Genomic DNA, 144179 nt, shown 5'->3' on the forward strand with positions numbered 1-144179 from the left:
CGTTTCTGTATGGAGGAAATAGCTGAAGCGGCAAATTTGAATACGAAGAAATGCGCTTTCCAACGAGACCAAGATGGCGGCGCTCGGCTGCGCCGTTCCGGAGATATCGTGGCTTGAAAAACGCCATTCTTTCGCGATTTCCGCAAAATTTTTCGGCACCTTGGCTGATACAACAATTTTTTTAGAGCACCTCTACTTGGTTTTCAGTGATGATATTTCGGAATCAGATAGAATAAGAGTTATAGAAACTGAAAATTTGATTTTCAAAAAATCGATTTTTTAGCCATTTTTCGTGATGCGAAAGCCGCGTCCCCCCTTAAAGGCTGCTCGGATATTTAGCGTTTTCTGAGATCCCGTGGTCCGCAAACTTTCTTGGTCGATAGTACATATCCTGAAACACAGCAGTTTCGGTCTGCGATGGCACTTCAGAATGGTTCCGCCAAAGAGGGCAAAATTTCCCGCAGACATTCGGGCAAAGTTCTGTCCTTTGTTCGGGGCCATTACCTTGGCGTGGTACATTGCGTACAGCGTTGTATGCACGTTCATTTCACGTGTTTTAGTTACTCCAGTCGCACCTGGCCACAGCAACATCCGGGAGAACACGGTCCAGATAACACAGCACAACAAAACACGGAAGGCAAACCTGCCCACACGACACTGTACGAAACCTACGGAGCAACACATGTGAACACGCACAACAACGAACGCCTTGCAGGTCAGTGACAGTCATGCAGTATTTTCCTTCCTACATGGCGCGCAGTAAGACTGGTAATACTTCTCGTTATGCAGGACCTTCACTTCATGCTTCTCACAGATCATATGACCTCCAATTCACCAGGCGCGCGGGCCGCAAATGCGCAGTCATACCCGCGGGACCTCAGAACAACACGGCAACAGCCCTAGCCCACCTCGTGTGCGTTGCGGCAAGAAAACAATATATTGATGCAAGGCAAGGAAGCAGCGCAGGTGCTGCGTGTTTTCTGAGGCAATCAAGGAAAGAAGTCGGAAGAGCTAGAGAAGGTGCTGTAGGTGGTGTTGACGTTGTGAAGGTAGGGGGGAGGGGGCTGTATTTGACGCCTAGTAGCAATGCAAGGCAGCGACATAGCCAGCGCTCCAGCACGCCACATACCAGGTTTCCCCGCAAAAATGTGAATAGACTGCTGAAGAGGCGGCAGCTGAAGTCGCAGAAGTCGCATGGTGACAGAGACACACGAAGAACGTGACGCTCTCTTACTCCGCCTTCGAAGCGAAGGTATGTAGGCCACAACGGGAGATGCTATAACTCAAGCTTGGTTACTTCAAAAACGTGAATCGAAGTGCCACTAGAATCCTACACGAGACGCCAGAATCGCGTGAAATAGTTTCAATATCTGGAAACACACGATCAGCTATCACCTTACATGTCGGCACGCGTATGTGTTACGAGTCTCACAAGCTTTTTCTTTACTTCTTGGCTGATGAACAGAGCCCCTTTAGCTTCAGTTACTGCCATTCTCCCTTGCTCTTGAACACCGTTTTCTGCTGCCAGTGCTTCAGTGAACATAGGCACCAGCTGAAGCAAAAGTAAATAAATAAATTAAAAAATAAAGCATAAATAGAGTTGATTTCTTTTTAAGGTGTGTAGCCAGTTCTCCCCGACACATCTTTAATCTACAAGCCACAGCCTAGAAGCCAGTAGCACGCTCCCCGGAGGCAGGATTTGTGGTGAGTGTTCTAAGCTAAGTAACGCACCAGGCAGCAGTCGCGTCCGGGCTCTGATGCAGTAAGGATTTAAAGTGGTGCAAAAGCTGTTTTTGAGTTTTTGTCACGGCAGAAAACGTCAAAAATGGAGCATTCGCTGGAGCAGCGGTACGCAATTAAATTTTGCTTTCACCTGGGCAAAACTGCTTCCGAGACGCTTGCCTTGGTTAAGGAGGCTTACGAAAACGACGCCCTGTCAAAAGTCCAGGTTTTCAAGAACGGACGGGAGACCATTGAAGACATGGTGATGGAGCGATCTGGACGCCCTTCAACGAGTGGTTTGGACGAAAATGTGGCCAAAGTAAAAAATCTCCTGGACTCCAACCGTCGTTTGAGTATCAGATTAATTGCCGAAGACCTCAACATGTGCAAAAAAACGGTTCACAAAATTATTCCTGAGAATTCGGAAATGCGGAAGGTTTGTTCGAAATTGGTGCCAAAAGTGTTGAGTGATGAACAAAAACGATGAGTTGATGTTTCCCGTGAGATGTTGGTGCAGTTAGAAAGTGAACAGGACTTTTTAGGTGGAGTAATAACAGGCGACAAATCATAGGCGTTCCAGTACGACCCCGAAATCAAGCGCCAAAGTTCGGAGTGACACACCGCGAACTCCCCAAGAAAGCAAGAAATGTCGAAGTCCAAGGTAAAGATGTTCATTGTCTTTTTTGACAAGCGCGGGGTGGTCCACAAAGAATTTGTACCTCCGGGATGAACCATCAACGGTGCGTTCTGCAAAGAAGTCCTTGAGCAGCGCCTTCACAGAGCTGTCAAAGGAAAACGACCGGAGAGAGCCGATCACTGGAAGCTCTATCACGACAACGCTCCAGCTCCGCTGACACCGCCTTCGATGTGACCGCCTGCCTGGCCCAGATAGGAGTTGCAACTTTGCTGCAGCCATCGTACAGCCCTGATGTGAGCCCGGCAGACTTTTTCCTGTTCCCAAAGCTCAAGAGAAGCCTGAAAGGTCAGCATTTCGACAATGTTCCCGCCATCCAACGCGCTGTCACAGAGTCTCTGTAAGAGGTTATGGCAGCTGACTTCCAGGGAGTCTTTGCAGCGTGGGAATCGCATTGGCAGTGGTGTATCGACGTCCAAGGAGACTGATATGCACTGATCGGATCAATAAATTCTTTTTACCAGACCCAGTCTCATTACTTTACGAACAAACCCTGTATACCGGAACTCTACACAATGATGATGATTTCTCTTGGCATCCTCTTTGAAATGGCGTAGCTACAAATACTCACCAAGCCTGCTTGAGCTTCTTATATACATCTATTGCAGTCTGGCATTTGGTCTCTCTCTCCTTGATCTTTTCTCTTCATTAAAACCTGTATCTCTGTATTGAACACTTACCTATGCCTGTAATGACCCTGGCTCTATCAATCTCATTCCTGCTTTTTTTTCCACCAATACTCTAAGCCTCTCTTGCTTATCTCAACCGCTCACCTGGCACTCAGAGAGGTTACTGCCATCTAGTGTGGAAAACGTCAATAAAAGCGATGATAGAATGTCTAAGGGCATCTGTGTTGTGAAAGAAAAACCAAGGTTTGACACCCTCTGCAAATCACAAACCATTCAGAAAGTGGTGAATACACAAGACAAGGTGGGCTTGCCATAAGCCAAAAAGTGACGATTGCTCATGAGTTGGTTGCAGTAGCGCACCCAGGATCTCTGCCAGGGGGGGGTTGACAGTTTGCCAATACCATCTAAACAGCACTAATTTCAATTTCTTCACGGGAAATTGTAAAAAAAAAATGCGCTTTTTGCGAGTGTGCACACGATTGCGCGTCTTACATCTTACTTGCAGTACTCAAATGCGTAAGGAAAGAAAAGGGGTTAAACAAAAGGGGGGGTTAAGTCGGCCTCAGGGGGGGGGGGGGGTTCCAACCCCCGAATCCCCCCCCGTCGGTGCGCCACTGGTTGGTTGTCAAGATCCCTTAATTAAAGCCAAGCATTGAGTGTTTCAGACACATTTATTAATGAATGTTCTGCAAAATTTTGCAAGTCAGCAAAAGCCTTACAGCCTTACAGTGTTTTGTTTGAACCAAAAACTCTTAATTCACAGAGTATTGTTACTTTAAGCAGAGAACACTCATGGGTCAGAGGGAAAGCAAATGTACAAAGCCAGTGATCAAATGTGTACTTAGCATTGCTTTCTTACTTTTTGTTTTGGAGTACTAATGCAAAAAGTGGGTTTCGCCTGTGCAGTACACCTGTCCATGAGAGGATGGCTGTGCACCCCGCCTATAACTTTCACTTCATGTGGCCCTCACAACAGGTAGAAACTTTCAGTGAAAAGTGTGGAAGCCAGATGGCATTCCCTTTTCCATTATGAAAGAAATAAAAAATGCAGAAGATTGTCAATGGAGCTTTTTGATTAGGAGAGAGTTCTGCAGTGCAGGTAAGATTTGTACACACAAAACCAGAGATGAAGTTTGCAGCATGCACATTCTAAAATAAATACAGTGACAGATATTTGCTGTCTCTCTCTGACAAGCACATGTATAGAGGAAGAGATTAACCCAAGTTGATATACTATAATTATAATCTGGTACATTACTAGAGTTTGCAGCACCTGGAGTAGAACCTTAGCCTAGCAGCCTCACCCATTACATGATCTTTACATAATTTCTCCAGTTCACTTTCAAGGCATGGCACCTCGGGTTGGTTCTCACATTCAACACCCTGTGCAGTGATGCAACTAAACATTATAGACAGATTGCTGGGGTTTAACTTCCCAATGCAACACAAGCTATAAGAGATGCCATAATGGTGGAGAGTACCAGATTAATTCTGATGACCTAATATTTAATGTGCACACAAAGTGCAGTACACTAGTATTTTTGCATTCTGTTTTTATCTAAATAAGGACGCAGCATTGGATGCGAGTGACAATTACAGTAAAATCTCAGTGATACGAATCTCGCGGGGTCGCGTGAAATATTCGTATGACCTGAAATTTGTATCATCAAAACATACACAATATCAAGAAAAATGAATTTATTTTTACCAGAAAAGATTTCTAATAGTGGAACCCCGTTGATACCTTCCTCACTGCTGCATTTTCCCGGCTGCTACGTCGCGTTTTCGTGGCCCTGACCTAAATTCCATTGACTTCCATGTACAGTCGAATCTCGATAGTTTGAACTCGAAGGGGCCCAAAAATTTCTTTGAATTAAAAGGACTTACTTTTGAAGTATTCGTGCACCATAGCATGACACAAATGGTGCGATTTGTAAAATAACGCGGCGCGCAAGCACATATCAAGCGAGGGCCACGAAACTGCCCACATCAGCCAACGCTCGCTTCCCGATAACGGCAGAAAACAAAACCTCAGGGAGCGGGCGGCGCAGGCACGGCGAGAGAGATTGTGGTTGTGAAGAGGAAGAGGTGACACAGCAACGGGCATGCGCGGGGACCGTCGTAGGTGAGGGAGGAGGGTGGCAGGGAAGCGAATTTGGCCTCGGGAACTCTGTCGCTTCGGTGGCTCCCCTCGCCCTCCCTCTCAACTCCCTCGTAGCTCCTTCGACTGTCTCCGTGCACGCCCGCCGCTCCCGCCGGCCCAGCGCCAGCTTAATCCGCTCCCTGAAGTTTCGTTTTCTGCCATTGAAGCGAACGTTCGCCGGACTGGGCCACTGCCATTGCTTCCCTCTGCGCCGCAGCCGCAGCGTTGGCTGGGACGTTGGCACGATCACGCGTGTTCTGGCGCCACGCGAAACAGCGACCTTGCTACTATTTGAAAGTGACGCCGCGCTTCTTTTTGTTTCTTCCTCTTGTTGTTGTTGTTTTGTTGTTTTTTTTCTCCGCACCTCGTTGAGGGGTCTCGCCTAAGCTCTATGGCGGTGTCGGAGCAATGCCGGTCGGAGGCGCCGGCACGTGATTTGGCGCACTGCTTTCGCATTTGAATTACAGGGCGTTCCCCGTGATACTACACCAATCTATGTTCCTGCATCTTACGTTGCGTTTGAATGTGGCGGTCACGTAAATTTAGCGGTGCACCCAGCTTGTACATTGCAACAAGCAACCGGCACATTGCAGATAACGACGCAACCGCGCGAGTGCCGTTTCTTGAAAGCGGCGATGTGCGCAAAGTACGCGCCCGCGCGGAACTTATCGTCAACATGATCTGCGATGCTGATAAAGTGCGCCTGGTGCCAGTAGCTTCGTATGCGCTGTGCCTTCGATGTTTAGTTCGCGTTGAAACGAGAGACAGAGCAAAGGTCAATTAGCTCGCTGCTGCTGCGCTTCCTTGCACCAGCGTTTCGATAGCGAGTGTCCGCGGTCATTGAGCGAGATGTGTTAATGTTTACCTATGCGCACGTGACATCGCACTTGTTAATTTAGTTAGTAACTGAATGTTTAAAAGTTTATACGGTCGGTACAACTACTATCCTTACTTCGTACAGCTGTCTACTGATTTGCTATCGCAATCGTTGCATCACCTTCGGGCGAAACTGCGTTTTTTTTTTTTTCGCGGTCCCTTGAAAAACATATCAACAGGACGTTTTCTTCTTGCCCAAATTATCAACGATCGCCTTCTGAAAGGCGTATAAGTGTGCGCACGTGATCTCACGAATGTTTTCGCACGCCACTGAACGTCTGAGCACGTCGAGTGCAGGGAGCGTTTTGGCCGTCGGGGGTTCGCTGCGGTCTTCATTGCAGCAGCGGACCTCGTCTACTTTCTCGCTAAGCATCGGCTAGGCTGTGATGTGGTCCGGTCCCACTCGACGTGGAGACAATGAGAGATTGCGCAGCCGCGTGACGCAATGAATTGCTTGGCGACTATGGATCCCGCCCAGATCCCGCTGTACCGGTCGCCCCGCTGGCTCGGCCGCGCCGCCACTGTTGCTCACGCGTTCGTATGATCTGCAGCAGCGTGGCAACACGTTCGGAACAGCCGATTTTTTTCGTATTGTGAGCAATGTATTTCGGCCGGGGAATGTTACGAATTAGTATCACACCGAAATTCGTACCATCTGGGATCGTATCACCGGGGTTTTACTGTACATTGGACCAATGACCATTCAGGAAAGAATACGAGGTCCTGAGAGATGAGACAGAGTACAAATGAACTGTTTCCTCAATTGCTTTCTTTATAAGTTAAATCTGACAATTAAGGGTGAGCCAGTGTGGGATGGATGACTATTTACTGTTGTATGCAAGTTAACTGCGCAAGTCGATTACTACTGATCACAGTACCACATGTGGCCTGGTAGCGACATGTGGCCTGGTAGCGACATGTGGCCTGGTAGCGACTTGTTCTAAGATTTCGAGAAAGCCTACGCAAAATGTGCCTCAACAATCGGAGTTAAGGGAGTACCACATACTCATAAAATCTTTATACTACAGCACAATACACTCCTCAATGTTCCCAGGGCACTGACTACAGGTATCATATCCAGCAGTATTACTCTTTTATCATGGCATAACTACAAATGCTCCTGACTTCTCAGGTAGAAGAAGTACGATTAGATGCTGCAGGTGCAGAGTCTTTGCAGGCAGCAGTGACACTGTCGCTTGCAGTTTCACTTTTGACATGTTCATCTTCAGCACTCATGTCTTCAAAGTGCGCATTGTCTTCAGTGGGTTCTTCACCAGCTTCAGATTCAGTCCGTGGAAGACCTGTGTAATTCTGCAATCAAAAACAAAATAGAAGTTGTGTTTGATTCTGACAAAGCAAAATATATTCACTATTTGTCTACCGCAGCCCCACTTCGGAAACTAGGAAAAAATGGAATTCATACTGCCAGAACTACTTCCAGTCTACCTAGCAGACAAGAGATAACACTGTTTCAAGGAAAGAACAAGATTAGAGGTCACAAAATCAACAAACAGCAGCATGCAGTGGGTACAACATGTGGTAAAAAAAAAGTAAATTTTGGGATTTTCCCTGCCAAAACCACAATTTGATTGAGGCACACTGCAATGGAGGACTACGGAATTATTTTGACCGCCTGGGATTCTTCAATGTGCACTCAATGCACAGTACACAGGTGTTCTTGCATTTCACGAAATGCGGCCGCAATGGCAGGGATCATATCCTGCACCCTCGAGCTTAGCAGCGCAACGCCAAAACCACTACACCACCACAGCGGGTATAATACGTGCCAGGCTTGGTCCGATCAATGGCACAGCTGGAATACTGAAGCTTGGAATAAAAAGTTTGTCACTGTATGAAATGAACTATTTTTAGAAACAGGAGTAGTCTGAAAGTAACAAAGCTCTGAAATTATATGAGCATCTGTGCACAGCACATTCGCATTTACTAGAAAATGGAGAAAATAAAGCTAACACCCATCTATGATAAACTCTGAATATATTCCAGTTTACATCTAATCTGTAAGCCACATAAACATACACAAAGGGCGGCAATTTCAGAACATAATTTGGCTTATAGATCAAGGTCTTTAAAAAAAAATTTTTTCCATACAGTTTTTTTCATGTGATAGCATTTATGTGCATGATCAAGCAACCTTCCATGTTCAGGGGGGGGGGGGATAATTAATAAAGCATCTGCACATGAAGGAAATGCAGAAAGAGAAGCAAAGGTGCAGCCATAAGCATGAGGTTGACACTGTTGAATGAGTAGAGATGAATAAGCCACCTAAAACCAGCTTTGACATAATTATCAGATTTTCCGACTTTTCCATCACTGTTTAAAGAAGGCTGCAACATCTGTCAAGCTGCACTTGCAATGTTATTGTTATATAAAAGAAGGCACTAGCATGAATAATTAATTCTACCTTCCATAGGACAGGGGCCACAGCGCACTGAGACTGAATCAAATGGCCAAACATCACAAAAACACTGATACGTGTGCACACACTTAGCGTACTATGTTTTGGTGACAATTGTGCTATAAACAAAATGTGTTAATATTTTTTTCTTTTTCTTTTTTGCAATTTCAATACACATTAAAATTTCAGAATAATTGATAGATGCTAAAGTTCACAAGTTGACACTGCTTCAGAGGGGCATGCTACCGAGAAACTGGCTCCCCAAATTGTTCCTGGGATACATTTTCTGTGAGTAGCATGGCTCTTGTAAAAATCACAAAAATTAGGTCATTCTGACAATAAAGTCTTTTATAGCATATGTGATTGCCCTTTAAGCTAATGCATAAGGTAGGCAGACATTCAGAACACACTATTTAACAGGAGTGCTACACCCAAGAAGCCCTCTACAAGAAATGAAAGAATTCCACTGGCTCATGGAGGGTCTATATCATCCAGGTGGCATTTTTGTAGAGGAGTTGTAAAGCAAGGCAGACATAATCTGCCGCTATTAACTTAAGTTTGAGAAGACTAACAAAAATTTGTTAACTTTGTTCTTGGAACCTCGGAGGCAGTTGTTTATGAGGAAAATTTGGAGGCAGCTGCATTTTAAGGCACTGCCATATTTTTTAAAAGTCCTTTGCCAGGTAAAATATTTTGCCACTTCACCTGGCAAGCATCTGTTGTGATGTGCTATTATTCAAACTTCATCACGCACTTCAAAACAGGGTGTTTACAATTGACATCATAGCACGGCTGCCCTTTTGGTGTTCCCAGTACACCTGATATCGATATTGCCTCGACTAAGATTGAGCATTGTAATGCAATGATGAGATCTTGAATTATATGCAATTTTCAAGGATTTAAAAAAATTAAGAGCCTTAAAATGTGATTACCTTCAAATTAACATTTAAACAACTGCACCCAAGGTTCTAATAAAAAAGTTAATTATAATTAACACATACTTTAATTTAAAAAGTTGTCTTCTTAAACATAGTTAATAATACCAAAGTATTCCACCTCACCTTACAGCTCCTCTACAAGGACACCACGAAAGCTACACTTAAGTCTTTTAATAAAAATCTGCATGGTCTAAAACAAAACAATCTGAATGTATCAATTGTTGCTCGATGGACTTACCATTCTTTGTGCACGTTCACAGCAGACATTATATGCAAATTCACTTATCTGTAATGAAGTAAAAATATAAATATATTGATTTTAAAAAAGTATGAACAAAACAAGGTTATATAACATCTATGGAAGAGAACGCAGCAATCTTACAGAAAATGAACTTGGTATGGCCAAGCCCTGGAATCGATAAAGCACCCCTATAGATGTGTCCATGGGATAAACCTAAAGCAAAGAAATGAAAAAATCCTATTTATAAGGTTACGATTTTTTTCTGCACTGTAGTACACAGCTGCACTTTTCCATGCAGAGCTCAAGCACATGCCTATAAGTTCACTAGAGGTAGATTATTCTGCGAAACATTTGCAGAGCGGTGTAAAAAAAATGACACTCTTAACATTAACGTTAAAAACACATGCCATTAGTAATATTGGGAACTTACTAAACCAGCTGCAATACAGAGAAGCCTATCTACTAGCACTTACCGCAACAACTTTGAAACGGCTCATGTGATCGAGAGACCCAACCATGGGTCCGGAACTGATGTCCACATGGTCCAGCAAACGGTACAATGTGACTGTGTTACCAGTGGGTGATGCTGCTGCTATTCTAGGAATCTGCTCTGCCTTATACCTGTTGCACAAAAGAAGAGCATTTATTTTTGATTGCATGTGCCAACAGGCTGCTACAAAATGTTGACAATGCATGTTGTCCTTACATTTTTAAGAGCAAAATCCCTCAATGAGCCTGTTCAGGACACAAGTATGCGCAACACAATATATAAGTTAACCTTTGACCAATCTGGGCACCATCTTGGGTCCCAGTACACATTTTTTTCACTTGGAAGTATTTATTCCATGCACGAGTAACTTAACTGAAACACTAATTACCTTCCCCCAAACTTACAAAGAAGCACATGCAAGCATGTTTTGGCTAGGGATAGGCGAATAGTGATTTGGTCGAATAATTTCTAATCGAATAGTTTGAGTACTATATATCACATATTACAGTAAAACCTAGTTAATTCTGATTTCACGTGACCGAAAAAAAAAATGTCCGCATTAACCCAATGTCGAATTATCGGAGTATCCAGAAAACAATAAGCAAATGCTTACTATGTCAACATGCTTTTATTAGTGGAATGGATGAGCACATCCTTTTGCTATTTTGCACAAAATCAGTGTGGAAGCTGCAATTTTTGTCATCTCGTGACTCATTGGCTCTCTCAGCGGCGATCAACGCCTGATATAAAACGTGAAAAACGATGAATGAAGTGAACCTCCTACGTGACGACATAAGACACCAAGAGCAAACACCCAGTCACCTACCTTCCAGCTCGTTTTACCAAAACGAATTACACATATCCAAACTTGCAGCACAGGTCAAATCAGAAGAGTTTCAAGATGTATGCAACATGTTTTAAATAACCTTATTTTCATCAGTGCTTTTGCTTTGATGCACTATCATGGCATGCACAATTGCGCACACAGCACATGAAAGGGGCTAAGCACAATCAAAGTTGCATAGTTTTTGTGCATCATAGCATTCTGTAAACTGTTCCACAAGTGTATGGCTTCAGGGAAGAAAGCAAAACAAAGCATATCAGCATGTGCTAGTAATTGGTTGCTTAACCAAGCAAAGGGTTGTTCAGTAGGCTGTTTCTGGAGATATTTCACATGTGCATGTCTATTTTTAACTGCACTTACAATAGCTGAAAACAATCCCATTATATGCTTCTGCCTACTCATGCTTAATTAACAGTAGGCATAAATTACACAACAGCAGCAGCTTTGTTACAGAGACAGTGCGTCAATATTTTGAGCTTATAAAAAGCCCTGAAATTTGCCAAACACATTCCAATTTTTGCTTTAAGGCCTTTCAATTAATTCTCTGAACAGCACCAGTATACTTGAGGATAGAGAAAATCAGTTTCACAAGCAACCCACTTCATTTGCCATGTGCTCAAATTCATTTCTCAAAAAGAACTTCTGATATACTGACCAAAACACTGTCTACCTACGATCACTAGTGCATTTTATATGTTACTGCTACACCTAAATACTTCAAGCTGGACAAATTAACCAAAGCATTATGTTCAATGCTATAAATGCGTGTAAGCGCATTCTGCATTTTAGTTTGTGGGAACCCTTGTGTCCTAAGGGGCCCGCTAGCACAGGAAAATTCACACTGCAAGGGTAGGCGCATGCCAGCAGGTTGGGGAGAGGAGGAGACCTTCATCACAAGAGCTACACACAGGAAGTGCAAGTGCTATCAGCATGACTGAGCAATTCACGTGAGATCACGTTGAAATCACCTAACTCCCTTTGGTCCTCAGCAAGCAGCGAGTGTGGAACACTCCGCCATCGCTCACAATTATTCAGCACATGGTTAGTCGGCGATGTTTCTGTCACAGCTGACATGGCCGCCCTTACCCCCAGCTGGTAATTCGGAAACACCTGTTTACCTAGCATATTACTTTCTACGAGTTCTTCAGTGACATTAGCTAGAGCTAGCTAGCCTGCTCAAAGTATTAGTTGCATACGTAACAAAAGCTTTCCAAGTGTACACGTGGTTGCTGTCCATTGTTTCCTTGAGCTTGAACAGGATCGCAGTCGGTGAGCAGGTATGTGACAACAACAGTGTGCAAAGTGCCAAGGTGTAGTGACATTGGCACCCCTGATCACTACAAGTTATAAGAGTATAAGTAGATCTTTCATGACATCACAGGTTAGAACATAATAGTATGAATTAGGCATAAAACATAAACGACAATAAGAAATTCAGCAAATAAAAAGCACCTCATGAAAGGGACAGTACAGCTACTAAGTAAATTAAGCATAATACACGAAAAGATTACGAAACTATAGCCGTGTTTACATGAATGCGACAGAATGCGACAGTAGCGCATCACATTTCCTAGCGCATCACCCCTCGTGCGATGGTAACGGTGTCACACATCGAAGGCAAACCAGCGCTTGCAGACGCATCGGGCGTCTCGCCACGCCGCAGCTCAGGGAGCGCAGCAGATCCACAGCAAATTGCATTGGCCATAATTCTCAATGTGATGCGATCACATTTACATGCACTGCGAAAGTCGACTTACTCATCTCAATCCACCCCTGTCTGACGCGTTAACACGACGCGCTTTCCTAGCGCATTATCCCTGTTTACATGGATGCGATGCGCTAGAAAGTTAATGTGATGCGATGCGCCAGTAGTTGCAGTCATGTAAACGCGGCTTATGTGAAGAAAATCAGTTCGAACAGAATGATGATCTCACCTCACAGATAAACTGCGCAACAACGAAGTAGGAAAAGGTTGTGAAACGAAACTCACTTGTTGTCTTCGAACATTTGAAGTGCCACTGAAGCATCCACCTCAAGCCTCTCAAAATGGTGTGGCTTTGTTGCAAGTCTCCTGCCCATCCCGGACAGAACATCCAATTCATCCTGGAAAGCAAAGTGGATTAGTTGCTGAGAACAACTCCGAAAGAAATTTGTATTTCAAATCAGTTTCGGAACCGTCCTTTTTCAATGTAAATACAGCAAAGAAGCAACAACTTTATATGCTCCAAACAATAACCTTGCATTCTTTTGTTAGGCTTTTAGCAAGAGACAAACATATTAAACCAAAATTGTTTTGTTTTCTTGGTAGTGTTTCTTTATCGTTGCATGTAATAATGTGCATACTTTACAGATAAAAGGAGAAAAAGAAGGATGCTCTGCATGCACAAATTATTGAACAACATATTTTAGGGGCTGTACTAACTTGATACATGGGTTAGAGAAAAATTTACTTCTTTTCTGGTGCAACATTAGGAACAAGTCAACAACTGCCATTTCTACTTTTCTGCTATCAACAAATTTGATCACACAGTATTGCCCGTTATTCTCATCCTAGAAGGTTTCATTTCCCCTGTCCCCCTTTTGAAACATATACAGTGTAGACCGCTTATAACTTAAGTCGCCGGAGTCGCGAATATCCGCACTATAAGCGGTACCGCACTATAACCAAAGCAACAATTTTCAAGGCCCGCACTTATGCAAAACATGTGCACCGAGCCGCCACGCGTATGCTACAGTCGAGGAATGCGGCTAGAATGTTTGAATTCAATTTACAGTCGAATCTAGTTAAATCGAAATAATTCACGCGGCGGCGCCTCCGACCGGCATTGCTCCGGCACCACCATAGAGTAAAAGCTTAGGGGAGACCCCTCAATGTCGCGCGCGAACAAAACAAAAAAAAAAAGAAAAAAAGAAAGAAAGAAAGAAAGAAAAGAAAGAAAAAAAACGCGGCGGAAATTTCACCCTCTCTCTCAAATGGCAAGGTCGGCGATTCTGCATTGCGCCGGAACATGCGTGTACGTGCCGACGTCTCAGTCACGCTACCGTAGCCACGCGCAGAAAATGGCAGTGAACCCTTCTTTCTCCTTTATGCTTCCTCTACTTTCTAGTCACGTGCTGACCTTGCACGCTGCGGCTACGGCACAGAGGGAAGTAGCTGCGCTATCCCAGGCTGGTCAACGAAACTGCCCACGCCGGCAAACGCCCGCTTCCCGATAACGGCAGAAAACGAAACTTCGGGGAGCTGGCACCGGGCCGGCTGGAGCGGCGGTGCCTGCACGGCGGCGGGCGCGCACGGTGACAGTCGAAAGTGAGGAACTTACGAGGGAGGGCGAGGGGAGCCACTGAAGCGGCGGAGTTGCCGAGGCGAAATCCGCTTCCCTGCCGCCCTCCTCCCTCACATTCCACGGTGTCCGCGTGCGCCCTTCGCCGTGCCGTGCCGGCGATACGTGTATACATGGAGTGCTATGGGAAAATTAACGGGACTCTGAAAAGACCGCACTATATCCGGACCTGCACTATAAGCGGTTATGTTATAAGTGGTCTATACTGTAGCAGGAAAGGTAAGAACTGCCCAATATTTACAGTGCAATATTTGCAATATGCTGTGAAGCCATGAAAGTACACTGAATAACAAAGCTTCCAAAAAGCGATCTTGAAAAGGCACAATGCCGTATGGCGATGTGACTATGTAGGAATTACGACTTAGTGCATTTGACATTCGAGCACAAATATAATGAGACCATTTGTAACAATTCATGGGTACAAAGCTCAAAAAGAAAACAACTGTTAGGTAGATACGCTTCCCTATGCCAAGCTCAGCCACTACAATGGCCGCAGTGTGAAGACTGCAAGAGCCTGGGACAGGACTCCCCCAAGCCCTCTAAATGCCCCCTCCCTCACACATCTAAATTTCATCGCAGCAGCATGCAAAATGGACAGAAATAGAAAAAACAGTAAGATTGCTTTGGCATAAAGCTGATGCGTGACTCTGGCCTCACCAGGCTCTTAGCATCGGAGCACATGTAGGCTTGTAGTTGCACACCAATTGCTGTCTCAACTTAAAGACATCTTAAAAAGTGAAAAAAAGTATGGCGATGATTCTTTACCAGAATTCTATTTTAACCAAAAAGGGTCAGGGAAAGCAAATTTACCAGTGAGGTAAATTTGCTTTCACTCAGCCTTTTTGTTTTAAACATAATTCCGTAAAAAACATCCTCCATACTATTTTCACATTTCTTTCCGAGTTTAAACCGTAAATGCTGAACCCCAGTTATGAATAGTAGGCTTTAACTCGAGGTATTAATTCTTTAGTTTAAACAAGACCAACTGACCCTACTCGAGTAGTGTGGGACACACTACATTCCTGGAGAAACAATGGCAGAGAACCAAGCTTATTCCATGCGAATGCCTAGAAGCACTGAGTGGACGAGGATGGAAGGGCTGATTTGGCACTGTGCTCCTCCTATCTATGTGCAACAAGCCAACCACTACGAACTGATTGGCTCACGCATCAGTGGTTTATGATACCAGGTATCTCAATTTCCATAACATAACCTGATTACCTGACATTGCAACCCGATATTACTCCCAAAGCCGTGCTGCATATAGGGGTGCACTTGAAACCGGTCACATTAAAATTTAATGATTAATTATGTACTCGAGGGAATGAGGCTTTATACCTTAATTATGTAGGTGACAATTACATAATTAAAACAATAAAAGCAAGACAATATTTTTACATCAGTACTCCTTTACAGTAACGACAGCTGCAAAAAATGGAAGACAGGAGAGGGACAGGTAGAAGCAAGAGCTGTAGCTCTCCAAAGCAGATTGTTCAGGCATTTTCTGCAACTGATATTGCTTGAAACAGGGCAAGTCTTGCAGTGCTTAATAAATTTGCAAGTTATTGCTGTCACTGCTTCGCATTATGGGCAAAATAACTGCAACCTTTTGAGACTCCAATGAGTCTTCATTTTCCACATTTACGCACATGAACCATGCTCATGTCATGCCCTCCGCCCAGCAGTGAAAATTTGGCTTTACTCAAGCATTTGTTTGCCCTCTTTATACTGAAATTCCAAATGACCCATGACATTTCACTTTTCTTCTTCGCACTGTTGAACAATGCTGCATACTCTAAAAGAACACAAGGTGATGTATTATATTTGGATTCTACAAATATTTATTTGTCATTTCTGTGGATAATCAAGTCAAAGGGAACAGCAACTTCTTGAAGTATAGCAGCTTTGACACATCACTAATATTAACATGCAAAATTATTTAACTACCACATGCTCAAGGCAGGGTATGATGCTTAGCTGTCACTAATGACAAATAATGTCTCAAATTTTTTGCAGGTGAACCCCATCTATATTTTTATGTGTGCTGATGGCATCCCACGCCTTGATAAGACAAACAGCTCTATTATATAAAACAATAAACACTGTCAAAATGTTTTTAAAAAGTTTTCTTGGAAAGAATAAAATACCAAAACGACTCACTCGACGAGGTTCCCAGTTTTCTATGCCAAGGTCCACATTGTACACAAAGCTTCCAGACCGCACTGCACATGAAAATAAATTCAAGAAACACTTATATAAATACAGCAAGTACAGTAGATCCCCATTAAAGTGTTTATGACCTGCAGGTGATATGGTAATCTGCTGCCTTAATTATATGGATCACATACTGCAATTGAGTACATCTTGCTCGACAGAAAGTTCTACTGGGCAGCCAGATGCAGCCACCACACAACAAGGTCAAACTTCTGTATTAACGTACACAGCAACAGGTGTCTGATATTCAATAGTGTAAGCATATTGTCAGTTCCATCGACAGAGAATGCAGGATTCTATGAGGGAAATTTCTCTCCTAATGCTAGCAAGTGCAGGGAGCTCAAAAGTGCAATGCCAGGTGTGGAGGAAGTACAAGGCATACCACACAATAAATGGCACTACAGGCATTACCATTCGCTACAACAACTGCAGACGAAATCGCAGTCACTATCTATGCGATTATGGATGCCAACTACGCAGCTTTTAGGCACGCGGCCAACGCGCGTATTGAGTCAAAACAACCGCGACCTCGTGCTGCTGAGCACGAGGTCACGGGATCGAATCCCGACCGCGACAGCCGCATTACGATGGAGGCAAAATGCAAAAACGCCCATGTGCTTGCGTTGTAGTGCACGTTAACCCTTAGCAGTCCGAAACTTTTACCCACTTTCCGGCTGTTCTGGTCCGAAACTATGTTGCCAGTTTACAGCGCCGCGATGAAAACCACAAACTGTAGACGAAAAACTCATAGGATATTTATTTTTTCTTTCGCATTCTGCAGGCAACTCCTCTACCGATATTTGAGCAGCGTGTGATAGCGCTCGAAGCATTCTCCTGGATGCAGGCCAGGGTTGTTACTGCAGGTTTTGCAGAATAACACAGTTTCCCTCCTGCCTCCGTTTGTTTTTCGATCGCTACAAGCAGCACAGTCCTTGCTGCTATGGCCTGGGAGCTTGTAGATGAAATGGCTCCTCCCATCTAGCCTTTCCTTGCACTCCTTCTGCGCAGACGGGCCCCACTTTTTGGCTCTAGCCCTCATGTCACCCACCAGCTGTTGGAAGAGGTTGCGGCGGTACTGCAGGTGTCGCTGTTCTTTCTCAGCATGATTCTGCAGCTGTGTGTCTCAAAATAAAGCTATTGACAATGGAAACCTCTAGAAGCTTTCACTAAATGCGCCACCGTAAAACGCACACGATGAAAAAGTGGGCATGCTTCTCAAACTGTTCCGCGCGCAAGTATCACGGCTTCTGGTATCCAGAAGCCGTGATGAACATTGTGCTGCACCCTAGTGCAAAGAGAAGTAAACTTCAACAAACAAAGTTTATTTATCCCTCAAGAGATGGTGCATCGTGTATACAAAGAATGCGCATGAATCGCAGTGAGAAAAACCGCGAAATTTAACGCCCGACAGCGGACCGCTACGGCCGTGTTGCGTTGTCGGGCCTGACAGCGGACCACAAAGGGTTAAAGAACCCCAGGTGGTCAAAATGAATCTGGAGCCCTTCACTATGGCATGCCTCCTAATCAGAACTGGTTTTGGCACGTAAAACCCCATAAAGAAGAAGAAGGCAACCCAAGCAAAAAAAAAAAAAAACACAAGCCTCCATACTTGGCATGCTACTGTTTTTTGTTTACATAAATGCCTGGTTCTCCTAAAGTCACCATGAATGCTGAGAGCACCAATGCTTTCTTCCATCTACTTAATGACGCCTGAAACCAATGATAAGTGCAGCTTTCAAGTTGGCTGAGGCAGAATTGATCGATCGATCGATCGCAATGATCGATCGCGTCAACGAGGAACTGATGTGCATGGAACGAGTTGGAGTGCTGCGTCCAGTTAAGACTTCGGAATGGGCTGCGCCTATCATGCCTATCTTGAAGCGAAGTGGCCAGATTCGGATATGTGGTGCCTTCAAGGTCACTGTTAATCCCATGACAGTGCCTGAAAAGTACCAGATACCATGCGTTGAAGACCTGTTTAGCCGTCTTAGCGGTGGCGAGAAGTTTAGCAAGTTGGACTTGAAGGATGCGTATTTGCAAGTTCAACTGGACGAGGCATCCCGCAAGTTGGTGACAATCAACACACCAAAAGGACTGTACCAATACACACGTTTGCCTTTTGGCGTCACATATGCTCCTTCAATTTTCCAGCGGGAGATGGAAAACCTGCTACAAGGGCTCAGACACGTTGTGGTGTATTTCGACGACGTTCTTGTGACTGGACGCGATGACCAGGACCATCTAACAAGCCTGGGCTTAGTCCTAAGCCGACTGAAGCAAGCTGGGCTTAAATTGAAGCTTGATAAGTGTACCTTACTGGAACGGCAAGTTCAATACCTGGGTCACGTTGTCATGGCTGTGGGGTTTCAACCCAACCCTGAAAAGGTAGAGGCTGTGCTGAAGGCCCCTAGACCCAAAGATGTCAAGGCATTACAGAGTTACCTAGGCCTAGTCAACTTTTACCGCAGGTTTCTGCCGGGGCTGTCTAGTGTGTTGCATCCCTTGAACGAGCTGCTTGTGGCCAAGGTGCCTTGGGAGTGGCGTGAGGATCACGAACGTGCTTTCCAAAGGAGCAAGGACCTACTTGTTTCAGCAGCAGTGCTGGCGCATTATGACCCCAAGAAACCCGTGGTTCTCATATGCAATGCGTCACCATACGGCATTGGCGCCGTTCTGGCCCATAGGGAAGACTCGGGGGCTGAACGACCAATCGCATTTGCATCACGAAGTCTCGCGCCAGCCGAGCGGAACTACAGTCATCTCGACAAGGAGGCTCTTGCGCTCATGTTTGGCATAACCAAGTTCCGACAATACCTCTGAAGACGCGAGTTCGAGGCTATTACAGACCATAAACCATTACTGGGCTTTCTCGCTCCAGACAAACGCGTGCCCGAGATGTGTTCACCGCATATCATGCGTTGGGCGCTGATGCTTGGAGCATATAACTACAAGCTCATGTACCGGCCGGGAGCAAGCATTGCCAACGCGGATGGTTTGAGTCGCCTACCACTACCAGTGTACGCTCAACCTGTGGAGAGGCCAGCGGAAGTTTTCATGCTGGAGGCTGCTTATCCTCGGGTACTGCAGTCGACTGTAGTCGCGGAAGCTACGTCCAAGGACTCAACCTTAGCGAAGCTACGAGATGCCTTATGGTCTGGAGCTGAGCTACGTGACCCCGAGTTCAGGTTCTACGCAGATCGAAAACTTCAGATGAGCATGCAAGAAGACTGTATACTTCTCGGATTACGGGTGATCATCCCAAGTGCATTGCAGCAAGAAGTGTTGCGACTCCTTCATGAGGGGCACCCTGGAATGACCAAGATGAAGGCTATCGCCAGGAGTCACGTCTGGTGGTCCTCGTTGGATGAGGACATTACTGCTGCAGTTCGCCAGTGTCAGGTCTGCCAAGAACACCAGAGGGTTGCGCGGCCAGTAGCGATGATGCCATGGCCGTTTCCGGACAGACCATGGTCTCGCCTTCATATTGACTTCGCTGGACCTTTGAAGAACCGCTACTTGCTGGTCGTTATCGATGCATTTTCAAAGTGGATAGAGGCCGTGCCTATATCTACACCATCGGCAGAGGCAACTATCTCATGCCTGAGGGTTATGTTTGCCACTCACGGATTGCCAGATGTAGTGGTGTCCGACAACGGGCCAGCGTTCGTGAGTGAGGAATTCAGAAGCTTCCTGCATCGAAATGGCATCAAACAAGTACTGACACCTCCATACCATCCAGCGTCAAACGGGGCTGCAGAACGGGCAGTTCAGTGCATCAAGTCAAAGCTAAAGAAATCGACTGAAGGGAGTTTTACATGCCAACTTGCTTGTATTGTTTTCAATTACAGGATTACTCCCCACGAAACTGCCGGGTGCTCACCAGCGGAGCTGATCATGGGCCGTAAGTTAAAGACTGCTCTAACGCTGTTGCATCCTGACATGAGAGCTAATATCTTGCTGAAGCAGCTCAAGCAGAAGATTGTCCATGATGGTGGAGCTCGAACTACGCCGCCCGGTGGAGCTCGAACTACGCCGCCCGCAAGACCCGGAGACTACATCTACGCACGAAATTTCCGTTCGGGGCCAACCTGGATGCCAGCAAGAGTGACTGACAGAGCCACCGCTAACATCGCTGATGTCGTTTTGTCAGACGGTAGGTGTTGGCGGTGCCATCAAGAACACCTGTGACCGAACTTCGCCCCATTTAGTGCGCCTCCTGGACTGCCGCCTGTGCGACAGACTTCTTCACCGCCGCCGAGGTTACCGCCTGTGCAACAAGCTTCGTCAACCACGGAGTGCGTGTCGGAACGGGCGGGTGTGCAACCGGCTGTGCAACTAGTTCCGCTACCCAGCAAGTGTGAGTCGGAGCAACCAAATCCCGTTGCTGAGCCGTATCTTGAAACATGCAGCGAAAGTGAAACAGTAACACGCGATCTGGTTGTGCCTACTACCCATGACAGTACGCCAATGCTGCGAAGAAGCACAAGGACAAAAAAAAAACAGTTGTGCGTTTCTGACCACGAAGGCCGCTAAACTATCGTTGTTTTTTTTTCTTTTTTTGTTTGTTGGTGGGGAGGAGTGTAACATAATAGCCACCGGAACACGCGCTGATGTGTTGATGTTGTATCACTAACAGATTGCATATGCAGCGTGTTACGTCATCACTAGGTTGCTATAAAAGATGAGTGCGTAGGAAATAAAGGTCAGTGTTTTTCCACGGTATCAAGCGTGCTGTTTCGCTTCGGCTGCTCCCCGCGAGTTGGCTATGACAGTCACCATGGTGCGCAGTTCAAATTTGATTTTGTATGTTCATGTAGATGCCACTACTTCTAATTGTGGCACATACGACGCGCCATACTCTACAAAGCTATCCCTCAACTTACGGTTGCATTCATGGTGTCTCATCGCTTTGGTGTGCTACAGTGTAGTAGATAGCTATGCGATGGTGTGTGTCATCGCACTGAGTGGCAAGTAGCACATTTCCTTTCGCACTTATCTCTATGGCCATCACATAATTTCCGAGGGTCGAACGAAACGCTGTTTACGTTCACCTGTAACAAGCTTCGACTATGATAGTAACACACCTCGAAGGTGTGCAACTCAGGAAGCAGACGATTTGTTGCAGGCATACGCCTGGAACAAGTCGCTGGCGAGCCTGCTCGTTGGCGCTTGGGCAGGCTTGCCATGCACCTGGGGTCACATCACCCACAGAACCCACTCGAAGCATGCAGTTGTCCTTAGCGAGCCGCAGCGAGCTCAGCAAGCGGGCTCGCCGAGCTATCTAGGTTATGTAGCCGAGGTAGCTGCATGCAACTGTGTGCAACATTTACTATGTGCACGACAGGGCTGGAGTGCACACTCGCGCTCATGTGCTCCAGTCTGGCTGTACTACGTGGTGCGAACTGACTTTGTTCTGCCCCAGCCAGCTTGACTGACGGATATTGGCCACACCCAAATTGTGCATTTAGAAGCTCTGTCAATAGCTCAATATGAAGCGACGTCTGCCAAGGCATCTAGCCAGGAGCTGCCAGGAGTCAGCACGCACTGGCAAGTGTACTTGTGGTCTAACCTTAAGTTTCACGTGGGTCGAGGCTAGTTGAGCGTTCAAAACTTATCAAAATTAGCCAGACTCGACGGCTACGACACCGAGAAGCAGTATGGCCAAAGTTTCATTCCTACGCAGGCAGGTGAAGCCGAGCGTGATCAGACAATAGTCAGCCTTGAGCGGTTGAAATTCAAAATGCAAGTTTTTGATTACTTTAGCCTGCTTAGTCAACTGCATCAATAAATATACACCGCAACAGCAGAAATAAGCGCACCGATCCAAACACCCTTCCTGACTGATGTCAGTTATCGGCCAATGGCAGCGCTCTATGGGAATCTGCCTGCCGACGTCAAGGGGCAGCCGCCGGCAGCCCCTTGATGTAAGCAGGGGGTGCACTCTTCAGATGCAGGAGCTTTGTGGTGGACACAGATCCATTGAGGTTTTCCGATTCAGCACTCTCAATGGCTGAACACTACTCAGAGGCCATCGAATGGGTGTGCCTGTGTTGCTCTGCAGGAAATTCTTTTGCAGATATATGTTGTCTTTTTTCAGCTTTAATTTAGGTACAAGGTGCATAGTAATTACTTAAGGAATATTGTACGTAGGCATCAAATCGTGTTTCAGACGTTATTTATTGCGGGGGAGCTCGATGACAAGCCATTCACTGTGATAGCGAACTCACGTTTGATGAAATGTCTTTCAAAATGTTTTTCGCAACCCACAGCAGTCAGCCTTCTGCCCTTTCTCTTGTTCCGTCTAGACTATTCTGCAAGCCGCGTAGCATCAGATGGTGCAGTGAACAAGAATACACACTCTTTTTTTGAGCAGTAACCGCTTCTGTACAACGGCAGAAAGGAAGTCCTCTCCTTGCACTGTTGCTTTGGCTTCGACATTCTTTCACCGCTCTCACATAGTTCTAGTAAGACAGGCACAAGAACGCAACAACCACACACTCACTTTAAGCTTTGACAACAAGAACAAACACGCAACAAGATAATAACACTGAAAACACAAACACAGAAATCAACGCAACAGCTGCGAAATTGCGGTGCAAAGCAGAGGACATGCATTGTCTGCACCCACCTGCATGGCTGCGACCTCTGCCGGCCACCATATGCATTAAATGCAGCCAGTGCCACAATGTTCCATTGAAAAGAGAGGTTGCTCAACACATAAGCCAATATTCTAGGCACTATAGGCATTGATTCACTCATCATTAAATGCTGTTTTCTTGTATTCCATACCAACACATTCAAAAAGTTTTTTTACATATTATACAACTGTGAGAAGCTTCCGTGCGTAATTATATTGTCATTATGAATGTACTTGGAATATTATGTTTGTATTTGAGATGCTTATTCGAATGTAAAATTCATATGTATGTTTTTCTGTTTTTTGCTTAAACATTATGTAAGCTGTTAATGAATATGAAATGGTATGTCAGTGCTTTTTCATCATGTGATATTTTGGGCTATAATATTTTTTAGACAGCTTACATAAAGGTGACATGTACTGCGTTCATGCAATTTTTTTTTTTTTTATTTAGGAAGTTGATGAAAACAAGATGTTGTGACACTCTTTATGTAACAGAAAATGGCTCTCTGTTTTACGGGCACTTCTGCTTCTTAACTGCAAAGGGTTGGGGGCATCTGTCAGGCAATTTTAGCCTTTATCCTCAGCCTCCCCAGCACACCTTTTGTTAACTGTCAGCTCAAATTAAAGAAATTGATTGAACTGAATTTTTAATGATGTAAATAAGCCTGCTTAGTTGCTAGATGGTACTGTCCTGAACATCTGAATCTGTTATTCCTGTACTGGCAGCATAGAGCATAAAGTTTCATTCACCGTCTGCTTTTTTCTTCAACTTCATGAAATCTCACTTTTTCATGTGTATATGTTCATGCATGCTTGTGTGGATAATGATCACTGGCAGCAATATTTTTAGACATCAGGAAGCAATGCCTCCAGCAGAGTCAATAACAGAAAAATCTCATGGCTGATCAGCAGTGGTGCCATCCAGTGGAGGAGAATGACACCACTTGTGCCGATGCTATTGGCTCCCATGATCTGGCGGTGTGCAATGGAAGGTGATGATTTATGGATTTTATTGGCGCAAGGGCCAGGTATTGCCAAAGAGCGCCAGGCAAATGCTGAATAGAAAATGGCAGATGTAACTTGGCAGTAGAGAGGCCTAAAAATTAGTCGCTGTAAAGTGCATAAAATATACAGGTGTTAAAATAATGACAATGACTAGTGATGTATACTATGAGCATAAAAGTTCGATGTATATTACAAAGGGATGACGAATAGAATGTGTGAGTAACAGTAGAACGTGTGAGTAACAGTAGCACTCGTACCTCACCAGTGGGCCCTTGAACGCAAGGGCTGTGAGGCACGTGCTTTAGAAGAACACAATTGCAGCAACAGCCTCTAGTGAAAGGATGTGCTACGTATACCTTGAGCTGATAACATGCAGTGGTCCAATACCTCATAAAAACATTAGACCTAACTTATTGTCAAAAAGTGGCTCCATGCCGAGAAACATTTTTGGGCAGAGGGGAATGTGTTGTCTGTATGCCAGGGCAAAGTACGTTTTTCTTTGAGCTTCTACTTTCCGACACTCTAACAAGACGTGAAGGACCGTTAACATCTCAACACATTTATCGCAGACAGAAGGATCATCAGTGGTCAGCAGATAGGAGTGAGTGCCATAGGTGTGGGCTGTCCCTAAGACGGAAGAAAACAACCTCAATTTGTCGTATTTTCGTTATTGGTGGCCAGTTTCTGACGCTTGGCTTAATAACATGGAGTTCAATCAGTTTCTCCGTGTCCCACGTACGTTGCCAATGGCCCCTCAGTTTCTTGCGAAGGAAGGGCTTTAAATCCATTACAGGGACAGTTATGGAAGAATTAGTTTTGTTTTTACTGATGTGGCTGTACTGTCGGCAAACATATTACCCTCGACGCCTCTGTGGCCAGGTACCCAGCATATTATATGTTGATTGGATGCGTACAAAGCGCCGAGGATTGAATAAAGTTCAGTAAAAACAGGATTTTTATTCTTTTGCAGAGACATTAAGCTTTTGATAACACTTAATGAATCTGTAAATATTATTCCCTTTTGTAGCTTTATTTCCTTGACGTGTCTAACAGCCGACAATAGTGCGTAGGCTTCTACCGTAAAGAGGCTTGTTCCCGGATGCAAACAGCCAGATTCCGAGAAGGATAGGCCAACTGCAGCATAAGAAATGCCGGCATGCAACTTTGAAGCATGAGTGTAAAATTCTGGGCATGAGTACTCAGACTTAAGTTCTAGGAAGTATGTTTTTATGTGTATTTCTGGGGCGTTCTGACTTGTCACAATCTATCAGCTGCCGCATCCACAGTGCTACTGGTATGGATGGAGCCATTAGAGGGTTTTCAAGAAGTGGAACAGCCATTGCTTCGCTGAGGTTCCTCACGAACAGTGAGAAGGGTTCTCTCACTGTTGGACGATCGTGGAAAAGTGTGGTACAAGTCATATCATTCACGGTTTTGTTACAAGGATGTTCACGGTTAGAGTGTGCTTTCAGGAAATACATGATACTGGACAACGACCTTTGCAGATGTAGTGACCACTCACAGGATTCTACATAGAGGCTTTGTACCGCGCTAGTTTGGAAAGCTTTTGTGGCCAAGCGTATGCCTAAATGATGAACAGGATCAAGTATTTTAGGCACTCGGTGTAGCAGACTGATACACCACAGCCCCGTAGTCTAAATGCGACCATATAAGATTTTTGTAAAGATTCATTAAGCATCTTCTGTCACTACCCCAATTTGTGTGCGAGAGAATGTTCAGTATGTTCATTGTATTAAGGCACTTGGCCTTGATGTATTTGATGTGGGGGATGAAACTTAATTTTGAGTCCAGTATGATGCCCACGAATTTATGTTCTTTGTTCACGGGAATGTGCTGTCCTTGTAGTACGATAGTAGGGTCAGGGAGCAGTCCTCTTTATCTTAAAAACAGACACAGGAGCTTTTATGTGGAGTGACCTTGAACCTATTTTCATTTACCCATTTGGATATTTTCTTCAGCCCAAGCTGTACTTGCCTCTCGCAGTCTGCAAGGCTACAGAATTTAAAACCTATCTGTACGTCGTCTACATTACCAGAATAGAACATGGCTGAAGGTAGTGAATAACGAAGCATGTTCATCTTCACAATACGTAAAAAGCGTACAGCTCAGGACGCCTCCCTGGGGTTCCCCAGTTTCCTGCGTGAATGGACGTGAGAGTGTCTTGCCTATTTTTACGCAGAAAGTACGTTTCAACAGGCAGCTCTCAATAACATTCAGCATGTTCCCCCTGAAACCCAATCTTGATAGGTCTCAGAGGATTCCACAGCACCACGTGGTGTAGTAGGCCTTTTTGATGTCAAGAAATATTGATAAAAAGAACTGTTTATGGATAAAGGCATCACGAATATTAGCCTCGACACGCACGAGGTGGTCGGCTGTTGACTGGCCTTCTCTAAATCCGCAATGGTATGGATCAAGCATTTTGTTTGATTCAAGGTGATGTAGAAGGCGACAATTTATAATTTTTTTCGAACAACTTGCAGAGGCAACTTGTTAGCGCTATCGGGCGTATAGCTTGTTACTGAGCCGGGATCCTTACCCTGTTTCAACACAGGGATGACAATAGCTTTTTTCCATGAGGATGGATGATGTCCAGCTGCCCAGAGAGTATTAACCCTTTGCAGTCCGTTGTCGGGCAGGGCCCGACAACGCAACACGGCTGTAGCAGTCCACTGTCAGGCACCGCCCGACAAGGGTGTTCGGGGGTTAAATTTCGCGGTTTTGCTCACTGCGATTCATGTGCATTCTTTGTATACATGATGCGCCATCTCTTGAGGGATAAGTAAACTTTGTTTGTTGAAGTTTACTTCTTATTGCACTAGGGTGCAGCACAACATTCAGCACGGCTTCTGGATACCAGAGCGTTCTCACTTGCGCGCGAAACCGCACGTTCGCCCGTTTCGCTGAGAAGCATGACCACTTTTTCACCGCGTGCGTTTTACGGTGGTGCATTTAGTGAAAGCGATGATGACTTCAGTGAGGAAGAGAATTACGTGCCTCCATCAGATAGTGATGACAGTGATTCTACAGAAGCGAGTGACGAAGACGGTGGCGGCGGAGACATTTTGTCGGAAGACAATGAAATGGTGGCGAAAGCTTTTTCTCTGGCTTCTAGAGGTTTCCATTGTCAATAGCTTTATTTTGAGGCACACACAGCTGCAGAATCATGGTGATAAAGAACAGCAACACCTGCAGTACCGCCGCAACCTCATCCAACAGCTGGTGGGTGACATGAGGGCTAGAGCCAAAAAGCGGGGCCCATCTGCGCAGAAGGAGTGCGAGGAAAGGCTATATGGGAGGAACCATTTCATCTACAAGCTCCCAGGCCGAAATAGCAAAGACTGTCCTGTTTGTAGCGATCGAAAAACAAACGGAGGCAGGAGGGAAACTGTGTCTTTCTGCAAAACCTGCAGTAACAACCCTGGCCTGCACCCAGAAAAATGCTTTGAGCGGTATGACACGCTGCTCAAATATCGGTAGAGGAGTTACCTGCAGAATGCAAGAGAAAAAATAAATATCCTGTTAGTTTTTCTTCCAGTTTGTGTTCTTCACGGCGCCACAAACTGGCAAAATAGTTTCGGACCAGGACAGCCGGAAAGCGGGTAAAAGTTTTGGACCGCAAAGGGTTAAAGAGTGCGAGTAGTGTGATTTGTGTGCCTCGGTGAAGGTGTTTAATCATCTTATACATAACTCTGTCTGGACCCGGAGCAGAGTTCTGACATGAGTTTAGAGAAGCTTTCAACTCGGCAACTCAGACAGGCCGGTTAAAAGGTTCATTTGGGCTACATTTACGGTTGAATGACTTCCGTTCCTTCGTTTCTTTGAATTTCAGAAAGGACAAGGAATAATGCATAGAGCTAGAAACGCACTAAAAATGCTCACCAAGAGCGCCAGCCTGGTCCTTCAGACTATTACCTTGTTCATTTACCAAGGGCAACAGATGGCTTTGTTGCCCCCTCAGCCTTCTCAGCCCATCCCAAACTTTCCCCTCCTGTGTGTGCAAGTTAATACCGGAGAGAAACCTCTCCCAGCTTGCCCTCCTTGCTTGCCTTCAAGCCCTCCTTCCATGCGATTTAATGCGCTTGAATGCAATAAGGTTCTCAGCATTGGGATATCGTCGGAGAATGCCCCATGCTTTGTTTCTTACGCGCCTGTCTACTGTCATCATTCCACCAAGGGACTCGTCTTTTGCATGAGTTGCAATTTGTCTATGGAAAGCATTTCTCTGTCGAGTCTATAAAAGCTGTAAAATACGCTATGGTGTCGTCTGTGCTAAATCTACTGAAAAAATCTTGTGATAAATAACTTCCTTCTTTAAAATGATCCCAGTCGGCCGATGATAGTTCCCACCGAGGACAATTTGGAGGGCATTCGTGTTGCTGTATCAGCTTTAGCATTACAGGGAAGTGGTCACCACCATAGGGATTTATTACACTCCATTCTAAATATGGAAAGATGGCACAGTGCCCATTGATAAATCCATTGAGGAATATGAATTTTGTTGTATATTATAATACATGGGCCATTTTTAGTTAAAGAGACAAGTACCAGAGGATACAAGAAAGTTTTCTATTAGGTGGCCTCTAATGTTGCACCGGGAGTCTCCCCAAATTGTGTGATGAGCTTAATATTAAAATCACCAGTGATCACGTATGGTTCTGGGAGCCGGTCAATGAGACTGTAAAATTCTGTTTTAGTGAGTTGATAAGTGGGTGGTATGTAAATGGAGCAAATGGTTATGAACTTGTTAATCAATATTGCTCGCACAGACACAGCCTCGAGAGGCATCTGAAGGGCTATATGTTGGCAAGCGACAAACTTGTTGACAATAATTGCCACCCCACCAGACGAGGCAACAGTGTCGTCGCAGTCCTTGTGAAATATTGTGTACTGCTGGAGGACATTCACTTGTCTAGAATTTAAATGTGTCTCCTGGACACAGAACACCTTGGCTGATATGGAGATAATTGAGCTATGTCGTCTAGATTATGAATATTGTGGGGGTTCGGGCTAACATGCCCGTGGTCCCGGATAGCTAAGGTCTAAGGAGACGCGTAACTCGTCCCCACTCCGCAGCGCACGCAAAGGGGCACCGCGGCGGGTTCGCTGACTCACTGGCAAGGCGCAGACGACTCCAGCCGCGGCACAAACGAATGGAGGTTTATTTCCTGTTAGGTACAAAATGGGTGTACAAGACAGGGGTTACGGCACTAGGGTGACAGTTGCAGACTACAGGTGAGAGCACCTGGGAAATCTGCTCCGCCACACTGGCTCTTCTGGGCTAGGTTAGCCCCACAAAAGGGGGCCGCCTTGCTCAGAGGGGTGTGGGACCAAGTGGGTCTGCACGTCGGACAGCCAAGAGTCAATCTGCCGGGTAAAGGCGCCCACGTACCTTGGATGCTGAAGGAGAGAGATGCCCAGGAGAGGGCGAGAGGGGCCCGCTCCTCGGCACTGTTCGTATGCGCGGCGCATGGCGTAACGTGAGCACGCGCACAAGCAGCAGGCTCCGTGTCGCGCCGGCGCCAGCGGCCGCAGGGAAAGTATGCTATCCCCCACCAGGCTGGAATGGTGTGTCCCCAGCGATCGCCCAGGCGAATGGCCCAAGTCGCGCAGAACTGTAGAAGCGAGTCCAAAGGAGTGCTCACAATATGTCCCCTGGTATTCCAGTGCATTATCTGTATGACCATTGTAGTGTTATAAAAAGTGTGTTCTGTGAATTCAGGAGAAATTCAAATTTATATTCATGTCTCCTTGCCTGGACCCATGATCTCTTGTTTTTCTTTTTTAGTGCGTTCGAGAGAACCGCGCCGCTCTTTCTGCACTTGCGGCACTGGTGTTGAATCCATTGCCTCCCGAGAGGGGCTGGATGCCTGCCCTTGCAGGCGGCTTGTTTGTGTTTCAGGCCTCGAGTCGCCGAGCTCTTTTGCTGGGTGGGTGGAGTATTTTTACCTACTACCACCAAGGAGGCAGGCGCCACACCCCAAAGCTCGCTGCGTACGGGTCAGGGAAGTGGTGGAGGCCGATGCAGCGCTGCCCCCGGATGCACCGCATCCGCGTAAACTGTACTGTGGAAAACTGAGCACCTTTTCTTGGTTTCTTTGAATGCAATATTTTCTTTGATTTTAAAGGTAATAATTTCTTTCTCTTCCATGTTGCACAGGATCGGGAATATGCCGGGTGGTCGCATTGGCAGTTCACACAGTGGGGTGTGCCAGAAGAGGTATCGGAGGGGTGACCTTTGTCACCACATTTTGTGCAGGCGAGTTGACCTCGGCAGCTTTGCGTGCCGTGACCGTACTTCTGGCACTTGAAACACCGTCGAGGGTTTCAAGGAGGGTTTTCAAACCTCGAGGAGGAGGTCGCCACTTGCCATCTTGCTAGCCTGGTCCCTGACAAGGGGGGTTAGGGATTTCGATACAAGGAAAACTACGCTTACTGGTTTTTCACGTTCATCACTGTGAATTACGTGGCATCGTGGAAAAGATTCTTTGTGTTGAACAAAAAAGTTGAGGGAGCCTTCAGTGTGTATGCGCTTTGCAGCAGTATGATCAGGAAGCAAAGGGAAAGATGCTCTATGCATGCTGGATGTAGTTACTTCGGCCACTCAACACGGAGCCCAACAAAGGGACGCTAGAAGTTTGACAGAGCAATGACTTGCACACGCCAGCCGGGCACTGCTGCTATAACCCAATGCATCATTCTCAAGGTTAGATATACCACACCAGGTTAACCCAAGCCGCCTGGGAGAGACAGAAAAACTGGAAAGAAAGAAGATGACAGGAAAAGGCGACCATCGATTTCCTCCGGGTGGGTCAGCCCGGGGGTGCAGTCTACGTGAAGCGGAGGCCAAAGAGGTGTGTTGCCTCCGCCGAGGGGCCTTAAAGGTCCAAACACCTGGCTTCGGCTCAACCACCAGGATACCCTTTTCCCCTGAAATGGCTGAGCCGCGCACGGCTAGATGCGGGAGGATCCAACGCTCATGTGCTCGGGTATGTGGTGTCGCCACATACCAAACGCCTGCTCACGCAGACGCCCCTGCAGGCTGTGATTGAAGGCCATGCCACCCAATCTCAAGGTTGCGCCAATGCAAAAGCTCAGCATGATGATAGATAGAGTTGTGGCAGGCATTGTTTCATGAGGGCACAACAGAGTGCAGTCAGAACGATGAAATGAAGGAGGGGAAGGCTGTGAGGCCATGCCACTCACAGCATTTCATTGCCTACAGCTCCATCCAAACAAGAAGCATTCGAAAACTTTGTTGGAAATGATTCCAAAGGAGAAAATATCAAACACATTCATGGAAGACCAATCTGTGAGCAGAACCACAGTCAGTGTGACTAAACAACAACAAATACTTTTGTATGGCTTCCTACATGCTAAGGACTTAGCATTTACACATGACAAGCTGTAACAATGGCAACATGCCTTGTGTTTGGGAATGATCTTATGGTATGGTCCAATGTGATCCAATGATGCAGGAAAGATCGGAAGCTAATGTCCCTTACAGCTAAATAGTAAGTAGCAACTTATGAGCGACCGTATGCAGGAAAATCAACAGCACGGAAAGTTAGGAGTCTGCAACATGCTATAAATACAATTAAGGGGAAACCTATGGAGCTGATACTATAGGAAATTGTTTTTGAGGCATCAGTTTCGGCAATAAGCAAGATCAAAAGCAATTACAGTATAGACCACTTATAACGTAACCACTTATAGTGCAGGACCGGATATAGTGCGGTCTTTTCAGACTCCCGTTAATTTTCCCATAGCACTCCATGTATACACGTATCGCTTATAGTGCAGTTGCGGGAAACGAAATACCAGTTACAGTGCGGCTGCCTGGGAGTACGGAAGTCAGCGGAGACGGCGAACGCTTCCCTCAAACGGGCGCCCCAAGGAGTGCTCGAGGAAGAAAGAGACACGAAGTGGAGGAGAAGGGCACGTGGTGCGAATGAACAGCCAGTGAGGCTGAAACCAGAATCTTGAGTGCAAATCGTGAAATATCACGGCGCGCATAGCGAGCGGGCGGCACGAAACTTCAAGGAGTGGGCGGCGCCGGCACATCACGGCGAAGGGTGCACGCGGAGACCGTGGAATATGAGGGAGGAGGGCTGCAGGGAAGCGGATTTCGCCTCGGCAACTCCACCGCTTCGGTGACTCCCCTCGCCCTCCATCGTAGCTCCCTCACTTTCGACTGTCACTGTGCGCCCCCGCTGCCGTGCACGCGCCGCTGCTCCAGCCGGCCCGGCGCCAGCTCGCCAAAGTTTCGTTTTCTGCCGTTATCGGGAAGCGGGCGTTTGCCGGCGTGGGCAGTTTCGTTGGCCGGCCTGGGACAGCGCCGCTGCTTCCCTCTGCGTCGTAGCCGCAGCGTGCGAGGAAGCATAAAGGAGAAAGAAGGGTTCACTGCCATTTTCTACACGTGGCTGAGACGTTGCACGTACACGCATGTTCCGGCGCAACGCGGAATCGGCGACCTTGCCATTTGAGAGAAGGTGAAATTCCCGCCGCGTTTTTTTTTTTTTGTTGTTGTTTCGGTCGAGCGCAACATTGAGGGGTCTCTCCTAAGCTGTTACTCTATGGCGGTGCCGGAGCAATGCCGGTCGGAGGCGCCGCCGCGTGATTTGGTTCGAATTAACGAGATTCGACTGTAAATTGAATGCAAACGTTCTAGCTGCATTCCTCGACTGGTGCATACACGTGGCGGCTCGGTGCACATGTTTAGCATATGTGCGGGCCTTGAAAATTGTTGCTTTGGTTATAGTGCGGTACAGCTTATAGTGCGGATATTCGCGACTCCGGCGACATACGTTATAAGCGGTCTACACTGTACAGTGGAACCTCGATACGATTCTGCATACAGTCGAGCCCGACTATATCGAACCCATTTAATCAAATTATCCCGTATATCGAACAATTTCTAAACACGGTAAATTTACATTGAGAATATATAGCAAAAGTTACTGTTACATCGAACGAAAATAGCAACGACAACCGATATATCAAACTCCATATGCCTCAAAAGTGCCCCAGCAAGTTGGCTTTCCTTTGCGGTGGCGGGGAAAACTGTGGGCGCCACCCTAGAAAAAGTGGTTTAGACCCGGCTGTGCATGGGCGAACACACCCCTGCAAAAAATGATCCTGGCCTGCTCGCAGCGCTTACAGCCAATCAGAGGCCGTCGTGCTTTCTCCGAGGCCTGGTGATGACACCCCAAATTCCGATGACAGTACTGAAGACACTGCAGGTGTTTCCGCCGAAGTTTGGAGTGAGCTGGCAGAGTTCCCGGGTGCTATCGACGGATCGACATTCTACGAGTTCGTCAGTGCGGATGATGATGTCGCCATCATGGGCCAGCTACAAGATGAGGACTATGTTGCAGACGTCGTGCCGACCACGAGCCAAAGCGACAGCAATAAGGAAATTGACGATGGCCCGTTGCCTACATCCTCCGAAGTGATTAGTGCACTTGCGTTGGTCCGGCGCTATTGCGTGAATATAGAAGGTTGTGGCCTCAGCTGCTCCGACTCGTTGGACAACGTGGAGGCGTGCGTGCTGTCGCATGCAGTGAAGTCGCTGAAACAGAAGAAAATCCAGGACTATTTTGTTCCAAAGTAGGGCACGCAAGTAAGCCACCATATTAATAAAGTACTTTTCTTATTGGTATGTGCCTTTGCGTCATCAAATCCTATAGTGGGCCTATATCGAATTATGCCATATATCGCACTAATAAACGTTTTTTGGTGAGTTCGATATACCCGGGTTCGACTGTAATACGTTTTTCGGAACGATACATTTTTTCCCCTTTTCCTGATAATACGATTTGGTTGGATAATACGTTGGATGATACAATTTTCGGATGATACGATTTATTTCCCGGTTCCCGTGAAGATCGTACCAACGAGATTCCACCATAGCCAAATAAGTTCTATTAAGTCATCAATGTATAGGAGCTTTGTTACTTTATTTTGCAAACCAACTTATCACACTGGTGCACTACAGTTGCAAAACGAGTATAAATAATAAAATACAGGTTTCAGAGCCTGCTTTCTCTATGATGATATGATGACATTTGGTGTTTTGTGGCGCAAGAACCAAGTGTGGCCAAAGAGCGCCAAGACAATGAATGGTATCTTTGCCATGATCAGTGAATTCCGATGACAGGATGCAATGTGGCTGTAAAGGGGCCTAAGAACAAATCACGGTATAGAAGCGTAAAACATATATCGAATAGAATTATGGCAGTGACGTGTGGAATGATCTGTGGGTAGTGAAAGGATGAGAAATGGTCATGGTGCTAAAACTAAACATATAAAGTAGCACGACGCCTACCGAAGGCCTTTGTGGACAAAGACCAGGAGGCACGTGCTCTACTTAATAAAATACCGCAGCAGCGGCCTCTGCAGAGAGGCCGTGCTACCAGTCACGTGGATAGCTAACACGGAAATTATGTATATCTTTTAAAAACGCGAGAAGTGATTGATATTTAAAAAGAGGTTCATTGCCCAAAAACATACAGGGATGTAATGGAAGATTTTGCCGTAATGGTAATGGAAAATGTCTTTTTCTCTGAGGCTCCAGTTCACGGCATTGCAGGAGGACATGAAGTACACTGAGTGGCTCACCGCATTCATCACAGACAGGCGGATTGCCAGCGGACAATAAGTATGCGTGTGTACTGTATGTATGTCCTATCCTTAGTCTGCCAAGTGTAACCTATGTGCGGCGTGTCTTCGATTCTTGTGGCCAATGAGCGAGATGAGGCTTGTTAGTATGTAGTTTGTTTCTTATTTCTCTGTCTCACAGACGTTGCCAGTAGGCCCTGACCTTTTTCTTGATAAATGGCTTTAGGTCCATTACAGGGTCGGCTATGGGCAAAGTGGCAGCGTCTTTATGAGCAGATGTGGCTAGCTTGTCGGCGAACTCATTCCCTTCGATCTCGTGGTGCCCTGGCACCCAGCACAGCACAATTTGTTGTTTGGATGCATACACGGCGCAAATGATGGAATAAAGAGCTATAATTACGGGGTTTTTGTGCCTACTTAGAGTTTTTAAACATTTCAACATGCTTCAAGAGTCAGTATAGATGATTGCCTTGGGTATGTCTAACCGTTTGATGTGTTTAACCGCCGCCAGGATGGCGTAGGCCTCCGCTGTAAAAAGATGGTTGTGTTTTGGTGTAGAGCTCCGGCAGCCGAAAAGGATGGACCAACCGCCGTGTAAGACACACCAGTCTGTGACTTTGAAGCGTCAGTAAAATATTCTGGACAGGAGTACTTGTGCTGCAATTCGAGGAAGTGCATACGGATATGTACGACCGGCGCATGCTTTGTAACATCAACGAAGGACAGATCACAGTCAATCAGCTGCCACTGCCAATGTCATGCCCCCAGGAGGGGGCATGACATTGTGCTCGTGGAGCGGCACATCCATTTCTTCGGCAAGACTTCTTACTCGCAGTGCGTAGGGCTTTCTTACAGAAGGGCGGTTCTGACAGGTTTGGGCACTGGACAGATCATTTATAGTTGTGTAGGTAGGGTGTGTATTGCTTGAGTTTACTTTTAGGAAATACACAAAGGATAAGTTCGTTCTCTGCAGATGGAGCGACCATTCATTTGATTCTGCATAGAGGCTTTCTACAGGGCTTGTTCGGAATGCACCCATAGAAAGGCGGATGCCCAGATGGTGGACAGGGTCTAACATCTTCAAGGCGCTCGGAGTCGCGGAGTGATATATAATGGAACCGTAGTCTATACGTGATTGAATGAGGTTCTTATAGAGATTCAATAGACATCTTGTGTCATATGTTATTATAGAGATCTATTATTATTATATATAGATCTATTATTATTATTGTTATATAGAGATCTATTATTATTATTATATAGATATATTATTATATATTATTATAGAGAGATCATTATAGATATTATAGAGATTCAATAGACATCTTGTGAAAGTGTTGTCTCGCACTACCCCACGTAGTGCGAGACAACACTTTCAAGATGCTCATTGTCTTCATGCACTTGTTTCTTAGATACTTTAGATGTAGGATAAATGTTAACTTCGTGTCCAGAATTACGCCTAGGAATTTGTGTTCAGTTTTTAGAGGTAGACCCTCACCCTACATCTTGATGTTGGGATCAGGGTGCAGACCTCTCTTTCTGGAGAAGAGGACGCATGTGGACTTTTGTGGGTTAAGCCTAAGCCCATTCTCGTCTGCCCACTTACACAGTTTGTTCAGACCAAGCTGAACCTGCCGCTCACAGATTGCAAGGTTACATGAGGTGAACCCTATCTGTACATCGTCAACATATACTGAATAAAATATGTTGCATGGGATGTACAGACGCAGAGAGTTCATTTTTATGATAAAGAGGGTGCAACTAAGCACACCTCCCTGTGGTACTCCAGTTTCCTGCACATATAGTCTTGATAGGGCATTACCCACACGAACACAGAATCTGCGGTTGGACAGGTAACTTTCAATGATACAGTTAAGCCTGAATGTACCGAAATTCACAAATTACTGAAAAACTTCGTTCTAAAGAGGATTTCGTTATATGCAGGTTCGGCACGAAAATTCGGAAAAGAAACGCATGCCGTATTTACTCGATTCTAACCCGCCTTCGATTGTAACGTGCACCCGTTTTCCATGACCAAAAGAGAGGAGAAAAAATCCTTTACAGTACCGCGCACTTCATGCTTTCATACAGAAATACAACTATCGCACAAGATTTACTCCCAATACACTAAAGTTGCGATGAACAAAAAAGTCCCAGTTTCGTCCGAAAGGCGAAGCATCGATTGTGACAGCAAATTAGCAGACAGCTATACGAAGTAAGGATAGTTTTATCGACCGTATAAACTTGTAAACATTGGCTGTTTAACTAAATTGGTAGACTAATGCCTAAGCAAACGTACTACAGCACATGCTTGAAGCTACGGGAGCTAGGCTCGAAGTGCGTAGGAGGCGGCCATATTGAAATGCCGATGGCGATATGGTAGCACAAATTTAGAGTCGTACTCAAATCTAACACGCAGGCAATTTTTGGACCCGTTTTATCAACATCGGCAACTTCACTGAAAAAGGAGAGTGCCGACTTGGCGGGCTAGGCCAGCTACAGCAAGCGGAGGGATCAGGTTTGAATGAAGGGAGGAGGAAAGGTCACGCTCGCGGTGGCAAGATCACCAGGTCGAGGGATGCAGGCCCGCCTCACGCACGCTCGCACGTACACGTGCAGTCGCTCTTGCCTCGCAGTCGCCGTGAATTCGAGCGCGCCGCCGCCACTTCGCATTCCGTTGTGGCGGAGAAGGTGCTTCCGGTTGCTGCTCGCGCAAAAATGACAAAATTTGGGGCGAAATCTCTAGGTTGTCAACGGGGAAAATTCGTTATTTCGAGGGGGTCTCCCACTGCCACTTGGTTACGTAGAGGTCTCAAATGCATGTGCGTCTATGGAGTAACGGCGGGAATAGAAAAACTTCGTTACATCCAGGAATCCATTATATGGAGGTTCGTTATAAGCAGGTTAACTGTATTCAGCATATTGCCACGTATTCCAAAGTGCGCGAAGTCTCTCAGTATTCCGAACCGCCACGTGGTGTCGTATGCTTTTTCCATATCGAGGAAAACAGACAGGAAGAATTACTTGTGGAAAAAAGCGTCAGGAATCTGAGGTTCTATGCGTATCAGATGGTCAGTGGTAGATCGGCCATCGCAAAACCTACACTGGTATGGGTCAAGCATCTTGCTTGATTCTAGGAAATGTATCAGACGGCGGTTATCATCTTCTTGAAGACTTTGCAGATGCAGCTTGTTAGAGCTATGGGCCAATAGCTGGATACGGACGATGGATCCTTGCCCTGCTTCAGGATAGGGATCACTATGGCCTCTTTCCAGGCAGAGGGGATCTCGCCGGAGGTCCATATAGAGTTATACAGACAGAGAAGGGTTTTCTTCATTTCAGAGGACAGGTTTTTCAACATTTTGTATAGTATGCAGTCAGAGCCTGGGGCAGATTGGTTGCAACAGGTGAGTGATGCATTCAGCTCTGCTAGAGAGAAAGATAAGTTATATGGCTCGTTCCCGGTGCTCTTTTGGTCTAGTTTTTGTTTTTCTATTGCTGCTTTGTATTTTGTAAATGCTGGAGAATAGTGCGATGAACTGGACACAAGTTCGAAACGTGCACCCAGGTGTTATGCTTGGTCCTCTGTCTCCCTGCATGTGTACCAGAGGAGGCGGATGTGTTTGTCGTCCTCTTACTCTATTGACCCTGTTCCAAACCTTGGCCTCACCCGTGTATGAGTTTATACCTGATAAGAATATTTGCCAGCTATCTCTCCTGGCTTGTCTGCGCATTCTCTGACCTTGAGACTTGATTTTCTTGAAATTGACAAGGTTTTCAGCAGTAGGAGAATCGCAAAGCTGCCTCCAGGCTTTGTTCTGCTGCCTACGCGCGTTCCGGCATTGTTCATTCCACCACGGAACACGGTGTTTGCTAGAAAGTCCACTTGTTTAGGGGATACACTTAGAAGCTGCATCAATTATAAAGTTAGAAAAATACTCGACGGCACCATCAATTCCGAGCGAAGACATGTCAGTCCACGAGATCGTACTGGCAAGTGTTTGGAATTTCTCCCAGTCCGCTGCATCAACCTTCCACCGGGGAGCATGTGGTGGAGATTCGTATTGTCTTGTTGTTCTCGGCAGTATTGGGAAATGGTCGCTCCCGTAAGGGTTTTTTATAACTTCCCATTCAAGTTCAGGTAATATGGATGGAGAAGCTATGCCGAGATCTATAGAAGAAAAAGTTTTGTTTGCAAGACAATAATATGTAGGTTCTTTTTTGTTTAGCAGACACGCACCGGATGAGAAAAGAAAGCCTTCAATTAGACGGCCTCGCGCATCGATGCGAGAGTCGCCCCATAGACCGCTGTGTGCATTGAGATCCCCAAGAACAAGGTTCTGGCAATTCGTCTATGAAAGACTGAAATTCATGTTTGTGTAAGTGGTAATGTGGGGGTATGTAAAGCGAGCAAATGGCGACGAGTTCATTTAGGAGAACAAGTTGAACTGCCACTGCTTCAAGGGGTGTTTGCAGCTGTAAACGTTAACACGCTATGCTTTTCTGAATTATAATGGCAACACCGCCTGAAGATGCAAGAGTATCATCGCGGTCTTTACGAAACGCAACATACTGTCGGAGAAAGTTTGCATGTTCCGATTTTAAGTGAGTTTCCTGTACACACAGCACTTTTGGATTGTGTTCGTAGAGAAGTTCTTGCAGATCATCGAGGTTCCTAAGAAGGCCTCTGACGTTCCACTGTATGATTTGTGTATCCATACTGAAAGTAAATTGGTGCTGTGTGTACTAAAAAAAGGAAGTGTTGCCTTAGATCACAGAGCCCTTTCCAGGCCATGTGACGCGGAATTTGTCCTGTCTGAAGCGGTCGAGGGAGCCTCGCCGCTCCTTAGGCACTTGGTGCACCGTCGGGATGGGTGTAGTGTCCACTGTCTCATGTGAGGCGCTAGACATGCGCTCTTGCGAGCGAGAAATTTCACGAGAAAGTCTCACCGTGAAGGACGAGACCTTTGCACCCACCAGCCCGGAGGTTGATGGGGCTGCCTTTGGGCCTGAGCTGCGCCGGCTGTTGCCAGCACCAGCAGGGGCCAGAGTGGGTGAGGCAACCTTGACTACACCCACCGTGGGAGCTGCTGGCGGTCCTGCGGGTTTGCTACGCATAGCGCAGGCTGTCGCCGAGGGCTGTTGTGGTACCGGGAACCCTAGGGTAACCGGGCCTGTTTGCTGGTTGGGTGGAGTAGGCTTAGCTCCTTCCACCCCGGGGGAAGGAGCCACAAGCGACAGCTCGCTGCGCGCGGGCTGGGCAGGTGGCAGTGGCTGCTGCCCGCCGATGCGCCGCATCAGCATAAGGTGTGCTATGGAAAAGGGAGCACCTCTTACGGGCTTCCTTGAAATAAATATTTTCTTTTACTTTTAGGGTGATTATGTCCTTTTCTTTTTTCCAGTTTGGACAGGAACGTGAGTAGGATGCGTGGTCACCACTGCAGTTCACACAGTGAGGAGTGCCACTACAATTGTCGGAGGAGTGGCCCTGGACTCCACACCTTGCACAAGTCATTTGACCACGACAGCTCTGCGAGCCATGGCCGAATCTTTGGCATCAGAAGCACCGTCTAGGGTTAGGGACGTGTGGTCGGAAAGTTAACTTAATATATCCTGTTTCAATTGTTTCAGGCAGAACGCTAGATCCAAATGTTAGGACAAGATGTTTGGTGGGGATTTCTTTGTTGTCCCGTCTGATGATGATACGCTTTGCATTGGTGACATTTTGATTTTTCCACCCTTCCAAGAGTTCTGCTTCTGATAATTCTAGGAGGTCTGCTTCTGATATGACTCCGTGTGAGCTATTCATTGATCGGTGTGGTAATACAGAAATTGGTATGTTGCCGAACGTCACAAGGTTGCCGAGTTCCTCGTACTGATGTTTCTGAGGGACCTCAAGAAGAAGGTCTCCGCTAGCCATTTTGATCACTTTGTAACCAGACCCTAAAGCTTTGGTCAAAGATTTCGCAACTATGAATGGTAAAATGGATTAGGCCGGTTTTTCAGCGTTTTCACTGTGTACAACATGGTATTTCGGATAGTTTTCTTTTGGTCGGTTGAAATATATGTTGAGTTCATCGGTGCATCCCCTCTTTAGAGGGTGACGATCAAGTATGCGGGGAAATGCCGGTGTTCCCATAACGGTTTGTTTTATTTCGGCGGCAATGGCGGCCACCCACGACAGAGCCCAATTAGGGGTCGCTGCAGCACTTAACGCGTAAGGCTGCAGGCGCCAACCGTACATGCCACTATAACCTAATATATTATACCCAAGGGAGGGCATATACACAAGGTTAACCCAAGCCGCCTATGAAAATTAGGAAGTGACAGAAGAGATGATAGGATAGTAAAAAAAAGGAGACAGGAAAGCAAAAGGTTGGAGAGGGGGATAGGAAAATGCGACCACTGATTTCCCCCAGGTGGGTCAGTCCGGGGGTGCTGTCTACGTGAAGCAGAGGCCAAAGGAGTGTGTTGCCTCTGCCGAGGGACCATAAAGGTCCAAACACCCGGCTTCGACTCAACTCCCAGGATCCCCTTTTCCCCGGACACGGCTAAGCCGTGCACGGCTACACACGGGGGGGTCCAACCCTCGTGTGCTCGGGTACGTGGTGTCACAACACACCAAACGCCTGCTGACACAGATGCCCCTGCAGAGTCTGCTTTCTCTATCGTCACCTCTCGGTTTTCCAAAGCTATGCAGTCATGCACATTATACAGAGTGATAATTTTTAAGTTCTACAGTATTTAAAAAAATTGCCTTTTGCAGATAACATAATTTTAGTCCTTGAGCTGGATTATTCAGAGGCGGCCATTACTTGCAAGCGAAATTGAAAAACATATTCAACTAATTAACAAAAGTTCCCTAATTAACTTTATAATTATTTACTTTACGGCACATATTGCTATTTACCAATTATGGCCGGTGAGTTTGCAAGATGTAGCCACTTGGAATGAATTTCCAGAATGACACCAGTTTGGAGATATGCACCCTCAAACTCACTGTAAAAATGCGCTGTTCTTCGACTTACTTTTTTAACAAAACACTCTTTTATGCATTGAAGCACAAAAGTAACTCGAACGCCCATGTATTTCGTCCCACACTTTGGGAAATAATATCTCAAAACTAGTTTCCTGAAAATTTATTCTAAATGGATACATCCTGCAAACTCACCAGTGTTGTGCCTGGCGTTCTTTCTAGTAAAAAGGTGCTTCACCAGCGAGCGTGCAGCAATGGAATGCCATCCTCGCTTCATCATCTTTTCAATGCTATGGAGCTGGCGAAGAAACCAGTGTCACCTCAAGATAATTTACAGCGACTGTGTGTCGTGTCTTCGTCTTTTCGACAACCCAGAGCTGACGAATGAGACGACTTCTGGGACCTCAAACTGCTATGGGTCATCGGCCAGGTGCATCTCTAAACGGCAACGCCAGATTTTGTATGCTTCAAGCGAAGCACCAGTGCCCATCTGTATAACGACGAGGCCCATCGCCAACTATTTACAAGCAGACAAAGAACCTCCCTTCAGGGTGACCACAACCACCGCATTTTCTGAAACAGTAGCGACAGTCAAGACGAAAATTGCTACAAGCTGGCCGTCATGAAAACCCTACTAATTGCTTCAAAGGGCCGACGCTGACAACTTTGTGGGAACAGCGTCGACCCCGGTTTCACATGAAATTGCATCTTCATTGCATCGAGGGCGGGTTCCACGATTCCGTCGTCCCATACCTCGCAATAACGCTCCTGCCCGCCAACTTCTTTCCACGCGACAACTCAAGGCAGCGTGCTTAGATACAATTGATATCTACACTGACACTGCTCTTTCTGATGAACAGGCCCATATGGCATGGGTCTGCACGCAGACCACCGCCTACACAGGGGCCTATAGCTGCCATCTTCCGTGCGGTTCTCCAGTGCATGCTGAACTCCTTGCTATCTGGGGTGTGACTGCAAGCCTCCCATACATCATACAGAAACTGGTCCGCGTCTAAACCGACTCACACGCAGCCTACTCCGAAATACTTCGCCCAGCCTTGGAGCTTCTGCTATTCAACGCATCCTATGTAAGCATGAAAAATCAAACAGTCCGACAGAAATCATATGGACGCTGGGGCATACGGGTGTACCCGGGGTCAATACGGCGGCACACGCCGCTGCTGCACAGGTGGGTCAACCAAACTTTCTCTGCCCCCACCCGTCAGGGTGAACCCGTATGAACTCCTAAGCCAAATGCCTCCCTCGGTAGCCACTACGCACTATGTCCACACATCCCTGTGTACTTCAAGTAAACAGCGTCTTGAGCAGGCTACCCCACCTGTCCTCTTTTCGAGCAAGTCTCCCCTTTCACGCTCCGAATAGGTCTTCATCAATAAGGTTTTAGCAAATTCAGCCTACTCACCGTACTCTCTAGCAAAATGGCGACAACCCGACATTACTACAGTGACGTGCACGCACTGTGGGCTGTGCTGCCGCGCAGACCTTCGTTTGTTATGGCAATGTTCTGCATTCGATACAGGGAGAATGGCCATATAGGCTTTACAATGCACGAACTACCGTGAAGCGCTGCTCACTGATCCTAACACGCAGCTATTATTTGCCACATATGGTAGTCCGAGCAGCCGGATCAGGGTGCTTTAAGGGGACTGATAAACCACGGTCCTGACCGCACACAGCATCAGCACAAGTGACTATCACTCAAACGACTGGAAACCCTAACCATGTGAACGACTTTGTATTCTGGCAACGCCCTGTTCATCCCCACAGAGGACCTGCGCCTCCCCATTCTCTAATAAAGGACTTTAAATTGATCAATCATATTGTGAACACTAAGAGAGCAGAATGTAACCAAGCAAAAAAAATATTTTTAAATAAAGTAAGAAACAATGTTTATGCAAGTAACCCTTTAATAAATACCGACGCATTCAATATAATTATATAATTTCTTGCTGTCCCAGGCCTTTCACCCCCCCCCCCCCTGCCCGCCTAATTATATGAATGTTCTACTGACTTACATGTTAATACTTTAAACGAGACAAATAGAAGAGGAAGCTAGTTTTCTTCCCGGCTCAGTTGGCAAAGCAAAACTGCTGCCAAACATTTGGCTGAATTCTTGCTAAGGATGCAACATTTAGCAATTTAGCTACTATTTTGAATTCACATCTCTGGCTTGCTTGTTAGTTGTACCCGTAATCATTGAATGTCACTTATATTTGATTTTTGTTTCATTTGCACTTGTCCTAATACATTTTTCAGTTCAATTTTTCACTGATTATGTCTCTATGATGCCCTACTTAATGCCTCGAACAGGGCATGTAAGGAATTTTTAAATAAATAAATAAACAAATACATACATACATAAACTTGTGCTTTCAAATGACGGTACCTCTAAAGTACTTCACAGGTTTACTGAGACTCTTCTCTTAACTAAGTAGAACTAAGTAGTCTAAACCATGCAACAGATACCTCACTGTTACAATACCTCTTTACTCGTTCATTGCTAAGCCGTGAGGCTAGATACTGACCTTGGGGCTGTGGCCAACTGTGCAGTTGCACATAAAATTGGTCCTTGAAAGCACGGTCTACTACGTAACCAAGAAGGAAACTGCCAGTTCGCCAAAAAGCCTGAAAAAAAAAACCAATATAACAATCAAAATTCCCACATTCTGCAATTTTAATGTGCTCATACTGAGCAGGTGGATAGCAAGGCTGGTTACAATTAAAGCCCCTTCCATACACGTTTTGGCCGACCACGTTAAGTACCGCCAACCTACCCGCCTCCTCTGAGCCTCCTCCCTCGCTTACCCCCTCAGTTTCCGACGTCAAGCGCAACTTACATAGCCCAGCTTCTGGTCTTAAGCTGAAGTGACGTCACTGCTGTGCAGAGGTGCGAGCGCGCAGCAAGCAAAAATTCCGGAACTGGAAACCCCGGAAGCGAAAAAAGCGGTACCGGAAGCCCCGAAAGCGGAAATTGCGGAAGCGGAACTGGTTTGAACAAATCTGGGAACAGCGGCACACATCAATGGTTGGCGCTACGTAGCAAAAGCGGCGGTGGCACGTGGATGGAGGGGCTTTAGTTACAATGTGAACAGGAGGATAAGAAGTAAAACATACAAACAAGCAATACAGGCTGGAAAAGGCAGTGAGGGCTGTACCTTGTTTGCAAAGTAGGGGTTGGGGTCTTTGTAGAAGTTTAGCCTAAGATGGCAATCCTGTACGAGTGGTCTACTCATATCCCATGGTTCTCCATCAACCTCAGCAATGGCTGCTCTCTGAACTAGGCTTTCATGGATGTCTGCAATGTCCCAAACATGAAAGTGCAATTAACATTCAATCTCAATCTAATGTCATAAGGTACCTAGCAGTGCATGCAAACTTAATCTTTTTGGCCAGCTTTCAGTGACAGCAAACTGTAGAAAGAAACAGTAACAGTGTGTTTGTGTGTGTGTGTGGGGGGGGGACTCTCACATAGGATTGTCAATGTCATTCACTGATTTAAAGGGACACAAAAAAGGAAAAATTCCTTCTTCTGTATCAGTAAACTACTCTTCTACAATATCAAAAACACCACTCTTACCACGATAAGGTGCTTGGTAAGCCAGAAAAAGCGCAATAACAAAAGACGGGTAGCGACGCCTCCTAGAAATTCCCGCACGAGCTTGCTGTGATGTCATGGGTTTTGACAGCGTCTTTTAGGGCCGAGTTCATTCTTCAGCAGTAGAGATAGACTACACTGTGTTCTAAAGGAGCCAAAGCAGGGTTTGTACAGGTCTCAGAGACAGAAATTCAAGGATATTCAAGTACTTTCAAGTCCCTGTCAAAGTATTTTTAAGGGCGCAGAGCGGCATCCCATATAGCAACTTTTCCTATAACAATGTTTCCAAGACACTATAGCTAAATTTAGACACAACAAAGTTGGTAAAATTGGCACTTCGTCATATTGAAATTTTTTTTCTTGCACGGAAGGGACCGTAAAGCTTTTCACATTATCACACCGCCGGAAAAAGTCATATTTTTTATTTTTTTTATTTTGAGAGTCGATACACTTTCATGCCGTGTCGATATCTTTACATCAATGGTAGAAAACGAAGCTTTCGCGTCCACTCCGCCACCGTGGCTGATAGCGTCGCCCGCAGTGGGATGAATTTGCACCCGCCGCAAATTAACTTCAAAGACAAAGCGCGAGGGTTGCTTGAAAAAGCAAGAGCAAAGCCACCACACCCCCTTTTGTGCCACGCAGCAATGCGGCAGGATTTCGCCCCATTGCCAGCCTCACGTGCCTTTCTCCCATCTCCTTTCTGAAACGCGAGTCCAACAGTGCCGACGAGGAAGGGAGACAGGAGAGAGCACGAGAGGGTGTCACTGCGTCGAAGGTGTGTGGCACGCAGCTGGGTGCATTTCTCACTTCCCCCCCCCCCCCTTTTTTTTTATTGTACCATTGTTTTTAAAATATAAATGGTGAGTGTGCTGGGTCCACGCTGATGCACCATAAAAAGCTTTTCACAAAATTGATCCATAGACTGTATTACTTAAAAAAATTCAAGGGTCTTCAAGGGAAAAAAAAAGAATTTCAGGGCTTTCAAGGGCCTTGAAAACCATACTTTTAAAATTCAAGGGTTTTCAGAACCTGTGCGCACCTCAAAAAGATTGAACATGGTGAGTTTCGCAAGCTTTTTGCTGAGCCAACGTGCCCTAAGTACAAAAAAATTCCTTGAAACCCGTGACGTCCCGGCATTAGGAATTCGGCAAAAATTCAAAAACTGAAACATTGACCTTCATTTTCTCTTCTAATAATCAACCTATTATTTCAAAATTAATGACACCAGAGTTTCCAAATTCTTGTCTTGCTTTAGCGCAACTCAGTCTGAGTATGAAGGAAAAAGGACAGACAGGTGACAGGATGAGCATTTTTTTCCTTCATACTCAAAGTGAGTTGCGCAAAACCAACACAAAAATATGATGCACCAACTCGCCCATTCAGCAATACTTGCGAATTTTCAAAGAATGCTTTATCCGTCTTAACTGATGTAGTGTTGCTTTAGCGTCCCTTTAAGGACCTACACATTAGGGCAACAAAGTTATTCGTCAGAATCCACGCATTTACAGAGGAAACACTACTGTAATGAAATCAATTGGTAAACAAGAGCAGTCTGCATGATGTCAAACAGGACTGTAATAAAAGAACTATCCGGAAAACAGTTCCTACTACAATTGTTTCAATGACATCACCAATAAAAAAGGACACAGCGTCACGCAGCACATTGCATCACGAGGCAATTACAATAATTGCCAATATTGGAAAACAAGAACTGCTAGATCTTGCACTACTTAAGCTGTCAAAGTGCACATTAGAAAATAACCAGAAGTTCTTCCATCAACTTACACTCCTGAAACCAGCGCAACTTCTTTACTCACGTCTAGCACAGTCGTGCGGCGTAGAGATTCCTTTGTTCATAATAAGGGTGCAATCCTCCATTGGACCCAAGTATCGCACTTCAATTTTCTCCACGCGCGTGATGAGAGCTGCTTGACGTTCCTTCTCAGCTGTGAACAAGGCATCTCGCTTCTTTCTGACGGCCTCATTTGTGAGACGCAATTCATTGGTGGCCACCGAAGAGGAAGAGACTACACAAACCAAGAGACAGAGAAAAAATATATGAGCCAAATATAACAGACCGCCTCACTGCGGACCTTATACACCACATAAAACTTCGACGAACACGTAAGGGAAAAACTTCCGACTTTAGTCAGCTGACTGGAAGCTCTAAACATTTCAACAGAACTGCCTGTTTGGTTGAGCTAATTATAATGCAAACAGCATCGCTAACTAAAAGGTCAGAGCTATTAATCGGATGTTCCGGGGCCACAACTGCTCCATGCTCAGGATTTGTATGACGGATAGCGGCGGAGTGCAACTTTATAGAATTATTAATAACTGAGGGAGGGTGTTTCACTTAGGCTGGTAGGCTTGTTTTTTGTGGTATGCTTGACAAACTGGGAAGAAGAATGGGTACGAGGTACAGGGGCGCGTCGATATCACCACCCGAAATGTCTGGTTTGATAATCGCACTTTATTGGTTGACGTTATTGTAAACTGATTGTATACACCAAGTCAAAATTGCTCACAGCTGAAATATGAGACAAAATGAGAGGAGTAACTGGTGTTTCTTTAGTTATTAAAATGCATGCACCAAATGAGCCTCAGCAAGGGCATCCGCAGCATCACATCACAGCAATCGCTGCTACACGTGCAGACAGCATCAATGAATACAACACACACCGCACTATCACAAGTAATGTGTGTGCATATTACTCACAAGATCTATACCTTGAACACGCCCCTCTCAAAAGAAATATGACGCGATTTGCTGAATTTAATGACATTGTCACGACTTAGCCAAGAGTTTCGACTTGTAGGAGCTTAAATGAACACACACATGGCACAAACGCGCATAGCGCAACGATAGGACGATAGCAAGAATGAGCTGCAAACCGTTGATGTCCATTACAAAGTGCAGCCCCAATGTCTCTGTGCGCTGTCGGTATCACAACAAAATATACCTTGGCATTACTTTCACCACTGTTAAATCAGAATGACATCGTGTTTACGATTTGCATAAAAATGATTACAAAAAGCAATATTCTATTCACATGCCACACAGAGCGTAATTTTGTTTTGGTTTCGGTTTGGACGTTAAGTGTGCATTGCCCCATTTGCGGCTACATTCCACACCGCAATGGATGGGCTGTGTTTACTGCATTCATGGGAGAGTCCAGCCGTTCAATCTTCAATCATTGCAGTTAGCGACGTTTAAGCTTAAAAATTTGGTAAATGTGATGTTGCTAAGGAGAGTTGTTAGGGTAAGGTATGAGTAAAGAAACTGGAATGCAGATGGCATCGAAAAGCTTAAGGTGCGAAATTATTAATGAATGTATTGATGTACTGCTTTTGAGAATGGCGATTTCCTCAAATGTTTTTTCTAGTCATGCCACTCATATGTCCCAAATGGTACATACACAATTGATGGTTTCCATGACCAAATTATGGAAACCACCAATTCATGCAATAACATAAAGCCGATAACTTCATTGCATACCCTGCGATTCCAGGAAAGGAACACAAAATTATCTTTCCCCTAACCACCCCACTCTGCCTATTTCTTTCAAATATGCCAAACACATCTGAGCATATATGTAGCTACGTTCCAATTTGAAAAATGCAAAGAAGGAATTGAAAAAAGCGTCATCCAAAAATGTTGCTGCAACACAAGCCAATAGATAACAGAAACAATGAATTTAAACCACAAACTATCACGCAGAAGTGCCCAAACTCCAATACACGGGCTCAGTAAATGAGCTGCATATATATGTGGTTGGTTAATGGCAAGAAAAGTGAAAGGAACTATAGCGTCAACGACCAGGGCCTGTCTCCTGCTGTAATAAACGGCGAGGACAAGTACAGCGAGGGCCTGGGAGTTAAGAGCAACCGATTTGCATGCAACCCATACACTTTAACCAGTTACCTTCATTTGAATGCTGGACTTGTGACTTAAAACAGGATTTCAAGTTGCAATGCAAAGTAAATTAAGCCTGACAAAAAAAAAAAAAAAAAAAAAAAGATCCCTTTATTCTTGACTCGAGGAATAGGTGTTCGATGTGAGAACAGCCCGATGGAAGGGGCAGCGCCTAAACCTCCGCCTCAGAATTTGGATCTCTAAACTCAATACAGCCATCGAGGAGCATTGTCAAACCCTCAGCCGGCAACAATGGACTGAGCTGTGTAACACAGTGGATGGACAACTTCATCGCCCATCCTCGTGGAAACTCCTCAAACACCTGCTTGACAATACTACGACCCGCACTGCCCAACAGCTAGGATCGGCTGCAGAAACTCGTTTATACGGAAACCCTTAAGCAAGGTCCACAACGAGTGCTTGACTACCTCTGCACCAGATATAACTCCAGGGGACAAGTCAGTCCACGCAGAATTTACATCGGTAATCCCAACCCTACACTAGACACCGATTTCAGCGTATCTGAAATACATGCTGCTCTTCGCAAGCTTAACGGTCGTTCTGCTCCAGGCCCAGTCGGGGGTCACTAACAAAACCTTTTGCAATCTCGATGACGAGTTCGTGTCCCATCTGACTGATTAGATCAACGATTGCTGGCGCAATGGCGCCATCCCAGCTGCCTGGAAAACTGCCACCATTATCCTAATCCCAAAGCCTGGCAAACTATCTAGCCTCAACAACCTAAGGCCCATCTCTCTCACTTCATGTGTAGGCAAGCTGATGGAACACGCCTTCTTAGCACGCATCAACAGACACCTCGAAGACAACTCTATCTATCCCCACACCATCATTGGATTTCGCCCTCACCTTTCTACTCGAGACGCTATGTTGCAACTCAACCATCAAGTACTAAACGACCGTTCCCGTAACACGAAAGCCATCCTCGGACTCGACCTCACTCAAGCCTTTGACCGCATTTCCCATGCAGCTATCCTTGACCAGGGGCGGTATTCTGTAAGAGTCCAATTACCGGACTGTCCATTTCAGCTGTCACTTATTGGCTGCTGCTTCACATGCAGGAAGGTGCCAGTCAGTATCCTTCCTGCACGTGAAGCAGCAGCCAATCAGCGACAGCCGAAATGGACAGTCCACTAATTATACTCTTACAGAATACCACCCCAGGTCTCCCACCTCCACCTGGGAGAGCGATCCTACAATTACATCCGTGACTTCCTTTGCAATCGCACAGCCACCCTCTCGGTCGGGGATTTACAATCAGACCAGCTTCCCCTTGGCAGCAAAGGCACCCCGCAAGGTTCAGTTATCTCTCCCATGCTTTTTAACTTAGTCATGATTGGCCTTGCCCAGCAACTACGAGTCGACAATATCAACCATACCACCTACGCCGACAACATCACCATCTAGGCGTACCGAGGCAGTGATGGTCAAGTGGAGTCAGCCCTCCAAACGGCACGGTTGAAGCCTATCTCCAAGAGTTCGCCAGCTAAATCAGAGCCTCTTCTCCACAAGCCCATTCAGCGGGGACGCCCTCCCAAACACCAATCTGATCACCAACCCTGTGACGCTATCATCCTCCGCCTTCAAGATGGCAGTCCTATACCACACGTCCCTAGTATCCGGGTCCTCCGTCTCGTCATCTTTACCAGCGGCTCCAATGCCTTGGCTTTCAACAAGATCTGCGCCCAACCTTAAAACACCCTAAGACTTCTTATATGTATATCCAACCGATGAGGGGGACTTAAAGTCCTCTGTCATATGCCACATTACCTACGTTGTTGCATACCTGAACTGGTACCGGGCTGATCAAAACAAGCTCGACACCCTCATACGAGGGGTCTACAAGCAAGCACTTGGCCTCCCGCATTACACCAGCACTGAACTCTACAACCAACTAGGAGTTCACAACACCCTTGCCAAACTCATTGAAGCACAACAACGCTCTCAGCTTGAACGGCTCACCCTTACTGAAACGGGACGCTTTATTCTATCCACGCTTGGCTTCACTTACCATCAGCAACAGGGCCCCAAACAATCGATCCCGACTGACATCCGTAGCTAGATCCACGCAGACCCTATCCCTAGAAACATGCACCCTGAATATAACGGCCCGGTGCCAAGCTCGGGCCGGAGCTATCATAAAAGCCCTTGCTCATGTACCTGGCGTCACATTTGTTGATGCAGCCCAATATTCCCATGGCACACGATTTGTGGCCGTCGCCACACGCGATGGAATCCAACACCACGCCTCCAGCGTCACTACCCCAACTGCCGAGACGGCTGAAGAAGTGGCCATCGCCCTGGCCACTCTAGATCCCACTTGTCACACCATCATATGTGACTCTCGCTCAGCCGTCACTAACTTCAGCAATGGCCGTATTTCTCAAGCTCTTCATATCCTCCGCCAGGCACCACACTCTAAAGACAGCATGATCTCCCTGACATGGATCCCAGCCCATGTAGGCCCTGTCCACCCACACCTCCCCAACCTCAACGAGGTCACCTACTCCATTGTGCGAGGCCTAGTCGACCGCGCCGGAGACACTGGATACGAGTTGGACACCAGGGACAGAAAATGGTGTTGGGCAAATAAAAATTACGGAAAAGAAACAGAAAATTTAAGCCCTGCCTGCTGCACCGAGGTATTGCAGGGACAATCTGAACACTTATAGCTATCTCGTTAGGCATTCTACCTCAGTCGCCGAACCTTCCCCCCCCCCCCCCCCCCTCACCTCAAGTTCAGCCGGGCACAGGCTACCACTCTGCGTCTGCTACAAACAAATATGTACCCTTCACCTGCCCGCCTCCACCTTATATTCCCTGAAGTTTAGAGTGCTGGTGCTGCCGGTGCTACCGGTTTACAGTGCAACTGCCGGTGCTGTGGCACTCACCCGGCTATGCTTCCGCATATGCTGTGGGAGTGCCCAGCACAGTACACTCACATTAACACCACGACCCTCTCGTCGAGGTTGCGCGAGGCTCTGCGGAGCTCCGCCCTTGACGACCAAACCTGGGCGACCCAGCACGCCTGTGAGGCGGCGGCGAGGCAAGCCCTCGACGTCCCCTCATGGGAGGCTTAGACCCGGCCATCTTAAAGTGCTGGTTCTACAAAAAAAGTTTATTCCTCCTCCTTCTCCTATTCTTGACTCTAAGTAATGTTTGCAACCTTTGGGGCTTATCTTGTCCCCAAGTAATGATCATCTATCCCGAGTGCCTTTCCTTGCTTTGATGCTGCGTGCCTGACGTACTTCAACCAGGTCACTAACGGCATGCGCATTATAAGCATGATTGCCCCCAAAAAAAGAAGAAAAATCCATAAATAATCACCATTATGAGCATGACACAGCATCTTGACAGAAAAGTAGTGAGTGCAGTTTTCAAGAAAGGAAACACAAGCAAATTAAGACGGATGACGATTATTGTTCGGGGACGACTACGCCCTAAAGGGTGTAAATTTAGTTTAGAGTGTAAGCACTAACTAAAAGCTAGAATTCAATTCGTGCCCATATACAAAGGCTCAGCAACTAGTTATTGCTTGTCAGATACAGTAAACAATAGCCTGGATTTTTTTCTTTTAATAAATGTTAGTCTGCCTTCCACATCCAACAGTTCTACACATAATTGTGAAGCCCTGTCTACAGCATAAAGTTTAATAAATTTGTGGAAATGTGGTACACAAGTCTACTTGAGCTGGTCTGGTTGCAGGTTTGGATGAAGGCCCACACAGTGCAAGTGAAGTTGATGAACAGCTTGTAGCTTGGGGCACATCCACAGAAGGTGGTGCTGGTCTGCCTCCCCCATTGGTGCAGGGCAGAACGAGTATACCTTGAATAGGCACCAGTATTCCCTACTGTATGCGGTTGGATGGTGTGACAGTCACATTCACGTGAAATCTATAATGCTACAATCAAGTCTAGGCTATTCTTCACAGATATTGCTCTGAAGAATAGCCTAGCTTGGGTTGTAGCATTATAGCAATGTGCATTAGCAACAGGTACTGGTACAACATGCTGAATAATTCAGCAACTACAAACCAAGATGTATTTCTTGTCTTATAAACTCATTGTTATTAATAAAGGGAAGCCAATTGTTTTTAAGTAGTAAAGAAATATTTTGTGTATAAGAAACAGCTCAAAAATTGATATCACCATCTACACAGAGTGCAACATGGCACAGCTAGAGAACAAAGCAACTCAAGAAATAGTGCCCAGCTTGTACAATTCTCATCCATTGTTCCGTGCTGCAAGAATAAATTGTGACTTCTGTGAGAAAATCTGAAAATACACCTTGGTACTGGTTCCCACCTTCTCTAAATTACACCATGGCAAAAGGCTTATGCAGATTTGGTGGCGTGAATATTATCCGTGGGGATGTCATGTGATGTGGAAAAGCTGCAGTTTTACAAAGGTGAAAACAGGTATGTGCTTATTGTGCAGGGGGCATTTATTTTGACTCGTTACAGAAAGCGCCTGGTTCCTTTCTGCATTATTGGCTTTGAAGCAATGGTTGTCAGGTTGGCAAACATCGACCAACCACCTCATATTCGATTGCGTTAGATCTGCTTCCCTCTTTAAGCAAGTGGGTCTAGTCGTGCGTCTTGAATTGACGCTGGAGCCTTCCTATGCTTTGTACATTATTCCTAGTAATGAATAAGGACATATGCAAAGGCTTGTTTTTTTTTCTTGGGGTTTTACGAGCCAAAACCACCATCTGATTATCAGGCACACCGTAGTGGGGGACTACGGTTTAATTTGGACCACCTGGGGTTCTTCAATGCGCACCTAAATATAAGTACACGGGTGTTATCTGCATTTCACCCGCATCGAAATGTGGTCGCCGTGGCCGGGATTCAATCCCGCAGCCTCGTGCTTAGCAGCCCAACACTATAATCACTAAGAAACTACGGCGGGTGTTATGCAAAAGCTGTGCTAAAAAAAAGTAATATATCAGACTGCTTTGCGCTAGCCAAGCTTCTGCAGGTCAGTCTGAAATTGACTAATGTTGTAGAAGGGAAAACTCCACACGAGAAGGATTTCTCATAATACACTATACATACGCTGTGGAAACGTTCATGAATAAAATTAACCTACAGCAGGAAAAATTTAAGGCGTACTTGATATTAATCTAACATAGTAATCAAAACAACGAGCACACGTGAGCATGTGCCAGCATTTGAGGCATCATTAAATTAGCATAGACGTCGCAGTGGAAAATTAGACAATCCAACAGAGGCTCTTGTGTATTCACTGCTGTTTTCATTTAAAAATTAAGTAGCCAAGTTCTCCAAAGCACACTTTGCATTGTTGTTTGATTTGGAAAGTGCGAGAAGCACTGGAGGCCAGTTTGGATGATACGTCCTCTTAAGGTTTCATATTTCAAGACTCCCCACTGTGCTGTGACAAATCAGATCGAAAGTAAAAGTTCAGTCTGCATTTCATACAGTGCATGGCATTGCTCGTGGAAGAGTTCAGAGGGCAATGTTTAACAAAACGTTAAAAAAAGGTTCATCAAATTAATTCATTTCCCATGATCTGCTAAGAAAACACTTAAAATATTGTTATAAAGAGGAAGCGCAAGGCACAAATGTATACACAACTATTTACATGTAAAAGTTTAATGGCAGACACACAGGGTGGTACACAGGTCCCAGCTCCAGTAGCCAGTCCACCACTCCTTTTTCGTCTCTCTTGCACCCATGCTCCTGTCCAAATGCACCATAACATAACCCCCAGGGGCTGGAGCGCTGTCCCGGCGCTTGTTAGAATGATAGCGAATTAGTTAAACAGTATGGTTTTAAACAGGACGTGTGGACGATGTTAGTTCATAACTGGGATGAGAACGGGGGTGATTTTGTAATTTAAGTTGCTTAATCGTTGCAGTACCTGCTAGGGCCCGGTATAGCGTGACAGCAGTTTTTCGGACAGGCCCATGTTTAGATTTGGAGACCACAGAAGAATCAGATTTCTGGGAGAGAACTGAAGGTTCTAGTGGCGACTGTCGCAGCAAACCTTTTGTGACGCCCGAGACGCTGCAAGTCGATCATAGGGAACCGAACAACGTCATTGGCATATTCCGTTGCATGTTCAGACACTGAAGTTAATAGGGTGTCAAAAGGCAGAGTGGGATCAACGAGGTGACGAGACAAGCAGTCAGCATCCGGATGTAAGCGGCCTGACTTGTACATCACAACGAAATAATACCCCTGGAGTCTGAGCGCCCAGCGACAGAGACAGAAAATGGGCGGCCAAACAAGTAAGGACAAAATTTAGCCAATGCCCACACCAGAGCATGGCATTCACACTTGGTGATAGAAAAACTGTGCTCTGAAGGAGACAAGAGGCGGCTGACACAGGCAATGATGATGCACTAATGACCGTTATGCTGTTGGGCAAGGACCACACTTATGCCATGGCCACTGGCACCTGTGCGAACTTGAGTTGGTGCAGATGGATCAAGTGACATATCAGTGGCATTGTCAGCAAGAGGAGGAGGGTGTAGAAAATGTCTGCTTGTTCATGGCCCCAAATGAATGCAATGTCCTTCTTGAGAAGGTCTGTCAGTGGCCGAGCGATATCTGCAATATTTTTAACAAACCGATGAAAATAGGAGCATAAGCCCATAAAGCTGCACACATCTTTTGCTGAGCAGGGTACGGGAAGGTTCTTGATGGCGTGAATCTTATCAGCACTAGGTTGTATGCGGGCAGCACGGCCAAGATGGCCAATAACTTTTGACTTCGCGGTGTCCAAAATGGCACTTAAAGGAGTTAAGTTGAAGGCCAGCATCCCTAAAGACATCAACACGATGACATCATCCAGATAACATAGGCAGGTGGACTATTTATATCCCCGAAGAAAGAGTCTATCATTCTTTTGAAAGTTGCTGGGGCATTACAAAGTCCGAAAAGCATAACCTTGAAATGGTAAAGGCTGTTCGGTGTAACGAAGCGGTGTTTTCACGGTCGGGTTCGTCAATCACAATCTGCCAATAACCGGATGAGAGGTTTATTGGAGAGAAGTATTTGGATCCGTGAAAACAGTCAAGAGCATCATGAATCCGCAGGAGATGGTACACATCCTTTTTCGTAACCTTGTTCAGTTGACAGTAGTGTACACAAGATCGCCAGCTGCCATCCTTCCTTTTGACCAAGGCAATCGGTGATGCCCAAGAAGTCGAAGAGGACTCAATGACACTTTTGGCTAGCACCTTGTCTAGTTCAGCTTGTATGGCATGGCGTTCTGCGTGAGACATATGATAAAGACGTCAGCGGATAGGGATGCAGACACCGGTCAGCGGCACCGGTGTCAATCTTATGGGTCACAATGGAAGTCTGTTCCAGCGGGCAATCCTCAAAGTCAAAGACGTCGCATTAAGAATCCAAGATGCGACAAAGATCCGCAGCCTGTTTGGCAAGCAGGTCATGAGCAATCATCTTTGAAAATATGCCGGGATCGGATGTTGCGGAACTGCAGGTGGCCGCAGACGAGGTCAGGACATCCAATACAGAGATGGCAGTATCTTTGATGGGAGAAGCATTGCCGAGCAAAATGCATTTCAGGATAACTTGTTTGCATAAACCAAAGTTCAAAACAGGAAGAAAGATGCGGTTGTCGGCGATAGTCACAATGGTATGAGGAATGGCAACTGTGTGTAGCAGGAGAACATTGACATTGGAAGTCAGCACATAGTCGCCGTCAGGAACAGATGGGAAGCACGTCAAAGGTATATATACATGGCGGCTTGAGGCAACAGGCATACAAAGTCTGCAGAACATAAGTGGGGCTTAGCTGATTTCGAAGAACAGCAGTGATTAGACAGCTCGAGATGGAGGACACCAGCAGCACAGTCAATCAGTGCTGAATGATCTGACAAAAGTCGAGGCTGGAGATCAAGTCATGGAAACACCATTCAAGGATAGCAAATAAAACAGAAGTGTTGCAACCAGCAACTGTTATTTGGGCAGTGCACATGCCAAGGATAATGGGTGCTGCTCCATCTGCAATTTTCATAACATGAGATGCGACAGGTGTAAGGATTTTCTTCAGGTGGCAACGAAGCTGGTTGCTCATTACCGAGATGTGAGCTCCAGTATCAACAAGTGCTGGCACATATAAACTGTCAATTAAACCATATAAACCAGGGTCATATAAACCAGTGGCTGCAATGTGACCAAGTCAGTGCCAACTGAAGCATGTAGGTCAGTCATCTGGTATTTGCTACTCTATCATGTTACAAGAAAGTTGAGGGAACCATTCGTCTTGGGTATGCACGAGCGGAGGACATTTGGTTGGCCGGGAACTGGCCATGCAGTGCAAACTAACCGATAGCCAACATTGGCAAGTTCTTGGCACACAATAGCCTGAACAAGGGGAACCATAGGAGCACATGTATCAGTGACAGGTGGATACAGAGCAGCGGGAGACATGGTTTCCAGCCCACCGCGCACAATCTTTGTCAGCTGTTCCAAAGGCTGCTACTGCGGAGAATTCTGTGAGTCTTCACAAGACAATGTAAGAGCCGTATTTTTTTTCGCAAGGACCTTCCGACCCAAAGGCTTTCAGAAGAGCTCTCACAGCTTCTGCTTGCAGGTCTCCCAGTCACAAAGCCTTTTGTGGTTTTGAAACCACACTTGAGTTGTTCCTGCCAAGTAAAGAAATTGTTTGCCAGCATCACCGCGAGATCCCATGTGTTGTACTGCTCACCCACTCGTACATCTCCAGCCAGTTGTCGACATCGATGCCATCAGTGCCGCAAAAGGTTCCGGCATCACACAGATGCATGAGTATGACAGTCGATGCAGGCGTTGCTGAATCAGCGCCGTCTCGTGTGACATCGGTGAAGAACCGAAGCGGTGGCCGCTGCGAAGCTCGTTGCCGAGTCGTTACCCCACACATTCACCAGATGTTACAAAGAGGAAGCACTAGACACAAACGTATATACAACTATTTACATGTGAAAGTTTAGTGGTAGATGCACAGAAAGGTACACAGGTCACGGCTCCCAGTAGACAGTCCACCACTTCTTCTTCGTCTCGCTCTTGCTACACATTTTGTGTTTTTAAACTCACTCAGCCTAGGAACAATGAGCTATTAATGCTTACAACAAGGATTGTGACAGAATTGTTCACACACGGCAGCTTTACAGCATACTGATTTACTTTTGAAGCATGCAATACTTCAATCATTCAAGAAAAATGTCACAGTAAGGTTCTGAACACTCAACACACATACACATTCGATTTTATTTCTTAGCACAAATATCAAAGGAAACAGGAGTAAAAGTGCTTGTTTATGCATATCAAATTTAGTGACTTAATTATGCCTATTATGCATATGCATGAATACCACCAATAGTGCATCATGAAATTCTTCAGCCTTGCTTCACATGGAGAGGTAAATTCCAAGTAAGATTGAAAGCCCAGTGCCAGCACAAGTTCCTGCCTTTATTGTGCAATAAAAATCACAGCTGAGTCCTTTTGAGTGGCTGCGCAAGCTGCACACTCAAGAGAAAAATGTCCTCAACTATGTGGAATTACAAGTGCCGTTCAGAACACAATGTGCATATTTCGAACACTTTGACAGACCACATATACTAGCTTCCTCTGCAGCTCAAACTGTAAGCTGTGCAACGGTTCAGAATAAACGTCCCTGAAATGTGCAAGCCATAATTCACAAAACTGCTTACAAAGGCTTGTAACATCATAAAAAAACTGCACTTTTCTGCCAGAGTACAGCACATAAAAATATTGTGTACAAAAAATAAATGAAAACTGGTATAGCAAAAGGTACATTACAAAACATAGGTGGTAGGGGGAAGTGGGGGAGGGGGAGCCAGTCAAGCACTGATACTTTCAGAGACATTCCAAGCCTTGCCATTCACATTCTTGAGCACAGCCCTCAGTGTGGAACCAGGGCCACACTCAAATGTCCGAGGAAACTCTTCACCAACTTCTCGGTTATAAACCACTTGAATAAGCTGCTCCCACTTGACTGGCATCACCTGTAACCAAATCCCAAACAAACAAAAAACTCAATGCTATGGGCCAAGATGAGCACTAAACTTGCCCCTTTTGTATGCTTTCCTAATTAAAAGCACTTAGTACAACCATAATGATTAAAGGTTTAAAGCTGCATCCGTAAAACAAACAATTTAAAAAAAAAATAAAGATCATATAGCCTATGCAATGTTGGTGCAAGTGTCAACAATAGTATGTGTGAAATTCAAAACCTATGTGCTTTCCCGATTTACCTCACACTCAAGGAAACCATCAAGCTTCACTTGATGGTTGCACAAACGATTTTGCACAAGCACAGCATATGGAGCAGTGCATGGCTATATTTGACAGAGGCCAAATACTGTGGCACCATGTGTTGCAGAGAGCCCCGAAAATAAAAAAGAGGATATGATCAGTTGAGGTGACATAATTGCCATTTCTTTGGCATCCCAACCAGTGTGCTTTAAGTGTTTAAGACATTGCAGTAGGAATGCGCTGATCGGTTGATCCTCTCAGTGTAGCAGATGAATAAGTAAACAAATAACCGTGACTATGGTGGATGTCCTAAAGAGGAAAAATTAGGCACAGCACGGTGTCCCGCACAAACAGTTTCTCCCTGTAGACAGCTGTACTGCTCCAAAAGGTGGATGTGATGGCCACATGTGCACTGTCTAGAGCTAGAAGCAGCCAGTATTGTAACAAAATTTTAGCCTCAGTCTTTGCACCATGATAGCCATGGAGCAAAACTGTGTTGTGCAAAGAAGCTTTACAAAACACCAATCGTGGGAGTTTATCACCATTAGAGGTGCTAAGGGCAAGTGGTAGATAGAAAAAAAAAAAAAAAAAACAGACACACACACTACACTGGGCAAGGGAAAGGGGAGAATTCAGTGTAGAGTGCATTGCTGCACTCAATCTTCCCAAATGCTGTAACTCTGCAATATTTTTTGCAGAACATTCTCTAAAGGGTGCCCACCTGCCAGTGCATCACAAAATTTTTGCGCAATGAGTCATTTAAGGCCCCTTTTAGGACACTCCAGTAGGAGAAGAGTAGTAGAAACAGAGGGACACTGCAGTAGGAACACTGAAATATTGCAGGAGCACTGCAGTAGAAACATAGGCAGAACATTCTTATGCTGAGAGGAAGGATGAGAAAGGATCTACAAAAGTGTGTTTGTGTGTGTGGGGGGGGGGGGGGGAGAAAATAAATTGTGCTTTAACAGATATACTTTGACCCACTAATACTCATACATTTAACACATCTACAGAACTGTTAGCATATCCAGAACTTAGAGATGTTGTGTAAACATTGACAACTGTGTATTTTTTCATGCAACATTCACATGTAGAGCTTAAACTTAAACTAAATAACTGAAGTGTTAGACCCGACTAAGGAATGCAGGACCATGCCAATCCAATATTAACGGTTATGACTGTGCCAATTATTTCAGCCTATCAAATGAATACGAATTCATTTTCTGAATCACACTAGCTGCACATAATAGACCCACACTGACCATTTGCTCTTCCAACTTGCGGCGTATTTCATCCGGGTTACGGTAGGCCATTCCATCAAGGTTGGAGTGGGTCATGATGCGTGGTGCATTTATGTGCACAGCCTGCAGAGCTTTGGCCAGGGGTGCACGGGCTGGTTTCATAAGTGCAGTGTGAAATGCCCCACTCACAGGCAACCGTTTCATCCTTTTTACACCAAGATCACGGGCATTCAGCTCAATAAACTTCAGTGCCTGCACAACCAAGCAAGTGCATTCAGAGTACAGAAGCATCTAGTCATGCTAGACCCAAGAAGTATAAGGTCAGCTCAGTCAAAACCTAATGGCCACCGAGCTAGATGCAGGCAGCACTACAGATTTAATCCCCCCTCCACATGTACTGGTCGCGTTCATGCTCACTTCCAAGCCTGCATAGCCGATCAGTATGTTGACATTAAGTGAAACAAATCTAGAGAACACATACAGTGTCTTCTGCATTTCACTTTTACACTAACAGAATACATGACTCAAGTGCCCGTTCCGTAACTCAAAAAAGGTTTTTAAGCTCCTACGCTGTGACTCTGGAGTGAGTAACCTCAAACTATTTTTACACTAATCTTTGCTATGCCTTTATATAACTGGCAATTTATAAAGTCACTTTCTTTATCACTGTGATTCTTCAGTGATATTTTTTATGCTAATACTACACTGACATCATTATGCTTTTCAGTAAGCTTGGATACAGTCACGCACATACTCAGATAAGTACTATATATTATCATTGGTTTTCTAAACTAAAGCAATTCTTATTCTATTCACTGAACAACGCTCAGTACTTGCCTCTTCATGACCTCCAATGACCTTGCAATGAGGAAACAAGTAGTTAGCCACGCTACATACTGGATCTTCAATACCCTTGCGAATGCACCATTCCTTAGCAAGCTTACAAATAAAGCTCGCTTTGGCCGTCGTAAGCAGGAAGACAGTCATCAAGCCACTTGGCACCATTTCAGAGGCTGCTTGCATTGCTTCTCCTCGAATTTTAACCAGCCGCACAGCTAGAGAACAAACATCAAGAGTTAGCACTTGAATTATACAGTTGCAACTTGCATCTATAAAATGTCAACACTTTATAGAGAATGCAATACATGCAGAACAACTTGGGAGTTTTTTTCACTTATTGCACCTTCAATTTTTTAAGCTATCGAGCTGGCCAAAAAGTTTTACATTCAAGTGTTTTTCAATAAATTTGGCAAGAAAATATGTTTTGTAAATGTTCTTATAAGCTACAAAGTCCCTTCTCTTCACACATGCTACCACTGCATGCTTCCAACAACCTAATATGGCATGACACCTTGTTTGGCTGAATATAGGTTATTTTAGTGAGTGCATGAAGTGCTGCAGCACTAGAAATTTCCCTAGTGGCTAACTTAATTTTCTTTCACCACCAGTAGGCAATGAATTACATTTAAATTATCAGTGCAATCTCACAATGATTAGGCCAGTTCTCATTGTTGCTGTCACTATCAATATAATGTCCTATTGTGCTCAATATGAGCTACAACATGCGAGCCGTGGCTGCAGCAATGCTCTCGAGAAAAAAGTGGAGAGGGTGTCGCTATTCGAGCAATGCACATACCCCCTGCTTTCCGTCGTCGGCTTTCTTCGCAGAGCGATTATACACTGGCCCATGGAGCAGCTATGGCTCCGTCGCGGATATAAAAAAAAAAAAAAAAGAATAGTTACAAAGCGAGGGCAGCATGCGCCATGATGAATCACTATTGGTGTATGATCCATACACCAACACAGTGTATGAATATCACATTGCACTGGCAACCACGAAGGCTATGCCTTGCTGTGTGCTACCACCCCCAGTGAGTAACGTGGCAGCACATTAAGGGCACCATAGCTATGGGCTAAGGAGGTCCAGGTCGCTCTGCGAGCCACTGTATTATCGCTCCGCGAAGAAAGCAGACAGCATATAGCACGGGGGCATGTGCATTTCGGGAATGGAGAAACCCTCATCACTTTTTTTCTCGAAAGCATAGCTACTGCCGCGGCTTGCGTGTTGCAGCTCACATTCAGCTCGAAAGTACGTGTGATTCTTTTATATTTTCACTGTTGTGCCTCTTTATGTGCTCGGAATCCAACCAACGCTCATAGGTATAAGTAGAATGCACATGAAGTGCTTATAGTGTTTCATGTTACACTATAATGTGTGTCACCCATTAAATGTGTGACATGACCACTCAGCAGCTTTGCTCTACCAAAATAGCCAATGTGCTTTATAAAAGCACAGGGCACACTAATATAGATATAGTTTCTTATTCTCATGTCTTCCGGAATGGTACCTATGCCTCACCTCTGTTAACTATTCAACATTCAAAAAGATTTCTGAATATTCCAATGCCTAGTAAAGAACCCAAGCAAATGAGCACAATCCTGTTACAGATAGATTTATACCCCATCCCGCTGTGAGTTGGCAAAATGTGAAAGTGAAAGTTATGAATTGAGAGAGCCAATGAGTGTGGGGTGGTTGACCACCTGACTGCTCCTAATATATCATTCTACGTGCACTGAACAAGGAAGCCCCTTCAGCTCAAATACCTCTGTGCTCCATTCCCACAGCTGCGATTTTCACTGGACCACCACCAGAGAGTACCACTTTTAAAAATACTCTTGAAGGTGCGCAACTCCACTGGTCTACAGCACTGTTCCAAAATCTAATATGACATCTATCAGGCATCATTTGAGCTAGGCACTTGTATACATGGCCTTTCTGAGTCTAAATTTTGAACACAGATGACACCCCAAGGTAATGCAATAAGACATATTTTTATTCAAAATGTTTATAACAGTGTACTACTAATCCCTAGCAGAAAATTATAAAAATGTGTTGTATATATAAATTCAACTAAACAGTTTTGTTCACGTGAACTAAATTATGGCTTGGTGGGCTCTCTTTTTACCTGGCGTAACAAAGTCCTGCAGTTTTCCATTTGCAAAGTTATGCGAGAGTGAGAAGTTTAGCACCTTCAAGCATGTAGCACAAATAATAGGACTGAGCTCATAGTACAATACAATAAAAGCCACAGTTGTTTATCCCGAACAAGCCACACAAACAGAGCATTAAATAGGTCATCTTCATAAAATTAAGAAGCTGATAACTGCACATTTGGCTAGAGCAGCACAGCACAAGCAGCCATGACCAGTATGAAGCACAGACTTGAAAAAGCCTTAATTTGTGAGGTGCGTAAACATTCCACTTTATGCAGCCACAGACGAGAGACGCTGGAGAGATGGGTGGATAGGCTGGCGTTGCAGTGTTACAAGTTGTAATCAGCAGAACTATAATATCATATATATTGCATTTCCCTGAACAAAACAGATCCACTGTAATACAGTATCAACGCTGCAATAACCCATAAGACATGGATTCCCAAATTTTATTATGAGGAAATGATGGGATCACTATTTTTTAGAGGTCAGTTAACCACTTTTCCGTTTATTTTTACCCATTTATCACAATAAACTTGTTTTATTTTCAACTTTCTAGAAAGAACACATGAAACTGTACCACTTCTGAAATAATCCCGGTTGCAGCAGCCGCATTTCGAAGGAGGCGAAATGCAAAAATGCCTGTGTGCTTGCGTTGTAGTGCACATTAAAAAACCCCAGTAGGTCAAAATTAATCCGCAGCCCTCTACTACGGCGTGCCTCATAATCAGAACTGGTTTTGGCACGTAAAACCCCAGAAAAAAGAACCTCTTCTGAAATGTAAGTCACACATTCTGCAATTCTGCTGTCAGATAAATTACATGTGAGACAAACGAGACAATCTCTAAACAACTAAATAAACATTTTATTTTCTCATGTGCCCAAAGCACCCAACCATTAGGCACTGGATGATAACTTACAAGGCTAAATACGGCACCAATGAATGGCTGGTTGTAGCAGACTAATCACGCTAACCATCAAACAGAGTAAAATGAAAATGCTAAGTCTGGCTAAAGTGATAGATCATGATCCTGTAAATCACTCATCGTTAATTTTGCGGCAAGAGATTACTTAGTAAGAAAATCACAAGTGAAAGCAGCCTGCCTCTTCCCCAGTTTGTGTAACTCAAGAAAGCAGAGGGTGGTACAAGGTCCATACACCAACACAGTGTATGAATATCACATTGCACTGGCAACCACGGAGGTCATGCCTTGCTGTGTGTGACCACCCCCAATGAGTAACGTGGCGGCATATTAAGGGCACCATGTTTGTGCAGATAGCACCAACCGAGTAGTGTGAATGGGTAGCTTCTGTGAGTTCTTATATAGAAAAATACAATAAAATTGACCAACTACTTCTCTTTCACCTTCAAGCACAATGGGGTTTGTTTTTATGACAATTCTTCACAAACTGTTTCCGGAATGCTTTATGTCAGCAGGAACTGGTTCGACAATTGCGAAGTGGCTCCAGTCATTCCTTTCTCACAGTTACAACATTTTCTCATTAAGAGAGGCTCTGCTTCTGGCAATGGTAGTGCAGTTATCGTAGAGCACTATACATCAATTTTTGCCTGTAATGTCCCTTTAGAAGGACAGCAAAGCTTGAAGAAAAGAACATCTCTGAAGTTGATAGCTCTGATAATGTCAAGTGACAGCTTAGCAGTGACCACATCATAAACTAAGATTGCTATTTAGTTGTCACAGTTATAATGCAGAATTATCAATAAATAAAATTGGGCTACACTGTGGGCCAAAACAGTCAAATGCACCATTTCTTTTGTTCCACACACACTCACGTATGCACGCAAGAGCACACTCACACACACATACAAAGCATAGGCACACAAAGTACAGGCACAAATTGCACTGCAGTTCTTAACTGTCTACTATGAGGTGTTATACGGTGAGAGAGTCTTACCATCCTCAAAGGAAATGGACTGGCTAAATACAAGAGCTGCATATTCTCCAACACTGAAACCAGCTGCAGCAACACAGTTTTCAATGGCCTGCACAAAGATAGAAGGCAAGGAACTGTATAAGCATGCTGTATAAGAGGGCATGAACAAAAGAGACAAGGCGAAGAGTCATTGGTGTGAAGCTATGAATATGTCAACATATACACCTATCTTGTCAGCTGCCCTCATTCTGTATTAACAGATCAATATTTTGCATGGAACTTCATAAACTGGAATACAGGTCAAGACTTTATCCACGAAAAAAAAAAAAAAAAAGCTAAAGTCGTCCCTTGTCTTACATAGAGATGTTAAGCACATCGTGAGTGGTAATCTCGCCAAGTCAAATTCAGGCGTTGACCTACATTCACGCTGACGTATATTCCACTTTATACAGTATGTATTCCAGTGATACAAAACCGAATGACGCATGTAGCTCAATAGACAGCTCAAAACAATCATGAAGTGGTGTGGTTCATGATAGTGTGAAAGGCTCACCCAAGGCTGGATGGCCCGCAGACGCTCTACAGCAGCCAGTGAAGTGACCAGCACAGCAGCCTGGCAGTGCACAGTCTTGTTGAGCTGCTCCTTGGGCCCCTCAAGGCAAAGAAGCTGCAGATCATAGTTGAGGATATCACTTGCCCGCTCATACATTTCACTCACGTTGGGGTACTGGAGGAGGTGGCGGCCCATGCCAACGAACTGAGAGCCCTGCAAGACGAGCAATTGCAACTGAGAGTGATGCATTAAACATTCCCTGTAGGCCCAAATACATAAAACATGATGAGCTTAGAAACACATGAGTAGGGCTAGAGTCAAATGAATTAAGCATAATCTTAATACTTAATAAAAGGCTAACAGAAATGTTTGTACTGATGACCTACTATAGCTGCTTAGGGTGGCACAGTCACATATTTGTCCATATAATCAGTGAGTTATGATGTGCCACTGGTCACGTATACTATAGTTTCCAATGATGTGGCTCTATTTCTCTCTCTTCCCCCCCCTTTTCTTTTTGTTGTCGCTCAGCAGAAACATGCTATATCAATGCTGAATGAACTAATGTGTCAAAGTGTGTATACTTTAAAATGCTATACTGCAACAATGGGAGAACAAAATAAAAAATAAGAGAGCAGGAGGTGTATTCAGTAAGAGTCCACCTAGTGGACTGTCCACTTCGGCGGTCGGCATTGGCTCATGAATCCTGAGCCAATGGCGACAGTTGAAGTGTCCACTAGGTATTCTGAAGTATTCTGTAAGAGTCCACTAGGTGGACTCTTACAGAATACCCCCCAAGCTTTTGCTTTGCCTTTTGTGTAGATGACAAACAAAGTATTTTACTGAAGGAATTGAATTAACTTATTGCAGAAGTGAAACTCTAGACTCAAAAATGCAGTGAGCTATGCTTTTGACAACGATGGCTACCTTTACATTTGTATTTTTGTCCATAAACTAAAATGATTTGCATGGATGGTCGCAAACATTATGGTTTTTAAACCCTTCCACCTCGTTGCGAAGGCGACAAACCGAGTCTGAATTTCTGAATGCATGAAGGGACACAAGCTGGAAGCTGACATCATGTATGGTTGACTGCTAGGTGCCCCTCAGCAGTAACATGTTTTGCAAGCTGTCATAATACGCAAAGCGTTATATTTCGAAAGTCAAAAGGCATATGCAGTGATGGAAGGCAAAAATATAAATTGTTCTTTTTTTCTTTGTTTGTTTGCATTCAACGTCTGCTACACACGATACATATCGTGCAAGTAATGTCGGTGAATGAGTAGATCTCGACCCTGAGATTCTGCTGCAGCACAAAAAGATTCATAACGAAACACGCTAACGTAACCATCAGCGAAAAAGGGAAAAGCGGAACGAACCTGCCCTGGAAACAAAATGACGCTGGTATTTTTTGGGTCGATGCGAATCGTCTCCTCATATTTTTCTTCAGCGGGAACCTTGAAGCTCACAGGATAGGCAGGCGATGACCACACATCTGCGCTCTGGGGCTGCCCAGCATCGAACGTTGCCGACTCACGAAACAGTCGGGCTACGTTCCCTTTACTGTAGTCTGCATTCTGCGAATCCTTAGGAAGCTTTTCTTCGTTGTCCTTGGCGCGGCTGTCTTGGCAGAACCGTAAAGTGCTGGACGTGATGCCGCGGCGAAAAAGCGTTGATTTTGACTTCGTGAAGAGAGTTCGCGTACAACGTTCCAGCAGTGACGCGGTAGGCAACATTTTCTCTTCTTTGGAGCTGTCAGCAACCGCTTAGAAGGAGAGAGCCATAATGAACATTATGTTCAGCCCTATCGACACAAATAGCGGAAAAAATTTCGCCGTTTAAACTCGCAGAACAACACGTGCAGACGACGACCTGATAAAAAAAAATATGCAAAAATAGAAGCAGCTGTGTGTACGATGTCGATGCCGTAAGGTGCGCCCGCGTGGGCTATGGCCCACGTTATGTTGAGGAGAAACTTTAGAACAAATAAATTCCGCCGATTAGTATCTGAATCTGAGATCCTGAACGTTGAGGGTTATTTATTTAGGCTTGAAGAAAAAATGACCACCACTCATACACAGTCGCCCATACAGTCACCAAGACCTTGCAGTCACCGCTTGTTGTTCAGTCAGAAACAATTAACCTAAAACTGATAGAACAACTTAATCGATTCTTTATTAGACTGGTTGTTTCCTTGTGCTGCTCGCGGCACGACAAAACGCCCGGCATTGTCAATCTGAAAATGTATGCAGAATAATATATCATGTTAATAAATTTCGCTTGGCTCTCTCACGTCTATTTTGTTTTCATTCGACCATACGCAGCTGCCGTACTGGGCGTCAGCCAAATAGTAGTAGTAATAGTAGTAGTAAACTTTATAAAACATTTTGATGACGCTTAAGGGCTTCGGCTTCAATAGTGGAACGTGATAGCATTCAAAGATCCCTGACTGCTTCTCACGCTTCCTGGCAACTGCAGCTTATGTAACCGCAATGTTTACCGGGAAACGCTGGCGGAGAACGCTATGCACGAATGCTAGCTTTCTGGTAAAAACGCGGCCTCTTGCGTGGGCTGATCGCAGAGGTAGTGCACAACCGCGCCAGAAAATTACATCATTTTCAGGTTTCTGTTGTTGTTTCGCACTTTTAATATTTAAGTTTGAGAAGATTTAACACAAATGACATGCTCTGTCGGTGTTTTGTTTCATGACAATTGTGTGTGGGCTGTCATTCTCAAAATTCCGAGGAATAACCTTGACAAGAATGTAAGACTATATATGTATGAGCCACTGGTGGATCCAGAGGGGAAGCCCTGGGGGCCCTGGGGGCCCTGGCCCCCCTGAGAATTCCAGCACTTCAGCACTCACAATATAACCATGCAGCGAGCCCCCCTCCCCAATTCTTTCCTGGATGTTGTGATTGTCCCTAACGATGCCGAGCCCGCCGACCCCAGCAGCCGCACGAAGCCAGCTAAAATGGGCGTAACTCGCTACTTTAGAGTGAATGCGTTGACCCGATGAAACGCACCTCGCAAACACCGCACCCCCAACAACTGTTAAACTTGCGCTAACAGAACTGTCGCTTGTGTCATATCTCTGCCCTGGCGGCCGCATTTCGATAGGGGCGAAATGCAAAACAGCTCTTGTGCTTAGATTTATATTCACGTTAAATAACCCCAGGTGGTCAAAATTAACCCAGAGTCGTTTACTACGGTTTTACTACGGCACTTTTATGCGGTCTTACTACGGCGTGCCTAATCATATCGTGGTTTTGGCACGTAAGACCCCAGAATTTAATTTTTAATTTCAGGTACCAGAATTCAGAGAAACGTGGAGGGGGCGCAGAGCACCACATGTGAGGTGGGTGGGGGGTGTATACTTGCATACAAACTTGACAACCGCGCCTTTCCGCACAGTGTACATGAGCTACATTTTAGGCACATTGTCTCTCACTGTACTCTTGCGCCGTTGTGGTCGTTTAACTGATTATATGGTATATCATGATATGCATGACATGATAGGAATGACATGCATGCATTCATGACATGATTGACATGACGTGCATGGCCTGACATGATAAGAGTGACATGCATTCATAACATGCATGGTCGGCGCATATATGACATGACATGAATCCCATGACATATACCATGACATATGCCATGACATAAGCATCACCGAAGCCCGAGAGAAGAGCCCGCCTGCACACACGCCTCATACATGACGCGTTTCGCCGCTGGCAATACAGTGTACGTGTCGCTACATTGCTTCAATGCGAATCGTATTAACGTGGACGGTCATCATGAGAGCGGCTCTACTGGACTTTTTTCTAGCGGGCGCTGAAAAAGCGGTATATTTTATTAATGATAAAATGGAAACAGTCATATTGTGGAGCCGGCCGAGGCATAATTAAGAGCCGCCGCGCGGTCACGATTTTTGGAACCGGCCAGCCATGGTGCTGATGGTCCCGGGGAGCGGCAGATGGCGAGCAAATACGCACGTGGCGCACATCTTCCTCTGCGGCGCTGTAGCCAATTTTCGCATCGCTAAAATATTTTCTGTGCACTCTACGCCCCCCCCCCCCCCCTCCCCAAAAAATCATCCGAAATATTAGTTTGCTTCAACGAAATGAAGATTGTCTTGTTTTTAAATAAAAATAGTTTTTTCTTTTAAAAGTGTTTGTTCCCTTTTCACCTAGTCGCGCTATAATCGCAGCTCCCACAACCACCTATGTTGAGGCTGTGGTAGAGGTCACCGACAGTTGATTCTGGAACGCTTTTCACTCAAAGCTTGGCAACCCAGGAGAGTCGACATTGACGTCATCTAAACAGTCTCATACAAGATTTGTGGTAGACGTACGCGCTCGACCTATAGGAAGCGATTTGGGCTGCTCAGTGGTCAAGTCTGGCTGGTGGCACTACGGAAAGATCATCTCCTCCGGAGTCCCAGAGGTCCTAGATCCCAATCAATCCGGCGGCCGAGTCCGAGAAGAACAGCAAGGAGGTGAAATAGCCGTCCAGTATGAGCTCGCCCGACGAACGCAAAGATGAGTCCTTTAATGCGAGCTTATTCGAGGAATTCGGCTTAATAGACGTCGATTTCATGAAAGAGCTGGACGACGAAACATGGTTGTACGCGCCACCGGAGACGGTATCCAGAGAGTCGACGACCTTGGCCTCTGAACAGACAGTGGCTGGACCAGGTGTCTTGTCGGACAGAGGGGAAGCGGCCTCGCCAAATAGTCTCCGCTCCGCCATGTCGTTTCCAACTGAGCGAGCGTCAATGGCTACTACTTGGCTCGAAGAAGCCAGGACCGACATATCCTGCTCAGGTGACGGGAACGAAGTTCATGAAAGCGGAGAAAAAAATGGAGGTCAACATGCAAAGCAAAGAATGTGCACAGCCCCTTCGGCCCCAACACGGACACTGGAGAACCACAGCCAGTCGCCTCGGAGCAATTCAACAAACCGCTCCATTATTTCCCAATGTCAGGTATCTCTGATACCGAGGGGAGGTACAACGCGAAGGGGCCTGTCCAACTTGTCGGCACGCACCCGGTCGAGTGCCCCGGCACCCCCATCAAGGCCTTCAATAGACGGAACGTCCCACGTGGGTAGGTGCATCACTCTGGGCTTGCCGCAGAGTGTGCCTCCTGCATCTCGCCCTTCTCGGATTCCCCTGCCCAAGCGGTACGGGCATACTGTTCCTCCAGCTGCACCGAAGCCTTCGGCAGCAACGGCCGTAGCAACCACTATGTCAACCACTTCCGTTCCGCAGCGGTCAGGGTTGCTGCGGAAGCCTTCGGCAGCAACGGCCGCAGCAACCACTATGTCAACCACTTCCGTTCCGCAGCGGTCAGGGTTGCTGCGGAAGCCTTCGGCAGCAACGGCCGCAGCAACCACTATGTCAACCACTTCCGTTCCGCAGCGGTCAGGGTTGCTGCAGAAGCCTTCGGCAGCAACGGCCGCAGCAACCACTATGTCAACCACTTCCGTTCCACAGCGGTCAGGGTTGCTGCGGCCCTCTCGGATTCCGTTGCCACGTACGAAGAAGTACTGACTGTGTGTGCATGGTTCTTACAATCTTCAGCTTTGGCACGTTTCGTTTGCGGTGCTGTTTGATGTGTTCGATTTGTTAGCAGGCAAGTTTAAATGACATGCTTATGAGGTTGCTTTTTCACAGGGTCTTTATAAAATAAAGTTTTTTTATATTTTAATAATTGCTTTATTCCTCTTTACAGCAGCGCGTGCGCGCACATTTACTATACTTCGTTTCACACATCAGGTGCAACGCTGTGGAAGCTACGCAAGAGTCACAGAATTTATACCTCCGCGCGTTCCGTCTATGCTTGGCCACGGCCGCTCGATGAAACGCACGAGGTTTCATCGAGCGGCCGTGGCTTGGCTCCGTGCCCGCGGCGTTTGCTCGCGGGAGCCTGCACGTGAGGCTGCCGCGTCGGGCTGCAAATAATAATAATAATAAAAACTAAAAGCAAATTGATCTAAAACAACGTGTTTGCAGCAGTATGAGTACATGGTTTGTTTGTTTCTACTGGTAAATTATTTTTTTTCACTCCCAACTGAGCTTATCTGAAGAACATCTTCACAAAAATCGGTCAATAACATCGAACTATTTGTAAATGCGAACGCAGCCACTGCAAGAAGTATCTCTAGCCTCCACAGCGTTGCACCTGATGTATGAAACGGAGTATGGTCACCTGACTGTAGGTACCGAAATTGTCATGAGAGGCCGCCACCCTATTTATACAGTAATTGTGCTTTCATACTGTCGGGTGCCCAAAGTCTCTTAAGCTTCGTAAAGTAGCCAATATATTTTCAGAATGCCGCCTCGGTAAGGACACCCTGTCTTTCCTCCTTAACCTTCTTTTTCCCGGCATTCACTGTTCCCCTATTGGCCTATACGAGTGTCTCATTTCAGGAATCGCCAACCGTATGTGCGCAGACGCGAGTACGACCGAGTACGAGAGAGAAACCTTGGGGGCATTTGCCCCTTGTACGTCTGACAGCCTAGCACTGTAGGTGCTGACACTCTTCCCCCAATGCGCGCGAAAGCGCCGCCCGCTCGCGCACTGTCGTAGAGGGCGCTGCGGAATGCGGTCCCCTAGGGTGCCTCGATGCCCAAGCGGCGCTGGCATCGAGGCACCCTAACTCAGCCGAGACGCGCTCGCCCACTGGCTGCGACGCGACGCAGCAGGCCGCACCTTTTTTTATGTAAAGAGAGCCACGAATGGATTGATCAACTCCGGGCTGTCCAGAAGGCCCACGATGTGGCGGTGAGGCTTGGCCTTCCCGTCCCAACGCGGAAGCGGCCCGCAGTTTTTCCCTTATAAAAACGGGGTGAAGATTCTTCCGGACCTCAATAAACCTGGCGGCCGTGCCACTGCCAGCGCAGAGAGAATATTGAAACGTGCGAGGGGAGTTCGGTTGAAGAGAAGAACGAAGCTGGGCTGGATCGGGTGCGGCACCGTGGACTGTTTTCTCTGAGCGATACCTTCGCATTCATCATCTTGTAAACAAACACGATCCATCGTCTTGAAGTCGTCTTGAAGAAACACGTAAATGCACTCCCGATTATTCGTAATAGAGCACTTCTTTTCATTTCAGGTGAGTCGAGCGGGCAGCCTTCATGGAGAGCATTGAGGCTCACTCTACAAAAGATTGGCACTCCTAGGGCAGACTTTTCACATATGTGGGGTAATCGGCACTTCTAATAACGACTTCAATATTCAACCTGTAATGTGCAACTATAAAACGTGTTGTTTACGGCCTGATTAGAGTCACTTTCGCGCGTACAAACGCGGCTGTGGGAATGCTTCTCCGTGAACGGCTGTACCTAAAGTTACTGTATGTGCTATCATATACAGTAACTCTACGGCAGGTCAAACTGGGACACGCCTAATGCGTTTTGGACACGCGCGCGCCTCGGGGCAACAGCAAACAATTAATGAAATGATAAAAAAAGGTCCTAGGGCCTTCACACTTTGATATAAGACGACTTATATTGCCCCTGGAAAAATCTCTTCACAGCAATGTATTTGTGTTTAAAATTGAAGCCGACTTTAAGGGGATCGATGTAAGCTTGGCCTTTGTAAGATAGCTTTCCCACGTAGTGTGTTGCAGTGAAGCCTACTCAAAGAAAAATGCGATGCAAACCGGGCCCGATAACAATTTCGCGTTCCACTCTTAAAAGCGAGGCTTAAGCGTCCTCTAACTTTTTTTTATATCACCTGTGGCAGATGGCCTAATTCTTATCCTTGAGCAGGATTATTCGAATAGGCGGACATTGCTAGCACGAGAAATCGAAACACATACTATCTAACGCATTAACAGAAATTAACTAATTAACGTTTTAATTAATTAAGTTACGGGGCATATTAACATTTAAAAATTGTAGCCGGTGAGTTTGCAAGACGTATCCACTTGAAATGAATTTCCACGAGGACACCACTTTCGAAATATTATTTCTCAAATTGTGGGACAACATACTCGTACACCCTTGCAATTTTTTAAGAATATCATGCGAGCGTCGACCGCACGTTGTTTCAGTGGCCCTGTAGCGGTGAGGGGCACTCCTGAAGCGAACAGCGCAGCAGCAGCATACATTAGAACTAGAATTCGCCTTGCACGATCGCACACAAAGTTCCCAATCCCGCCGTCTCTCGACGCTACAAGGTCGTTGACACGCCGTTCGGTCGGCGCTCGCGTGATATTGTTAAAGAATTGCAAGGGTGTACATGAGCGTTCCAGTTACTTTTGTGCTCCAATGCATAAAATGGCGTTTTGCTAAAAAAAAAAGTAAGTTGAACAACAGTGCATTTTTACGGCCAGTTTGAGGACGTATATCTCTAACTGCTGTCATTCTGGAGATTCATTCCAGCTAGACAACCCTTGCAAACTCACAGGCTAGACTTCGTAAATTGCAATATGTACCGTAAGTAATTAATTAAAAAGTTAATTCGTGCTTTTGTTAATTAGTTGAGTAGGTGTTTTGATTTATTTTGCAAGTAATGTCCACCTCCATGAATAATTCAGCTCAGAGACTACAATTAGGTTATCTGCAACAGGAAATCTTAAAAAATTCCCTAAAACTTAAAAATGATCACCTCTTATAGGGTGTCCCAGCTAACGTTAGCCAAGCTATTCAACGAAAAAAAAAATGTTTAAAGAACACTGTGCAGGATACGACTTTAAGACCTACGATGTTCGGTCTTCAGAACTCTGACGACCGAGCACTGTACGTTTTATAATTGTATCTTGCACCGTGTTTTATAAATCATTTTTTTCCCTCGAACAGCTTGGCTAACGTTAGCTGGGACACACGGTATATGTCAAGAGACTGTCGAATTTCATCGTGTAATCAACACTTATCCTACATATTTTGGCGAAAACGACCTTCACGAATCCCGACAGCTGGGCGAGTTGTGGACCAATCATTGTGGCGGTGGTTCTGTGCCTCATGCGTTAAGAAGAAAAAGACACTGTCGAATGTGCAGAGCCATTACAATACCATTACAAGACTGCCTTGCATTTTTGCTATTGGCATGCGTTACTTCTTACGTTGTCTGTACATTTTATATTTAGGCTTTTTCAACATAAGATCGAGTTATACTATAGCACACGTTCCTTGGCAGAAGAATTTTTTTTTTTCAATAGAGATTTTATATTTTGAGGAAATGCACTTTGGTGATATATATAAGGAAAGTTTAAACTTTGTAGGTTACTTATGTGCTTCGAAAATATTTCCTATAAACCTGCTTTCTCCCATCTTTTATGCGCTATACAATTCATTTAGCTGCTTTTCCTGGTTTCCTCGGTGAACTATGCGAGGCACGGTGCTTATATTTCGTTGAAGTAGGAATCTTGTTTTGAGTGACGAGCGACAAATATTTAATCTATGTGGGTTCATTGCAATCTTTGTGGAAAGTTACTTATTCAAGCATCCCAAGGCGTTATACCGCCGTTATTTCGAATGTTTCGCAGACTCCTAAAAAGACTGCGTGAGGCACGAACTCCGTGAACATATGGATAATATTTAGTGTAATGGCGCTGCAAACTTTAGCATACTTGCTTTAAATGTAACGTTGTAAATAATTACTAAACCCTCGTATTTCCCCTATTTTTGTTCGTCATACGAGGCTCGCAGTTTGTTTGCCCACTGTCTTTGGTAAACTAAACAAGGCATCTTATTCTAACTTGGGAAACATTAGGGGCGCGGTATGTGTCATGCGCAGGCAACGTTCGAAGTATAGATGGGTAAAATGCGTTCTTTTACAATAGATTACGTATATGCAAGTGGACCGGAGCATTATTAGTGTGTTTTACGAGCGGCGTAAAACTTGGTCAGCTGGCATAATTACAATTACAACCAAGGCCCAACGTAGGGGGAACTCCACGCCAAGTTTGTGTGTGATATGTTAAAGGGACCCTGAACCACCCCTCGGGCTCGGTGAAATAACATAGTCCACGGGTAGCATACGCTGTTGTGAACATCTCAGCCAAGTTCTGCTGTCGTACGCGGTCTGTGGAGCTCGCAAGCGGAGCGCGAAGTCACCTTTTAACAGCGAAGCTGTTTAAGGTGGCTTTGGTGACTTAAAAGTCACCAAGCTGAACTTTTTGTTGGGCTAGTTGGTGCATGCTACTGAAGTATTAAAGCACCAAACAGACGACACATGAAGAGACACGGACGAGCGCTTCCACGTCTCCGTAAAGCGCTCGTCCGTGTCTCTACGTGTGTCCTCTGTTTGGCGCTTTAATACTTCATTAAAAGTCATCTTTTAACAGCGAAGCTGTTTAAGCCAGCCGTAATTTGTGGTACGTAGCAAGAAACTACCAAGGAAAAAAAAAAAAAAGAAAATGAACTTTCTTGCCAAGGCGGAAGGGGGGCCGCGTTTGGCTTACGTTTAGCGCGACATAGGCACCGAATCGGAAATTTGAACTGCGCGCCACGATGACGTCTCGGACGTCACGGTGACGTCTCCGCCGTAGCCTTCGCAGTGCAAGGCATTGGAGGAGGAATTAAGGGGAGCACAACGGAGACCGTGTTTGACTGCCGATAACTCCGCTTCTGCTGAACGCATTAATTAAGTATTTTTTGCGGCAAAGTGATTCCGAAATAGCCTATTTTCACATCGAATGTCTTTCTTTACTTCGATAAAAAGTGAGTTCAGGGCCCCTTTAAATGCGTGTTGATCAAATACAGCTGTTGGAAAAAAAAATTAAGCATTTTTAAAAATCTTAGCAAACGTTCGAAAGTGTCAAGCTGTCGTTGTCAGCTACGGTTCTCAATGTTTTAAGAGAACTCTGCATTTCACAAACTTTTTATTTAGAAGGAAGGGGGGCAGCTTAAGTGGAATGTGCTGTGAAGTGGAAGGGGGCGGGGGGCGGTTTAATGCCTGATACGTATATTGGTTTCGCCTGGTGTCCTCAGTGAACTAAACAAGGCAGCTTCTTTATGTTTGGTGACAGTAAGGACGAGGTAATGGGTGATGTGTAGGCAAAGTTCAAAGTGGGTGGGTAATTGAGGCTATGGTAATAACTTACGCATGTGTGTGCTTTAGAACGTTATGAGTGTGTCTAACGAACTGGGCAGAATTTAACCCGTTGCCCTGGCAGAACTACAAATGCATGTCACCAAGATAAAATTTAGCGGAAATACGTGGAACGCTATGAAAATATATTTGCAAAGTTAAATGAGTTGGATCAAACAACGGTTTTGTAAAAAAAAAAAAAATGTCAGTCAAGTTTTACAACGAGTAATATGGCCGCTATCAGCTATCTTCCCATTGTCCCGACATAGTTGTAGGTACAGCATGTTTATATTTCGTGGAAATGGAAGGGCTGGTCATGGTAAGTGCCATGTCTGACACAATTTTAACATTCCTGGTCCAGTTAGAAGAGTTGCAAATAATTACTGAAGCCTCCAGGTTTTTTTTTTTTCTTCTTATTCCTATTTTCATGCGTCATAAGACATTCGTGGTTGGTTTCTGCGAGGTCCTCGGTGAACTAATCAAGGCACCTTGGTTATATTTGGCCAAAATAAGGGGCACGTTATGGGTAATGTGTAGGTAAAGTTCAAAGTGAGGGGTCAAATTGCGGCCCTTGCAGCCAATTATGCATACGATCGATCCGTAGTGTTAGGCTGCTAAGCACGAGGTCGCGGGATCGAATCTCGGCCACGACGGCCACATTTGGATGGTGGCAGAATGCGAAGACACCCGTGTACTTAGATTTAGGTGCACGTTAAAGAACCCCAGGTGGTCCAAATTATTCCGTGGTCCCCCAGTACGGCGTGCCTCATAATCAGATCATGATTTTGGCACGTAAAACTCCACAACTTAATTTTAATTTTTAAGCGATCCGGAGCTTTTGGAATGTTGTGTTCTTTTTTTTTTTTTTACGAACAAAGCAGAACTTATCTCGCTGCTCTTGTACAACTGGGAACGAATCCGAGATCAAATCTAGCAGAAATAGGGCGGAATGCTTGGCTAATGTTCTGGTGATCGAATGTGTGTTCATCAATTACTGGCATTCAAAAATTCCTAGCAATAAGTGCTCGAAAGCGTTACATGCGGCCAAGGTTTCAAACGGAACCCTCATATACGAGTGTAACTACAGGAAACTAAAGCTCTTCTTTCAACTGCTCGAAACAGTTTCGCTGGAAATTGGTTTCTAATTCTGCAAGGGCGCAAACATCTGCTTACGTTTTTCTTTTCTCGTTTTTTTTTTCTTGTGAATATTGTGAATCTTTTACGTTGATTGTACTATGTTGTGTATAACCTCGACAATACTATTGCCTTGACTAGCGATAAACTTGTGCGGTAGACTTATACAGAAATAGTATTATTTGTTGAATTATTAAAATTGTAGCAAATGTGTAATTTTATATACGTTGTACTGATGCTACTTGCGGGGTCAGGGACTTCTGTCGGGCACTAATTGCTTTTTGTCATTGTATCATCTTGAGATTTTATATAATTTCAGGGAATATATTCAAATAATTTTTGCTCCATCATGGTTCACCACGTGTGATTGAGAATCACGTATATGCATTGGCGTACCAACTACTTCTCGAGTGTGGGGAGGGGGGGGCGGTAAACCGCGAAGCAATATGATATATATATATATATATATATATATATATATATATATATATATATATATCATCAGCCTATATTTATGTCCACTGCAGGACGAAGGCCTCTCCCTGTGATCTCCAATTACCCCCGTCTCGCGCTCGCTAGCTGATTCCAACTTGCGCCTGCAAATTTCCTAACTTCATCACCCCGCCTAGTTTTCTGCCTTCCTCGACTGCGCTTCCCTTCTCTGGGAATCCATTCTGTAACTCTAATGGTCCACCGGTTATCGATCATTTCATTACATGGCCTGCCCAGCTCCATTTTTTCCCTCTTAATGTCAACTAGAGTATCTGCTATCCCCGTTTGCTCTCTGATCCACATCGCTCTGTTCCTGTCTCTTAACGTTAGGACCCAACATTTTTCTTTCCATCGCTCTTTGTGCGGCCCTTAACTTGTTCTCGAGCTTCTTGTTAACCTCCAAGTTTCTGCCCCATATGTTAGCACCGGTAGAATGCAATGATTGTACACTTTTCTTTTCAATGACAGTGGTAAGCTCCCAGTCAGGATTTGGTAATGCCTGCCGTGTGCACTCCAACCCAATTGTATTCTTCTGTAAATTTCCTTCTTATGATTAGGGTCCCCTGTGAGTCATTACAGACTCTAGAGGCTGACTGTCGAGTCTGAATTTTTGTTCCCTTGTCAGGCTATTGAACATTATCCTTGTCTTCTGCATATTAATCTTCAACCCCACTCTTACTTTCTCGGTTAAGGTCCTCAATCATTTGTTTTAATTCGTCCCCATTGTTGCTGAATAGGGCAATGTCATCTGCAAACAGAAGGTGGCTGAGATATTCGCTGTTGATCCTCACTCCTAAGCCTTCCCAGTCTAAGAGCTGCCCTTATGGATTAGAAATTCTACCCAGAATTCTCTCTTATCTGGAAAACCTCTGTAGCAGAGGACGCCCATAACGCCAATAAACACCCTTATAATATATATATATATATATATATATATATATATATATATATATTGTAAGGGTGTTTATTGGCGTTATGGGCGTTGGCTTCTTATGATATATATATATAGCTTCGATAGAAATATTCATCAGTGCTTCGACATGGGCCGGCGTCATGTGACATCTATTTGATGTTATATAAGGGCCTGGTCATGATCGAAAAGCTTCTTCCAACGGCAGCAATTCCTATGGGAAGAAGCAGTATCTTCATTGCAGCTGATGACAAAGTAGGGAACATATTTTTTTTTCTCTCGACCTCGCGCGCAAGCATGAGCAGTGCTTGCTGTGAAGCCAGCTCTCCAGGATATCGTCTGTAAATTCTACCATGGTCCCTTAATAGTATTGAGGGACTATGATTCTACTCATTCCCCAGTCTAGTCGTTCGGAGCTTAACGATAACTAGAGCAATGAGCCACATTGTAAATTTTACGACTAAGCACAGGGGTAGTGCTCGTACAGTACGTATTGTGCATACGAGTACGTTGACTTAAAAATGGAAAAACAAAGACTAAACGTCAATCTCGCATCTCATTCACGCTCAAGCGTTTACCGCGACCTCAAGGATTCTCCGCTGCCTGCAGGTCGCAGTGTAGCAGTGTCGTCTGCGCGCTGAACATCAAAATTGGACCTCAAAATTAAGGCCACGTAGCGTCCACCTCCGCAAATAGTAGATCCTGCCCCTGGAACAACGGACGGTTCAGCCGGCAGCTTGACGTACGTCATGCGAGCCATCTCGCTGCTGTCGCAGCAGCTGAACTACATCGTTTAGGCCACCACCGGTTTCCCTCCTGCAACGTTATCATCACCGGCGGCCTCGGAACTACCGGAGTTCCACAGATTTCACAATGACCCCTTTCTGTGGGTGCAAGAAGCCAACGCGCTCGGGGCTCGTCATGCTTGACCCGACAACGCGGTATGGCTGGTCGCAGCGGGGCGGCTTCGAGGTGGTGCCAAGGCGTTGGACAACTTCGAAGGTCACAAATACCGGTACTGGGCAGAATGGAGCGCTCTGATGGCTGTTTTCCACCCGCTAGCGTATGCCTGCGACGAGCCCGACCAGCACTCCTCATGATCAGCGACCGAAGCTCGTGAAGTATACCACCTGGACGTAGCAGTCGCTGTAGCGGTCGCCACATATCAGCTGACGAGTGGTGCCCTCCATGGGCACGAGCAAGGTGGCGCGTGCAAAACGAAACACTTGGAGTTTGGTTAGCCTAGTTTGGTTCTGAAAGAGTGTGGTTGTCGTCTCGCATGATCCGCTCCGTCGTGCTCTGCCAGCACGGACTGACAGGAACGCCACGCGATATGGTGTGAGAAGTGGGATGCTTTTGAAAAATTAGCGTAGCTTGCACTAGTGGCGCAAGGCTAAAGAAACAGCGGAGCTGATTGGCACCTACCACTACCAAGGCATCCGCAGAATTTACCGGAATTTATTGATTATTAATCGATTATCGATTACCTATTGATTGGCTATCGCAAGGTATTGGCCACGTATTTGGGGTAGGCTAATCACTACCAAGTCATCCCCAGCATTTTCCGAAATTTATTGATTATTGATCGATTATCGATTAGCTATTGATTAGCTATCGCAAGGTATTGGCGATGTATTTGGGCTAGGCTTAAACACCTTCGTTAGTTCACAGGGTGTTACGGGCCGGGGTTTGGTGAACCTTCAACAGCGTCTGCTTGGAGCTCGAACCAGGTTGACCATTGGAGATTGTCCGGCAGTTACGAGTGAGCGGTGTGCTCCAAAGAAAACATACGAGAAACGTTCAGCGTGCATGCACCTGCACGCTAGGGCAAAGCAAAAGTGTTCTTCACTTGGCTGCTTGCTGGCCTTCTTATACCCTCCACAATCCAGGCACACTCCCCCTCTCCTGCCCCCACTGCAGGACAGGGTAAACCAGACGAAGCAGTGAGGGTGGGTGACCGTAGCGGGTTGAACGTCCCCAGCGGGGGTGAGATGGTCGCAAGGCGGCACGGCAGGTTTCGTCTCTGACGTATCTGACCTTCGCGACGGACACGTCTGTTCATGTTGACCAGCGAGATTGTTACGCACGCCGTCTTCCATGCGTTTGCACGTGGTCCGGTCATGGTCGCTTTAAATGAATCGTAACAGACTGCACGTGGTCCGCGCATGGCCGCTCTAAGTGAATCGTAACAAGGGCCGGTATGTGCCATTGCGCTTGAACCCTTTCTGCACTACCGCCAGGATCGGCCCACACTTTCTGTTCGCTCTGCCCGGACTAACGCTCGGCTTAAACAGCGCTGCTGTTAAAACTTCGGTCTCTGAACGGACATCATCAAGCAATGCCGCTCGATGAAAGCGCCCAACCGACTCAGTGGCTAGGCCTCGCTCTTCAGGCACCGGACGCGCTCGACTTCTCGAACCCAGCAAGTTGGTCCTCGTGGACGTCTCGCTTCGAAGATTATGCCGCTGCCTCCGGAATACAGAAAGATTCGCGAGACGTACAAGTACGTACGCTACTTTACTGTATGAGCTCGGACGCTCGTCCGCTCCTGGACACTTTTTCACTCGATGCAGACTCGTTAGCGTCCTACGACGCTGTTGTGAAACACTTCACCGAGCACTTCGTGCATCCTGCTAATGAACTCTACGAGTCGTCCCGCTTCCTAAGCGCGTCCAACAACCTGGCCAGAGCGTCGACACGTTTTACGCCGAACTCTGCAAGTTAGTGAAACGATGCAACTACCACGGCCCCTGTATAAAAAAAGAAAAAAAGAAAAGGTGCGGCCCGTTGCGTGGCGCCGAAGCGGCGTCTCGGGCCTAGTTCTCCTCGCGCCCGCTCTGGCGCCACTGCTCGGGTACAGCTAGAGTTACTGTATATGCTACCAAAGGTACCCGTAGGGAGCATATACAGTAACTCTAAGCTGCCGAGAACGCGAGCGCCATCTGGATGGTGTTCTCGCAAGTAACCTACTCGGGCGCGCCGCTGTTGGTATGGTAGAAATGCTGGCAAAAGGCGTTTGTGTTTGAGTTTCCTCGTAATAGAATTATGTTTTCTCTTACATTCAAATTACCATCCGACGCTATCATGTCTGTAGGTTGTAGTTAAGTAGTACTTTACGATTTTTCTGACGGATTTTACTTTCAGAAATTCAAGTTTGTTCACTGACGCCCCTGCGCCACACGGAGGGCCCACGTTGTCTGGGTGGTTCGGGATGATTTTCTCCGCCATTGACGCCGGCGCCAACGCCGGATTTTCTGCGACACGGGGCCCTTAACGGTCTCGCGTTAGAATTTTGTCAAACTTAAAAATGATCACCCCATATATAGAATCAACAGTTCCGGTATTTGATAATAGAACAATTTCTTGCCGTAAGGCATGCCATCGTTGGGCTCGGCTGATTATAATACTTTAGAATCCCTCGTCCCTAGGTTAAATATAGCAAAGTAATTTTGTGTTTTCAACTATGATTATGCGTTCCCCAAAAACTGGGCATGATGCAAGAAGCGCAACGTGAAATTGGTTATGGCGAGAACTGCCCAGCGTCAGCCTTCTCCACAATGCCAGCGTGTATGGCGCACCCCATTCGTCGTCTGCTACAGCTCTTCGCGGCGAGACACGAAAGAAATCCTCACTGTCCAAACAGGGGGTGTGTGATAAAGAAAAGCGTTACTTGCATGGCTACTGCATTCACAAAGAAAATTTGGTCTGAGCTGTCGTCTCGTTGAATTTTCCAGCGTGCAGCCAAAATCGTCTGCTTTCAGAAGTGTGCGTGTGTGTGTGAGGTGGGGGGGGGGGGGGGGGGCAATGGCATACTTTGCCTCTTTGCTGCTGAAAGTGTGGGAGGGGAGGGGGCAAATGCCTCCTTCAGCACCCCCCCCCCCCCCCCCCTAGGTTGCCCACACACATTTCAATTTTGTTGCTGACCAGCTCTTTAAGAATCTCACAAAAGACGTTTGATGCCATTACAAAAATTTTATGTGGTCGCTGCGGTGCCGGAATGCATGCACTGCTTTATCGGCATTGCAGCAAAATGCGGTATTTTGCTATCAGTATGCGGCATAAATGCAAAAAAGTGGCATTAGGTAAGCGAGTGACGGACCAGCGGTTTTAAATGGTCCGGCACAATGCAAGCCGGACCTCCTCAGAAAGAACGAAGCAATTGGGAACACAGAAATTCTGTAGCTGAATATCGGATCACATGACGGTCTGATATTGCGTGCTTCTTTCACTTTCTACAGAAAGCTTCTACGCTTTTTGTCAATAAAAAATGTCACAGTTTCGCCCTAAGGGCGAAGCAATGAATGCGATAGCAACACAGCAATGTCATACGGAGTAAGGTGAGCGGTTTTGGTAGCAATATGAATTGTAGTAAACATGAGCTGATTAAGTAAGCAGGTGTGCTGCGGCGTAAGTAGACCGACATGAAGAGAGACTCGATGACCACGAGAAGGCGCCTGTGAAACGGTGGTGTTGATGAGAAGCGCTTCCCGTGGGCAGCGCGTGCGAAGGGACACACCTGTAGCGCTGCACTGCCGATCCGGGCAGCGTTTCATGTGTAGCGTGCGTTGGAAAATGTGGCCCGACTATTACTAACTGAATGAACAAGCGTGGTGTGAGCGCGCACAAACAAACATGAATAGATCACACTGAATGACTGCAGACAACGACCGTCAAAACTCTGGCAGCAAGCGGATACGCCACAGCGGCGAAGGTACTATCAGCGTCAAATGAAAGTCGAACAGCGGAGCGCGTGCCACAAGCACTGTTAACATTATAGTGCGCGCCGTCCTGTCATCACCACTGAACGGCGAGCACATCCGGTGTAGCAGCACTGCGCGATCCCCCTATAGTGCGTTATCTTCACTTCTGTTCCAGTTTTCGTATGGTGGTAGCGGTGGCCGGCGTGAGCGTTCCAAGCGCTTGTCGTCGTATCGCTCGCAGTTCTTCGCTTTTACTCCAGCGCTGCATTGCAATCTGCGTCGGGGCACGATAAAAAGAAAAGATACATCTAATCGCTTTGTGGTTGATTTCAAGATATCGTTTTTGTTCTTGTTCAGCACAACCTTGTCCAACCACAAGCTATCCGGTTTGCCGAACAGGTTTGCCGATCGAATGCATGAATGTTACAGAATTTTGCTTCTGTTTTTTTTTCTTCCTTTCATATATACTAGTGGGAACATAGGCAAAAAAAATCGCACTTCAGTGGGGTGGCGCTGTACTACCAAACCGGATGTGTGGGCCTGTCTGCGCTGATGACTGGACGGTGCGCACTATGCTGTTTCTAATGCTTATGGCACGCGCTCCGCTGTTCGGCTTTCATTTGACGCTGATAGTACGTGCGGTCTATCGCTTCAACGGAAACTGAGCGGCGAATGCACGGCGCATAACGGTCAGAGCCGTGTGGAGATAAGAGACGGTGCGAGCGAGCGACGAGCGCGGTTGTTGGCAGAGTGGAAGTGCGCCCCCCCCCCCCCCCCCCCCCCCGCTCCCTCCGGCGCTGGCTTCCCGCTTCCTTGGTTGCGCGTGGGAGATTGAGTGCGTTCGCTCTCCGTGATAGCACGCGTGCCCGCACGCTTCCGCTCGGGCATACGGCACGCGGCGAAGATTTTATCTATAGGGAACCTCACGGCGACGGCGACGACGACGGCGACGGCAGAAATCCGGTTGAAGTGTCCATATAATTGCTATCGCAATAAAATATAAAAAGCAATAGTGCTCCCTTGCACGACGACGACGCCGTGCAAGGGCGCAATGAAGTGTGGACATGTTTTCCGGCCTTTTTTTAATAACAATATCGTTATTCTTGAGCTAATAAAGTGACGTTTTCCGAGTGGTTTACGGTGGTCTGAAAATGCGCTGAGGAGCAATAGTCTCAAACTAACCTAAATAAACAATAGTTAGAATAGAATAGAGTAATAGGATTTATTTGTAAGAAAATAGTGTAAAGCATGATTGACGATTGCGAAACATTATGGAGCAATGTGCCCCCAACCAATGTCGAGAGAAACCACTTGTCAGGAAAATTGTAATTTTTTTCTTGTCAGACAGAGTTTTATATTTACAGCACCAAGTGACCAGATTTATGGGCAATATGCATAATTTGGATTGAACTACAATGCCGCTTAGTAGACGCGAATTCTTGCAAATGAGCTTTGCGATCGTGCTTGCTGCGTAAACTCTCGTTTACTCGCTCGGCGTGATGTCACATGACTGAGTCACGGGATCGTGCCTAATCTCGATGGCCGTGGTTATACAAAATAAATAAATAAATAAATAAATAAATAAATAAATAAATAAATAAATAAATAAATAAATAAATAAATAAATAAATAAATAAATAAATAGGATTCTAGGCTCTTTTGTGCCAAAACCACGATATGATTATGAGACACATCGTAGTGAAAGACTCCGTATTAATTTTGATCACTTGGGGTTCTTTAACGCGAACATAAATATAATAAAACGAGCGTTCTTTGTATTTTTCCTCCATCGAAATGCGGCCACCACAGCCAGAACCAAATCAGCGACTCCGAGCTCGGAAGCGCAACGCCATAGCAAATGGAAGATAAATTAAATATACAATGCTTATTTTCCTTCTGGTGCTGGCATTTATAAAACTAACACTAGAAAAAAATACAGGCACTAATTTGAGAGCGCTGTGTTATGCAAGCGCGCATTCGGAGAGCGATCAAACGAATGAAAATGCAGCTATTCATCCGCGGAGCGTAGCAGCTAGACGACAAAGGCGAGTCCCCCGGCCGACAACCATGGTGATGATGGTTGGCATCCCCTTTGAAACGGGGCGGGGACAAATAGTCCCCTTGCCGGCTTGATTTCATCTTCTCGCTATCTAGTCTTTTGCCTATCTGATCTCGATCTTAACTTTCGTATTTAAAACCTCTATCGCTATACTGTGTTATTACCTACACTTGCTTGACCTCCGGTTCTATCCTCCTTTACAATTTTGACATATGGGGTTAAATTCCCCATTTGTGATAATCGCCAATCTGTGCGGACTCAGAAAAGAGTCTGTCTGAAGCTGGCGAAGGACGATGGCCTGCGCTCTGGTAAGGTCCCGATGAGGCGCCGGGTATGTACGCCTCCTTTCTTTATAAAAGTTTGTTATTTCATTATATGTGGTCACCACCTCACTCAGAGAATCCGAGTCAGAGCGGCGCGCCTCCCGGCTTGTTAACCCTCGGGCGATACGGTGCGCCTCCTCGTTCCCAGGATTTCCCGAGTGGGCGGGGACCCATACTAGATTAATAAGTCTGTCCGCTTGATAAAAAGTGTGGTAATAATTGTTTATGATTTGCTGCGTAGTTTTGCTAACAGTGCCTTTAGTGTAATTTAAAATCGCGCTTTTGGAATCGCTAACGATTGTATGAACGAGGTCGTTCGTGATGGCTAGAGCGATAGCTGTCTCCTCCGCCTCAAGGGCGGAGAAGGCCTCCACCGTGGCCGCGGCCGCTCCCGGTCACTACGCTCACAACGTATTTTCGGTTACCCTGCGCCGCCGCATCCACATAGGCAACAGAGTGGTCGTCTTTGTACTTATCCCACAACTGCTTTGCCCTGGCTGTACGACGGTTGTCGTGCCTTCCTCTGAGCATCTTCTCGCTATCTAGTCTTTTGCCTATCTGATCTCGATCTTAACTTTCGTATTTAAAACCTCTATCGCTATACTGTGTTATTACCTACACTTGCTTTGACTCCGGTTCTATCCTCCTTTCCTCTGCTTTTCTTCCACCAATAATATAATCGTATATCTTACAGTGAACGCTGACCCATCAATCATTCCATCGTCTTTGAATGCCAACGCTTCTGGTAGGTGGACACCCCCTATAGGGGTCTCGCCGGAGCGCCGTTTCCAGCGCCGCAATTGGTGGCGCACAAGGCCAATAGTTCCTTTTTACAGTGAAGCTGTCGATGACTATAGGGTTCTATGCATTTTTCGTGTCCGTCAACAGATATGAGTGTGCAAAAACTCAGCTCCCGAATTTGATGCAAAATCGCTTCATTCTATGCAAAAGCTTATACGTCTCATCCCTTGGATATGTATCTTCCGTATAGTAGTTATCAATAGGCACCACTTTAAAAATCGGTAGACTCTCAGGTACATAATAAGGGTTTCTCAAAGATTTGCCGCTGCGCAACCCACGTCGGCCATGTGTTAGGGTGCCTCGATGCCCAGCGCCGCTTTACAGGGTGGGGAGAGCCTTTGAACCGCCCCGCGCCGCCGCTCTGGCTTTTCGGCGCCATGTTCGTTCTTTCGCGCCGGCTGTCGAGCTGAACGGACGCGCGCTCCATTTGCTTTCTTTGTGGCGTTGTGATGCGAGAGCTCGTGTTTTTGTGTAGTCGCTTGTGATGTTCGTGCTTGTTAACGAAACATGACGGGCTGCTTTGTGGCTCTGTGTACTTGATGGACCGCAAAAGAGCCGCGGATATTTTGTTACCCCCGCGTTGAACGAAGGAAGAAATGGGCAGCGCAAGTAAAACGTGACAGCTGGGTACCGACGGACACAACGAAGATATGCGAGTGAGGATCATGATTTTGTTAAGGATAATGCCCCTTTGTAATCCTTTTCATTTTCACAGAGAAGTTGCAATTGTATATGTTGGCGTGCCTTTTCTAGTGATAAGGCTGCAGTATGGTGTGATCGCCGTGTTTCACTTGTTGCAACGGCGTAGGTTTATTCTAGACGTTTGCGAATTGACCTTTTTTTTTTTGTAGCTAAAAGTATTGGGACGCTTTTAGACTCGTTTCCTGGATACGCGATCAATGACAGTACCTACCTGGTCGGTTTTTTCAAAGCAAAAAAAAAAAAAAAAAAAAGCAAAAATTAAACAAGCACAAAGCATCACTCAGTCGGAGGAGAGTGATGAGAGAAGCCACTTCACTCTCGACTTAGAGGAAGTTTATTCTCTTGGGGAAGATGTGCTCGCCCACTTGGCAGGCTTTTTGTTAAAGCCGATTATCCGCACTGTGGAACACTGCTCTGTGTGCATGTGCATGCTAGCGGCTGAAAAACCTGGACAGGAACACCACCTTGCTCAACTAAATGAATATGTTCAAGGCGGCAAATTTTAATTTATGCAAGAAGACAAATTCTGAACTTTTTTTTTTAATGTGAGCGTGTTCTCAAGTATTTTGCTGAAGCTCAAGATCTGAGCTGTCTGAGAAACACCATTGAAAGCACTGAAGGAAATTATTGGAAAGAATGTAACCTTGCCAGAAAACCCATGTTATCTGCACAAAGATGTGATTGGAAAATTCTTGAGCGATTTGTGTCCACACATCTCCGCATCTATCTGCGATGGCTTAGCACTCCTGAAAAGGCAGCTGAGTGTTATGCTAGCAAGACTGTAGCAGGTACGAGCGTGCAGTAGAGCAACCACATTTCGCTGAAAGCTTACAAAGTGAATTGTTTATTGCTTACTTTTGTAAATAAATTCTGTTTGGGTGTTGAAAACTGATCTCTGTGCATTTTTCTTCTTCAGTAGGCACATAAACTGCAGCAGACCTATTCACGCGACGTCTGCTAATTTTTCTCCTAGTTTCATAAATATGACGGGACAACCATAAGAAGCAAGATTACTATTAAACGAGTTTCAAACTTAAGACTTCATTCAAGTGTACAATTCCAGTAATATTTGTGGGACGTTTACCAGTTAAATCAGTAAATAAAGAAGGGGGTAACCTCGCAAACAAATCGTGCCACCTTCAGGTTGCGATAAACGCGAAAAGTGTTGGACAACCTCTTTTGAAACGAGCACTCTATGCAAGCAAACTATCAGATCGTAAAGCAGAAAATCTGCATTTAAATCGCGTCGGCATCGCCCTTAGCACGCCCGCCGCCCTTTCTTTCTGCCCAATGGTTAATCTGCAGCCGCCACACGCCCAGCGCCTCCGTATTGGAAAGAACCAAGATGGCGCCGAAAAGCGTGGGTGTCACCACCCTGAAAGCGGCGCTGGGCATTGAGGCACCCTACCATGTGTACGCTCGCACCACCATCTCTTTGTCGTCGTTCCAAGCACTTGCGTCGCTTGCGTGCCTATTTTCCTTCCGCTCTCTCGGCGTGGCGGTCCCGTCGCGCGTGTCTAGCTTCCTCCGGTTCCTCGAGGTGGCGGTAGCTCGTCTTCCACGCGAAGGTATGTCGCCGAACAAGATCACCGATCAAAATAAAAGTGTGTGTGCGTGTGTTTTTCTTCGGGATGACCGCCGTCGCCGCTCAAAGAAAAAAAATTCTGTGAGCAATCTAAATTCTGTGTCACCTCTATGTCGTGTGCTAAACTGCTTCGCTGGTAATCCATCTTCACAGCAGTGGACGCGTGATTTTTCTCGGCGGCTCTGCTCCTTTTGCAGTTGTACTGTGGTGTACTGGAATAGGGCAGTGTGTCGTCCGGGGACGAAAACGTGCCTCTTTTTGCGATGACGGCCTGGGGTGTTGGAGCACGCAGGTCAACTACAGCGCCATCTGTCGCTGCAGCCTGAAGTCATTGCTGGCAAGTGGAGCCACAATGGTACAACACAGCGCCTCCGCGATCGGTAGTTATGGTTGTCGCGGAGGTCATGCATGTTTGTGCGGAGCACGCCGATGGCTTGCTGCGGTTTTTCTTACCGCGTTCGCACATTTTTTTATGTGCACGGCAAGAGCTGGGTTTGTATAAGTAGCTTTTCTTTCTTTCTTTCTTTTCTTTATTTGTGCATTGAGGTTCCTGCACAACAATTAAAATAACTACGGGCTTCTTCAGATCGGGCACATTGGGAACATTGGGAACGTTGGCTATAACCTTGCACTTCGGCGCCTTTTGAAATGTGCGAACGATGGCGGCTGCCTTCGTCAAAGAGCATTATATATTTTTTTCTTCAGTGAAACCTGGCGACCGCTTTTATGGCTGATGCAACATGAAAGGAATCCCATGCAACCCACCAGGCACAGTGCAGGTGCTTCTTCCGCGCGCGGGCTTCTCATCCTCGTGTGTTTCGAAATACTTTGATAACAAAAACATATGCGTGCTTACCGAACGGAATGAGCAGACGAGTGTTTGTCTTCTGCAACCGAAACACTGAGCAGACGATCAGGAACACTGCATGATCTGTGATTGGAAACGCGCAAGCTTAGACGGCGTTATTGATGTATCCTACCAGTTCGTATTATTTATGTTTTGCAAATTGTAATAATTTCAATTGTGTTTTGAAACCGTTTTAGTTTATAAATGCAGAAAGTTTTGCACAACATATTTAAATTTCTGCGCAAGGCACGCCGGTCGATCGCAGCGCCCCTCTGGTGCCGTCCTTCCAGAAGCGTCCCCGTTTCTCCTTTCTCCCATTGGTTTTCGCTGCAGACGGAACACTGCCTCATTTCAGTACACCATGGTTGTACTGACATCCCAGCTGATGGCGGCCCGCCTAAAGTCTGCAATAGATGAGCAACAAACTAAAGAACAAGTTAACAAAAAATCAATATAACAAATGCAGTATAAGCGTTTGGCATGCAGCATGTGGATTGACAAAACAGCCTCTCGTGTACCCTGCAAGTACCTGTGAAGCGATCGCCTGCACAATATGGTTACTGTCTTTGAGACTTTAACGAACGCTACGTACGTCAATTTTCTAACTGTGAAAATGGGCTACGTACATACTATACATAAAACAGGCCGTGGTTTGTGAACATACTATTCGCGACTCCAGCAATTCATGCGACACCTAGCGGCGAGCGCTGGAAACCTCGTACGGAGGTCGGAGCGTCGGAGCAGACGCTCCGTCCGTAGCCTTCGCACTGCGATCGGGTGCGCGTCACCATCAACGAAACTCCGCACGGCCGTGGAATTATGCTGCGCTTTGCAGTTTTGCGGCGTCGAAGAGCCACATGGATTGCGAATCTTATCATAAGCTGCGACAACGGCAATTGTTATGTTCGCAACGTCTTGCTCGAGAAAGTTCTTTTTTTTTTTTCAGTCGAGTTTCGGTTTGTTGTTTGTGTGAAGAGAACGCGATACTGTTGCTTGTACTAAGTTTGCAGTAAAGCGCTATAGCGAACTTCAGGAAGTTTGCGTTGAGGTTGTTACTGCCATCGTGGTAACGTTCAGCGTATTGCTGCAACATGCAGTTTCATGTGATAGCCGGCGTGGTAATGCAGTTTATGATGCAAATGTCGCCGCGGTACTCAAGCTTTCCTTCATTAATGCTGTTATATCGGATACATGCGGCGCACAACGTGGAACTACCGAGTATGGTACATCAGCTAAAATCGTTACATCGGAGTTTCAGATACTCCCGGGTAACGTCGGTAAATCGTTCTATGTAAACAGATGTACGCGCCAGCGTGTAAAATAACTATGGGATGGCATAGCGGTACGCCTTCCTTGCGACCTGGACACGCTACCCGTGTAACTAGTGCAAATTAGTAGGCGCTCATTTGAAAATGCATAATTATCAAAGCAATTGTATCTCTTATCAGTGTCTGAATGAAATTGGCAGTTCAGAGGTGAACACAGTATTGGCCACTTAAAGTGCAGGCTACGTAAATTATAGAATAACGTGAAAAATTAATTAGATTCATAATGCAGTAGCTTAGTTAACATTAATTTGCACAGATACATTTGTTTTATTTCATTAGTACACAGCAGCCATAAGCGACATGTTCGTAGACAGCGGGGAGTAATCAATCATGGTCAGGCCACGCAGCACAAGCCATACATGTACATGGTGTGCAAATGTGTTTTTATTGTAGTAAGCAGATCTTTCAGTTTCTTATTTATCGTTTTGTTCTCTACAAGAGAAAAAATGGTTCGCCACATATTCGTAGTGCATGCTGGCGATAAACTGCAAAGCTTGATTTTAGGTTCGCTTGCTCTCTGGACTGAAAAGAGCGTGCAGAGTTTGCGCCTTCGTCGAACGAAAATGTGGCAACAACAATGAGAAAGTGCGCGCCGGCTGCGCATTTATCCGCATTTACAGCGGCAACAGCTGATCGAGCAAGTCGGTGCGCTGCTGCGGGCCATGTTAAACGTACCAAACTGAGCAGGTTGTAATATTTCGGCAATCCTGGCGAGGCCAGCGTGACGTATCCAACTTCGCCGGCCACTGTCTCGCACGCTCGAAACACCGGACTATCTATCCACGCCTTAACAGTGACTCAAAGCAGCAGAAACGTGCTTGTACTTTTCCGGCCATCCAACAGTGCACGAGCACTTCGGTTCCACGACCAATGGGTTCAAGAATCAGAATCTCGTGCGGGTCCGCTGTCACGCCAGATGTTTGCACACACCGTGCGACCACTTCAGCCTCATTACCCACTGTGCCTCTCTCAGATCGGCTAAAATGATTTGGCCGGCGTAAGCTACTCGCTTTCCTTCCACAAAACAGCGCAAACCGGCATCACACTGCACGAAAATAATCAAACTACAGTGTACTGTACATCCAACACAGCGGTTGTGGCGACGGGGGGACCTCCGTATAGCCGCCATGTTGCACAGTGTAGCCAGACGCGGCCAGTTTTCGCAGCGCCCCTTGCAGTTCATTTGAGTTGCGAATAGGGCCTAGTTCGGCCCCTATATCGTGCCTTAAATTACCCGCGTCAGCATTATTTTGCAAGTATCGAAGGAGTTTGAACTCTTCGAACGACGGGCTTCAAGCTTCGCATTATGATCGATTGTTTGACGCTTTCGCTAAAGAAGTTAATTGGTCTATTTTTAATTTAATTACCTCGAGCCACTTTATTATATATGCCGCTGCGTTAAGCGCAATCCCGAGGAATTATCTTTCCTCATTTTAAGGAATTTCGAACGCATTTTCTGAAACAACGTGTCTAAACATGTCACTCATTATCGCGAATATAGCATTTTCTGTCTCTATAATTTCGGAAACGCAGAGAACACTAGTGTAATCGATGATACGACCCCAGTGACAAAAACTATGCCCCATGGGTGTTGATGTCTTCAAATGGGACACCGATATCCCTGGCAAAATTAAGTGCAAATTTTACCCGACGACATCTTGTGCGTCTCCCTTTGGTCCGAGTCATTCTGTCCCATGCATATCCCAGGCATGTCTTCACAGGATATAGACAGTACTTGGGGTGGACTTACCTTGGGCATTCGGTTATTGAATTTTGCCTTGCTGAATAATAGATATTTATATCAAGTTCACAGCGGCCGCTATGTGACGCAATGTCTTATATTGCCGTGGGCAATACGCCCACACAGGCACGTAAAACCCCAGAAAGAAGAAGAAGATCAGTTGCATACTCTGCGCGCATGTACGCATGCACTCGCGCGCGTGGAAGTACTGCTTCTTTTTCTATAGATACGCCAATGGAAGCGAGTGGTATTTTCAAGTTATTGAAGTTTTCAAAGTCAGTTGTGTGAGAAAATAGGCGAAGTACAGCGTGCACTTGAGCTGGAGACATGAAAGCTTTGAATGATAATTTATCTCAAAACGTATTCCTCTCACAAAGAGACTGAAAGAACAACCTTCTAGAACAGCGATGTGCAGGTGTGAGTCGAAAGAAAAATACAGATATGACATTCATTGGATGTGCTCGTCAGGTTATCAAAAATGAGACGACCTGCGGGTGTCCGGCCTATTCATCTCTGCAGCGGTACATAAATGTTAGGACGTGATTTAAAAGACCCACAGGTGAAGCCTTTTTTTTTTTTTTTTTTTTTTTTTTTTTTTTTTTTTTTTTTTACTGGGACAGCGTCATGTAAGTGGCGCTTGCACCACCCATCAGTCGTGCTCGCACAGTCACAAACTTTTACTACAAGTTTCCAATAACTCTTTCGGTCTAAAACACTCAGGCAGTCCGAGCAAAAATATGAGATACCAATGCAGGTGATAGTTTCTTGGTTTCTTTATTTCTTTCTTCATTTTTATTCAACACATATTTACAATATTTGCCTTAGGGGACTTGGAAACGGCGAAGTTGGCTAATAGATTACAGTTGCCTGACTAGGCCGATCAACCCTTACAGATGCAGCAGTGGGACAAAGCAGAAAAATTGCTTTAAACGAAAAAAATTTGAAACATTGTACAGCTCATAGCAGTAATTCACACACAGAGACACGCACACACACAAAAGTTCCGATCTTGTACACTATAAAAATGCGGCCAGCTTGACACTAGCGGTGCCAAGTCTGAAGAAACAGCGGAGCTGGGCGACGTTCCTTAGCAACTAGTTGATGTAGGCTTAACGTGGCTTAACTTGGCTTTTTCTAGGCAAGGTTGGGCTATCAGGGCAAGGCTAGGCTATCAGGGCAAGGCTAGGTTATCATGGCAAGGCTGGGCGTTGACACTTGGCTCGATTCTCGCGTTCTCGGTATTCCGGATTGGCTCGTGGACGTCGAATATCGGCGGCTTCGTTGGCGAGGTAGGCTGGATCGGCACGAAGACTGCTATTCCTTCCCCGCGTGGCTTGAAGGCGCTTCTCTCGTCGGGCAGCCTCTTCTTCCAGCGTCAAGGTGCGCTTAGGTCGAGCCATATCTCGGTAGAGCAGAGAAATGCCCGGGTGCCGGCGCGCGCACGTTTTCATTAGCGCGGTCACATGACTGCTGAAAACGTGCTGAAAACGTGGTTAAATTTTTGCGGGGGGAGGGGGAAGCAAGCACTTTGCATAATCTGCAATTTCCTTGCTTTAGCCAAAGGAATCCAACAGCAAATAAAATGCCTGATTATAATAATAATGACACCAAGGATGATGACGAAGTTTATTCAGCGTTTTACTCCAATCAACGCGATCCCGAGCCTCTGTCGGTATGCAAGTCAGTGCCATCTAGAGTGTCGGGCGCCTGTTAATCAGAAAATTTTACCCAAGCCACCAATCTTTCTGAAAAATACAGAATAACTTAAAGGTACGTTGCTTGGGCTTACGCGTGGGGGGTATTTTAGGGGTGTTACAAAAACCCCCCCCCCCCCCCCCCCCCCGTGGTGCGCCACTGTCGTACGCAACATGGAGCCCGGTGCCAGCCTTCACCGTTCCCACTTTTTTCGCATGCCAAGAAGCGGCGTCTATAGCTTGGATCGCGAAACTTAGCACCAGCAGCGCGGCTACAACTTGGGTGTGTTGCAAGCGACTCCATCACTGCGAGGAAGATTTCTGCTAAGCGCGTCGGCTGCGACGTTCGGTATGAGTAGCAGATCAAGCGTGGACACTGAGACGCCCGCCTGCGCGCGCTGCCCGGCTAATGTCATGAAGCTTTGATATATGAACTCCTTGATGCTAGATACTGGCAAGTTCACCAGAATGGAAAGGAAACGGTAAGAAGCACACTCAAAAAAGACATGACATATGCTCATGTTGGTTTTAGCACCAAAGAATCAATGTACTGGATCAACAAAAAGATGCAGCGGGAAATTCCTCGCTGAGAAGACCGATAACCATACAGTGCGACGCAACTTGAGAAATAACGATATTAAAACGTCCAAGAATTTAGAAAAAAAAAAACAATGATTGAATCTTCGCGATCGCACATCACAAGTCGCCGTAGGCGTCGAAGTCCCTATAGCTATAACGAAATTATTTTTGAACAGCTGTGATAGCGTCCACGCAACAGTGGTTGCTTGTGTAGTGTCAAATGTTTATATTCTGCGGTCTAAAGCTCACGGCACGGTGCGAAAACGCGCTCGCAGAGAAAGCGAAACATCGTGCGCGGACATGCTGCAGACGCGCAGTCGGTCGCTGCGAACCGTGCGATCGCTGCATTGAGGCTTCATTCTTTTATGCTCCATTTGGTTATACAGGCAGCACACTATAAGAACAGATTTCACATAGTCAGCTCTCAGCGATTGCCTACTTTTCACGCAAGAAGCTGGTTCGGGGGACTCCATCGCGGCGACCGCGCGCAATGGGTGTTCACTGTACGTATTCGGTAAAGAGATAGCACCTGTAAAATATATTCTGTGCTTTCTGTTTGCCCAAGATGATTATTCTGCCAGTAAGAAAGATCCCTTGTTTGGAGAGTACTTACAGAAATGGCCAGGAGAGCTCCCGCGTGGTGTTTTTATTGAGCACCGACAGCCAAACCAAACCTATGAGGAGCGCGCCGCGTTATCCCTCATATACTATACGCAAGCGAGGCGCCTCCGACAGATGGCGACTCCGTATCCTCGCCCCCAATGCGTGGTTCCTCCTCGCTCAACCAGTATTAGCGTTGCACAACGGAATCTTGCCAAGCTTACACAGCTTCGCTGTTAAAAGAATAGGTGACCCGTAAAAAAGCGAGGATTCTCGGATGCGCCGTCTGCTAGTTGTTCCCGGTTCGAGTGAGCCCAGCCGCCGCCACCGCTTCGCCGTTGAAACTTATTTGATGCGCTTGCAGTCCGGCTTTGTCACACACGAAGATTACCCGGTTGCAGGCGCCTAGCAAAACCGTTGTCGGCTGTTCAGCCGTTGGCTGCTCAAGTTCAAGCGTTAAAGGTAAACGCATGTAACTACTGCCTTGCAGCATCCCTTGCTGAGTCAGCTGTGCACAAGCATCAGAGGCATGGCTGCCACTTCCAAACTATAACACGGCAGATACCATCAGTGAACAAAAAGAAAATGAACGTATACAGTGCCACTTATCAGGCGGCGATGAGCTGTGTAAGGGCCACACGCAATGACTCCCCAAGATATTTCTTTGTCTAACATTGACTCAAACAACCAGAACTATTTCAGTGCTCGCATGCACATATAGCGGTATTATGAAAACATGCTTCTAAGGCGCATATGTAAACGGGACGCAGCGAGATAAACCGCCGTTGTTGCTTAGTGGCTACGGTGTTGGGCGATTAATCACGAGGTCGCGGGATCGAATCCCGGCCACGGCGGCCGAATTTCGATGGGGGCGAAATGCGAAAAACATCCGTGTACTTAGATTTAGGTGCACGTTAAAGAACCATGGGGTTCTTTAACGTGCACCTAAATCTATACCTGCAGGTGGTCGAAATTATTCCGGAGCCCCCCACAATGCGTGCCTCCTAATCAAATCATGGTTTTGGCACGTAAAACACCATAATTTAATTTAACCACGAGATAGATAATACTCGTAGCCAACTAGCCCACATTGGTTCCCTGAAAGCAGATAGAGGTAATGCGCAGCCGTAATATGTCGACGATTCGGCCATTCGGGGGAATGGCCGTATCGCCGACATATTACGGCTGCCCATCTAGTTGACAAAATAGCGAAAACTTTTAACTACGTACCACTTCAAATGAACCTTGAGTTTCGACCGAGAAATGCCGCTGACAGCGCACAAGGTTTTCAAGCATTTTCAGCCCTTCACTTTCTAATTACGCGAGCTGCGCCGTTACCGACGATATCCGTTGCAGCGACGATCACAGAGCACCATTTACCAGACCGCTGTAGCCATCGCCTTGGCACCCGATTTTCTAAAGTAATACTTCTATACGCTTGATAAATTATCGGATAAAGATAACTTTTTCATCTGTCTGACTGACCCACACGCAGAGCAGTCTGTGACCATGCATCCAAACAGCGGCAAATGTCGTAGAGCTTAACCTGTCAGAAGCAAGAAAGGCCGCCGAAACCAATACCAAGGTTCGTTCATGAATAAAATCATATCCTTACCTGTCTTGGCTTGTCATCATCGGGCCCAGAGTGAACTGAAACCTAGAAATCAGCCGCATGAATGGTACGACATTGCTGGTCGACAAAGCGGACGGAAAGCCTCGCACGACTGACAGTTGAAACCGCGCAGAAAAACACGGGCGCCGGGCATGCTGCCGCGAACCGGAAGCTACCAGCAGACGGCGCGCCCCACAATTCCTTGCGATTTCTCGGAGCAGAGCATGCTCTCTCCTAGTTTATTTCCTCCTTTCATGTACGTCTTCGCTCTATCACGCATAGTTTCGGATTGCGCCTTGTTACTGCGCCTTTCGGCGAGGACTTCCCCTCTTGGCTTTCGGTCGGTGCGAAGTTGCAGGTTTTGAACGCCGCGACGGGGGCAGTTTCTTTGGCTGTTGTGAATGTTCGTAATTGAGTTCCAGACAGCTGTGCTACTCCGCCATCGCCTGTCGTCGGCTGACGTTTCAGAGTAAGTTAGTACCTCCTCATACGCACTCCAGCATTGTAGTTGCTGTCAGATTCAGCCCTGTGTGACTGGGTGGGGTGCCTTTATGAGGAGAATGCTTTAGCTATGAAGGAAACTTGGCGGCTTACCAAATTTTAATGAATAAGAGCCGAAAACATGAAGCCCGTGTGCGATTTGAAACGTAAACGCAACGGTTTTAGGACTATTATGGCTTCCTTATCCTTTAGAACTTGGGCAAAACCGAGACTATATCGCTTCAGTGCCTGGAACAAACCGTAAAATTTAATTGTTCTGCCTGGACAAACGCGTTCGCATTACTGGAAGCACCTATTTGTCATGGAGTGTGCAGCAGCAACTTCAGCCTTGTATTTTCAAAATTTTGGTGTAGTTTTTCTTTCTCTCTAGAGAACACTCCGGCGTCGGCTGAATTTTAGTTCTGCGCAGCTCATTTGCGGTCATACTTCTCGCAAAAGTGGCCATATTATTTGCCTTAGCGGATCTCCGGACGGTGCAGCTTAGACGGATGAATGCCGACGTGGCGTAACAGACATGATTTTGCTGGCGCGACAGCACAGATAGCATTCACGACATCACTGTCATCTGATAGTGTTGAGTCCGTTCTTCACTACGGTCACTATGTCCTATTTTTTGGGAGCAGGACCACATAAAGCCAACAGACAATGAAGCCAAGGAAAGCATCGGGGAAATTAAGTGTGGTTGAAATTGGAATGTAGAAAATAATGAAGAAAAGGGAAATGAAAGGTGGACGAAAAGATAACTTGTCGCTGGCGGGAGCCCAACCCGCAACCTCCGCATTACGCGTGCGTTGCACTGCCAATTGTGCTACAGCCACGGCCATCAATTCGTCCACGAACTTGGGTATTTATGTTTATTAGAACTAGCCCTAGGAGTGTTAGCCAGCGCCACTCAGAACCATGGTGGACGGATGAGCATCCTTTTTAGCCCGATGGCGTCAAGTAACACGTGATCTTGGGAGAACAGGTGTGATGAGGCGACGGATTACTTGTCTCAGTGGAATCGCTGTTAATTAATTGCCACCTTCATATTATTATCTTGCTATTCGACACACGCTACGCAGGAAAACCACGCCAGTCACTTATGTAGACTGATACTTTGTGTGGCTTTCGCTGGAAGGAAGGAAAACAAGAGGTGGAAGGCAGAGGGGTTAACCAGGTTAAGTGTCCGGTTGGCTATTCTGCACAGGGGGATGGGAAAATAAGAAAACAAGAGAAGATAAAAACAAGAAGGAAAACATCAGTTTGCACATTCTATAGTTTTTCAATGAGTCCCGTTTCTTTTAAAAAGCACTCTAGCGCTTTTAAAGCAGTTCGTGCCGACGTCGCCTGGGACCATGGTCCAAGAATTCTCGCTTCCGTGAGGGAACGGTTGTCAATCTTGTCGAGCGTGGTGCTGAGGATTTCGTGCATTGAAACGACGACAATCACACAGAAGGTGTGTTATCGTCTCTTTGCACCCGCAAACTTCACAATCTGGACCTGTGGCCATTCCGATGAGGTAGGAGTACGCATTGGTAAAAGCTACTCCAAGTCATAGGCGACAAATGAGTTACCTCCCGTCGTGGTAAGCCATGTGGAAGGTGGAGCTTCAGATCAGCATCCAGGTTCACAAGCAAAACAATGCCTGCATGACGTCACTGCTGAGGTCAGAAGGTAGAGGGAGAGGGCGCTTTGCCGGGAGGAGGAGGGTTTCCGCGGAAGCCCTCCTTTCCCACTTCGCACGCAAGATGGCTGTGCGGGCTCTCTCGCAGGTCCGCTGGCGGCGCGGCGACATTAATTGGCCAAATCGCGAAGGAAAACCCGCTCAAGTGTGCCGGGTTTAGGAAGCACTTACTGCCGCGTTTACCTTGCAAGCTTCTATTCATTGTTGAAATTACTGGGGCATCGCTCGTACACACCAGCGCCAAGCAATTATAATGAAAAATATTTACATAGTAAACCGTCGTTAAAATGTTACATTTCGTCATTTCGTGAAAGTAGTCGCTTTGAAATTCCTAACTTGTGGTTAAGTTAAGGGCTACGGTTCAACTACTCCGCAGATACAGTGGGGGCTAGCATAAAGAAAATAACTTCCTGGCACCATCATTCGTTAATTTTGTTCGTGTGTTGTGAAGTGGATCAACTAAAGCTGGGCGATTTCTCAGTCAGGCAAAACTGAAGACAAGTAAAAGTTGAACGTTTTCATTCACACATTTTGCACTGAAAAAAAAAAAAAAAAGCCGACCTCCACGCAGTGAGAAAGTGTCAATCTGCAGAAGCAATTTTCATTCACAACGGAAATTTGTACATAATAAGCGAACATAGATTCCAGAAGATCCAAACCAAGCGAAAATTATTAACCACCACGGCTATGTCTTTCTTTCTTCTTTTTTTTAACTTTAACGTTGGCTGTGCATGTCGACAAAGAGTGAACAAAATGTATAGGCGGTTTCAGTGTTTACAAATAAACCTCGCTTGCCGCTGATTGGTTGCCCCATCGGAACTTCAGGCAGGAGAGCTAGAAGCACTTCCGGCTATGTTGTTTGAAGGCATGCGCGACGTGAGGCCGGCGTGTCGATGTTTGCACTGCTTGGTGGAATCTGTGATGAGCTGATTCTACATATCGTGAATATTGTCGAGATGACGAGCGACTACTTTAAGGCGCTTAGCACCGAAGCAAAAGATCGGTATCGCCATAAGCTGATGTTTAGAGGCAGAGAGCTGCCCGATCCGCTAGACGATGATGTCGTGCGATTTTCGTTTTTGCCGGGCTCCGAACACCTTCCCTCAGTTACAACCCCGGGGCAACAAGCGAAGCATATTAGTGAGGTCATGCAATGAACGCAGGCTGTTGTCTTCAAGGCAGGTAATGGGACTGCCGAAAACTAGAAAAATTTTAATGACACTTTTTTCTTCATTCAGGGGTTTTACGTGCCAAAACCAGTTCTGATTATGAGGCTCGCCGTAGTGGAGGGTTCCGGATTAATTTTGACCACCTGGGGTTCTTTAACGTGCCCTACAACACAAGCACACGGGCGTTTTTGCATTTCGCAATGGCACTTTTATTGCTGCAAGATGGAGGATGAAGTGGTAAGCTGTGCATGTGTACATGCACATGTTTTCTGCGTCATATGCCTTGTCTCTGCTTTTCAATATGCATTCACAAATAACTGTACATTCTCAAAAGTCATTTAGTGCCAGAAGCCTAGGTCGACTGAAATGGGACTCACGAATTTACCACATTTACCGCACGATAACAAAAAACCTGCACTGACACTATTCGCCAATGAAAGCCTTGCGCTAGGTCACGCGAGATTTGAAGTGAAGCGCACGTCACACTTTGAACAAACACGCAAGGAAATAATTAAAAAAAAAAAAAAACTCGGGAATGTGCGAGGAGGCGGCGGCATTCTTCAAAGCGTGACGCTACTTTTTATATATAGGGGCTTTACCTATATATAAAAAGTAGCGCCATTCTTAGATCTTGCCGCCACCGCGCTCACCCCGGCGTTTCCTCCTTGCCGCCTCCTGTCGACTTCGTTGTGATGGCATGCTGCTGCGACTTAAGTTGCCGCAACCGACAAGGCGAGGGCGAAAGGTTTTTTTTTTTTTTTTTTTTTTTTTTTTTTTTTTTTTTTACCGTCCGACGTGCGCAAACGCTTGCTGCACACTTGATATTTGCGCCGTCTCGCATCGTCGCGTTGCTACTTCCAAAACGGCATTATTAAGACCAGTTACTGGCTGACGAAGCGAAATCGCGCCTCAAAAACTTTCTTCTTTCCCCGTTTTTCAATGTAGGTAGTAATAGAGGTATATGTCTTTCATTACTAATAATAGCTGGCGCATAAGGATGCATGAGGCCGACCTGCACTTGGTTCTTTATTAATTCACAGTTGTGAATCTTCTTTGTACTTGTCTGTTATTAGTTGATTCAGATTGTCGCAATGGAGCTTGTAGGGATATCACACTATTCGTTCAAGCTTCTTGAACGTGACTACGAAGAATATTTTGTGGTTGGCTAAGAACTTTACACTGCGCACTTTTGCAGACAAATGACGCCAGCCTGAACTGCCCAGATTACTGCTGTAGTGCAAACGGAACTGCTGCTTTTTAATAGAGGGCGGAGCTGTTCTGTTCGGATCGTTGGCAGGCGTTCTTATCCGTAGCCAGCCACGCGTGCCTTCCGTCGATAAAATATATGCCTTTCATGATTGAATGATCGTCTCATTACAATCAACACTCACCACTCACATAGCATGCTTCTTGACGTGCAAATGTTGATTTATTTATTTTTGCAATGGTATCATTGCTCTTCTCGAAGGGATTCTGCCAGACAGAATGATGCGCGCCCGAAGTCAAATGTATTGCAAGGGCGGTAAACTATCAGAGCACTGCTTTCCGTACCTTCGTATTATTATTTGATTTGTAAACATATATACAGGAAAGAAAAAGCGAGGAGCAAGGCTGGCAACTGCCACCAGAAGGGGCACAACGCCTGCCTACTCTTTAGAAAGGACGAGAGAAACATAGAAAGGCCGTACCTTCTTGAAGTCAACAAGAACAAAACACAAGAAATCCTGCTCAAATCCTGCGCTCGTGTAGTTCAAAACCTGCTCAAATCCTGCGTTTATAATATCTCCAATCCTGCTCCAATTCTGCGCTTGTGCAGTTCAAATCCAGCACTAAGGCAGCTCCACTAACGTGAAATCTGGGGAAGTGCGAAGCCGTGATCCGCCGGTGTTTCCTTATGTTAACTCACTGTTGGTTTGAACTACACAAACGCAGGATTTGAGCAGGATTGGAGCTTCATTAAGCACTAGATTCAACTTCTGCGCTTGTGTAGTTCAAATCCAGCACTAATGCAGCTCCACTAACGTGAAACCTGGAGAAGTGTGAAGCAGTGACGCGCCGGTGTTTCCCTTAGGTTATTCTTGTGCCATTCTTGCACAAGTGATGAGAAATCGAGCGCTTGTGGGGTGGTGGCGCCCTCTCTTGCGCTGCGCTGGTACCAAAATGGCGTTCCGGAAGCGATTTTCACGAGTTTATGCTAATTAATGCGCTTAATGCTTGATTATTCTTGTCTTTTAAATTATTCTGAATCCTGTTAGTTTATTTTGAACCGTCAATTCTGCACTTGTTTTGACCCTCTTTCGAGATCTTGTTTTGAGCGTGACCAAGCTGACATGACATCACATTAGATGCCACATTAGATGACAAAGCCCGGGCCCCTAAAGTGGTTCGCACTTAAAATACTTAAGCCATTTGTTTTAGGACTCTCAGCGAACCCACAATGCTAAGCAGGCGTAGTCTTCGGGCTTCATCAAGGTCACTTCACGGCACTGAAATATTATTACATATATAATGGCTTGTTACGCCGTCACGACAAAGAAGGTTGGTATGCCTTAACCTGCAGCTCCTGAAGATGAGGAAGATGCCGCAACATCAGCGAAAGGGTTTTGTTGCAACAGGTGCTTTATCCGCACACAGCAAGACCCGACGTTGGAAGCACGTTAAGGTGACTTTTCTGCCGCCAAACTGCGCCACAGTGCTTCTGCGGACACAAGACCTATGGCGCAATATTGTCTAGACTCATAGATAGTGCTATATTCTTTTAAAATCAAGAAGGGGGCCGACAGACGGAGTAGCACAATAGCTGTGACATCGGCGGCAAGTTTTCATTGTTCCGGGGGGGGGGGGGCTGTGGCCCGACTAGCTTTCCGAAACCTACCCATATATATATATATATATATATATATATATATATATATATATTGGTGGGTGCAAATCATTGGCGGGTGCAATGATAAAGGGCGAGCAGGGATGGCTGCTAACTTCATGCGCGCTGTATTCCTTGCCGGGCTGTCTTTCCTCGCCCCCTAGTGTTGCAGAGTTAAGAGACAGAGGTCATTGCAGATCACTGACAGAGGCCGCCTGCAGTGGACGTAAAATAGGCAGATAATGATGATGAATCTTATTTTCGGAGTTGCGGGTAATCGCGCGGCTGTAAGAACAGTTCGCCTCCGCTGCGGGCATTCTTCATAATGCTTGCGTTGTGAGCGAGTGCTCGAGATCATCCAGTGGGGTATTTACAGGTATACGTGGTCCATGCATTGCACTATGCTTGCTATTTAAATTTTAGGTGAATGTTTACTACAATTTATATGGCCACTATAACTAACGCATAGACTCGTGTAAGGGCCTCACTTTTCTATCGCGATTTTGACTGGCCTTTCATGGGACCGCGCCGTTTGGCCTCATTTTTCCAACTACGAGTACGAAATCCGCCGTAAACCTCCGCGACCGCCTCCTCTCGAGATCCAGTAGCTACGCGCGAACGTACGCTGCGCGTGACAATTCGCTATCAATTGAGCCCGATCAGAATCAGCGCACGGAACGCGATTGCTTCTCGGTTGGATGACTTTTTTTTAATGTATCAATATTTAAAAAAACATCCAACCGAGAAGCAATCGCGTTCCGTGCGCTGATTCTGATCGGGCTGAGCAAGTTAGACAAAAATAGTCTGACTTGCTCCAAGCGACGGCAAACATTACGTCGTTAAATTCTGTCCAGCTACGTGGCAAATTTTTTTGCACAATTACACGGGACACGTGGTATATAGGCTGTGGTATTATCAGGGCAGCGAGTTGAAAATTCCTGGACGTTTTTTATTCGCTTTATCGCACTTTATTTCGTCGACATTTACAAGTTAGAAATGATCCACTGTGGCTCAGTTTTGGTAATAGCGCGATTGGTATTGTAACATGGCATTTTTTCCCTCCTCTTCGAATAAAATTTTTGTTTCGAGGATCGCTTTCGAGGAGCTTAGATGAGTCTTCTTCGTCCTCGTCAGTGGCGCTATAGCCTTAATTCATCGTGGATCCGTGTGAACTCTCCCTGTTGTCGAGCTTGCTGCGTTATAGTCTGCCCGCAACTTAGCAGGTCATCAATAGAAACTACTCGCAATAGCTCAAAGCCCACGCTCTGGCTTACCAAGATCGCCAACGCAAAAAGGTTTATGAATATCCGCAATTATTAAGTAAGTAAAAAAAGTCGCAGTTTCGCCCGAAAGGCGAAGCAGAAATTGCGATAGCAAATTTACTAGTAGAGAGCTATACGGAGTAAGCTAGGATAGTAGTTTTATCGGCTGCATAAACTTGGGCACATTCGCTTACTCACTGAATTAACAAGCATGGCGTCAGCGCGCACAAGCAAACATGAATAGATCCCACTCGATGACCGCAGACAACCACCGTCAAAACGCTGGCGTGAGCAAGCGCGGCAGCATCAACGGAAACTGAGCGGCGAAAGCACATCGCATACAAAGCTAAGAGCCGTGTGGAGATCGCTTTTAAGATAGGGTGGGCGCGACAGCCCTCAGCCGCGCAAAGTACAAGTACACAGTTGCTGGCAGAGAGAAGCCGCGCCCCCACCTTTTCGCGCTGCCTTGCTGCTTTCCTCCTTTCGCGTGGGAGATTGAGTCGCCAGTTCCCCTTGCGCCCGGTCGCAAGATACGCATTTGGTACCCCAGCTAAACGCCGCCTCCCCTTCCTCCCTCCAATCCCCCCACGGCCTTTCGCGCGAAGGAGACGTCGCGTTTGCTCTCCGCCGTGCGTTCGCTCCCCGTGGCAACGTGCGCGCTTTCAATCGCACATACAGCATACGGCGCGCGGCGACGATTTTATCGCCGTTGGACTTTATACGGGAACTCACGGCGACGACGACGACGGCAGAAATGCGCTTGGAGTATCCATGTAATTGCTATCACAATAAAATAATATTCTGTGAACGCCGTTATCGGTGTTCAAAAACAGTTCGGACGGTAGAATGTGGTTCGCAAGAACGGGCGCTGCTCACCGATCGTGACAGCGAATGAGGATGACAGCGATGACCGATTCTCGCGAACGAATTTCCTTCCGAATTCAGGCACGATTGCCTTGCCCGTGGCTTCTAGCTACGTCCAAAATGTAGTATATGAGTAGGTCGTAAATTAGGTGATCTTAAAATAGAAAACTACGCAGCTTTTTCGTGTGCTGCTTGCAGATTCGGTCTTCCCGAGTATGCTGAACTAGTTTTTAACGTTATAGTTTGTTTGTTTGGCTGTACAAGCACGCACCTGCTATAGAGTAAATAAATGGGAACCGCCCGAGATCCTCTTTTCATCGTACTTCTATTTTTCTCTTATGAACTCAAAATTATGCAGCCCACAATTTGTTTGGCGTCTTCGTAAGCGAAATGTCAACGCCAGTCGTTTGGTGATCTCGCCTTCTTTGTGTTCGTACATAGCGACCTGGCAGAAGGGTATTGCAGCCTTCGTGCTCCCTTGTCTGCCGTGGTACATAACCTCCGCACGGAACCAAATCGGTACAATCGTGCGACTGAAACCGTGTCTTTTCACAACAGTTCAGACGTCCCGAAGGGCGAAGACATGCAGCACCTTTCTCCGCTCGGTATTGTTAATAAAGTATTATTCGACCTATGAAAATGCTGTTTACAAATGCGGTGTATGAGCTTTTTCCGACACAATTTTCGCAAAACGGGTAGCGTCAGCGGGTTCTTAATGGACTTTTATTCGTTAACTGCGCGGATTCCAAAGTTGTGATGGATGAATATATCAGAAACTTGAAAACAATAATACTGAAACACTACTCCATTTTGTTTTGAACTTCTAGAACACTGAATGTGCTTACTTCGTATACAGGTGGGAGTCAAAAGAAAAAAAAAACACACCTCCTATACCTAACACATCTTATTCCTATATATAGCACGCCACTCTAAAAGCCGAGCGGAGCTGATAACATCGGTGCTCCTGCTCTCGGCTGGCGTTACCCTTTCTCTGCATTCAGCTGCATTGCATAGGGGGCTTCTGCCAATGTGCCTGCCTCTCAGTGCGAAATTACGGTGGTGATAGTATGGTGACCATCCATGATATGGCCACCATATAGTGTTCCTCCGAGGCGGCACGGTTGAGGTGTGCCGATAGAGGTTACGATATGTTGTGCAAGCTTGAAGCAATTTCGAATAATTAAAGCAGCTTAATCAATAAAATAGGTACTGAGCAATCAACCATGTTTTATTCAACAAACATATATTATAATCACATCACAGATTGCAACGAACGCACTAAAGTGCGTTCCACGAAAACTGCCACGAAAACACTGTACATATATAAACACCGTCCCTGACGGGGAGATACCAAAGACAGACAATATGTAACAAAATAATGAAGTATATGAGCACTATATACACAGGACTGGCTAGGTGCCTGAGATCCTTGCCGTACAAATTAAAGAGCCACCACCAGAAAGTAGAGAAATCGGGATGCGTGCGTTTTATCCTACTTTAGACTGCAGTCATCTAGAAAGTTTGTTCAACGTACAGTGAGCAAAAAAAAAAAAAAAGATAAAGAAAAAAAAACCTTGCAGATGTTTGCCAGTCCGATCAACTCACACAACACAGATAGCGAAAAGAAAGTTCTCACATCCCTTCAGAAGTTCCTAGGGTCTGTTTTGCCACTGCCCGAAATATACCCAAGACTTTGCAAACGCGTTCACTATATTCGGTGCAATTCCTTCGCTATACCCGAGCTTTGTACAGACACCCACGTTTCCCTTTAAAAACAATAAATCAAAGAAGTGACAGACAGAACGCACTCATAAGAAGAGATACTAAAATTGATCTTGTCCAAAAGGTCCAGATGCGAAAGCTACAGTATACATGTTTTGAGTCCCTTCTAGTTGAACGCCAATGTGCATGGTGTCGGTGAAACGCGACGTGGGAAACAAAAATTACGACTTACTGGCTAAGATAAACCGCGCAAAGAAGTTGTCTATTTGAGAGAGGTATACGCACGGTAACTTGGAGATCGCTAGGAGAGACGTACCGTCTTGTACAGTGCTCATAAAATAGGCTGATGGTAAACCGACACTGTTTTTATCTGTCAGTGAAGTAAAAAAGAACCAGGCAAAGCGCACGCCTTCGTTGCTTTGCTAAATCAACAGAAATTTCAGTCCCTCGTCTTTTCATAGAAGGGTAACTTTATCGGCATTCTCTTGCATTACTTTCCCTCGTACGACTATAAGTCGTAACCACAATACTAAACGCTGCAGCTTCGAACAAATGCGACAAGTTCATTGTACGCCGTCTTATTACAATGGTTAACGGAATGAGGCTCTTACAACATCATTGTGAAGGGCTGCGGGGTGAATTTTGACCACATGGAACTGCTTCAATAAAGCACATCAATATATCCCCCAAAAATGTTTTTGCTTTCTATGTTTATGAAAATGCGGCCACTGGAATATAACCGGCGACTTCAGCGGCAGCACACTACACAGCCGCTAAGATACCGCAGCACGTTCAAAGCATAAGAGAGAGTAAAATAAAGCGATGAAAGCAAAGGCAAATATATCAACAAGAAGCCCTGGGTGAACATGCATACCTGGATGGGAAGAAGTGACCGTTGGACGAAGTGACACTGCTATAGCTATAGAATCAAATTGTCACCTAATGTAGAAACGAGAGTGTTTTCGTCCATGAGCAGCAGCTCACCAACGTATGGATCGTCAAGAAGTTTCTCATCAATGGTGTCGTCATGGGGAAGGGTTTCGTCCGTACATAGCAGCACATCGCTATGTGCTAAGCCGCCAAGCGACCCCTTGTCAGCGTTCTCGTCATTGTTGTATGTGTAAAACATGTCTTCCATCTCGTCCCCGGTCAGCAATCTGTAAGGCGCCTCGGAGCCCAGCGGAGTCATGTAGGAATGGCGGACATCCATCAGCGGCTGCCACCAATCCTCCGGCGACTTCACCGCGGGCGACGTTAACTGTGTTGCCAGCGGCTCGGACCCCGCGCTCTGAAAGCTGTCGGATGAGGTTGGCTCAGAGTCCGCGTCAGGGCTCGATAGGACGTGGGGCGAGGCCGGTTGCGACTCAGTCTCGGACACGTCGTCACCAGAGACTGCGGGCGAAGCGGGAACACGCTGGTCTTCTTTCTTCAACAGGTATTCTGGGAGAAGCGGCAAAGAAGAAGGAGGAAGCTCACATTAAGTGACTTATGTCGAAAAGCGAAGGTATATCCCGGCCCTCCCGGGCATGAGAAGGGAAGGGGTCCTACGTGCGAAATGTAAACAGGGTAAGGAGAGTAAAAGGCGAAAACTATACAGACAGTTATAGGCCCTCTTACCTAGCGCAACATATGAAAGGAGAAAAATAGAGGTGCATATAAGCACAGCACTCGTGGAGTGCCATCAGCTAACTTATAGACCTACACCATGTTTGTAAACAGCGGTAGGCACCGTCGATATATTTTAGGCCTTATTGACCCTTTTCGCGGATCAGTTTGTTTTAGAGAAACGAGATGGCGCTCACGGCGGCGCGCCATATGTCTCCTCAGCGACCGCGCACGAATACGAAACCATTACCGCTTGTACCTTGCTTCTGTGCGATCAGCTGTCGGAAATGCAACTGAGTTTTCGCTAACACACTGTGCTCCAATCATGTTAGATTGAATCACGTGGATTGAAGACGTGTGCAGTAGTTGGCTGTAAAAATAGTGACTGGAATGGAATGAATCTGTGTGGCCAAGTTCGCGGACCGCTGCTGCAACTGTCCGAACGTGTTACCGGCACTTCGTGATGTACGGCTTTTCTCGACGATACAGAAATTTGCTCATCCGCCAGCCTTGTATCGCTAACCTTCAAAGAAAGGGCTTCATCCCCAGAACGTCGGCAAGAGTGAGTACCACTCGTTAAACAATGACAAAGGGAGTAGCGCCGCTTCCTGCCATAGTAAGTTTCGCGCACGTTATCTATACACATATGTCCCAAATGGCAGGAAAACTTACGCCCACTCTATCGCCGACGTATCAAGAATAAGTGAATGGGCGCACACTTGAATATATGTGCACTGCATGTATACGCACAATAAATGACAGACTACACCGATGACGCACGAATGGTCGAAGCTGAATGTTTCGTAACGGTCCACAAGAGTAAGCGAGTTACCAACTGCAATATATATTTTCTGCAAGGTATTACAATGTACAAAACTGCTACGTTTCAAGCGCTGTGAGCAGCAGGAACAAATCTATCGGAACTGAGCACACCCGCGAGCGATTAGGCAGAAAATAATCATGCAGATAGTGGCCGCACCAAGGAACTTCACTGAGTCAGAAACTGACAAGCCACTGCTTCAAAATACTTGCCGAATAAAGAACAAAGAGCAAGACACATTAATCCTGACTGAATTCATGAATTCATGAGTGGAATGTTTGGATAGCTTGGAATACATATTTAGCCCCGCTTTTAGAACAAACACCATATACGCTGCTTGAGCCGTTTGGACATGGCTTAATCAGCTCCGAAAGCGCTTTTGCATGTTCTCTGAAGCTGTGATCAAAGCTTCGTGTCGTCCACCTAGTCACCGTCTACGATATCGCCGAAAACAGAGGTTTTCTAAGCCGCGCCGGCGTCATACACTTCCATTGAAAACAAAGGGGCAACGGAGGCAGTTGAGGCAAGCAATGGACGCGTCACCATGTGATCAAACATGGCAGCGCCCACGGTATCGCCGCGAAAATGGTCAATAGCGTCGCGTAGGCTCCGCTAACGTTCGCCGCCCACGCTTTCACGCGCGGAGGGCGCTTCTTTTTTTTTTTTTTTAATGGGGTGGGGGTGGGGTGTGCTAAAACCACGATTTCTTTATGAAGCACACGGTAGTGGGGGCGCCGGATTAATTTTGACTACGTGGGGTTCTTTAATGTGTACCCAGTGCAAGTTCTTGCATTTTGGCCCCATCGGGATTTGGCCGAACGAGACGCTAGGCCTAGCTGCAGCTGACCGCCGCAGTGACGGCCGACAGCACTTGCGACCTGGCCTGCAGCTCGTCATAGTGCGCTTATTTTTGACAACACTATTAATGTGGGCTTAAATGAATTGGTTTCCTCGGTGTCTTTGGTGCGAATAGCAAACGAAACGTAGTACTTCCAAGCCAGCCGAGCCGCCTCGTTGAGACGGCCGGTGCTTGGTTTCCGTCTGCGAGACGAAATGCCGTCGGATCGTTGCTCCCGGTCGCGCCAGTGGTTTAGAACTGGGCGCTGCTTTACGAAACACGCGCAAACTCGAGATATTCTTTCTGTTAAGAACTATTTCATGGTAAAAACAAGCTGTAGCCGATTTCTACGTCGCCATGAGCGGCGTTAGAAGCGATCGTATCAGTGATGGGACCGGCGAGGTACCGGCCGTATACGGCGACGCCGCGGCAATCTGAGCTGTTGGCCGTTGCCGTCCGATCGCTCCAAATCTGTACTAACTTTGTACATTTTATTTTGCGCTCGAAATTTAAGTGACACGTTTAGGCGCGTTTATGACATCCACACTGCAATTAACGCATCTGTGACCGCGCTGCTTGCGTATGTGAACGTGTGATAGGACATCTACAATACAGGTGGCTCAATTCTTTGAGATAAAAATAATTTTGAATGTGACGTGCTTTGTGGGGCATCTGCTCGCTCGACCTACATTCAAGGCTTATCCTAATCTAGCCTTCCCGCAGTGCGGCAAGAAATTGTAATGACACGCTAATAACCATCCTAAGATCATATATAGGTTGGCTAATGCACGTCACTCAAAATAAAGGAGAAACTTAACGGTTACGGCATGGTTTGCGCATAATGGATGATCTGGTATCAGAATCCAACTATCGCTTTTTACCGCGGCGGCCCATACTGCTTGCGACGGTTTTCATCAACAGGAAACCTATGAAAACTTTAGCCTCTTGCGTAGTTCGACGCAACTCAGCTCGTCGACATACTGCGTTTCCTTCGTTGTAAAATCACAGAATAAAGACCTCAAAGATGGAACCGCACAACCACCCGCGAAACCCAGCGGCTGCTGTGGTTAGGCGCGACACGGGCGGGCGGCTCGGCGGCGGAGTGCCTACCATGCGAAACTGAATTCCGACGACAGCGCCACCACATTTTCGTGACGTAGCGCCGTGGTGTAGGTCTATACCACGGATGTTTGTGCCATTAACAATACGATTTTTTTTTAATTATCAGAATAGTTTAAGTGTAACCGAAGCCTGTCACTCAGGGCGCCGGCCGTGCTTGAACAGTATAGTGCTAGGATCAGAAAAACAAAGCGGAAATACTGACCTAAATCTTCTTTTGGAAATCTGCGATACTGAAAGTTCTTTTCAGGTACTTCACTCTCCCACTTCTTCACGACGTCCAGTTTCATCTTGTTCAAGGCTGCGCGAAATCGTTGCTTCGCGTCCAGTGCAGCGCACTCCTGGGAGCGGCGGTTTTTATACCGATGCCATTCCTGTAAAGGATACAACAACGTCAAAATATGAAGACCACGCATACTCGGCCTCCGTGCAACAAACACACAAGTTGCTGACAGCAGCGGCGCGGAATTCAAAATGAGCGCGCGCCTGTTTTTAGCGGGATACGCGCATGAATAAACGCTAGCTGGCCATTTACATATACCTGACGGTGGTTAGCCTAACACCTCCTTTTGTCCTTCGTCGCGGACAATACCTATGTGCTGCCCATAAAGAAAGTAAGAAAAAAAAAGAAAAAAAAAAGGGTTTGGGAAGATTTTGCCAATGCCTGTTTAAATTCTCGGTTCATGTTTGCAGAAGGTATACGAAATTGGATTTTAAGTTAGTTGCCGAAACCAAGAAATGCCTTTGATGTTTGCAGAGCAGGATGAACGTAACGACAAAATAAGGACGAAACACAACACAAGGCGGAACTACCAACAAGCCCACATTTATACATTCACTAAACAACCACGTGACATGCGCAAGTACCATCATCGTCCGAAAAACGATAGTTCCTTGCCTGTAAGGTACACAAAGGAAGTGCTAACACAGTCTGGGCTATATAGACGCTATATAGTTTCTGCTTCGATTATTACCCTAGCGAGCTTACAAGCATTTTGCTGAAAACATGTGGTACATGCATTAAACAATAGTTCACAGCCACGGGATTTGCAATGAAAGGCGAGCCGCCCATCACACGCATTTTGGTTACTTAACCTATGGTCGATATGCCACGTCCCGTCTGCCTTATATGCGAGTACTTTTTCCCAGAAGAGGAATTCGATAAACGACGCTGCTCGTGCAAGGAGAAAATATAGATTTGTACGCATTAACTTAGCTTACAGAGCTTGCACGAGATTTTGAGAGGGCCGAGAAACCAACTTTCGCTTGTGAGCTCTCTCCAATCTCATTTAGAATAGTTGGAATTTATAAGCCATTGTTAATGCATGTGCGCTTTCATCATGCAATCATCAGTAGAATACATGTAAGCTCGCTGGGTAAATAATCGAAGCTGGAACGACATCTCGCCTAGAGATTGTGTTAACACCTCCTCTGTGCACCTCACAGACAATATAGCGATCCCAGTTTGTGGTATTGCGCATGTCACGTGGTTTCTTAGTGAATGTATGAACGTGTACTTGGTGGTAGATGCGCCTGGTGCTGTGTATCGTCTTTCTTTTGACATTGTGCTCACCCAGTGTTACAAACATCGAAAATCACGCACCAACACGCCCAAATTTTCACCATATATAGATATGCTGTCACGAGAAATGCACAGTTGAAACCTGGATGGAGCTTACAGTTTATGAATGTGCTGGTACCAATCTTATTTTGACCGCCCCACACCGTCACTAATCCGAGGTACCGCGGTTGCAGCAGAGAATGTATCGAGAAAGATACGTGCTATCGTGGACGAATGAACGTGAGCAGGAAATTGTAAAGTATAACACCTCTTACTGCTAACATGAGAGTGCGATCGCTCTTGCACTGTTGTGCTTGTCATTTTTCTGCGTTGTATTGCTCTGCCTCTCTTGATCGTTCTTTTGGGCGCATCAGATAAGCTCAAAAAGACAACTAGCCCAAGAGAGAGAGGAAGTAAAGACAACTAAACCCAAGCTTTCAGCATCAACCTATATTTACGCACTGCACCAGGCACTTTTGTAGCGGGTGTCGTACCATGAAGACCGCGCAGTCCTCCTCCGGAGTAGCTGATGCACCGTTGCCGTGCCGCCAAAATATCTGGAAGACCCCCGACGTCCGATCGACCCAGCGCAGCCGGTCGCCGAACGTACAGCGCTCCAGGTGATCGAAAAGGAACCCGCAAAGCTTCCCGGTAAAGCGTTTTGGCATCTGCAAGACAGCAGCGAGATTCATACGTCAGAGACTGTGCGTGGAGCTAATCTTCTATGTCCTTACAACGTTAAACGGTAATATTATGTTATTCATTACGGATGGTGCGAAATTTGTCAACGCTGTAGACGCCATGTAACAACTATACTATAAGTTTTAGAAATGGGCGACCCAAAATTAGGGGACGCTGTCGGCAGGGCATACGAAATCGCGCATAAGGAATTCAAAACAACGCAAGCAGAGTTTTGGCTTTTGGGCACGCTAATCGGCTTGGGTACGCTATTGCTAAACCATCCTAATGGCGCTGGAAAAGGGCATTCTGTATATTCTGTTCCTACTTCGTAAGCCTGCTTCTCCACGTCGCACCCACATTTGCCCAAATGTAACGGCGCTGCGAGCGATGTCGTTCGCTTGATAAACACATAAAGCTTCGCGCATACAGTCCTTTGGGCTGACTTACAAAGTGACCGTGATGCCGATACTTCGGCAAATCCGGCAAGCCATCCCGTGGCTTGACAACTAAAGGGAAGGTAGAGTCCTTTGAAAGGAAAGGAGTCTCTCGCAAGGGTATAGGAGGGGGGGGGGGGGGGGTGCATTAATGTTTCATATAATATTGTCGCGATGCACAAACAGCAGGAACTGGGAAAACAGGGCTGGTCACTTTAATTAGGTAAACTGAAAAAACGATTAGGCGTGGACCTCGTCTTCTCTTCTGCAATGCGCGAGATCTTCGTCTTTCTCTACATGCCGCATATTGGATGTGGCAATATTGAAGCGAAAGCGAAAGAAAGCATCAGACCCCGCGAACAGGGGCTAAAAAAAAAAAAAAGTTAGCCAACGAACGCATTTCTCTATCTTCGTCCGTGGTCGTTTAAATGGTAGAGCAGCACATGCGACATGCGGTGGTTGTGGGTTCGGTCCCCTACTGTGGCGCGTTTTGCTTCTCTCCTGCTTCTCTTCTGTTACTCTCCCATATATCATACTTTTTTTTTTCGTTTCTTTTTTTCTCATATCAGATGAGTCCCAATTTTAACTTCACGAGTTTCCTCGCAGTTACCCGTTACCCACATCAATCACGTACGTACTTCTAGGTAAGTAGTTGAAATTAGACGCCGACCACAAAAATTAAAATACGAGTAAGAGACGTTTCGGCTCCCGCACGGGAGCCTTGTTCACAATGCAGAGGAAAAAGAAAGAAGTCCAGTTATGTATGTTGCAAAACGTGACGTAAACACCGTGCATACACGTGTGAAGGTGCGCTCCGTCGTCTGGATGATCAGAGATTAAAGACGGAATCATCAATATATACCTATTTCTAGCTTCTATTCGGGTCTTCCTCAACGCTATCTTGCCACCTCTCTATAGGCCGATCTCGTTTGCTTTGGCCTCTGGTAATTGCTGTTTGCCGTTACAGCGTTCTTCTCGTCTTATCTGAAGATTAAACATAATTTCTGCGAACAACGAGGAGCATGTAGTTCAATAACCAAAGGGTTTAACAGTGCTCCTTTGGCCTCAATAATTGCCTGACTCCTTCTAACGACCACACGAATTGTAGCCGCCATTCCTTTTTTTTTAAATTTTTTTTTTCGCTACCGAACAGGACGTACTATACAGGGTGATCAAAATTAAGTTGACAAGGTTTTTTTTTTATTTAATTAGGCGCTGAGACGTACGTGAAGACCATCTCTACAGTAGGGTTATGTAGCGAGCGTTACACAAAGTGAGATGATAATTGTCGCTGTTAGTAGTGCATTTAACAAAAATTGAATAATTAACATTTGACTGGCTGCACTAAGCAGGCACGTTTGTATTGAAAGGTTAGAGGCAGTCGTGTTTCTACAGGGTTCCACTTGGCAGAATTCTTCTAGCGTATCCGTGCTTTGAAATATCGAACTGCGAAGTTTAATTGCCGTTCGCATGATTACGCATGCAAGACAGTGACGACCCTCGCCACATTACTGTAGATGTGGTCTTCACGTACGTCTCAGCGCCTAATTAAAGAAAAAAAAAAAACATGTGAACTCTTTGATCACCCTGTATAAACAACGCATTGTCAGAAACTAATGGGTAGCATGTGCAGGAACTACTTGCCCCGAATGTGAGAAACAAAAGGGGCAACACAAGCGTGGCTACTGGCCACGGTCATCGAAGAGTGTCGGGTGAGAAGCGACCCATACCGTCATCCTAAGCGCTGCATAACGAAAATATTCAGAGCGGGGCCACAATACTTACATCCGTCTGCGATCTCCACACCAGCATGCAAACTCATCTTTCTCGTCTTAATCAGCCTTCACAGGCACATAACGAAAGCTTAAAGAAAAAAAAAATGTCGAAATAACATTTGTACGACATGAATGATTTCGCGCCACGCACCTTTGTCGCGCATAACAAGCCACAATTTATACGCGTTATGCGCAAATGTTATGCGCACAATTGTGCTCGCAGTTTGAGGAATATTGTATTACTCAAATATTTCATGTGAGGAAACCGGAGTATATGTATCATCACCTTTAGTAAATGTGCAACGCGTAAATAACGTGACGTAAAGTATGCAAGTAATAAAATGAAGGGACTTCGCTCGGAATGGTGATATAAGTTCAAGCATATTTGTCTACTAGCTTAAGAGAAGTAAAATTGCGCCAATTTGTAAGGATTCGTTCATGGTAAAAAGCGCCAATAAGCAATGACCCAAGTAAACCTACTTTCGGCGGATATATAGTAAAAAAAAAAAAAAAAAAAAAAAAAAAAAAAGCGACAATCGGCTTCGCTAGCCGACAACGGCGACTGACGGAAAGTAAAAGTAGAGCGCAAGACTGAAAAGCGAGAGCAAGACGCATCGTCATCGAGTTTGATCCATCCGCTTCGTGGCCTTCCTTTAATCGCACTGCTTACAACCAACATATGTAGCTACGCCAGCATGACAGATGTCTTGTATAATATCTGCGGTCATGCCGAATCACGAGCCCAAACGTGAAAGGCAAAGACGCACATTGATCGAACCGGCTTCCTTCAACCTGATTATTGCATCACACTGTGCAAGACGCGAACGTTTGCTTCGCTGCATCACCGGTATACGCCTCAGCGTTAGTGCATCGGTGCACTAACGCCAAGTACGATGGACTAAGCGTTTTGTGCAGGGGTTTTGTAACGGAGTTATATTGTAGCTCGATTTTAGCAAATCATCTAAGTATGAACAGTGTAGTTTTACTAAGAGAAAAGTGAACTAAAGCACAGCGCGGTGTCCCCATAAAAATATATTGGCAAGTAAGCTAAGTATCACTGCATGAGTGTGACTTGCGCACGTGCGTTAGCATGAGAGCACGTGCGGATGATTGCCGCTTAAGCTGGGTTTACACGACGGCCGTGATCGCGGATAAACCAGTCACCTGACATATGACGTATTATCGAGCAAAATGTTTACGGACCAAGGGATGTGAATAAAAGGTGAATATCTCCGTCTCCGCAGTCTCAAAACGCAGCCTGGTATTCCCATTTCCAGCGTCTACTGGTATATGCGAACAACATTGTGATGTACGGTTTTACCGGCTACATTTAAAGACTGCTAGGATACCCTTTTCTTAGATCCCGTGGTGCGTAAACTTTTTTGGTCGATAGTAGGTCGGATCACTTCACAGCCAGCATTCACACTACAGTGGAGAAAAGCAGACGACAACGCGTGCGACTCACTCCGCTATTCAAGGCATGTGCGACGGCACGGACGCGTTGGAACACTGCGCGCGGTCACTCGCGGCCACCGAGCTAACTGCTTGAGCTATGTGTTTGTTGCGCGCGTTTCAATTCACTCAGCGATGCGGAGTAGATTGAAGACGGTAACTGCCGGGCGTTTTGCCATCAATGTCTTAAGTATTTCTTGCTGAAAATCTCAACGATGATTTGGCCGTTCGGCCCAGAAGACACACATCAATGCATTGAGAGTTACACACAACATTCAATAGCATATAAAGAAAAAAATACAATGTAGTTCTGAAATGCGCGCCTCGATGTGATCATTTAAAACTTTAACAGGTGCAATATGCAACAGAAAATTCACTGCTATCGTGATTCTAGGGTACCCCACTGGTATTGGAATGTCATGTACGTAACAAACTTTGTGTGCGGTTAATTTTACGCACGCGGCTCACATCAAACTGAAACGAAAGGCATCGATCGTGTTAAACAACATGAATGTGGAAAATAAACGTCATGCTAACTTACTTTAGCTTTATGACGAGTGCACGCTGACTTCAAGAGCGGCCGTACTACGCGCGATGCGGTGCAGTCACTCTACTGACAACAGAAGGCACGGCGCAAAGCTGCGCGCCGAGCAAGCGGGAGTCCCCGATTGCGAGGCCCGTCCGCGTGAATTCTATAGGTCTGAAAATAACAAGTCTTGAAACCGTGACAACTCGATGTAAACTGTCAAAGACTTACTGCAAGCTATTATTTAAGTATTTTAAGACAAGTGTATGACATGTATGTCAGATAACAACGCAAACCAAAATACGCTCTGTACAATTCACGCGTTCACTCTCGGAGGGAAATCCCCTTCGCGAACCGCCGGAGGTTAACCGGAGAGCGCATGTGCCGCCATCTGGTGATTTCTTTTGTAAGTAAAATTACGGCCTCCGAGATTTCGCAGCGCGACTGAGTAGACGCGGTGGGGAGGAAACCCTCGGCAGCCGTGCTTCTAGATCACGAAGGTTGGAGTGGCTCGAGCACTTGAGTCACATTATTGCATTTTTTGTTGCTTTTAGGAGGCTTACGCGCGAATATGTAGACTGCCTCGTTGCTTTCAGATTGTGGCGCCCTCTCTTATCGTTCAAGCGTTCTGTCGGGGCGTTGGCACACCCACGAGCGCAGCCGACGGAAGTAACGGCGCATTCCCGGTGGCGCATTTACATTCGCGCGCCCGTACAGCCGGTCGATTGCAGCGCACCCGCGCGGCACTAACGGGAACTACGCATCTAGGTGCTTTTCGGTCCTAGGGGTCGCGCGTACCTATCTGCGTCGAGCCCCCTAGTCCCCGCTCGCCACCATAGCCGCGGGAACGCCTCCGCTGGACCAGGCTCGGCAACTGTCCGCGAGCAGGAGGCGTGCACACTGCTGGAATCGATGTCTATCCTGCATTGTTTGAGATAAAACGAAGCGATACAAGGTGGAACAACGCGTTTGCGCGAACGGAGCTGTGCGTGCGCAAACAGCGCGATGACGACCACGTTGAGAAGACGATCGTTTTCTAGTGCGGCCGTGGCGAGCCGACTGTTGGGTTCTAGCGCAGGTACTGAACGGGCATTAACTAGAGAAACACGGGATTTTGACGCGATTTGCGACAGTGTATACAACCGTACGGACTTACGTTAGTGTCATGTGGTCAATGTTAAAACGACGATGGCATTTGTGCGCTGGCGAAGTGTTAAAACGTGATTGCATTTGGCCGATCATGAAGTCGGAGGGAAGTATGCATGTGATCGTGGACGAATGGTAGAGCATCAAGCTCGTAGTCATACCTGAAAGAACCGATTATGCCACAGTGCTAGAGCCTAACTTCTTGCCATTAGTAAGCAGGCAAGAAGACAATACATTGCTGCTCTGCTCCTGTCGCGACTGTTTAGTCAAGTTTTAGTAGTGCCGTGTTACGGTGTGGTAAGTGCGGTAACGTACCGCGATGACCGAATACGTTTGAGCTGCGTGTGTGCTCGATGCGTACGGTAACTTGATAATGATGACAGCGGTTAACCTTCAGGCCTTGCGTATAAAAAATAGGACTGTTTGTTTTAAATTGCACCGCTGCCGACACTTTACACCAGCAGATAAGTGGAATATAGTTAGTTACTGCAATAAAAACTCGGCGCCCCCTCTAAGTAAAATCTTCGTCACTAGATGGCGCCACCAACCCGAAGTGTTTTTTTTTTTTTTTTCCTGCCACGTTTTATGTTTTGTTTCTTTGGTTGATTTTCGGTTATTTGAATTTTTTTTTCTCATTCGGCCTGAGTATACTACTCCCCCGTACGAAGGGTACGGCCACAAGTTCAGTTCAAGCTCAAGGTTATGCTTCCGGTTAGAGGGACTGACATACTTGCTGCCACTTTGCCACGTTGCAGAAGGTGAATTTAATTTAACTCGTCTCTTGGTCCTACCATGGTGAAAAACGCACGCGAGACGCGGACATGCACGGCGTGGGCTCTGTGGCCGACGCCACTTGCTCGCTATGTTTAGGCTTGGTCCGGCTCGGCTTGCAAAACATGGTGCGCACCTTACCGTATGCGGTAACGTATGGTAAAACTAAAAGGGGAAAGAAATTGAGATCCAAGCTAAGTGACAAATTGTGGCCAGTCAGTTTTCAACACCGTTAACTCAATGCATCATTCTGACGGACCACGGCGGCGCGCTCCGTGGAGCCATGCAGAAGCTGGGGACGCGGCGGCGCTAGGGCGCAGGGACTCACAGAGCTAGGGGCGTTTGCGGAGACGGGTCGCCAGCAAGTACCTAGATCTGTAGTTCCCTTTAGCGCCGCGCGGGCGCGCTGCAATCGACCGGCTGCACGGGCGTGCGAATGTAAATGCGCTTCCCGGTGAGAGAAATAGAGAAAGTGGACGATCGAGAGAAGTGGCGGGATAAAAAGATGAGCGCTACTGCGGGCAGGCGTGCTTTCGTCGCTGGTCCCTAACACTGACGCGCGCATATGCTTTGATGCGCAGGCAGATAAGCCCATTAAGAGAAGTTTGAGCGTTCCGCTAGTACATCTTTATCACGTCGCTCGCTGCATGTGGCGCTTAAACTTAGCGCTTTCTCTCACGTCTCTCTCTTTAGCATTGATTGCAAGTTGCGTGTCGAAAATTTCACGGGCAAACGTGTAAGCAATGGACGCAACACAAGCGATCAATGTTAACGTATGTTTTCGAAATGAACCTTGTCTTTTCCTGTTTCTGAGCCGAATTTTCTACCTGAATCCTAATCAACTCACCAACCAACGATTATATGTCTCTTTTCCTCATTTACTACTACTACTACTACTGCTACTGCCGCTGCTGCTACTGCTGCTGCTGCTGCTGCTACTACTACTACTACTACTACTACTACTACTACTACTACTACTACTACTACTACTGCCGCTGCTTCTGCTGCTGCTGCTACTACTACTACTACTACTACTGCTGCTGCTGCTGCTACTACTGCTGCTGCTACTGCTGCTGCTACTACTACAACCACTACCACTACTACTACTGCTGCTGCTACTACAACCACTACCACTACTGCTGCTGCTACTACAACTACTACTGCCGCTACTACTACTACTACTACTACTGCCACTACTACTACTACTACTACTACTGCTGCTGCTACTACTACTACTACTACTACTACGGCTACTACTACTACTACTACTACTACCACTACCACTTCTACTACTGCTGCTGCTACTACTACTACTGCCGCTACTACTACTACTACTGCCACTGCTACTATACGGCCGCTACTACTACTACTACTACTACTACTACTACTACTACTACTAATGCTGCTGCTGCTGCTGCTGCTGCTACTACTACAACTACTACTACTACTACTACTACTACTGCTGCTGCTGCTGCTACTACTGCTACTACTACTACTGCTACTACTACCACTACCACCACTACCACTACTGCTGCTGCTGCTACTACTACTACTACTACTGCCGCTGCTTCTGCTGCTACTACTACTACTACTACTGCTGCTGCTGCTGCTTCTACTACTACTGCTACTGCTACTACTACTGCTACTACTACCACTACTGCTGCTGCTACTACTACTACTACTACTGCTGCTGCTGCTGCTGCTACTACTACTACTACTACTTCTACTACTACTACTACTACTACTACTACTACTACTACTACTACTGTCGCTGCTTCTGCTACTACTGCTGTTACTACTACTACTACTACTACTGCTGCTGCTGCTACTACTACTACTACTACTGCTACTACTACTACTACTACTGCCACTACTACTACTACTACTACTACTACTGTCGCTACTACTACTACTATTACTGCCGCTGCTATTGCTATCCCTTGTTTGTGATGATGTTTCGAACGATTCGAAACAAGGACTTCGATTTCTTCCCTTGCACGTCACTTCAAAGACTTGCCCATATAAACAGGACTCTTGCGCTTTCGGATAAAACCGGAACATATCAAAATAAGACGCCGAACTTACAACCTTAAATTCGGTTTTAACTAAAATGTCAGTGATCGAGGCCCACATGGCGCAAAAAGACAGATGGAAGGAATTTTGCTCTGAAATATTGAAATGTTAGAAATTCTGCCACAGAATCATATGTTTATATGAAGGGAGACACAAAAGTAAGGAGAATTTTTTTCCGAAGTGGAAGGTTAGCTAATACCGCCCTGTGTCCCTAGGTGCGCTTAATACACCATCGTCTCCATAAATTCACCAAACACTGTCCTTGTATAAAGTTTCGTTAGCTCACAACATAGCTTTCTTTTGAGCTCCTGTCGCCTGTTGTGCGATAGCGGACGTAGAAGAGCAACGTGTGTATAAGTTCTGTTATGTCTTACGTGCCAAAACCACGATCTGATTATGATGCTCGCCGTAGCGGGAGGCTCGGCGGCGACCCGACTACGGCGAGAATCAGCATCATAATTTTGATCACCCAGTGTTCTTTGACATGCACCTAAATCAATCTGCACGGGCGTTTTTAGATTTCGCACCCATCGGAATGCGGCCGCCGCGGCCGGGATCGAACCCGCGACCTCGAGCTCATCAGCGCAAGGCCATAGCCACGGGGCTAGCCGAGGAGGACCCTGTACTCTCTTGGGAAATGTTCTGGCACCAAAGAGCTTATCCATTCTAAATTTGTACCGCAAAGTCAACCAGCATTTTAGGTTGGAATTTCCAAGCGGTTGAGTGACGCAGTTCGACGAAAACGGCCCAATCTTTGGAACTCTGCCGAGTTGCTTGTGCACCATGATATCACTGACGCCCACGCAAAGCCTGCGGCACTTCCTGGCAAGAATAGCATAATAACGCTACCTTACCTAAACCGCTCTACTTTCCGTATCTTGCGCCCCCTTGCGACTTTTTATCTCCAAGACTGAAACAAGAGCTTAAAAGGAAAGATAAAGAAGACAACGATGGAAGTATTGATGGACTATACTTTGCAAGAGTTTCTGAACAGTTTTATTTAAACAACGGATAAAGCGATGGGACAAGTCCACCGCGTCAGAGAGAGCATACTTTAAAGGTGGTTAATGTTTCGAGATATGCACCATCATACTAGAAGTATAAATGCACTGTTGTTCCACTTACTTTCTTTTTTTAACAAAACGTTATTTTATGCATTGAAGCGCAAGAGTAACTGGAACATCCATGTATTTCGTTCCGCACTTGGGAAATATCTTGAAACTGGTGTCCTCCTAGAAATTCATTTCAAGTGAATACGTCTTGCCTACCAATTCGCAAATTGCAATATTTGCCGTACAATAATTAGTTAAGGTGTTAATTCGTGAATTTATTTTAATTACTTGAATATGTGCTTCTATTACTCGTGTTAGTAATGTCCACGGCTTCGAATAATACAGCTCAAGGAGAATATCTAGCTGCCATCGGCGATTTTTAAAAATTCCGTAAAGCTTACAAATGATCACCCCGTAAGTATATATAGTATAAGTATTGTTACGTTTCAACCTGGACAAGCGCATACCTTGCACGTTTTCAGCGAGGTGGTCCATTCATCAGCGCGCGCAGCGACAGCAATCAGGCGTGTCATAGACTGTGACGCGCTAACAAAGGTGCTCGCGTCGAGTCTACAACAACCACCACCATCGATGGAAGCGGTAATTACCGTGAAGATTACTACCAAATCCTGATCCTGAAAAGAGGGCCGTCACGCAAAGCCCGTTAATTGATGAAAGCGGCCATCGTCGCCCAAAACCGTGGGAACAGCATCGAGCTGAGTTTTCCAGGTGGCCACGCATACTCAAGAATGCGGGGGCGGGGGTGCGAGGCGGGCCCGGCGGAACGGTGCGTGAACAAGGGAGGGATGTTGCGACCGAGTCAACCATGGTGATTGGACGAGCTACTGTCATCAGATTCCCCAGTCCAGTCTCCTAGGGAAGACGACGGTATTAAAAGCGGGGACGTGTGGCTCAGTGAGGCTGGTAGTTGGTCTTTATTCTATGGGCTGGTTCTGACGTGTCCTGAGGCGAACTCAGACGTTTAATATGCTCCTGATGGAGTGGGCTTCCGTGCCAGGGGCCAGTGTACATAATGTAAATTAAACTTTTTCCTTCATTTCCTACTACCGGATGTATTCATCGATGGGCTTGGTGGATTCCTTGCCCAAACGCCAGCTCGAGCCGCAACAGTATGTATATTACAGGGTGGCCCAGCTAAAAGTAGCCAATGTTTTCAAAACGACGGAGTGTGATAGGAGGCTAAAACCAACTCAGTGGTGTTGAGGATCGCGTGCTATTTCTCTATTTCCGTGCTCACGTTGGTTTCGACGGGAATTCAGGGCGCAGGCTCCTTTCCCAAGCGTATCACCCCTGAAGGAAGCCGAACGCCAGGCCGGGGTACGCTTGTACCCTTTTGAACCAGTGGGTGCCCGGCGGCGGTGGGAATCGAACCCACAGCCTCCCGCAGCCGAGGCGGGCTTTTCTCTGCGGTATTTTTCTTTTCGTTTTGCAAAGTCAATTAATTAGCATAAACTAATTGCCTAACTTTTTAAAGATAACTTTTCACCAAGATAGTGCCAATACTAAAGTTGTAGATCACATTTAAAATGGCTGTCTGAAGTGTTTGCAGTAAAGTACCATCGATGGAGCGTCTTGTAATTGCCATTAAAGTAAAGAAATCCCGCGAAATACAAAAACAACCGCATGATAGCGCCGCTATTTCAGCGCCCCCAAACGACCGATCAGTAAAGGACATAGTTTGCATGCTTTTTTCGAGACTAATTCGCATGCCCTGTCGCAATCGGGCGCACAGAGCGAACGGCGGTGATAAAGGTGTGTCGCGCTTCGACGTGACGTGGCATAAACATATCATTCGCTCCACTTTTGGAATGAAGCCCGAATACACAAGGCAAGAACAAAAAAAAAAAAAGTTTGGGATTGAGTAAATGTTGAGGGCATACCGTATGTTAGAGTAACATACCATATGTTACTCTATGGCAGAACTCTCTAATCGGGAGGAAAATGCAATTGTCATGTTCTTCTATTCGTTCGCGATCCTATCAACTAGCGAGAGTTGCTAGTGCGTACCTTGCGGCCACCGGAAACGCCAAGACGTCCTGTAACTGTTGGGCAGATATGCGGATTTCGTTTCTTGATCAGTCGTTTGGGGGCGCTGAAATAGCGGAGCTATCACGCGGTTGTTTTTGTATTTCGCGGGCTTTCTTTAAGGCAATTACAAGATGCTCCATCAATGGTACTTAATTGCAAACACTTAAGTCAGCCATTTTTAAATGTGATCTACAACTTTCGTATTGGCACTCTCTTGGTGAAGCCAATATTTAAAAAGCTAGGCAATTAGTTTAGGCTAATTAATTGACTTTGCAAAACGAAAAAGAAAACACCGCTGACTAGGACACGTGATCCTCAACCCGACTGAGTTGGTTTGAGCCTCCTAGCACACTCCGTCGTTTTTACAACATTACCTACTTTTAGCTGGGACACCCTGTATAATATGTATCGGCGGTCTCGGAAACAAAGCGGACTTTGTTCATTTTTATATATTTACTTTTTGTCATTGTTCAAGTGAAAGCTTCCATTTTTATTCTTCTCTCTACCAGTTCGGCTGTTTAGTTATATTTTATTTTTTTTGGGGGGGGGAGGAGGGGGAAGAGGGCAAATATGTGAACCTTCATGTGCATCCAAAGCAGCTAAGTCCCTAAATTGACCTAGAAAGCTTCTGCAGAAACACTTCATAGGTGTGCCTTCAAAGCGACAGTTACGACGTCCCCGGCAAGGAATACCCCCGCCGTCGACCTATATAGTGTCACGTTGTACGTAGTGACGAAGAACACAGTAGCAAAACCGTGAATCACCAAACTATCTCTTTATTGCGGGAACCTGTGCCCAGAAAAACAAGTTACACTCCAAGCACAACGATAGCGGCGAGCACAGTCGGCGATTGCCGACAATCTGCGGGTTAAGCCCGTCGGCTTTTATACATGACTCGAGGAAGGTTCCAGCGTAATCGCTGGTGCTCGCCTACCTTCCATAATGTCGCGCATAGAATCAGATTACACAAGGTTCGGCGAGAAGATACACAACAGATGATTCTAACGACTAGAGCACTGCACGGGCTCGGGTTTACCCGAAAGCCCGGGCCCGGCCCGGCCCTTGGTCCGGGTCGGGCCGGGTAGGGCAGATTTTTCACGGGTTCGGGCCGGGCTCGGGCACGGCATGGGCTGGGCTCAGGTATCTTGACGCGGGCCCGGGCCGAGCTCGGACTTCCTGGTGGTGTGCATGTTACGTGCAGCGAGTTATCCTCGCGCGTCTCGACTCTGAAAAACCTGTTGCCCCGGCGCAGCTGGAAGCTAGCAGTGCTACTCCTGTGTACTTCCCTTTTCTTCCTCCGTCGTATTTTGCGCTGTTTGAACAGAATGTAAAAGTCCAGAAAGACCGAAGTCGCCTCAAACCAAAGGATGCCTTTGTATTCCTTACCTAAATCAATGTAATTAATGCTTTCAGCGCGGTGTAAGCGCGTTCGCGACTTGCTGATTCTTCAAAGGCGAATTGGTAAAACGATTACTGGTAAGATAAGATAATTCGTCACGCGGCTGAAATATGGCACTGCGTCCATCTATGATTGCACGCATGTTCTCAACCGGCCGCCTAGCAGCAGCGCATTACGTTGCACCATGGAGGAACGAAAAGCTTTCTTTCTCCATTTACTCCATCCATATGCGCTGCGCTCAGGACCTGTCGTGGCGTGGAGATCAGTGGTCGTGGCTTGGCTTCGGCTATAGAGTGTATTAGAATACGGTTGAGTGGGACGACCGGCTGGGGCGGCGCATGCTTTGCAGTGAGGCGCCCGACGTGGAAAAATACTGTGGCGGCGCTGCGATTGAAGTGGATTGGGCCGCATCAAGGTCGCGCCGTTGGAAACTGCTGGCGATGCTTCCCGGCAGGGTCATTCGTACTACTTCGCGCGCTGGTATTTGCGTTCAGATCGCTCAAATAGTGTCCATAATTGCATATGCCTTAAGAATAAATTCCTTTCATTCTCTTCTTTATTTTATTTTTTTTTAAAGCCACTCGGTAGTATTTTTCGGTCTCGGGCCGGGTTCGGGCCGGTTTCGAGCCGGGCTCGGGTCGGGCTCGGGCCTAAGGTAAAGGGGTGGCGGGCCGGGCCGGGCGAGTAACGTAGATTATTTCCGGGCCCGGGCCGGGCCCGGGTCTCGCCATAAAACTTGTGGTCGGGCTCGGGCGGGTAGCCCGACGTAAAATCGGGCCCGGGCCGGGCCTGGACTGAAAAAAATTGGCCCGTGCAGTGCTCTACTAACGACAACATTCGAGTAAGTTCCAAATCATGCAAGCGCGTCTTGCGCTGAGCGATAAGTTAAAGTTGTTGGTGGGTGAAATGCCGTCGCCGGAAAAAGGATAAATACGTACACGTGTCAATAGCATTAAAGCGAAGCTTGATTTGCCGAGCCCGCCACGCTTCTGTGTCCGGCGATCAGTATCTCGCAGGATATATTTGTGTATATACTTGTAGATATTGCCACCGGCTTTTATAAGCAATGTGTATTTAAATATAGTGAGAGTCAGTGCATCTCTGTTCCACGTAATCAAACAATACATCACGACATAAAACCTGTACATATAATGTAGCCTCGTGGGTATGTGTAAAGCACACATACCTCTTAACGGATTGGCGCGTCGTATCGAATGGCTGAATTGATTTTCTTAATTAGGGCTAGCCCATTCTTAAAAACTGTGTAGGTACCATAAGACGGCCCGTACTATGCATATAGCACGTACTTCTGAGCAACGAAGTAGTCTCAGTGAGCGCACCTATATGCTCTGCACTTTTAAACATTAAAAACCTACGACACATAAAATCTAAGTATGATGTCGATCGGATCATAGGTATTTCCAAAGTGCACATCCTCTTAAGGGATATGATTTTCAACGACGCGTATTTCTTAACCCCTCATTATTGAGTCACTGGGTATGGGCCACTGTGACACAAAGTGATTGGCATAGAAGCCTTGAATGTGCTTACATACGAGTCGTACTTCTCTCTGCATACACCTTCCCTCGACAACCATCAAACATCGCCCTCGTGACATTTCTGCGTCGTCTCGCATTGTGCATTCTCATGAACTGCTGATTACATTTCGGCATTACTCGAGAACGGTGCATATAAACGTAAACATTATATGACATTAGAGTTGGTACCTGTGCGGTGCAGAAACATAAATATTGCGTGAGATTACACGTTTACACTGGAAACGTTGCGTTGGATTTAAAAAGGAAAAGTATTGTACGCATCGAATTAAGTTATATAGTTTCAGTAGACCGCCTCACGAACGTTTCGCTTCACGTAGATTCAACATGTGCGTTGGATCTGCATAATTTGCATGTCTCATGTGTTTCTTTGCATAGAATTTAATTTATACGTTTCAAGAAAGATTCGCCTAACGTTGATCGTTAACGAAGCGCGTTCGATCTGCCGTAACTGTTATTGCATATAGTTAACGCACAAAAAAAAATTATAGAAGCTGTCCAAAGACAGTGCATACATAGTCCGAACCAGCACCGTCGACGATCGAATCGGACCCACAAGAAGACTCACCACGGCGCAGAGTATGAATGCGGTGTTTGCGAATGCTCGGATAAGTTACCTCCAGGGATTTCCTATAGCTGGCGTTGGCGGCCTGCTATAACACCGCACAGTTCGAGGGCGCCACAGAAACCCCCCAGGCTCACCCAGGGTGGCAGCGTGTGTGTTGCAAGCTTTGTTGGTGTCTTCTATCATATTACTTTGTTGCGCCTGGGATTTCAGGGTGATTTTTGAGACGTGTATATTACAAGTAACGCAGGCATGTATTAAATTATTAGATGCAGCTCCTTACCGTGCACATATCGCAACTGAACACGAACGTTTGGCGAACTCGGGACTCGTTTCATCGCGTTCGAACCGTTCACAGGAATTTGGCGTTGATTTGAGGGTCAGCTTGGAAAACGTACTTTCTTTTTCGCCAGCGTCTTAATTTTTTTTCCTGCACGAAGGTATGATTATAGATATTATCGCGTTATTACTGAACTGTGAGCGTTCGCTCCGAATAGTGTTTTTTGCCGAGCACCAAGTCCAATCAGAAAACTTTATTTATCGTTATTCGGTGGTATGATTTCCCAGAACTACTTTCCTTGAGCAAACATTTTTGTGTCTACATTTTCATACGCTGTCATCAGTTTCAAAGCGGCATTCGCGGCGCTGGAAGACATTTTTAAACACTACATAAATATGATGGTTTTAGCTGCGATTTTTTAAACGGTCATTTTTATGTTGCCGCATTTTCGCTAGTATTTTCTTGAAATGGGAAAGAAAGCCACGCTTGAAATAGGCGCTTAATAACTGGACACAAAGACAAGCAGGCCCAGGAATATGTTCATATACAACAGCTGCCTGGCAACAGCTGCCTCGGAACCTGCGTGCGGCTTCTGATTGCTTCAAGATTTTGCAAAAAAAAAAAAAAAAAAAGAAAGCGAGTAGACTTTACGGTCCTCACGCCAGTAATATTATGACTGGTGATCGATGGCTGTATTGGTCGATGGCGAGGAATGCTGGGTATATGCTACTTGCAACTGAGCTTTAATGAAGCAAACACCGACACCAGCAGTGCGCACATACATTGCGGCCCGACTGTTGGTACTGGAGGGATCAGTAAACGCCCATCGAGCCCACAATCAGAAAATATATGTTTGCCCCTATTCACAACATTAATTGACCACTTCATTCTCTCGCTACACATTCAGCGCTCAAGCTCGCAATACTTCATTAATATACAGGCTTACTTTGAAGAAAGCAGCTTCGAGCCGCAACGTACGTGCCGATAGGTGGAAGAAAGTAAAGCCAAACGCTGCTCCAAGCTGATACCCGGCTTTATTTACAAAAATGTTCAAGAGGATGTTAAGATGGGCGAGTGGGATTTACTTTGTGGTAAAAATACAAGGAGCACGAAAAAGAGAAAAACAGTAGCGTTAGAAACCCCATTATTTAAAGATGTGATATGCCGAATGTACAGCTGCCAACGAAGCTCCGACTTTGATTCATTCCGATCAAGTATACTTTCCAGACAGCTGTAACTATCAACAGAATGATGGTCTTATGCACTTTACGCTTTGCTTTTCAGCTGCGCCCCGCCGCAGAAACCTCGAAAGCTTTAAAGTGCTGGACCTGATGTGGCACCTGTAGCATCAGAGATGAACATGGCGCAGCAGCAACCTAGCAATTCCATGCACGAGTGTTGGTTTAGCATCTGCGGCAGAGCAGTCTATGCACCCGCCATTAGGCAACACTAATGAAGTGCTTCAAGAACTAAACTGTGAGCAACAAACAGCCTCTGCAAGTGACCAAGTGCAAACTGCACCAGCAGCAGCAGATAATCGAGGTGCATCCCGTGCCTCGTCGAACAGTAGCGAATGCGAGCTCCATTCAGCTAGTACTCCATGCGCAGAGGTGAAAAAACAGCTTGCAGATGTAAAAAAAAAAAAAAAAAAAAAAAAGAACAAAGAAAAAACACTTGCAGCGCCAACAAGTTCACAAGGCCTCTGAGCCTTGTGAACCTCTGAGCTGTGCGCGCCTTGACGAGTGGGGTTAATACGACTGCTGTAACTATATAGTGTGTGAACACACTATATAGAGAGCTTCAAGAAGCGAGCACAATTACCAAATGAGGACCAGCTGCGTGCACTCTCATGAACAGCAATCAGAGCAGCACTTGGTCACCTCAGACTATCAAGCAGGGGCCTTAAATAAAGTTTTCTAGTGGAACATCTGGCTACAGTGCTCGACTTCTAGGCTACCGACTGCCTTCAGTGAGAATCCTGACTCGTCGCCTCCAAGGGCTGAAGTTTTTGCCAGGTATTCATGCTGACATCGTTGACAGGTGAAAGCAGAAGCAATGGAAGACTAACTGCGAGTCGGCCTAGTTGGAACAGATTCATTTTTCTTAAATTTTTGCGCAAACAAACAGGGACGAAGAAAAGGAGAACGCAATTCGCTCCTGTCATCATATCTTTAACGCATTTTCGCCTTATGTGCTTGTTTTATGAACATTGCTGTTTTTTTATGCTGACCGCGTAGCGGCATTTTATGACAAGCGTTGTTTTATGCGCTGTTGACGTGTGCTACTGACATGATCGCGCAGGTCTGTGGGTATTTAAGCCGGTGGTTCTTCAATAATAAAATCAGTTGTTAGAAAGCGCTCGTCCTTGTGTTCTCCTTTTCTTCGTCGCTGTTCGTTTGCGCAAAAATTTAAGAACAGTGGAAGACATTGAGAGATTGTGTGTTATTTTTGGACGAGATGCAAATCGCTCGAGGGTTTGAGCTTCATAGGGCCGAAGTTGTTGCGGTAAGAGGAGTGACAATGCTACCAAAGCCAGATAAGTCCGCCCGGTATGTGCTGGTTTTCATGGTAGGAGGCCTAAACCAACGCTGGAAACAAGTGATTGCGCATCGCTTCACTGGAAGTCACGTCGATGGCAGTCTCCTCAAAGACTATGTTATAGAGATTGTGCACATATGTGTAGGCATCTTTCTGAGGATTCGTGTAGTGACGTCAGACACGGGAGCAGCGAGCAGAGCAATGTGGCGCGAGCTAGGTTTTTCAAGTCACAGAAATTCCTGTCCATTATGTTCCATTCCCCCCATCCTTGCCTTGAATAGAAGATGTTCTTCAATGCAGATACTTGTGACGCAATTGTATGTCAGCATGAGCTGCCTTTAAAATAGGTGAAAGTAGAGCACTGTTACGTCTCAAAACAGCAACGCGCATTCTTTGAGTGTTTCCCCGGAGGCAGCCCCTTCCATCAGCGCCGTCCAGACGGCGACAGTGCCCAACACCGACTGTGGCGGGCAAACAAGCGCCCCAAATCTGCAGTACGCATTCTTGGGTGCTCCCCCCCTCCCGTCTCGAAGCCCCCTGCCCACCTACCGACCTGGCGACAGGGCCCGACACCGACCATGACAAGCTGACCGTCACGGAGATTCCACTAATTCATGCGAGGGGCCAACTTCGTGGAATTACTTCCGTGGGAAAGGCGACGACTTCGGTTTCACAGATTGCCACGTGTTTGCTTCGCATGCGGGGGCGACCGCGCAACATTGGAGCGGAGGCCGGCGGAACGGTGCGACGTCATGGGCGTTGCGAACGGCCGACGATTGTGACTGGCCGACACACAGATCAGATTCCCTAGTCTGGTCACCTAGGGAAGACGACTGCTTTATAAGCGGACACATTTGGTGCAGTGTTGTGTCCCGAGGTGTCCTGACGTGTGCTGAGACATGTAGTGACTCAGACAGTCAAAGTGCTCCTACATGGAGGGGGCTTCCATATCTGGAGCCACTGTAAATATTGTAGAATAAACCCCTTTTCTGTCGCTCCTACTCCCGGACGTGGCTGAAGGATCCCCGGCTCAAACGCTGCCCCGAGTCCCAACAGCACGTGCATGCTGTTCTGCAACACGACAAGGAAAGAGATCTGAAAGTGCCACACAAGATTTCTGAAGCGCATGTGAGCGCAGGATATTTTACCGGTGTGAAGGTGGGTATCGCGGTGCAGTTCTTTCGCGAAGTCACTGGAAGCCCCTGCAATTCGTTACCCGATTAGGGAGGGAACTTTGGAGCACGCAGCTGAAACCACAGCATTGTTTATGTAACTTATTTCAAAGTGTTATACGGTGACGTCTTCACGGCATTCATCAGTAGATGTGAGTCTTCAAGATGTGACGAAGCGCCACACCGCTGTCAGAACACTGCGTTTGGCCCTTGAAACAATTCACGGAATTGTGAAATTACAGGCGGGACTCATGATAACCACAACAGTTGTTCTTCGTCTCCAAGCCATTCTGTCGGAATCTGAAGGCTACAAACTCCTTCTGACAAGCAGGATGTTGTAGGACTGTCTTGAAAGCTTCTTTTCTGTTCGACTGAGGAAGCTTGTGCCGGATGCAAATTATATGAAATGTGCTCTCAAGCTGGTGTGTGTTAGTTTTGTCACACACCAGCGACAACTAGCTACGAAATAGATGATTCGAATACATTGCTGACCTGCTGTCGCAATGCATGCGTGAGTGCACAGAAAATGAGTTTCAAGAAATTGATGATGCCGACATCCTCTTCATTGAAGCACTGGTGTCTGTGGAATGTAGCATGCTGTTCGACCTTGCGGATTCCTTTTGAAGGAATTCACTGATTGATCATCAGTGATAGAACAGAGATATGTTGCAACGTCGGCGATATCAACAGCGGACTTTCTATTCTTCTTTTAATCTCTCTCTCCCCTTTTCCATTCCCCCAGTGTAGGGTAGCCAACCGGGCTCAGTCCTGGTTAACCTCCCTGCCTTTCATTAAATCATTTTCTCTCTCTCTCTCTTTTGAAGGCATCATGAAAACCATTGAAAAGTGTGAGCAGTGTAAGGTAGCTGTGCTGGACTATAGTAACGGAGAGCATGCGTACAACACTAAAATAATATTTCCGGGATGGTGCAAACCTGCATTACCTATAGTGCTGAGGTGATGAGCTTGTTGAAAACATGCGAGGAACCGTGACTCGTTGCTTGGAGGGACAACTTGGTCAGCATGAAGTCACGCATTACATACTTGACCAAAATGTTGCAGTGCAACTTGGGAACTTGCTACGCACCCAAGGAAGCGGTTCAGAAGCTGCTCATTTCAAGCTACACCAGTATGAGGCTGCGCATACACCTCAGTCAACTTGAAGCAAGACATGCTAACGGCCTTGCCAGCAAGACGCGTGCCGGAGCCAATTTGCAATGAGAACGGAATTATACTCGCGGACAACTTTCTAGGGAAAGCTACGGAGGCAAAGCGCGCACAAGTGAGAGCGCTTCTGAAAAGAGTCCCGCGTATAAATCCACGTTAGTCTAGACTGTGGAAGAGAAAACATTAAGACCTTATTAGCAGCCGTTACATAAGACAGAACGCACCATTGAGTGTAAAAGTTTACTTATTTTGCGGCTTTTCCCTTCCGCGTCTGGGCAAACGCGAAACCGTCGCACGTGGAAGCTGCGTCGATTCAGCGTCTGCTCCGAGCAACCAAAAGCAGTCAAACGCTGCCGGACTACTTGGCGCGGTAACACATGTGCAGCATACACGCGCCCGTAGCTTACCCTTCATTGCCACAGAAAGTTGTCCGCGAGTATAGTTCTTCACATAGCCATGTGGCCACAGTTCGCCCACACGCCACAGGCTGCGACTACATGCAGCAATATTTCAATAAACCTAGCAGAACAGCATGGACGCTTCTGTGTAAATTTGGACGCTTGCTTCCCCGCCCGTGTTCATTAAAACGAAAAACTATAAAAAGATATAGTTGTAACCGCATCACATGGCTCGGCATTCAAAAAAAGGTGCTAAGTTTGGGTGACATACACGTTTCACTGCGCCAACGAACTGGCCTCTTAGACGCTTTCTATTTTAGATTTTTGTACCCTTATGGAGCAAATTTTCAACTTGAATCCTCACTTCCAATTACATGTGTTAGAAAATACAATAGGGCAGGGCTTACACACAATTTGGCGTCGTCAACTTGCAAGAGATGGCGTAGCGTAATGTAAAAGAAATTAGAATCGTAGATAGCCCATGCATTGCAAGAGAAGGCGATCTCTCACTGCTCTCCGCTGAATTAGTGCTTTCGTTGAGAAGCCGCGTATTGGCAACCACGGTAACCTTTTGCACTCTGTCATTCAAGCACTAACCGGAATGTTGTCATGACGATGGTTCTTTTAAACACAATCGGACGGGTTTTAATTGGACGGGAAGGGAATCGGATTTCGGTGCAGCGAGTGCTTCCCTGCAATTAGGGAAATAAGGATGATCGCCTGTCTACAGCTGCGCAGGGCTGAAATTGCATGTACATATTTATATCCTAGCTCATTGGTACATATGCATAAATTAGGAGATAAAGGAGTTAGCAGGTATAAAAACAGGACCTGCCGAAGCGAGTCCGTAATCAGAACCGGGAAGGAGCTGTTGTGCACCCTATATATTCCATTTCAGTCTACTTTCTGTCCATATCTGTAGTACAACCGTCGTACCTGCGAGCGCAGTGCTTTAGTTCTTTATTGCCGCTCATTCGTTTGCTTGTGCAGTTGCATTGCTCGTTAAAAAAAAAAAAAAGACTGGCAAATTTCCGCTGCGTGCTCCAATGTGCACTTCCAGAAGTCTAGGCAGAAACAATCGCAGACATGAAAACATGTATTCGGGGTGTTTAATGGCAGGCATATTATTGCGTTGCTTTTCCGCATTTTACAGCCCCCGTGAAGAAGAGCATTTCGATGTTGCTTTCTAAAGGACAGTATTTCGCAGCTCTCACTTGCCTGAAAAAAACTAACCTGTCGTGCTTTCCGATAGTTTAAAAAAACACGCCGCAAACGCACACACACGCAAAATTAAAAGTAAACAGCGAGGCCTGCAGCCACCGGCGACTGAAAAGCAGCTGTGTACCGCGTAGCCGCTATAAGACAGCTAGCAGTCCAGCGGCCGCGCGACGGCTTTGAGGACGGTTACCTTCCGCGACACCGTTAGGCGCTATACATCCGATTACTTGCTGTAATTCATGTCTGGAAACCTACAGACAGCGAGGTTCGTGATTGATATTGCGTTTGCGAAGACTAGCCCGGCACAGAACACCTTTACTCGCGAGCAAATGGCTGCAAATTCGTGCGCTGGCTGTGCGCGCCTTGACGAGTGGGGTTAATAATGGCGACTGCTGTAACAGACGACACGGTTGTCTCCACCCTGAACGGAGCGCAGGCGAGAAAGTGCATCGAGGCACGGAAATCCAATGCGCTATACCGCATTAATAACCTCCCTCACCCGTTACATGCTGTAGGAAATGAAGTAAAATATTTCATGTAACGCCTAGTATACACATATTACGTTCACTATAGTAATAGTGAACGAAGACGCCTGGTCGTGCAACAACAATTAGTATGATTTCGCGAAAATAGGCAGTCACAATTACCGCAACTCAAACACAGCCTCCATCTTATTGCTGAATCCATGAACTTATAGCTGAAATATTTAGAAGGCTCTAATAAATAAATATCGCGGCGAAAACACGGCACAAATACACAGCGTAGCATTGGTTAAACGGCAAAAACAATAAAAAGAATATAGTAATTTGTGTAAAAAAAAAAAACTTAAATTTCCTAATGTCGACTAAAAACAAACATAAGTATGCAGTGCGTATGCACTGCGAGCAGAACTCGGTATACATCGCGTGACATTTATAGAGACACGACTGAAAGTGGAAAAATCATAAAGATACAACAATTCGGCGTTCCTTAACGATACATGTTCCATCCTGCACGACTTTCTTAAGGGCGCGCGCGCAAACTGCCTCAAAAAAAAAAAAAAAAAAATAAAAGAATGCCATCTAAAAGATACATAAAGAGCGTGTACTTACAAATACGCGTATTTTTTAAACAACAATACTGCTGTATTGAACATGATCAATAAGGTTGGAACTAACTATACATTGATTTTACAGGACTTACAAGTTTTTCGTTGTGCGAACATAAAAAAAAGAGAGAAAAAAAAAAAAACGATACCCATCTGTAACAAAAATACATGACGACATAATGATAACAAAGAACAGACGTGACATCATTTTTATAGAGGGCGGACACAGCACGATCAGATGCGGTGACTGTATCACATAAGGAACATTTCACTATTCGATTATAAGTGAAAAAAAAAGAATACCAAAACATGTTTGTGCGAGATTAATAGGGCAGTAAGCTGTGAGAATGACGGTGACGAGATGCGCATATTGCATACGCTGAACATACTTTCGCATATCAAGACGCAAGGACCCTCTACACCGGCTGTACAAGAATTGTACTCTTTCGGTGTTCCTTCGATACGCCAGGGCTCCAGTGTGGGAATGCTGTTAATGCGTTAAAGTATGGACGGCGAATCAGTTGACCTGAATTTATTGAAAATAAAACGAACAGCCCAGCCCACCTTGGCCCTATTTCTGATTTATGTTTATCTTTAATGTAAAACGGAACCTATGCGATGCTTCCGTATTCTAGTTTTGGTAAAATTAAAGTTTCGAAAGCAAGAAGTTTGAGCTCTTACAAACCAAGCTTTCGTTCGCGATACTGATATTAATAGCACAATACGTAAATACAGTCCTGAGCGACGGAAGGATTGATGTTTGGAAAGTAGCGCCAAAAACTGCAGATTACACGAATGTGGTGTTCGAGCGGGGCGCGACGAAACACGTAGTGTCCCTCCGCAGATCAAATGAAATCGCACACGAATCCAGACGTGATCTATTGAAAAGAACCAGACTGCGCATTGTCAGCCTGACGCAACTCTAGATCAATTCAAACAATATCGGAATCATAGACGTGAGAAAGAGTGCGATAAAACAGTGCGAGCATGGCCAATCGTGAGAGATGAAGAATTGAGTGAGCCAACGAGATTACTGTGGCTGTTTCCGAGACAATTAACACTCCGAGCGCTGAGCTAAACTGACATAAGCAGCGTCTATACTGCGTAGCGGCATGCAAGGTCGTAGAAGTTCAGCAACGATGACTCCGGGTTGAATCTGTACAGCATAAAACATGGCATAACTCACAAAGCTCTTCGTTCGTAAGTGCTGTTTACCATTGTCTGGCTGGCTTCGCTAATCATGTGTTCAACGTCGCGACTGCCTGGCATCTTCTCTTACGAGCAGTTTTAGCGCAAGAACGTTTTTGTAAATACAGGCCCATGGGGCCGAATTCACAAAGCACCTCGTTCGTAAGTACTCTTTGCCGCAGGCTGGCCTGGCCGCCTTCGCTATCGCTAATAACATGTCGTTCAGCATCAGGATTGGCTGAAATCTCCTCTTACGAACAATTTTGCCGTAAGAGCCCTTTGTGTATACGGGCCCACGTTCGGTACGCTTCCTCGAAAAAGTTCCGGTTCGGTCGAAAAGAACAGTTGAGCTCCGTTTTTCGGTTCAATTCCAGTGCGGTTCGACATCCAGCCGTCAACTCACCGTGCAGTATATATATACTCCTAATATTTCTAATATGGATGAGTTTACGCCGAAGTGGTCAGTCTGATAGTGTGACGTTATTCAGTGTCAACTGTGGGTGCCGACTTCTATCTCCAAATGGCTCAAAAAAAAAAAAGAAGAAATTGCAATTTTTAAGGAAACCTTTCACATGCAGGACTCTACATTTTGTAAATGGAGCCTCTTTGCCTTTCAGCTTTAAGGCCAATCCCTTGATTTGCACTGCCACGTCGACTGATTTTCTTTTACTAACAATTCTAGCGTAAGAGCTTTGTGTGAATACGAGTGCCCAGATCGTGTGCGTGCTTGTGATTTGTTCTCTGCGCATGCACGCCTGCCTCGAGTCGTTTGAGAGAAAGGCTAGGTCCCGTATAGGGAGTCACGCAGATTGTGCGAATAAAATCCGTACCTGTCCGCCGTAACGCTGCAGCTGCCTTGGTCCTAAAATAGCTAGGCGCAGCCGCGAGAAAGTACGGTGGTCCAATAGCAGTAGTTGTCATTAGAAGACTAAGAGAAAGATAGCTGGTGGGGCTTAGCCAGGATGGAAGAAACATACAACCTGCCTATTTCTGCATGCAGTGCCTTTCGTCCGCTCGACTTTTCCCATCGGACGGTCTGATTCGATAATTAGTTTGCGACCGAATTCAAACGCATTTGTTGCATGCACACACGTATACTTCGTGTCCCTCCTTTCCAATTTCAGCCTCAGAATGAGACAATCTTTCGAACCAAGTCGCCATCGTGTAACTTGCCCATCTGCCGTGTGATTGATCATCTTTCGCAACCGCATGTGGCGTACTCTATGCTCTTTATTTTTATTTTTTATTTTTCAGTCATCCCTAATACTTAAGTATCTTCAAGAGTGCTAAACTTAACTGGTCCGATATCTTGGCTAACATGAATGGCCGGCGCCCTTCTGTCGAAACGTTTCTAGTGCACGTATACTCCTTTAATTGTGACTATACTAACCCTGCTGTTCTGCTTCTTTGAGCTCAACATTTTTTCCAGGAGTTTATTAATTCTACGTTCACTTCTGCGTTTCGAGCAAATTAATACAACACAATCCGAGCAAGAATAACTGTTGGTTGATTAAAATAGTAATAGAAATTGAATAGAATTCAACAACATTCGAAGAACCTGAGGCCGAGCTCACAAAGCTTTTCGTTCGTATAAGTGTTATTTTCCATTGGCCGGTTGCCTCCGCTAATAATGCTGTCCAGATCGAATCAGGACACACTGGTATTTTCCCTTATGAACAATTCTAGCGTAAGCTATTTTTATTGAAAACGGGCACCCCTCCTGATTGCAGCCAAAATGCATCGGCATTACAAATCCCAAACTTATAGGAAACTCACGGGTCAAACTCTCACAACATTAAAATTTGTCTGTGCAAAGTGTGTGTGTGTGTATGTGTGTGTGTGCGCGTGCGTGCGTGCGTGCGTGCGTGTGTGTGTGTGTGTGTGTGTGTGTGTGTGTGTGTGTGTGTGTGTGTGTGTGTGTGTGTGTGTGTGTGTGTGTGTGTGTGTGTGTGGTGTGTGTGCGTGTGTGTGTGTGTGTGTGTGTGTGTGTGTGTAATGCTACACGAGTCACCCCGTCGAGTTCTTAACGTGTTTTTCTCAATAGAACAAGAACATGCGCCACAGATTACAGTCGCTTCCACTATGTGGAGGTATTTTCTTGCTTCACGTAATGATTTTCTTCAAAAACAAAATATCGCGGTTTTGTTTCAACGATCAAGCGATCGGAGCTGCGATCAGCGTATTGTGTTTGATACTGGATTCATTTCTAGGTTACTACCGCTTCTCTCAAAGCTCGTGGGAATCAAATAAAGTGAAGGAAAATAAACATCAGCTTAATCTCCCCAGAAAAAAAAAATCTGAAGGTGTCCCGAACCGTCGAATAAGACCCCTGTTACTTTTCTTGACACATGCCTTCTAACTTGCAATGGTCTATACTGGGTATATAAATGGCACGTGACCTGGTCTTAAGGCACAAAAACTGGTAGCTGGCGAAATTGAGCGTGCAGTTAGCCGACTCCGCCCCTCATTGTCTACTTGTTTTGGCGAGCCAATTAGCCCCCCCCCCCCCCCCCCCCCCCTTTGAAAATTGATGCTACCTTGGATCCGCTCTAGTGTACTTGTGCTGGATTAAAAGCTGCTTTCCGCAGCGTGACAGGTCCCAGAAATCACTACATGGTAACGACATCGCAAAAGCAACAGGTTTATCTTACAAGCTATCGTCAGGGTAAATAAGTAAGAAATACAAATACTAACACTCCATTATTTACAAGAATAGGTACAAATTGCGTACACACAGATAGGTATACTCCGTGTCTGGAGAAAAATCTAATGAAAGCAAAAATATTGACATTGAAGCAAGCCCCATACACTAATGAGCAATAAAATGCTAATATGCTTTTAAAATAACATTAATACGTTGCTAAGTAATAAGATAATAATAAAATACAAGCAATGGTACAAGATAGAGCACTAAAATATAGATTAGTAAAAGAAACGGCTTCATACAAATAGCCATGGAAATATCATCTCGCAAAATTCAAACAAAAAATTTTGTAATCTTAAATTATGATAGGAGGTCACTTTTGTAATCAGCTGACACCGTTACCTGATATGATCGGTCTGGCAAGTGTGGATATGCACAGCATGCTCACATCATAGTACAGTCAATAAGTGCATGTTACTTTATATGATCGGTCTAACAAGTGTGGACTTGCACAGCACACTCACATCATAGTACAGGCAATAAGTACATCACAGGCATTCTAGGTATTCGGCATGCCACCAAAAGCTGTGAACTGTTATTGCCACCCGGAATAATACTTCGAAACGCGAAAGCGAGCGTTATTTTTTTATATATTTACTTCATGTTTTTTGTATTAAATGTATGCAAGATGTTGGCGCTTAGAGGAGTAGCCAGCGCCTTCTATAAGAGGCGCAGGCTCCTCCTCTACTGCCACTTGAAAGAAAAACACTTAAAGCACCACAAAAAGCAGCTAACGAAACGTTCATGAACATTTAACAATGGCTCACATACACAAAAATAGTCATGTCAATGCTGTCGCAGAACATCAGCTCCGTTCAGAGCAACAAACATTATGAGAGAAAACAAAAACATGGAGACAGACTGTATGGACAAACTGCACGAAAGAAATTAAGTTCGCGCCGCGGTGAATTGTTAAAAAAGTCACAAAATGACGCACACAGAAATCCGCTCATTCCAGCCCGTGCTGCGTCTCTTCGCTTGCGTTTTAGAGATAGAGGAAGGAAAAAAAAAAAAAAAAACAGCCACGAATAAGTGACGGGCACTCGAATTGTGGTCGCGAAATTTCATTCGTTATGAAAAGGAAAGGGGGTAGCATATGCAGGAACTACTCACCTCGGCTGTGAAAAACCACTAGGCGGTAACAAGAGCACGGCTACTGGCTCCGGCCCTTACGAAGAGCGTCGGTGACCCGTTCAGTTAAACGCGAACGTGTGCCATCAGAATCCAACGCGGCGAGTGCGGCGCGACACGAGGGGGTAGGGCCAGGTCCAGGGGGAGGCGCTTAGTTCTGGCGCGGATAGTCACGCCCTCTGCCTGAAAACTTTCAGGGCGGGGCCAGAACACTCCTCTGACTCGTTTCCAATAAATGCATACTGAAATTTTGCAGGAGGAATCGGACCAAGGCTTAAGAAATAGCGATAGAAGAAAAAAAAAAAGTAGTGTTGAAAGTCGAAGACGACATTTGTACATCAGTGGACATTCGCGTTACAGATTCTCAACCTGCATAAAAAGATACAAGCGTGGGTTACTTTCGAGCATACGTTGTGGCGCTGCTGGGACGGTATTTTGTAGCGATGCTTTTCCGATGCTAATGCTTTTTCGCGCTTGGTCAGTGGTCAGAGGGATGGTCCGCTCACGTTATCAACGGGATCATCCGACCGTGAGCGGTGGATGATAAGACTAGTATAGAATAAAGCATAACGCATCGCTACAAAATACCGGCCCTGTGCTCGCAACTTGAGGAACATTTATTTTATTTTTATTCTTCTTCTTCTTCTTCTTCTTCTTCTTTTTTTTTTTTTTTTTGAGAGAGAGAGAGAGAACCGGCGTACGGACCCCCACCTCCAGTAAAAATTTGCAACGCGTGGGTATACACAAAATGTAAAGTACGCGAATCGTCAAGCGAGGCGCTCGTCCGGCGTAGTGAGGTTCGAGGCAGCCGTGGAGACACGAGTTCTGACGTGAAAGGATGCAACTCAAGAGAAGAAGAGAAATTACGCCAGTTCCTAACGGTTAGTTTGTAGTGAGCACTGCTTATAAACAACGACCGTCTGGTAAATTTATTTTCTTCAAACGCGAGCTTTTGCCGGAAAAAGCGACAAGCTCCAAACAGTCGCGGTTAACAACACCAAAAAATTGACTGCCCAACATGCGGTTTATTTACGTACGAAAGCAACACTGGCGCTTTTAAGTTCGAGTTCTGAGTTTGTCACATTCGCTCCTCTCCTCTCCCCCCCTTCTTTTCTTCGTTTAATTTGCCTTGCTCGCCACCGCACGGAGCTTATCATGGCCCTGTGGCTCAGCGTACCAGAAAAACCGTACCAGAAGAAGCGGACCAAACCCAACCAAAAGTCGACGCCATCAACGTCTCACCCTGACCCCTCGTTCCCCCCGCCGCGTCTCGCCATCACCCCAACACCCAGAAGACCCGGACGAGGGGCCGAAATCGAATGTTTTCACTCTCTCTAGCCACCAAGGTGTATATAGCCATCACAGCATGCCAAACATGT

General features: G+C 46.0%; 3 protein-coding genes across 3 annotated transcripts; all 3 read right to left on the reverse strand.

Annotated features, from left to right (window-relative positions):
* Positions 1-7140: 7140 nt before the first annotated feature.
* LOC119436161 (39S ribosomal protein L39, mitochondrial) lies at positions 7141-48318 on the reverse strand. Its single transcript, XM_037702927.2, has 10 exons — positions 48149-48318; positions 47247-47456; positions 44987-45126; positions 44357-44456; positions 16495-16556; positions 12984-13096; positions 10133-10280; positions 9801-9872; positions 9657-9704; positions 7141-7375 (listed from the first exon to the last, which is right to left on the reverse strand). Exons 1-10 carry the CDS (start codon positions 48213-48215, stop codon positions 7193-7195), a joined length of 1143 nt encoding a protein of 380 aa, XP_037558855.1. The 5' UTR covers positions 48216-48318; the 3' UTR covers positions 7141-7192.
* Positions 48319-58784: 10466 nt separating this feature from the next.
* On the reverse strand, positions 58785-68208 carry LOC119436162 (probable malonyl-CoA-acyl carrier protein transacylase, mitochondrial). Its single transcript, XM_037702928.2, has 6 exons — positions 67676-68208; positions 66297-66509; positions 65765-65852; positions 61691-61908; positions 60875-61105; positions 58785-59362 (listed from the first exon to the last, which is right to left on the reverse strand). Exons 1-6 carry the CDS (start codon positions 68030-68032, stop codon positions 59198-59200), a joined length of 1272 nt encoding a protein of 423 aa, XP_037558856.1. The 5' UTR covers positions 68033-68208; the 3' UTR covers positions 58785-59197.
* A 39714-nt stretch (positions 68209-107922) lies between these two features.
* On the reverse strand, positions 107923-115647 carry LOC119463715 (uncharacterized). Its single transcript, XM_037724574.2, has 4 exons — positions 115567-115647; positions 114933-115106; positions 113083-113251; positions 107923-109935 (listed from the first exon to the last, which is right to left on the reverse strand). The coding sequence occupies exons 2-4, from the start codon at positions 115104-115106 to the stop codon at positions 109415-109417; spliced, it is 864 nt and encodes a 287-aa protein (XP_037580502.2). The 5' UTR covers positions 115567-115647; the 3' UTR covers positions 107923-109414.
* Between the last annotated feature and the right edge of the window lie 28532 nt (positions 115648-144179).

Source organism: Dermacentor silvarum, chromosome 1 (genome assembly GCF_013339745.2).
Source record: "Dermacentor silvarum isolate Dsil-2018 chromosome 1, BIME_Dsil_1.4, whole genome shotgun sequence".
In the NCBI taxonomy this organism is placed as follows: Eukaryota; Metazoa; Arthropoda; class Arachnida; order Ixodida; family Ixodidae; genus Dermacentor; species Dermacentor silvarum.

Bases quoted from the DNA above. Each gene is read 5' to 3' on its own strand.
- LOC119436161 (XM_037702927.2), bottom strand. From the start codon at position 48,215: ATGTCATTAAATTCAGCAAATCGCGTCATATTTCTTTTGAGAGGGGCG. The intron at 44,457-44,986 runs GTACAGCCCTCA...TTTTTTTTTCAG, and splicing joins ACCCCTACTTTGCAAACAAG to GCTTTTTGGCGAACTGGCAG. The intron at 13,097-16,494 runs GTGAGTCGTTTT...TTTGCTTTCCAG, and splicing joins AAAACTGGGAACCTCGTCGA to GATGAATTGGATGTTCTGTC.
- LOC119436162 (XM_037702928.2), bottom strand. From the start codon at position 68,032: ATGTTGCCTACCGCGTCACTGCTGGAACGTTGTACGCGAACTCTCTTC. The intron at 65,853-66,296 runs GTGAGCCTTTCA...ATCTTTGTGCAG, and splicing joins TGCGGGCCATCCAGCCTTGG to GCCATTGAAAACTGTGTTGC. The intron at 59,363-60,874 runs GTCAGTGTGGGT...ATTTGGTTACAG, and splicing joins GCAAGTTGGAAGAGCAAATG to GTGATGCCAGTCAAGTGGGA.
- LOC119463715 (XM_037724574.2), bottom strand. From the start codon at position 115,106: ATGCCAAAACGCTTTACCGGGAAGCTTTGCGGGTTCCTTTTCGATCAC. The intron at 113,252-114,932 runs GTACGACACCCG...TATCCTTTACAG, and splicing joins AGGACTGCGCGGTCTTCATG to GAATGGCATCGGTATAAAAA. The intron at 109,936-113,082 runs GTCAGTATTTCC...CGCTTCTCCCAG, and splicing joins ATTTCCAAAAGAAGATTTAG to AATACCTGTTGAAGAAAGAA.